At 32.9% G+C, this 107,921-nt stretch overlaps 9 protein-coding genes across 13 annotated transcripts; 2 read left to right on the top strand and 7 right to left on the bottom strand.

Moving 5' to 3' along the window:
* Positions 1-1,548: 1,548 nt before the first annotated feature.
* On the bottom strand, positions 1,549-5,729 carry LOC144562975 (uncharacterized). Its single transcript, XM_078312345.1, has 5 exons — positions 5,475-5,729; positions 3,260-5,190; positions 2,822-2,882; positions 2,346-2,569; positions 1,549-1,842 (listed from the first exon to the last, which is right to left on the bottom strand). The coding sequence occupies exons 2-5, from the start codon at positions 5,065-5,067 to the stop codon at positions 1,788-1,790; spliced, it is 2,148 nt and encodes a 715-aa protein (XP_078168471.1). The 5' UTR covers positions 5,068-5,190; positions 5,475-5,729; the 3' UTR covers positions 1,549-1,787.
* Positions 5,730-17,890: 12,161 nt separating this feature from the next.
* Positions 17,891-21,352, bottom strand: LOC144563522 (jasmonoyl--L-amino acid synthetase GH3.5-like). The gene is made up of 4 exons (XM_078313010.1): positions 20,706-21,352; positions 20,186-20,287; positions 19,108-19,925; positions 17,891-18,659 (listed from the first exon to the last, which is right to left on the bottom strand). Exons 1-4 carry the CDS (start codon positions 20,990-20,992, stop codon positions 18,100-18,102), a joined length of 1,767 nt encoding a protein of 588 aa, XP_078169136.1. The 5' UTR covers positions 20,993-21,352; the 3' UTR covers positions 17,891-18,099.
* A 23,703-nt stretch (positions 21,353-45,055) lies between these two features.
* Positions 45,056-51,535, top strand: LOC144563521 (mitochondrial adenine nucleotide transporter ADNT1-like). Of its 2 annotated transcripts, none has more exons than XM_078313006.1 (8): positions 45,056-45,508; positions 47,702-47,750; positions 48,067-48,230; positions 48,580-48,617; positions 48,856-48,968; positions 49,062-49,175; positions 49,657-50,001; positions 51,168-51,535. In XM_078313006.1, exons 1-8 carry the CDS (start codon positions 45,348-45,350, stop codon positions 51,249-51,251), a joined length of 1,068 nt encoding a protein of 355 aa, XP_078169132.1. In that variant the 5' UTR covers positions 45,056-45,347; the 3' UTR covers positions 51,252-51,535. The 2 variants fall into 2 exon arrangements, with proteins under 2 accessions (XP_078169132.1, XP_078169135.1); XM_078313009.1 differs by lacking the exon at positions 45,056-45,508 and adding an exon at positions 46,135-46,900.
* A 260-nt stretch (positions 51,536-51,795) lies between these two features.
* On the bottom strand, positions 51,796-55,351 carry LOC144563160 (light-sensor Protein kinase-like). The gene is made up of 4 exons (XM_078312569.1): positions 55,116-55,351; positions 54,017-54,670; positions 52,425-53,803; positions 51,796-52,130 (listed from the first exon to the last, which is right to left on the bottom strand). Exons 2-4 carry the CDS (start codon positions 54,502-54,504, stop codon positions 51,985-51,987), a joined length of 2,013 nt encoding a protein of 670 aa, XP_078168695.1. The 5' UTR covers positions 54,505-54,670; positions 55,116-55,351; the 3' UTR covers positions 51,796-51,984.
* Positions 55,352-58,479: 3,128 nt separating this feature from the next.
* Positions 58,480-59,865, bottom strand: LOC144563252 (ethylene-responsive transcription factor ERF070-like). The gene is made up of 2 exons (XM_078312694.1): positions 59,435-59,865; positions 58,480-59,167 (listed from the first exon to the last, which is right to left on the bottom strand). The coding sequence occupies exons 1-2, from the start codon at positions 59,641-59,643 to the stop codon at positions 58,690-58,692; spliced, it is 687 nt and encodes a 228-aa protein (XP_078168820.1). The 5' UTR covers positions 59,644-59,865; the 3' UTR covers positions 58,480-58,689.
* A 12,663-nt stretch (positions 59,866-72,528) lies between these two features.
* On the top strand, positions 72,529-74,523 carry LOC144563296 (uncharacterized). The gene is made up of 4 exons (XM_078312749.1): positions 72,529-72,804; positions 73,305-73,626; positions 73,947-74,005; positions 74,212-74,523. Exons 1-4 carry the CDS (start codon positions 72,540-72,542, stop codon positions 74,244-74,246), a joined length of 681 nt encoding a protein of 226 aa, XP_078168875.1. The 5' UTR covers positions 72,529-72,539; the 3' UTR covers positions 74,247-74,523.
* Positions 74,524-80,082: 5,559 nt separating this feature from the next.
* Positions 80,083-87,242, bottom strand: LOC144563034 (putative leucine-rich repeat receptor-like protein kinase At2g19210). Its single transcript, XM_078312403.1, has 16 exons — positions 87,167-87,242; positions 86,408-86,957; positions 85,573-86,063; positions 85,337-85,475; positions 84,995-85,066; positions 84,802-84,873; positions 84,631-84,711; positions 84,383-84,549; positions 84,252-84,280; positions 83,674-83,901; positions 83,190-83,334; positions 83,048-83,116; positions 82,725-82,917; positions 82,192-82,636; positions 81,670-81,748; positions 80,083-80,231 (listed from the first exon to the last, which is right to left on the bottom strand). The coding sequence occupies exons 1-16, from the start codon at positions 87,240-87,242 to the stop codon at positions 80,083-80,085; spliced, it is 2,985 nt and encodes a 994-aa protein (XP_078168529.1).
* A 4,789-nt stretch (positions 87,243-92,031) lies between these two features.
* LOC144563518 (putative leucine-rich repeat receptor-like protein kinase At2g19210) lies at positions 92,032-97,201 on the bottom strand. Of its 4 annotated transcripts, none has more exons than XM_078313001.1 (13): positions 97,036-97,201; positions 96,308-96,860; positions 95,553-96,031; positions 95,320-95,458; positions 95,130-95,201; positions 94,902-94,973; positions 94,723-94,803; positions 94,466-94,632; positions 93,796-94,046; positions 93,289-93,415; positions 93,125-93,193; positions 92,800-92,992; positions 92,032-92,705 (listed from the first exon to the last, which is right to left on the bottom strand). In XM_078313001.1, the coding sequence occupies exons 1-13, from the start codon at positions 97,133-97,135 to the stop codon at positions 92,219-92,221; spliced, it is 2,790 nt and encodes a 929-aa protein (XP_078169127.1). In that variant the 5' UTR covers positions 97,136-97,201; the 3' UTR covers positions 92,032-92,218. The 4 variants fall into 4 exon arrangements, with proteins under 4 accessions (XP_078169127.1, XP_078169129.1, XP_078169128.1 ...); XM_078313003.1 differs by having other exon boundaries at positions 93,796-94,040; XM_078313002.1 differs by having other exon boundaries at positions 96,308-96,857.
* Positions 97,202-100,939: 3,738 nt separating this feature from the next.
* On the bottom strand, positions 100,940-106,201 carry LOC144563520 (putative leucine-rich repeat receptor-like protein kinase At2g19210). The gene is made up of 13 exons (XM_078313005.1): positions 106,027-106,201; positions 105,249-105,795; positions 104,500-104,987; positions 104,276-104,414; positions 103,866-103,937; positions 103,685-103,756; positions 103,515-103,595; positions 103,269-103,438; positions 102,804-103,054; positions 102,381-102,507; positions 102,215-102,283; positions 101,574-101,766; positions 100,940-101,488 (listed from the first exon to the last, which is right to left on the bottom strand). Exons 1-13 carry the CDS (start codon positions 106,124-106,126, stop codon positions 100,981-100,983), a joined length of 2,817 nt encoding a protein of 938 aa, XP_078169131.1. The 5' UTR covers positions 106,127-106,201; the 3' UTR covers positions 100,940-100,980.
* Between the last annotated feature and the right edge of the window lie 1,720 nt (positions 106,202-107,921).

Genomic DNA, 107,921 nt, shown 5'->3' with positions numbered 1-107,921 from the left:
TCCGATTCATCCAAACATACTCAATTGTTATTCAGAACAGCGAGAATAACGCTGTTCCGCTATTCCTAGAAAAAGTCAGAATAGCAATTAGTGCTCTCTCAAATGTTCAATCCCTCCATTGCTATTCTAAATATTCAATTCAAACAACATTTTTGTTATTCCGAATAGCACCACATCAACACTATTCTCACACTTTTCCAAAAATCACTATTTTCATCTACTATTAGCTATTTTAGTTATTCCGGTTAATTTTTCATCAACATTATCGCACTGCTACCTCAGTTAATTTTTATTTAACTTTTTTTAGAAAAGTGAATTATCCCACCGATTTCTATAAGATAAATAATTACATTGTTTTAGAAGCTGGTACCAGTCTTCTGGTACCATATACATAGTCTTAGAAAGCCAACCACACTACCACCTCATAATTTGGTTCTTTTTTCACATAACCAGTTTTGGTTGTTAAATCTTTATCATCAACAAGTCATCTCAATCAAAATATCAATTGAAATGAAAATTAACTTGCTATTAATAAGTGATATCCATATGAAAATATTAATTAAATGACAAAAAAATAATTAGCTATTACTACCATCAACAACTGAAGCTTGGAAATTCATGTTTTGGTTAAATGTCCCAATCTCACACACTGGATCTTGATAAATGTGGATCATTAAATGGCTACAGAGCATAGATGCAGGAGATGTGTCCCCTACTCCAACTGTTGTGATTTCACAATTTATCAAACTTGTCTGTTAACTACAGTACATGCCAACCTACCCGTCAGTAATTCATGCCTTTATTGAATCAGTGTGCTATAACTTCAGTATCCCGATCCAAAATCAAAAGATTCTGAATAAATTATCAGAACCCAAAAAATAAGCAAAATCAGTAATATTATAAGACTATCTGCCCTTGCTCACCAGACAATGTGACAGACTGACAGTACACAGTACACAGGGATCCACAGTATTTATATAATAACAAAGTTTTTATTTTTATTGAACACTTGTGGTCAAAGTTTATAGCAGAGTCTAACCTATACAACAACAATAATCTAAGTAATCACAACTCCAAACTAAAAAGAACAAATAGTGAGTGTATTAATAGAGAGTACCATATTTTGGTGAGCTGCACCTGCCAGCCTGCAATTTGATCATTTGTAGCCCCACAAATAATAATAATTGTGCTAACAGCTACCTGTACTATTCTTCAAAGACAATTAGAATGAGAAAATATGTTATTTGTTTTTTTTCTTTTTTTTGACTGATCATTGTATGTTAATTATGAAATGGTTTGTTTTAAAAATCAAATTAACCAAAATATTCAAGCATTGTACCTTTTGTTCAAGCACACCAAAAGTTGAGTATCAATCAACCATAAACAAAATAATATTTAAGCCATCTTTCTGTTATTAACACTAAGACAACATTCAGATCGACATGAAGATAACAACATCTGTTGGAACTGCGGTTCAGTTATTTTATTTTATTTTATTTTTTTATTCTTCATGTACTGGTGCATTGCCAAATTTGTCATAGCAAAGAATTTCAAGAATAAAATTTCCACTTCTTTAATAGAGGGGCATTATATGTTTGGTTGCATCTTAGGAGCACTCTTTCACAACAGAGCAAAATTGCCAAACTATAAGAAAGAAAAAGGAAAAATTAAGACATTGTCTTCAGCTTTTTCAAGTTACACGCTTTGGGTCTTACAATTTGTCAACATTTTCCAGAAATACTACTCTCTGATAAAGAACACCATAGTAGGCACTGCACCGAAATCCGCTAATTCATATCTGGAGGAACAAGCATTCCAAATCCGCGTTTCAATACTTCAATCCTATATCAAAAGAAATTGCACAATGAATGCAGGAAAAAATCATGTTTAAAAAAAAATATAAAGACATTAATAAACTAAATCCCATTCTTTACTAAATGGGTATAAGGGTATACTAATACTGTGATAATGCATACCTCTACAAACTGGACTTTGACGGTCCTTACTTATTCCTTTTCACAGAACCCAAAACTAGAACCCCAGTTATACATTTGAAACCCAATTAATGACAAAATCAGACTAAATAGACAGATCCAACAGGTAGGGAATCTCAACCGTTCAAATTTTTTCCTGCGTGAATCTCAATGGAGTAAGTTTTTCAGGAATGAATCTCAACGAAGACCAACGGTTGGGATCGGAATAACAAGTTCCTGTTATTAGATTTATTTCCAACAGGTAGCGCACAGCACACTTGACAAGAACAGTACTTTATCCAGACTAGGTTGTTCTTCTTGGTGCTATTTGACCAACAACACTACATAGGAAACATTAGGAACAAAACTTACGTGGGAGCAAGCTTGCCGAGGTTACGGAGCTCCCGCCCAGTTCCCTCATCTACAACCTTTCCCGACATCTCTATCACGTAAGAACGACCAGAGACAGATGGAAGGCCTCTTCCCACAAGCACGTCCAGGTCTTTCTGGTGGAGTTCTCGGCCGTTTACCAACACACCGGTGGTCCCACCAGCGCAATTTTGCAGCATCGGGTAATTAAAATCCTTGATGAACGGCTGTGTCAAGATTCACAAAAAAATTTGTTATGTTGGAGATGCAAAAATCGTATTAGTAGCAGGTTGTGAACCTGAAAGATTGTTTCTCGTGGAGGGTGGTTAAAATTTAAGAATCAGACCGGTAACTGGTAATATGTTAATGTATACCTAAAAAAGTTCTTTCTAAAAAGGACAATTACTGGTATTGTTGGTATAGGAAATGACAAATAAAACTTAAGTGGTAGTCATAATAAATTACAAAAAGTGACTTACAGGGATGATGCCAAGGCATTGATGGCCCATGACGCCCCAAAATCCCGCACGGTGATCATACCTAATCAGAATAGTAATTTTATATTATAAACAACACGATAGCCACAATTATTTTTTTATTTTAAAAAAAAAGGCACAACTTTATGCATAAACCAACAAAACTCCAGAAATACCAGGTATAAAGCTAGAAAATGAGAGATACCTAACCCACCCTCATCACCCCTAAACATTATTTCCAAAAAAGAAAAAAACATAACTGCCCTCCATTGTTTCTCTGTAAAACAAGAAAATTAAATGATAATGAGGGAAAGGACTTGTACAGGTAATATTCCCCCACTGTTTGAGAAGAATAATTAAAATACTGTTCACATTACAGTGTTATAAATGATAATTTTCATGTCTCAATAGTAAAAGTAAAAGAATTAAAATCACACTTACCAGTAATCACCAGGATCTATCGGTCCCGCCTTCTTCTCAGCCCGCTTAACTGCTCGATCCGAAATAGGGCGGCCATTGACCCAAACCCTACATTTCGCTCTCTCAGCCGAACGGTTGAACAAACGTCTCTTAACTAACCCTCCAAAGAATGAATCTCCATTCTTGCCACTCAAACTTTGCTCTTCATCTAATCTCACATCGAAGGAGCCCCTACCAGATTCCCTAAAAGAACTTGAATTGATTGAATGTGAATTGACGGAGTCAACCTCAGATGTGACATCAGTATCTCCAACGGAGTTTTCCATTTCCTCCTTGTTTTCAGTATTTCCATTAGATGCCACTGTGTCTGCCGAGCTTTTCTCGACTTCCACTGGGGCATCTTCAATGGGCATCTCCATTTCTTCCATGTTTCCTATGCTTTCATTTAGAGATGTGTCAATCAAGTTATCCTCTCCATGTGCAGTCGACATCTCAAAATCATCCTTCACTTCAATCTCAACAGGTTCAGTGGACCTATCCATTTCAGCCTTCATCTCCAATTCTTCACTAACTGAAGTAACACCAAGATTTTCACCAGGAAGCGGTGCATCTGCCAACTGGTGAATCTCAACTGCCTTTTTAACATCTTCAATGCAACTCTCAGTTTCATTTTTTTCCAAGTCTTCAACCATGTTTCTCTCTCCAGCATCTTCTGATGTTTCATTTACTGAAACATCTCGAGCCTCATATGTACCAAATGAACCTTCTAGAATGTCTCTCCCATTCATATCTCTTTTGGGGGTCTCAGTATCGCTCGACCCGTAGGGATATTCTCTCTCCTCAAAGTCATGGCTTGTAGAGAGAGGCACTGGCTTGATGTCCTTAGAATAAACCATTTCCCGTGAAAATTTACTCGAGCTCCCATAATTCCAATTTTTAAAGGACCCAATCAAATGATTTTCACTAAAATTATGTTTTCCTTTTGGAAAGTTGAGACCAATTACCTCTGAGCAAGACCCACATCTATATTGCGGGCTTCTTTTGTTCCTATTGAAAGCAATTCCTGAGGGAAGTTGCAACAATGCAAAACATGCATCACAAATTGCAAAAGGAGATGCTCCATTCATAGGCAGATATGACCGTTTCGCTCTTCTCTTAAGGCTTTCCGCTCTAGAAGAATAGACAGGGGCATTTATTACTGATCTTTGGTCATAGTCTTGCAAACCCAACAATGATCTTTGGGCTGGAGCAAAATACGAATTATCCTCTAATCTATGGGGCGAATCACCATAATTACTACAACTAGCATTGTTCTCCCTCGACCTCATTGAATATTGCATGGACGGATCTCGAGGCACTCGAACCTTTCTATATTTCTCATTAAAAGACTGGGCTCTATTTTCCCCGTGCAAATAGTGCCGGTTCAGAGAATGCACGTGGTGAGGAGAGAAGTGGTTTCCCGGCGAGCGTGCTTCTGGGAAAGCACTTGCATGGTTTTGGTGGTGCCCAAACGACGAAGCGGAGAGAGTTCTTCTACTTACAGGTTGCAATGGCCTTTCTCTTGGCCTCTCAGAAATCTCGCATGAATGGCTGAGATGCTCTCTCAGTACATCCAGCTTTTGCAAGAGATCCTTTGGGTCTTGGTTTATAAGAAATAGGAGTTGGCTCATTAAATTTGGATCAAGGGGTGGTTTCTGTGAAAGATCTCTTCTCTCTTTCCTGTACTTGGAAGAGGAAGGAGGAAGGCCTCTGCTTGGCTCCATTTCTCTTAACCTTGGATCTCCATTGCCATACCTAGAAAAGAAAACTTTCTCTCTCCTCTCATCCATCAAATTTAAAACCACAAGGGATTTGTCTCTCTCTCTCTCTCTCTTGAATTCCACAAAATTCCAACTGCTTTAAATGACTCCTCTGGATTGTTTTATTCAACAAAGGCCGGGAAGTTTATTTGGCTGTTTTGCAGAAAAAAAAACATTTTCAGTAAAATTCATAAATAGGAGACTGAAGAACAATGAAGGGTTAGTAAGAGATCCTCCATTCAATTAGAAAATCACAAAATACTTTATATTTCAATTACCCACCAAACCCCAAAAGAAAACCACACTAGTACCTTAAACAATACACTAGAGAGAACGAACAGAGCGTAGATGACAACAATGTGTAACCCAAAGAAGAAAAAAAAATGCAACATTTGTAACAATAGAGAAATGAGGCGAATCTAGAGAGGAGAACACACCTAGAGCAACAGCATTGCGAGAATTGCAGAAGGATAGAATTACAGGGTCGATTTTAGGCCAGATACCTCAGTAGAAACTTCCGATTGTGTAGTTTAATTTGCTTGAGCTTCTGCCTTTTCTCCCATGGGAAAGCGTTTCGAGAAAGTAGGACTTGCTTTGAAAAAACAATGAATACTCCTCTGTAGAGAGAAAGAGAGAGAGAGAGGATTGCTGGACTATTTTGTTTGGTTTTGGATTGAAACTTTTAGAGAGAGATAGAGAGAAGAACTGTAGGAATGTACTAAAAGTTATGGGGTTTTTTGGTTTTCACACACAAAGAACTAAATTTCTCCAGTTTAATCAATTCAGGAAGTTCCGTTTTCATTCCTTTTTCGGAGCATATGATATAGTACTAAAGTAGTAATCTATGTTGAGAAAGGCGATGATGGGATTTTGTGTGATGAGATCTGAATATAGTTGTGGATTATATTTGTATAATTCACATTAAAATTTATACAGATCAGTGTTATAAAAAATGTATGTTTAGGTCGATTAATAGACTGATTAATCATTGGCGGTGACCAAATTGTTAAGGAATTTTTTGATTAACCGACCGGCTTTTTCTGATTATGACCGATTATTCTCGATTAATTGTTTGGCGGTATCATGTCCGTCCGACGAGTGCATACCGTTATTTACAACACTGATACAGACGGATTTAAAATTATAATATATTTATGTTTTATACTTTAAATTGTTTGTGTAAATTTTAATATGGAATGTACCGTTTTGATCATTTTTTAATTAAAGTTATGTTTAAAGTTTTTCGGACAATGATATAATCACAAAGGAAAATATCAAATGATTCAGTTTTGATAAACCTTAAAATATATTCACAGAGTAAAAATTATCTAAAATGTTTTACTAGTTCAAAATCAATTCAACTCAAAAACTGAAGTTAATGTCAATTGATTTCCTCACTTGAATGTTCCAAACAGAATATTATTTACCACGAAAACCTTCATTTCTCTAAATATAACAATTAAAAATTAAATAGAAATAATTGTATGCATATATTATGATTTCTCTCACGTAATTAAGTTTTTTAAAAAAAATGTGCCATTACAGAATACATTAATATTCAAAACATTATTCCATTATTTCAGATTAGGCCACATCGGCACATCGCTCTTAACAAAACTACGATTAAATATTCTTCAGTTCTTGTAAAATGGAGAGGATCCAGTATCACACAGTTCGAAACGCTGTATGAAGATCCTCTGTGGTCTGTAAACCTATTATCCTGTGTAACAAGTAAACAGGATGGGTTCAATGTCCCTTAACTTTCGATTCGTTACATTATTATAAGTTTTCTTTATATTACATGCAATCCATTTGCTAACATTGGGACCCCACAGTTTGAGATCGGTACGGTACTGGAACAAAAATTCGAAGTAAGATTCCAATAGCCAGCTATTAAGCCGTTCTTTTTTTTTTTCTTTTTACAAGACCGGTTTCTTCTTTTCTTCCTTTTATTTTTCCTTGGTACAGTTTAACAATGCAAATGGATACCAAATGATAAACTTTGGTATAGGATAATTTTAAGATACATATAATTTTTGCATTATATTGATTTGATATCTTAAAAAATATTATAATTTAATGTGAATGTATTTTCCATCATTTAGATATGACATTTATGTAATTTAAGTTAATTTAATATTTTAATAATTTATTCATAATAAAGCAAGTAAAATTTGGCCACTAAAAATAAAAAAATTGTTTAATGAAAGATTAAATGTCTTGCACACTGATTTAAATTTGAATTATACTTTTGTGAATACCAAATTAATGTCACTAAAATTAAACTTAAGCTGAAACCATTTATATGTGTGTGTGCTATGCTTGAACAGTGTTGTAAAAATTGTTTGTTTAGGCTGATTAATCGGTCAATTAGTCGTTGGTAGTGACCAAATTGTCAAAGAATTTCCCGACTAATCAGCCAATTTTTTTTATTATAATCAATTATTTTCAATTAATTACCTGTTCGTCAAACGAACCCATACCGTTATTTATTTTGAATTCCAGGAAAGCAATTTGAGTTATAACTATTTTATTCCTACAAGATGGTTAGAATTTTATTATATTTTAAAGAGGAAATTAAGCAAAGTCTCTGGACCTTTAAAAACAAAACGAAGAAAAGGTCGGCAAAATCTCTAATATTACTGGTCACAATGCCTGGTTTATATCCAAAGACCGAGTACTGAGACAGAAAATAAAGGAATAAGATTTTAAAAAAAAAAAAAAATTGATGGTTGTCGGCAAAGAATAAGATTTAAAATTAAAAATACCAATTCAAGATAGCAAGCCAATTTCCAACTGTACTTGACATAGACTGCCCAAAAAAATATTTTAAAGAAGTTTGGCGAAAAGACTTTTTCCTTTTTTAGAATTTTTCGACCTTTATTTTCGTTTTTTGTTGTTTTTCTTTCTTTCTTTTGTTTTTTTTTTCAATATGACACCCTTTTTATCCGTATTTATTCTTCTGTATTATCGTACTTTCGTTTTTGAAGTCATTCCCATCTGTAGTAGCACAATTAAGGACTCAAAATTATATGAAGAATTTGATTATATTGTAATAAGCAAAATAATTAAATAAAAGTTTGAAAAATATTATGTTTTATGATAATGCCAGTGCCATATAAAAATTAAATGATGAATATATATTGTATTTTCATATTATATAATGATAAAATATTTAGTCAATGAATTATACTATCTATAAATAACAACTGTTATCATCTCAGCTCTCAAGCATCAACTGGTTAGCAATTCCAACCGTTGAGGCATCTAAAAAGAAAATAACATTAGAATTTACATGGTCTTATTTTGAAAAGAAAAATTCAATAGGAAAATATATTGATGAGCTATTCACTAAATAGAATAATTTTAGGATAATAAAAAATACCAGTGTGGTATATATATCTCTCGTTCAGAATTATTTCTGATATGGAATAAAGAACATGCAAGAATGCAAATAGTTTTATTATACCGATTTATTTAATCACCACAATTAAATTAATCATATACAAATGTAATATCCGAAAATAGTGATTTTTTACCTATCTATAAAATAATAATAATAATAATATCTTAAAAGAAATTTGGTCTCCAATAAAATGTGCTTGGAGATCAAATTTTACATTTTTTGGAAATTTTTTACTATTTATTAAGATGGGTACAAAAACTAGTCAAATTCAGACCATTGAATTTTTTACCCATCTTAATAAATAGTAAAAAAATTCCAAAAAATGTAAAATTTGGTCTAGAAGCACATTTTATTGTGGAGATCACATCTAACGGTTTGGATCGACGATTAGACTTTTAAAATGTAGAAAATAGTTGTTGTAACTTGTTGTAACTCAAAAATTATTGTAACTTGATCCCTCCTCTATTAATAATTAAATATCATATAAGCAATTTGGACCGACTGTTTGAATTTTAAAAATAAATATAAATTTACAGACCGTACTTACATACACATTACAAAATATCGTAGCATCACTCTAAATCCATTCAATAAAAAATCAATTAACTTCCAAATTATATTAAATTTAGTACGCAATATATTTAAATTATAAAATATTTTCATAAATTTCAAACGCAATCTGTATAAATTATAAAATATTTATATAATTATATTTGTTTAACAACGATACAGATGGTTACAGATGTTCTGTGCCTGTATACATGTCGTCTTGTTGTGCATTCGTCACTGACAAAGACTCCCACAACAAATTGATAAATTATCAATGTATACCACAGTGACAAATAAATTATACAGAAATTTGTGATTCAGAAATGATTTGTAATTATCTAGATCAGAGATCTCAGTCTCACAAGGGAGTAAAAAAAATACCAAAAAAATAATTATGGTAAAAATTCAGAAAAAAAAATTCGTCAAATTAGCGAATAATTAGGTCAAAGTCCGGTCACCCGAATAATTCAGTGTTCGATTTGTCATCACCAAAGAAACAAATTATTCGTGAATTTTATGAATATGATGTGTACAAAGTACAAACAGATCTGACGACCCGCAACACATTAGATTGCGACCCACGAAAACATGGATATGTTTGTGCTGTGCTGAGCACATGGTGGCATATGGCCGCTTGCCAGCTTCCTCCTGCACTTCCCTTGCACATGGAGGTGCCTTCAATTTGCAAATGAACACCCATGTTAATCATTTTTTTTTTAATTTTAAACATTGGTTTCTAGAAATTGTGTCTTAAGTCGACGTCCTCTTCTTCTCTTATATTTTTAGAGAAAAAAAGTTGACATTCCAGTCCTCTAGTTATTTAAAATTTTATAAATATTTCTCTCGAGTACTAATTTCTGATTATCTAATTAAACTGCCTCAATGTTTGTTGAAGGGGTGCTCTGAGAATTTCCACAAGAACAGAAATAGTAAGAGAGATTATATTTGTTTTTTAGTTGAGAAAATGAGCCGCCAAATGAAACAGTCCGGTCATGTTTGAGTACAACTTGGAGAAGTATTGATCAAGGAACAACTGTCAGCCAGATTAACATAAATAATTAATCAGATTGGTGATGTTTGTTGAATTTCTCATTGAGAATTGATAGATTGCTTGTGTTCATTATTAAAAGTTTAAATAGTGTTTATTATGTCATAGTGAAATGGCTAAAAGAACAGTGCTATGTCCATATAGCACCATTATAGTGCACTATAGAGCCATAATTTTTATAGTCTGAAAACACTAGAACCTTGTTCATTACCGAAGCCAAAGGGAGTCCGAAGACTACCTTGAAATTACATAAAATTTAAACTTCACTTAAATATCATTACAAACTTTTTTTTTAAAATTTAAACTCCACTTCAATATCATGACAAAACTTAAGTGTGAATTCTAAATTTCTATATAAAATTTAATGTATTTTTCAGTGAATTGTGTATAAATTTTAATTTGTATGGAGTTCTCAATTATTGTATAAATTTAGTGCCTTAGTTGGATTACAATAAAAAAAAAAAGTCTAAAATATTTGCAATATGATAGATAGTTTAAATGTATTGACAATTTTACCGTGCCTAGTTTAACTGTATTTGAAATTTGTTTGGGTTGGAGCGGGTCAGAGGGTATTCCTGATTCCGAACTTAATTGACGAATTTATTTGAATAAGATTAATTAATATAAATGTAATTTGATAATTAAATTATTGAAAGGTTCATCAGACTAGTTCTCTAAGACTAACCAGTGATCTATTTATTTTAGGAGTGAGGCCGCATTATTATGCATAACGCATATCGCTCCGTACTATGAATTCATATTCTTTTTTTCAAATTTTCAAACAATCAATCTGAATCACTCAATATGATCTTCATATAAAATTGTCATCTTAACATGATCTCTAACAAAAAAAAAATGAATGACAAAATTTATATTATTTACAATTTTTTTATAATTTCTCTAGATAGATATAAAATTACTTGATTTAAACATTATGAACTATCTGAAAGTAATGAGTTTCAACCTATCTAAAAATTAGTAAACTACTCTAAAAGAATGTAAAATTTTGGTCTTCAAAAACATTTTTTAAAAAGATCATATTCAATATTTCAAATTAATTATTTGAACTTTAAAAATAAAAATAAAAATTTACAATACAAATCGACTCAACCGTTTAATATTCACAATAAATTTCTCAATTTACAACTTCTCACACAGAAATAATGTCTTCATTTAAATTATTTAAATTCTAATGGTTCAGACTTTAGATCACGCTAATTTATTTATTTTATTTTTTGCTTATTTTTAAGTCCATGTGCAATGAATTAAAGAATTTTATTAGGAAATCAGGTTGAGGCATGCCACTCATTACCAGCTTTTACTAGTGAGGTTCAAGACCCAAGAAATCAAAGCCTGTTCACTATATTCAAAAGGCGGAATCATACTGTTTTTTTGTAGGAACTTTTAAAATAAATGTTTGATTGGTTATAATTGGCTGAAACTTGAATATATATATTTGATTTGGGAACGACATTCTATGTTTCCTTACAAAAAGAAAAGAAAAAGGTATAGGAATTGAGATAGAGAACAAGATTTCGTATAAAAATATTAGAGTAAAATATTTACAGTGTTGTTTTAGCTTTATGTATTGCATCAGTTATATATATTTTTTCATTTTAATTTTATCATATGTATGTTGTATGAAATCAAAACTGCGTTGTCAATGTATTTATTCGAATATTAGACCAACTATACCTTTTTATTATTTATAGAAACTTCAAACATATTAAAGTTCTCGGTAGTTCTAATAAAATTTCTACCAAATCTTTGATGAAAATTCTGTTGTTCATTTTTTAAAAATATTTGTTATCGTATTTAAATCACCACATACCGAAATTTTATTTTTACCATTTTAAAAGAAAATCAAATTATTTCTTCCGAAAAATTCATTTTTTACCATGTTCGCAGTGTCAAACTGTAGACACCCAAAATCCTCTAACACGTTTATCATAGTCTCAAAAATCCTCTAACACGTGATCCCCCATTTCAAACCGAGGACATCTAAATTTGCTCTGTATTTTGAAAATTGGGACAGAGTAAAAATTGAATTTTCAAAAGAAAAACAAACTGCTTATTTAGTTTATTTTTTAAAGATGGTAAAAATAAAAAAGTTTCGGCACCACATACGACCCAATATTTAATTCCAGCTGGTTCTTATTTTATACTCGTAAAGGTATTCTCTCTTTCAATCAAAATTCTTTGTTTCGCTATTTCTGTTCTCAATGAAAGAACCACCAATGCTTTTATAAGATTATTTTTATAAGATAAGTTGGTGATTGTTAACTGACAAATTTTATTGAAAAATGAAAATAGAATTTTATATATGTAGTTTCACATTTAAGAAAATACTGTTATATCATTTATTAAAAATAATATTTTAATATCAAATCTTTTCTGGAATAAAAATCTAACCGTTGATTTAGTACTAATTAGCATGATACTTTTGTTCTTTGCAGAAATACGGATGCATTTGTTTTCAATCCGATTACAACCTGGCAGTGATTGTACCATTCCTCTTCTTCTATATAAACTAGTCAAGTGCCCGTGTGTTGCAACGGGGATTGAAATATTATTTTGTTCACTTTTTGTTCCATACTTTTCAGATATAAATTGGAAAATATGACATGTATGCCGGGCATCTTTAAAAAATTTCTTATTTCTGAGATATAAATAAAAAAAAATGATTCACATTGATCAGTAATTTGGTTCGTCTTATTCTTAAATTTTATAAGAAAAAATTCGCATGTGTCAGAATAAAACTTGAAAGCTAACAAGCATTTGTCATTTACCAAGAAAAATAATAAAAGAAAACCAGGGACTTGACAATTATATAATTAGAAAATAATAGAAAATAAACATGATGAAAAAAGAAATCAGACAAAAAAATGGAGGTGTTCAAATGGAGAAGATCAAATAGAAAAATGAACATGTGGGGAAGGAGGAATGAGAAAACGCGTGGAAAAATAAGAAAACGCGTGGAAAATAAAAAGAGAAAAGGAGATACAGTGATACAATTTATGTGTGTCATTATATGTAGCATGAATATAAATAACTAAATTTAGATCTCTACACGTTTGACAACATGAAACAGATGTATAAAATCAAACTATTTTAACTAAAGGCTGAGATTGAGATCTGTTTTGATGAATGACTGAGATTTATATAATGAACGGCTCAGATCTCCTCTTGACAGATAGAGGATTGGATCCCAAAAAAATATACGTGATATTTAGTAATCCTGATTATAAAGTTATAAACCCAACCTTGATTTTTGGTGCAGCACCGGTTTCATAATTTTTTTGTCTTTTTTTTCCCTTTTTGTTTAGTTGTCTGTTGCTGAATTGCAGAATTATATTAGGTGTCTGGTTAAATGACAATAAATTTGGATTCAGATCTGCTGGTCTTTTTGTTAATTTTCTTTTCTCACTGTTTTATCTAAGAGCAGCTGATTTTGGATCCAATAAATTGAGGCAGATTGGGATTTAGTGTTTTTTTTCTCAGTTACCAGTACTTGAATTGTCATGTATTAATGTAAATTGAGGACTAATATGGTAACATTTGGGAACCATTACAAATTGTTTATTCATATTTGCTGAGATTAACTTGTTAATGCTTAACTAAGCCATCTCATTAGATGATAGATCACAAAATTTTGACAGTTCTTTGGTCCTTTTAATTTTTTAGTTTCACACTTTGATAAAGAGGTTGTCGACCGAGTATAAGGAATCCAGATCTCCACATTTACCTCATCATTTTAGGTTAAAATCGAACCATCCGTTACGACATAAATTTAAAAACTGACAGCTGTTTATTAATCTACCTCGTGAATTTCGGTCAGGTCTGAATACTCAATTAAGACAATTTTTAGGATTCTGCTGTAATCCGAGATCAGTGAACAGTGACTCTGAAATCTCTGCAGTCTGAATTCAGCCGTTGAACTGTTTTGAGATACATGCATAGAAAAACCAGCTATTTTGAGATGTGTTCTTGAAAAAAATTCGACAGTTAAATTCAGAATTGTAGGACTTTCAGAATACTTTTCACTGGATTCTGAATTTAGTACCTAAAACCTAATTTGAATTTTCAGAGTAGAACAGTTGTCCTACACTGCTACACTTGGTCTACCCCTACATATAATTGCGTTGGAGTGAGTATAACTGTACAAGAAAATTGGATAAAATCGACCCGTGCCAAATTCCCATTAATGATTCTAAATTGAACCCTCTAAGTCATTACAACATAATATCATAAGAAATCAATATAGAAACATTGTATCATATTAATCAAAACGCAGTACGTAGGTAATAAGGTGGATGTGATATTAGCGCGTCTCCATTTAGCCCCAAAACAGTAAAGTGGATATACATAAATATATATAAATAGCAATACGAATAGTTCAATGAAAATCAAGCTATGGATGTCACGTTCTATGCATGTCCCAATTTATTTCTGTTTAGTATATTATAGCATGATACCTTCTGCACATGACAGAAAGTTTCATGAATAACAAAATTAGAATCCTACAAATTCAAATATTATTTAGACTGATAATTTTTGTGGCACTCAAAAAATAAATAAATTAAATAAATCATACAACAGATTGAAATTTTGTAGAAATAGAATGAATATTGGCAGTGCCAATGTCCAGTTTAAGATGGACACTGGCAGTGCCTATGTAAGCGATCGAACAGGTAAGTATCTTTGTTGTACCCTATCGCGTAGAAAAACTTTCAGCTGAATCAAAATTATTTTGGTGCCTATTTGAATTATAGAGGTTTGCTTTATGATTAGCGCTAGGTTAAAATGAATGATGCAGATCATTGTACACGTAAGGGTACAACATTGGATCTGATCTCACTAGTCACCATAGTGACAAATGAATAGTTCGGGTTCCTTCGGCAAGGTCAAAAATTTGTGATTCGAGTATAATTCGGAAATGATGCAGTACAATAAAAAGAAAAAACAAAAACCTACAAAAAACAAAAAAAAATCTCATTTTTCTCACGAATAATTCGTGACTCGCGTTTTATTCGTGAATAAAATATATTATGCATTTTTGTGCATTTTATTCGGAGTTCGGTTTGGAAATGTCAAAAAGAAAAGTTTAATACGCGAATTATTCGTGAATTAAACGCGTATATTGTCACTATCCTATTCACTACGGGGCTAGCCACAGAAGATCTTGACCCGTTACATATACGTCGCTACCAAGAAACAACCGTTACAATTCCAACACCAACACACCACCTCGCCTCTTTCCTCTCTCATCATAACATATATATGGTGAAAGACTGAGGCCTTTCAGCAAAAATCCATGCCAAATTTGATAGAAATTCAAGATAGCATTTACCAAGAAGAGCTGAGAGAAGGAGATAGAAAGAGGGATGTTGCAATTTGGGACTGTGGCAGTCCTCTGTATGACTCGTTTGAGCTGGCATCTCTCTCTCACATGCTTGAGAGACATCTAATGGCTCTGCCTTTCACCAAGGACCCACTTGAAAATTTTGAAAGAGCTGATGGGAATTCTGAGAGGATGAAGGTGCAGATTGCAAAAGTGGAAAGGAAAAGGGACAAGCTGAGGTTGTTGCGTTTGCGTGCTGTTTTTAACGCTCTAGCTTTTTGGAGAAGGATTTGTAAAGTGGGTGCTCTTTAGATTTTTTTTTTTAATATATATACTTCTTTTATTTTTATGTTGTAATGCGTGAGAGGTTTTCTCCTCTTTGTGTGCATGTTATTTTGGGGTCCTCTGTTATTTGTTTATTTAAAAAAAATTCATTGGGCACCTGGTAATCAACTTGTTTTATTTTTTTAGGTCAGGTAGATTTGTCGCAGCAATGATATAAAAATATTTCAGCTAACCTAATTTGAGAGAAAATAATAAGGCACCACTATCTTATTAGTATTAATCAATTCATTTTTGCTCTGTTGAAATACTAGTCATGCATGCAACATGAATACATGATGCGAGCCTAATCAGACTGTGTATAATAATATTGGGCCAAATTGGGCCTAATGATTTGGTTAGATTTAATGGATACTTTCAAAACTAGTTCTGACCCATTTTGATGTTATCAGTATAGGTTTGTTCTAGCTTGAGTATCAAATTTTTGTTGTGGCCTCTCCACAATTATACCATTTAGTGATTTAGATTCTGTTTTAATTATCATTATAATCTTCTCTCTTTAGCTCTCTACCTCTCTATTGGTTTTATTATGACTTTAAATGCAGAGAATAAGGTGAGTCATGATTATCACATACAATTTTAACATTTTCTCAAACTTCTATTTCACTATATAAAGTATTGTAAAGTAAAATTATATGCAATTTTTCCTTGGGGTGAACTTTCTGTAAGTTCTTTAATTATTTCCAAATTTAGTTAGTATTGTCAGCTTTTAGGTTCATGAGCATTGCTTTGCGCTTTAACTATCATTGTATTATGGTTGTTTATTTACCTCACTTGTATCTAACAGTCTCAACATTATGCTAAACAAAAGAACTTGCCTTTAGTCTAGTGGCAAAGACACAGTCTCTATATGAGAGGTCATGGGTTCGAAACCTAGATGGAGGAAATCATTTGTTGTATTACAAAGGTATTAAATAGTTGGGTGGCTTGACCTCCAACCTTTACTAAAAAAAAAACATTATGCTAAACAATATTTGCTTTTATGCAAAGTTTGAGTCCTTTCTGAATGCAATTCAATCCATGAAATAATAAAATTACATACATTTAGTCTTCTTTTAACTAATTAGTAATAACATTTTATTTTTATCTAATGTTTCATAACATGAGCGGTAAAAGTTTTCTATTCACATAATAAGATTATGTTACATTGTGGGATAACATTCGTGCCACCAACTTAAAAGAAATTCCTCACCTTTAACTGTTAATTCACTATAGTCACAATTGTAGAAATTGCACCTAAATTTGATTTTTGTTATGCTAATGAAAATTATTGGGGATTGTTAAGTCATCCTCTTCAACATGCTTTGTATAAGATACTTTTTAGCACCAAAATGGTGTTAACTACATCTACGTGTATAAAATTTTGGCCTCCTCCGTCCCATACTTCGAATCATGATCAGCACCAAACTTGATCCACATCCGACGACCTACAATGTTGACAGCATTTGGCTGAAATACTGTTAAAGGCACGGTAGCTGGACTCTAATTCATACGATAAAATATATAGGTGAGGAAACACTGGTTCTTTGCGGTTTTTATTCTTAGGATCATACTATCATAATCTATCCAGCTTGTTCAATTAAAATGTACAGGCTATAACACTGGTTCTTTGCGGTTTTTATTCTTAGGATCATACTATCATAATCTATCCAGCTTGTTCAATTAAAATGTACAGGCTATAACACTGGTTCTTTGCGGTTTTTATTCTTAGGATCATACTATCATAATCTATCCAGCTTGCTCAATTAAAATGTACAGGCTATATCGGCGCCATTGATGTCTTATAGAGAAGAATTTAGCCTAGAGCCCTAGACCATCCATGGAACTCAGATCCAAATCGTATGGTCCAAAATTACTGCTAACCCTGCTATTTGAAATGAGAAGAACAGCAAAAGTAATTGGTAAGCGTTGATTTCATACCTGATCCTTGCACTACTGCTTCCAACATTAATGAAGAATTTACAGTACACTTGCCATAAATAGTAATTACTGAAAAAACTACAATTCTAAATGCCACCCTCTAACCAAATCATTCTGATTTGCTGAAGCATTAACAGAGAAATTTGGAACATAATTTTGATTCACAAGTGTTCTTTCAAAAAAAAAAAAAAAATCAACATTGGTACAAGGGAGAGAAAGACGATTTTTTTGAATTTACATCATGCACTACAGCTCAATCAGCATAAATTATTAACATCAGAAGATGGTTACATCACAGGACAGCCAAGATTTAACAAGAGTACAAGACCACTACTAAGTTACCTGCAATTCAACCTGCATTGAAACCATTTACAACAACCTATGAACGGTACAAGCGACCAAACAAATGTCCATACTGAGATTAAATCAACACAGTTACAGCAGAAGTTATACAGATTAGCAGATACTCAAAAGGTTACCGTAAGCGGTACTATAGTAACTTCCAACCACATTGCGGTTCAGTATCTGCAGCACCTGATGATTGGAGGGGCCAACAAACCGAGGTGTCTTGAACTGGCTCACGGCAGCACCCAATCCTAGAAAATGATCCAGAATCTTGTGGAAGGTTCCTTTCCTCAGCACCCGTAACTCAAGTGGCCCAATGGCATTTGTTTTTCTGGAACCCACATAACCAGCATCTTTAAATGCCAGGTCAAGGCAATTTGCACAGTTATTCAATACCTCAGTACTAGTGTCAGAACTGAGTTCCCAGAAAATTACATAGTGGCCTGGGTCGGTTGACAGGTCAACAAGGCTGGTGAAATCAACAATCTCCAGCTTCTCCTCAGCAAGGAGCTTGGAGGCTTCTTCAACTGACACTTGGAGATCTTTTTCAGTATTTTTGTCGATGTTTATTGTCAGGAGGAGGCTTCGGCGACAGATGAATTTTAGCTTAGGTGTGGAGTTGTGGAACCCTGCTATTTGTACTACATCGCCTAATCTGTACCGGTATAGACCTGTAATTTAAAGTGAAAAAATTATTAATGGCTTGAAACTGAGGATTGCAATTTCAGAATCTTGATGATTGATATTGTACTGGCAATTATCAGCATAGCAGTAATTTGATATGGTAAAGTGCCCCTAATGGAAAAAAGAAGGCCTAAATTAACCATCAACCGTGCAGTAATTTGATATGGCTTCTCTTGGTTTTAGACAGTACTATAATTGATTTGGTACATTAGGCTTGGCAGAGTAAGAATTGTGATGACTTTATTAAAACCACATTGTGCAGTTAAGTTGGTGGGTATAATCCTTTATTGAGACTACAATTAGGCAGAAAGCTCAAAGAAGAGAATCTATTAAGTGAAGAACAAAAACAAAAGACAAAAAAAAAAGGACAGAGAAAGAACACAGAAATAACCAACAAAAAAAAAGGAAAATAAACAAGAATGAAAGAGAATTTACCGGCACCATTAGTTAGCACAGGCTCATATATCTTCCCAACCTCAACCTCAGTCAACCCAACCGGCTCAGACTCGATATAGTGCACTGCAGCACAGCTCTCCAATTCTTCCCCAATTGGCCTCTCCAGTGGTATAAACTCAAAGTATCCAATATTTGGCAAAACAGCAAAGGTTGCCTCTTCAGGTGGCACACTCGGGTCCACGTTTGCCCCGATCCAACCTTCTGATGCACCGTAATCGGCGCTCATCAATGGTAAGTGTCCTGCATAATGTCGCAACTTCTTCAAATATGGCTCCATCGACCCAGTCATGATTCCACTCACATACTTTGCATTTGGCCACAGCTGGGGTATGATCCCATACCAGTTGCTTGAACCAACACAAGTATTATAAATCCTATCAGCTAGCTCTGGGTTTGGGTAAAGTATTTTCGACACGGCCTGACGGATCGACGGATCAGTGATTCTCTCAGATAAAACTCCATCTCTGATATCTGCGTAGAGATCTTCCCAAATTTTCTCTAGCGTGCGGAAGGAGTGAACAATGCTGTGTGCAAAAGTGGAGAACACAAATTGAACCTCATCAGAGTAGATGAGGCCGCACAGGAGGTGGCAGTAGAGGGACTGGTGGAAATCAGAACCAAATATGACCGCATCGGGACTGCACGACTGTGCTTGAATATCTTTCATTGCTGACATGAAACGGCTGTTTCTGAAGAGATTTGTGGTGGCCGTTGTTGCGATTATGCCGCCTTTAGTAATTGTTTGCTTGCTGCCATAGAGGAATTGCAGGGCTTTGCCATTGCTGATTGGGTATTCCCTGAAAAAAAGAGAAATTTCAAAAACATATTAGCAAAACTATAATTACTATTTTTGTTGACTACTAGGCAAATCAATATGTTGTGATCTAGGCTATTTCAAATTATATTTTCATTCAAGTGATGTGGTAATTCCTAACATTTAAGTTCAGGTGGTAGGTAGTTAGTTTGACATCAAAATCAATGTTGCTATTAACAGGGTCTCTTGTGCTGTTGCTGATAAATCAATGGTACATTATTTTTCTGAAATTTGTAATATTACCTGCTCCTGAAAGCATAGGAAGTTCTGTATATCTGTATAGTCGAATCAAGAAGCTCGTCATTGAAAGGAATAAATTTAGGCTTCCCTTGAGTGGTACCAGAGCTGCAGCAACATAAATTTTAGTGCAAGTCAGAAAACATTTAGTGGGACGGTACAGTACGGGTACTAATTGCTCAGAGAAAATGTTTACCAGACTAGGCCAATCAATAATTACTCAGAAAGAACGCCATTTCAAGTACAGAAATAGTAATAATAAAGAATACTGCATGCAAAATTCATTTTAAATATAACCAATCAAAAAGCACAAAAAAAAGGGTAAACAAACTTAAAATTATTACTTTAAAAAGAGAGGAAAAAAAAATGAAATCTGAACCCAATTCTTTTTGCCCCTGCATATCCTATTACATGAAAAGGCACTAATACCTCAACACATTTTGATATAAAACTAAGTACCTCATAAATAGAGAAATGATTAGCAACAGCCACGCAATTCTCCTAAAAAATAAACACACACACACACCTGAGAGACAGTGAAGTGATGGGTTTGCCGGTGAGAATCGCCAAGCTGTCGCCAACACCATCGGCGATTCTCTGTATAAACGGCTCTACATCTTGGTGCGTGCACAGAGGCACACACTTCTTAAAACTCTCCTCATCAGTTCTCCCCTCCAATCCGAAATTCCTCAAGTACTCAGCATCTGCGTTTTCTTCTAGAACCTTCCTCAGAGTCTCTCTCTGAACTCTCCTGGGATCCCTAGTCATCTCTTCGAACTGTTCTATCACAGTTTCAATGCAAGAGACCGTCATCTTCTTCTCTCTTTGGTAATAAATTTGTGAATTAAAGGAGGTGGTAATTATAGATAGAGATAAGAGATTGTAGAGAACAGTCAGGAGAGTGACTGTGGCTGGTGCTTTATGTAGTGGCGAAAAGGTCTAGACTTTTAGAGAGGAGGAAGGAAGATTCTTACGACAAAGAGGGAAGGATCCGAAGAAGAGGAGAGAGAGGTTTTATAAATTTTATTCGGTAGTTTCCTGTTGAGGGGGTTTACTTCTTGTTTTTTCTTGCGCTGGTTTCTTTCTTACCACTCAAAATTATTTTTAACGGTAATTTGGCTTTTTTTAGAAAAAAAAAAAAGGGGTTTGGAACGACTTTTCTTTTGATAAATCACCAAACAAGTAAGATCGATAACGGACAATACCGACGTAACTGGATAACCATGAAAAGTTGTTTTAATGTTCTTATCATTTTCATGACTTGATAGAATTGATTTTTTTTTTCACATTGATATTTTTTTGAAAAGAAAAATGGGTCTTATCAAGGTGGGGTTTAGTTCTTTTTTTAAAGGTTAATAGTGTTTTCTGGACTCTCTGTTGGACACCAATTTTACTTTTAGAAATTAAATAATCAAATTATTGAAAGCAAGATGATTTTTTTTTTTAAATGAATGGAACCGAATCAATAATTCAGATTCATTTAGCATGGATCAGAGGGACCAAGTCTATGGTTGGATGATTGGATCCCACTTATTTCAAAATACTAATGTGACCACTGACCACACATTGTGAGAAATAAGTGGGATTAAATAATTAGTTCAGTTTTATTGATTTTTAACTCAACTGCAAATTAATTTATCCACTAAATTCATTCATTAGGTCATGCTATTTTTCAAATTTTCTATGAACAAAGCACATAACAACTTATTGAAAGCTATTGGGATCCTATCATTAATTCAGTCCCAATAAATATACAATGGTTCAGTTCCATATTTATGATCGAAAAAGAAAATATATCCCTTTGCCGCTAATTTTTTTTTTTAAAAGTTTCTAAAATTTAAAAATTGTTTGCTGGAGTGTGCGAGAGGTTCAGAGTATCTTGTGAGTGAATTCTCAAAAAAAAAAAAAAAAAAAAAAAAAAAAAGCATGCACGCTGCACGCATGGACTTTTACTGTAATGCTCTTTAATAATAATCACCAAGACAATTATCCGGTCTATTGTCATTTGTTTATTTTTATATTGAATTTGTTGTGCCGACAAAGTCAAATCACAAAACAAAAGAATTTTGATTTGTAGCATTTGTAGCATTTGCAATTAAATAAATACAAAAAGTAGCCTTCAGTTTTAAATATTTCGAAACTTAGCGGATATAAACGCAGACTAAGGTGACTGACACACAGACCTAATGTGTGTGCCACACTGATATTTTTTTCTTTTTTAATTTTTTTTAAAAAAATATTTACGTATTATTGTCGTTATAATTGAAAGCACCATTTTTTTTTAACTCCCTCGCCTTCATTTTTTTTTTTGAGAATTTGGTAGGGTCGCCTTCATTTGTTAATATGCAATTTCTTAGAATAATTTTTTTCTTAATAGATAATTTATGGAACTGAGGATAGTTTTAAGTGTGTTTAGCATAAAAAAGTTGTCAATAAATAGCAAAGCTGTGTGTGGAGTAGTACTTCTATTTAGATTGCCAAACAGAAAAATACCCCATATATTTAAAACAACTTAATTTACTTGTTTTTAAGAGTATCGAGAATTATCCGTGTTCTTATTTTTTCACTCTTGCTTCCTCATGGCATTTTAAAAAACAAAGTCAATCCTTTTGTCTTAGATTTGCTTAATTTATACATTTTGTACGTGTCATTAATCATATCATATTGAAACTACAATTAATTAGTGATTAGATACATCCGTGGGTCTTAGTTAATTTGTGAATTTGACCACAAATACAAAATTAATTTATTTGGTTTACATGTCAAATCAGGAATCATATGTATGTTTTGATAATCACATCTAACTTAATTAATCGAAGAATGCTCTCCATGCTCTCCATATAAAAGACTCAAAGCTTTAAAACAACTAGTTAATTTTGGTTGGATATTAAAAACATGAAATGTATATATGCACTTGGGGACATAACTATACATGCACACTGCAATTTTTTATTTTTATTTTTTTGTAGTGACTGTAAATGCCTACTAATAATACATGCAGTGCAGTATGCATACTGCAGAGTTTTTATAGTGCAAGAATTCATATCACCTAAGGTAACTCAATTTTTGAGTTTGAATCCGGGCCATTTAAATGCTTTGGGCATGAATATTAAAGGATCACGTGCATTTCAATTCATACTGGATTTGTTCAAATCCAAACTCAAAATTGGAGTTACCTCATACGATCCGGATTGCATAGTGTATAATAAAATCACAAGATTCAGTATTCAAATTTGATGTAGAACAAATAAGTACAAGGATATAAGAACTAATATTTGATCTAGTGGCAAAAATACTTGATTCTCTAAAAGGTTATGGGTTCGAAACTCATAAAGTGGGAAAATTCTCTGTAATACAAACAGAGGTTTGAAGAAAGCTGCTAAGCTAGACTCACTTTTCATTAAAAAAGAAAAAACAAGTACAAGGATATAATGTTTTCATTAAAAGTACATTCAGATTGAAAGTCATCATTAACAGTATATTCAATTAATATGTGTTTCTCTATGATGGGCCTCTTCATAAAAAGGGGAGGATACTTTTATATATTTTGTGAAATGCATGGTAGTGACAAAAAGGGAAGGATACTTGAACATGGTTATTTTGACTATATTAACAATATATATTTTTTAAATTATATAAATTGAAAATTAAACTTATAGTTATGTTATTGGACTTACGGATAGTCTAACAATTAATTTTCATATAATTTTAGTATTATTTGTTGATACATCAAGGATATTAATTTCGAATGGTGAAATTTCGAGTTATTTCATATACAATAAAACATACATAAGATCTCATCATTTTTGTATAGATTAATATCGAAATAATATATATCATGCGTATAATGTTGAATATCAAATTTATATGTTATTTTAAAAATTAAGAGTTTTGTTAAATTAAAAAATATATCAAATGGTTCTCTCCTTAATAAATATATATATATATATATATAAGACCAAAAACTTCTTCAAAGAAAAAAAAAATGAAATTTACAAATATGGATTAAGTTGTGAAATCACTAGGGGTGTCAATTACACCCTTTTATCAGTTTACCTGACCCGTATTGTATCCGAAAATATAAGTAAGGGTAAGATTTTTTTTTTTTATTAGCTTATGGGATATGGGTAAGAATAATTATTATTTTTCATTATCTTACCCGTTATCGTATAAGATAATTTTTAAAAATAAAATGATACATAGATATATATTTTGTATAAAGATGATACATGATACAATAAAATTTTGTATTTTATTACAGTTTCATAATACAAATTAGTTGTATTTAATATTTTATTTCTTTTTTTAGAAAATATTTTATTAAAAACACAAATCAAGATGTCAATAGTACCTTTTATTCATTTATCCGATTCGTATCGTATTAAAAAAAAACAGATAAGAGTAAATATTTTATTTCGTTATTATTACAGATACGGATATTTTCGCTTCCACTTGACACCCTGGAAATCACATCGCTATTTTAATATTTAGAAGACAATACAAGGAATATGCCCCCATGATACGCTACACAGCTACAAATATTAGGCCCCACCTAATAGTATTTCACACGTCACAATCAGATGCCAATTGTTGTTGTTGGAGCCACTAAATCATTGACATCGACTTGCTTTATTATCAGCACCACGATCAAAAGACAGGTCCAGTTGTGCATGAATTTCAACTCCTTGTGGGTCCCAAATTTCGGATTTATTGTCATTGTTTTTCTCCATTAATAAATTATGACCGAACAATTATACAGATTTGATTTGTTGCGGTACAGAAAATTTAATGAGAATTATTGACACGCTTCCTTCGTTGTTATTATCATGAGTAGAATTAGTGTTTTCTTAAGTTCACCGATTGAACTCAAAGTCTAAAACATGTTAAATTAGCTTTAAATGAAGAATTCGAGCTGTTAAAACCAGCATACCTTACGAGTGATGCATCTATATGTGAAAATTTTAAACATTCGAATTAATTTAGTACAAAGTCAAGCAGTCAAAAAACGTTCAAAAAATGAATGCATTAAATTTAATCTATTAACCTTCTAATTTTGACCGATTAACTTTATACTAAATTAATTCGAATGTTTAAAATTTTCACATGTAGACGCATTACTCATAAGGCAGGTGAGTTTCAACAATTCGGATTCGTCATTTGAATCCGATTCGACTGGTTTTAGACTTGAATTCACCAAAAAACTTGATGAACTTAAGAACACCCTAGTTCTACTCTGTTATCATAATTAGTATTGAATCGAACTGTTTCATAACGAATTTAAGTAAAGTGAATAATAATGTCAATAAAATGAATAGTAATGTTGTTAAGTTGAATAATAATTAATAAAGCATGTGCTTTCTTTGATTTAGTCGGAACTAGTTTAAAGCTCACTTCACTGTTCAATTTGTTAGTTTTTATATATTTTTTTTATTAATTTTATGATTGATTAAATTATATTCAATAATGACTATAAAATATAAAATAATAACACCATTTTGAATTCCTCACAAATGCCACTGAGACAAATGAATCTGATACTATACTTTATCTTTTTGAGAGATGTAGAAGAATTTTTTAGAACCATACCAAATCGCTACAACAGTTGAGTACTAAACTGATGGCTGAATTCACAACTTGGTTTTATAACAAAACCGAAATAGGTTGAGCGCAACATATAAACTAGGCTTCTTTTACCTTTTTCGTATTTTGTTTTTTTACATTTCCTTAATGTAAATAGTTTTTTTTCTTTTCTTTTCATTTCTACTTTTATTTTTAAAAAAAAACTTTGTAAAATTGACACCGTCAGTGTCCGATATATAAAATATGAAAGCTTGACTCCTACATTTTTCATAAAAAAAAAAAGCTGAGAATAATATTGTTTATAAGATAGCAACAAATATCAGTGTTCTAAATAGCACGCTATAGCGTTTTTGGACCCTAAACGCTACGCTACGGTATCACAATGCGCTATAGCGGTAATAGCGGTCCGCTCTACATTTTTCATAAAAAAAAAAGCTGAGAATAATATTGTTTATAAGATAGCAACAAATATCAGTGTTCTAAATAGCACGCTATAGCGTTTTTGGACCCTAAACGCTACGCTATGGTATCAAAATGCGCTATTTGAGCTACGGGCGCTATAGCGGTAATAGCGGTCCGCTATAGCGCATAGCGTGTAGCGCAAATAGCACGCGCTATGCAACATGAGCTGTTTTTTTTTTCTTTTTCTTTTCAATTTATATGGGTTTTAAATAAAGGCTCATATTGGATTTTAACCGTGATTTTTTTTTGCCATTGACGTACTAAGTTTTATAGTAAACTATTAATTATTAAATGAGAGATCCATCAAACGAAATCAAATAAGGAAGCTACAGCGCGCTATGCAATATGAGCTATTTTTTTTTTCAATTTATATGGGTTTTAAATAAAGGCTCAGATTGAATATATTAAGATATTTCTTGAAGTAACAAAATGATACTTACTATATGGTAGTTTGAATATTTTGAATAGATTAAGATAATTAATTATGCCATGATATCTAGGTTATTTTGAAATTTAAATAGAAAAAAGATAGATTATGTCATAATGCTGAATATATTTTGAATAGAAAAAGATCGATAGTTTATGATATTATTATTACTATGGATATTTTGAGTCACAATTTGGACTTTGTATTGGTTCAATATGAATATTATAATTTTTTAATCAATTTGATGTTATTTATTGTTATATGAGACTTAGATAATGTTGATATTTAGTACAAATATATGATATAATTTTTATAAAAATAAAAAAAATGCTATGTGGCATAGCTTTCTCTATAGCGACACTATTCACTATAGCTTTTTTTTTCGGCTTCCCGCTATGACGCGATAAACGCTATTTAGAATCTTAACAAATATAGATATGCATGTCAGATCTCTAACTCAATTTTTTCTAGAGCAAATAACATAGAGCAACCAAACGATGGATAAATTCGAGACGATTTTGTCCACAACAAAAGTTAGCATGCCTCAATTAAATAATTTTCCGTGTTTTTTTCTCATTTATGACAAGGAACCCAATGTCCATGATAATTAACGCTGTTTCGGTGCCAATAAAATTAACTCATTTTAAAAAAATAATAATAAATAATAAAACTATTTTATTAAATATTTTATAGTATGCTATATGCGTACACAAAACTTATATCATTTCAATTTTATTTCAATATACATCAAGAGCTAATAAAATCAACAAACCAAATTTTTGGTCTTTAAACTCTCTCTTGGTAACTATCGAAAAAATGTAAAAGTTTCATATTTTTTATATTGAAAAAAACAAAATAATTTAAAATATTTAATTATTTATTTTTGTTAATATAACAACAAATAAAAAATTGATCCGTTTATCACCAATAATTATTTAATTATTAGCATTGAATCCCATTCTCCATAACAAATGGCATTCATTCATGGAGCACCAAATCAGAATTTATTTTTATTTTTTTTAATTAAAAAAACTAATTATAGGAAAAGAGGTTGATTATTTTTTGATTCAGTACCTCTAAAGTGCATCAAAATTTTGATTAATGCAAGTATTGAATCAGAAGTACTTAATCTTTGATTCAGTACCTCTAAAGTGCATCAAAATTTTGATTAATGCAAGTATTGAATCAGAGATTCAATACCTCTAAGGTGCACCAAAACTTTGATTCAGTCAGGGGCAGAGTTAGACTTTCAAATTATGAGGATCAAACGTGAATGCGAGTCAATCATATAAAATTTTCTTGCTGCGAATAAGAGTCATTTTATACTAATCGTAATATTTAACTATAAATTATATAGAAAATAAGTTGTAAAAAAAAAAGAAAAAAAACGAAGATTAATTGACACTCATTCTTATACTATATAAAACATTGATTGAGAATGAAGGAATAAAAGAATTTCCGGAATATCAAATGTTAATTGAGAATGAAGAAACATAAGAATTGAATCCGCAATACCAAAAATTTATTAAGAATGAAGCAATAAAAGAATCTCTGAAATACCAAATGTTAATGAAAGGTGAAGAAACACAAGAATTGAGTATGTAATATCAAACATTGATCTCCTACATTGATTGAAGATCAAGGAACGCAAGAATTGAGTCCGAAATATCAAATATTGGTATTCCGAAAATTCTTTTATTTTTTTTATCATCAATCAATATTTGATCTTTCACTGCTTTTTACCTATTGGAGGGGCCAACAAACCGATTCACTGGTATACAACTGGTCTGTACTGTCTACCTTCACTTCTGGTCTCGATTCACTAGTTCTCTTTTCACACGAAAATAGATAAAAACATCCACCAAGATCCCAAAAAAGAGAGTGTACTGAAACTTTAAATCGGTACACCCTTTGTTCTATTTTTTTTTTTTTTTTTACAAATTGTATAATCTTGTATACAACGGGGTGAAAGAGGATATACAAACCAAAGTTCAATACATTCCCGGAGTACAACGAAATTTTAGAGCATCTACATCCCTAAAACTCAACAATGGCCTGTTCGGCATTCGGTAATCCCATGGGTTTTGGTTGGATTTTGGAATTTCTCCATTTATTTTCCCAACAGCCGTTCAGCAGGTCCAAAATTTCCCCTCAAACTTTCTACCGTTGTTCCCAATATGATTCTCCGCAGGTTAAAATCACAGGAAAGCCGTTCAGCAGGTCCAAAATTTTCCCTCAAACTTTCTACTGTTGTTCCCAATATGATTCTCCGCAGGTTAAAATCACGGAAAAACCGTTCAGCAGGTCCAAAATTTCCCCTCAAACTTTCTACCGTTGTTCCCAATATGATTCTCCGCATGTTAAAATCACAGAAAAAAAAAGTGAAGTCGGATTGAATTTTTTTTTCCCAATCATCTCTCTCTACTTTTTCATGCTGGGACCCACCATCTTTTTGCTTTTCTACCTCCCAACACCACGTGTCTCTCTTTTTCTCCTTCTCTTTCTATCAACCTTATCCAAGGAGCTCATGTATATATAAGGAAAGAGGAAGTTTTTTATTTTCTATAGTGGGACTAAGCTGCTCGGATCCGGTCCCTCTTTATTTTTATTTTGTAATTCATATTTTAAATATGTTTGTTTAATGTTTGTAAGTGTTTCTTTTTTCATAAATATTTTTAATTTGGGTTTGTTTATAAATATTTATTTTTTTGTAAATGTTTTTAATAGTTTATTTTTTTTAAATATTTTAAATATTTGTTTGTTTTCTAATTTTTGTGAATACATAATTTAAATGTTTGTTTTTCGTAAGTGTTTGTAAAAGTTTATTTTTTGTAAATATTTTTAATTACATATTTTAAATGTTTGTTTGCTTTTCAATTTTTGTAATTATATATTTTAAATGCTTGTTTGTTTGTTTATAAATGTTTATTTTTTGTAAATATTTTTAAATGTTTTTAATTGTTGTTTTCTTATTTTTTTAATTTATTTATAAATATTTTCTTATTTTATTTGTACCATTCTAGTAATATTTTTATTAGAAATGGTTCATTTTTTAATATTATTATTTAATCAATTTTATTTAATTTCATTAATATAATTTTAAAAAAAATTATGTTTACCATTGGTTCACATCAATACAAAACAGAACGCTATACTATTCAAAAACAATAATTAAATGAAAAATCATTTATAACTAAATTAAACTAAACCAATTAAATAAATATACATATTTTAAAATAAATAAAACTTTCCCACAATTAATCCCATGATACAAACGAACACTCATTTTCTCATATTCCCATAATTAATTCCGTGCATTCTGTACCCGTGGGTTCTCACTTTTCAAAAGTAAATTCCTATTCCCATTCCGTAATCCCGTGACATCCGAACACGCCCTAAGATTTCTAAATAACTATTAACTACTTTTTAAAAATTATGGTCTCTAAAGCTTCTAACTCTCACATCTCTGAAACTCATTTTAGAGTTTCTATTAAGTCACGTCAGCAACAAATTAAAAAGGAGAAACAATTTGAGCCAATCATTTGACCAACATAGAGTTTATAAACAGTTTCTTAATAAGAAACTTTTCTACATAGTTTCTAAATAAGAAACTCTCTCACATCCCTGAAACTGAATTAGAAACTGCCACGTCAGATTAGAAACTCTAATAGTTTCAGGAATGTAGATGCTCTTAGTTCGGTACTTACGATTTTTCTTTTTCTTTTTTTAATAATCAACCTTTTTTCAATTATTTTTAGTTAAGTTAGCTCGTTAAGTTTTCAAATTCAGACAATGCATCATCTCATCTCCTAACAAAAGGGATCCGAAACTCCTAAAGTAACCTAATTTTGAGTTTTAGATCGGGACCATCTTATTCGAATTCGTCGTTTGAATTTGCCTCGAAATTTGAATTTGTCGCTTTAATTGTGTACGCTCCACTTCGAAATAAATTGTCGTGGATTCAAATCAGACGGCTCCAATCTAAAATTCAAAAATGGAGTTGGTCACTGGATCTGAATTCCAAACAAAAGACGCGGATTCCACTAATTTTTCATGTGTTGGTGGGTCCCAGTAGTCAAGGTAGACAGTAGAGACCAGAAATACCCACCCCAGCTAAATAATTTCACATCTTTTTAGGGGCTTCAAAGTCAAAAGTGAGCACCTGACCGGGAGTGAGTGGTTGCTTGAGGAAATAGAAATGTTTCCAACCGCAAAATGCAACTACCAAGCTTTTAATTTTTTTTTTTTTAATATAATACAGATGGACATTCATAATTTCCTCACTGAAAATTGTTCTGACACTGAACTCCTAATAATAGTGATACCGTTGAGACATCCAAGTTCATGTTTTTGTCACATTCTATGTATATTTCTTGTAATTTCCTATTACAATAAGACATGAACAAAAATGGGTCCATGTCAGAATAGCCACGCTATTCAAAACAGCGTGTGATGGGATGTGTGCCAATAAAGTCCGAATAGGTCGGAATAGAAAAAATAACATGTATATATATTTTTTAAATCATGGAACAAATAACATAAAATTTACAATATACCCAATTTAACGGTGTTAAATTATATAAAAGTTGATACACAATCAATTTGTAAGAAAAACAAGAGGACTACAACTTTTTCTATTAGTGAAATTTGGATGGGAGGTCGTTGGTTCGAAATCCGAATGAGATGTCATTTATAGATAATTAAATAAAATTTGGTACACTAGATCTTCATCTTTCTTTCAAAAAAAGTATTACAAACCTAAACTTTAAAATTACGTATTTTCTCCTCTATTTAAAATTACGTAATTATCTTTCAAAACTTAAAAAACTCACAAATTTACCCATTTTATTGTCTTTTATATTAAAACTCATTTGATTTTCTTTAAAAAAGGAAGTGGAATCATCCACCGATTTTCATTAAAATGAAAAATCAAATATTGTTCACCGGCACCAACAGACTAGTACCAGGTACCAAAACAACAATCACCTACTAGCATTGAGAAATACAGCTAAAAACATCCAAAAACAAACAAAGTTGCAGTCACTATCAGAATCACCACTTGAAGTGTCATCACCACTACTTAAATTGATCCATGTTCCAAGCATAGAGGTTGAAGTCTGTGTAACCCCCATGGAAATGACCTGTGTAGATCCTATCAAGTCCTTCAAATCACAAAAAAATATTAGATTCAATTGAAAAGTAAGATCTATTTTTTTATTTTAAATAAAAAATCTAGCAATTTCTAAGAATTTTTTTACCTAAGAGTTGCACATCTTGCACTTGTCACCCTTTAAAAATAATTATATTTCTATCAAGTCATAAGTTCATAAAACTAAACCCCTAATAATTTCAACAATATTTGATTATTTTAATGGAATACAATAATCCATCTCCCACAGAGCGTCAATATTGTCATACTCAAAATAAAGATTGTTATACTGAGCAATCTAATTCTATCTTGCTTTAGCAAGATGACAATTCACAAATAAACACACCGAGTATCACATGTCCACCCCCTTTTACTCAATTTATCTTTAGTTAGTAGTCATTTTTGTCTAACTAACCATAAAAAAACTAAGGTATTCTAACTAACCATAAAAAAACTAAGGTATTTTAGCCATCCAAATACTATTATAGGTATTATCAGGAACTCCACCAAATTCTAAAAAAATTATAAAGGGAATTAACAGTGAAGTTGCCATGTGGAGTCCATCTCCATAATATTTGATCTACATTAAGACTTAACCTAACAGAAGCTAAGAGATTCTGAAATTTTTAAATATACCATATCCCCAAAAAAGATAAACCAAACCACAACGGTTTTTGAAAATTTCGAATTTTGACACGGCTGCATCGCCTAGATGTGGCCACTTTTATGCGGGCCGCATATAGGGGATGCAGCCCATTTTTTTTTGTCTCCTTCTTGTTTGGCAGTTCAATCTGAACGAAAAAAAAGGGTGGCCTCACCTTGGGGATGCGGCCGTATCAAAATTCAAAATTTTCAAAAACCGTGGTGGTTTGGTTTATCTTTTTTGGGGGTATGGTATATTTAAAAATTTAAGTAAGAGATTAACCTGGGACGTCCGTTGAAGCTTCAAAATCAATAACCACTGCAATAGAGCGTCACATATGATTGAATCAAGTAACTTTGATATTTATCTTATACTTGGATTAAGCCTCTAATTTTCTTTTCAAATTTGATTTAAGTTATAAATATTTAAATACAATATATATAAAATAATAAATAATAAAAATATAATAGACGCATCGTATCCTAGATTTTTAAAAATTGACGTATCGCCGTATTCGTATCGTATCCGATACGACACCCGTATCCGTATCCATGCAACATAGACTAAATTTCATTAACTTTTTATACGTATTATATGCATCATGGATTTGTGATGATTGTTAGCGTTATAAAGATAAATCATTATCATTTGTCATGTTGTCCCCCCCCCCCCCCTTTTTATAATATCAGAATAAAAATAAACAGAGTAAAGTACATGATTTTATTTTTTTTGAAATTATTTATTGAGCTTGACATTGAGGATTCCCCTTTCGGTTGGGATGCCAAAAAATCTTGCAAACAAATAAAGTGGCAAAAAAACAGTGTTTAGTAAAAAGGGTAGCATAAACAAATCCCATGAGGCTACCTAAATTTTGCTGGATATATACTTGGATCCACAGAGTGCATATCTGAATCATTCCTGTTTGAGGTAGTGGACCACAACCAAGCATCACAAAATAGAACAAACAAAAGCAGTTATCCTCTTTATTCTCCATTTCTGTGGAAATGGAGGAGTCCGCATCGGCTGCATTAACTCAAAAGAGCATCATTTGAGTTGATGCATCTCGGCCATCTGATTTTAATCGGAGTCAATCCGGTCACAGCCTATAATTCAGGATTCCTTTAATATTAGAGCAGATTTAATCAGCACAAATCTTAAAGTGAATCGGACTGTCTAGATGCACAAACTCAGAAGATTCCTTTTTGAGTTAATGCATAGGATACAAATTTCAAAATGGAGGGGGTGGTGTGCAATCTATGATCCTTGCAATTTATTTCATTTTTTTTTATGGTTGTCGGCAACAACAGATATATTGATAAAAAAAATTATTTACAAAAATTGTTCTACATTAATTACATTTCCCTCTCCTATACAATTTATTTCATTACTGATATTAAGTTATTATCAGGACATGAACTTCTAAGATAGTATGACAATATTTTTATTGCTTATTTATAATTTAAATTATAATTTGATTTTGTTGTTGCATGTAGTGTTATATTTTGTTTCATAAAATATTGTGTATAATTATGCACAAGTTACATTGTTATTGTATATTTATGCAAAGCTGTGTATTAACATCCATTTTATGGTCATGACTAGTTAAAATTTGGGTATTTTATTAAACATATGTATTATTCTAATGAAGCATGAGTTATGCTAATAATTAAGTCAGTGTTGATTGATGAATAATCAGAGGTGAATTTAAGCAGGAATGAGGTCTATTGACGTCAATTTTAATTTATGTATGATTTTTTTATATAATTAAGAATAAAATGTTATGGTATTGTAAAAATATTTTCATTCATCGTAGAAAAATTTTACATGATTAATTTTCAATGTGTGTTTAACTCTTGTAGTTTGAAAGTCCGACTCTGCTCTTATAATTAATATTTCAAATTATATAGTAATGTATATCTAGTAGTTGCCAACGTATTAAATTAACAAAATTAAATTGACACTTCGGTAGAATAAAATGGACTTGGGTATTTTACAGATAACTGTCAATTGACTATCTATAAGCGGTCATATTAACTGTATTTTATATTCCAACACTTCATCCACCTGAGCAATTTAAATAATATTTTGACTAATTTTAGTGGATGACACTTGGTGTTTTTTATTAGGTGTACCGTGTACTTTATACTGCATATGTCCACTATCATCCAATCCAATAGAGCAAGATAAAAGTGAATGGACTGGCGAATGGCGATATGAGCACTCATGAGACTTTTTATAGTTTTATTTTTTTAAATAAAGAAGAGATCAAACTCCTTATTTTAAAAATTTATATTGCCGACATTTTTATTTTTATCCATTTTTAATATATTTTATTAAAAATAATCAAGATTTTTAATTTTTTTCAAAAATACATTCCTGCGACTTGGGATTTAAACTTTTTTTTTTTGCCGCGACATAGAATTATGGCCAATTATGGCCCCAAGTTGCAAGAAATTTCTGCGACTTGGGATTTTTTTTTCCACTATAAAAATCCCATTGTACTATATCTCTTTGAGTTTTGAAAAAAAAAATTATTGTGTTAAGAACATATATTGAACAATCATATATACTTCTTGCGGTTTGGAATTTTTTTTTGGCACTATATTTCTTTGGATTTAAAAAAAAAATTATCGTGTAAAGAACATATATTGAACAATCATAGATAATTTTAATGATCTTTGAATAATAAATGAAACCGTAATCCATTAAAAAAATAAGCAAATGCACACAATAAATAGTAAATGCATTTTAAAATAATTATATGGGTAATTCTTGAATAATCTCTTAGACTTTTGAAAAAACTAATACCGGTCGTTGTATATACCGTTGATAGAAAACTTAAACTAAATTTTTGAGGCACTAAACGACGTTTTTTTGCAATTTTGATTCCTTCAGATTCCCCCAGGACAAAATTTGGATCCGTCTCGTCCCCCTTTTCGAATTGTGGTCATACGTGCAAATTCGACTTTCCTAGCCAGAGTTATGACTGTTTAAAGATTTAAAAAAAAAAATGCTTTCGTGCAAAAACACTAATAACGCACCGATGCTTTATGCCCGACTTAACGACGACAAAAGTGCGTATCGATGTTTCATTGCCAAAACATCGATGATGCACCCATGCTCTCTAAACGGCCATAGCTTTATTATTGCAAAAACACCGATAACGCACCGATGCTTTATGCCCGGCTTAACGATGGCAGAAGCGCATCCATGTTTCATTGCCAAAACATCGATGACGCATCCATGCTCTCTAAACGGTCATAACTTTATTATTGCCAAAACATCGATGACGTTAAAATATCGATAATGCACCCATACAGATTAGCCATAACCGGTATTAGTTTTTTTCAAAAGTCTAAAAGATTATTCAAGAATTACACATATAATTATTTTAAAATGCATTTACTATTTATTTCAAAATTCAAAGAGATATAGTGCAACGTGGTTTTTATAGTGCCAAAAAAAAAATCTCAAGTCTCGTTTCTTGCAACTTGGGACCTTAATTCCAAGTCGTCGCAAAAAAAAAAAAAATTTCAAGTCGCAGAAAAATCCCGACTTGAGTATTTTTAAATTTTTTTCAAAATCTTAATTATTTTTAATAAAATATATTAAAAAAGGGGTAAAAGTAAAAATGTCGGGAGATAGTGATCCACTCTGATTTTGAATATGCAACTTATCACACGGTGGATATTGATTTAATCACTATATTAAATGTACGCTTTTCATATTTAGTCGCACTTCAAAGTATTAATTTTATTCAATCATTTTAAATATATTTGACTCTTCTCTAAAATATATACGTTGGAAACTTCTAGATGGTCTCTTTTGGCCAAAAAGTAAAAGAAAAATAATTTATTTTTAGATCAAAAGAGACTATTTTTCAAAAATAATAAAGATAGTTCAAAAAATTCCAAAATTGTAAAAAATAGCATACATGTTTATTATGTAACAAATTTATTGAGCAACTAAGATCGACGTTTTAAACATGAAATTTTAAAATTTGACCCGTAAACAGTTCGACTGAAGTGCTTTCGGAAGCAATTTAGCTGAAAACTTGCTCTCTCTTTCTCTAGAAAAAAAAAATTGAATAATCTATTCTAATAAAAGTATATTAATTTAATTTATCTGTGTGGTCTAAAATAACTACTCAACATGTGAAATATCGGTTTTTGGTCTATAATGACAGAGGATAAGATCCTCCGTGTAAAAAGTTGTCTTGTTTAAAATCTGAATAAAGATTTTTTTTATGAAAATTAAATGAATATTAAAAAGCTAAATCATCATATTTCTATCTCAAAAAAAAAAAAAAACCCTCAACATGTCGGCAATTGTCCAGTGAGAGCTTTTTACTGGGCAGCAACTGGATTCCTCTTTTGACGTGTTATAGCTTTCAACGGAGAAAAAAGGCATGTAAAATGGACAAAAGATGCTAGGCTTTGTGTTATCTTTCTAGCAATTTATCTGGATCTAATTGTTCTGGCCTTTTTATATATATCTGATAGACTGATACTGATACCCTTGCATGAAAGAATTTTCTTTGTTCATTGTACCATTTGTTTTTGTTTTGATTATATAGTGGAAATAAAGGAAAAAAGAAAAAGCTTGCACGCGAGGTGGTGATTGAATTGTTTGTCGCTTTGGATTGAGACAGGGAGAATCATTCCATCATCCTATTTAGTTGTGTGCGCTAGCTTATGACTTCTATTTTTCTGAATTAGCTATAACAATTAGGCATTATAATAACAAACAATCTAAATCATCCGATTTAAATCACACAAATTTACGACACAAACAAGATCATGAGTACGATATTATCCAGAGGAAATAAATCATTTGTTGTAATAACAGAGATATGGAATTTGAACGCCTGACATTTATCTTTTCTTAAAAAAAAATCGCACAAATTTTAAATAATTGTTTTCATGACGTGCACTAGGAGTTATGCTAGAGAATAAAAAAGAGACCAATTTAATAAGTACTCAGATATGGATCCAAATTCACTTATTTTCTTTAGAGAAAAAAAAATACCTGTCTATTCTCAATTTCTTTATGTAAGAAGGTTTGTTTCTTTTGAAAAAAAATAAGCGGATTTGAATCCTCATATACTTACTTCAGCACATCAAAATCTAAATACTTAAATTTTTTTGAAGGGTACAGATAGGGACGGATTCAGAATTTTTGTCAGGCTTATAATATCGAATCGGGTTTAAATAGCTAATTGAGTTTAAACCCATTAACTAATTAGGTACTCGATAAAAAACAATGCTTTAACTTATACTTTATAATATTTTGACTTGTAATTTCTGATTCTCTAAACCTAAAATTCTAATTACCAATCGTAATTCAAGAAATTTATTTTAATTTTAATTCTAAATTTAACATGAATTACAAATTAAACATTCAAAGGAGAAAAACTATAATTTCAAAAGAGGACAAAGTCGATCGAAACATACTGATTTCCACTAAAACTCAAAATTCAGAGAGACCAGTTGCCCTCTTCCCCTCCCCCGGACCATGTGGGTCCGCCCCTGGGTATAGACCACCGCACAAAAAGTTGACATATTACCAGTGTTGGTAAAAACGTTCGTTTAAGCCGATTAATTGGCCGATTAGTCGTTGGTGGTGATCAAACCGTTATGGATTTTTTCAACTAATTGACCAATTATTTCCGATTATGACTGATTAATCGCTTGACGGTACCATATCTGTCCGACAACTGCATACCATTATTTACACATATTACATGAGCTAATCAACTGCACCGACGCCTAGGGTGTTTTTTTTCTAAAAAAAAATAAATCAACTACACTTGTGTGTATTTTAGGCTCTTAAGCCTATTAAAACGTCTCTTTTTCATTATGTTTGTTAGGCTCTTAAGCAGTTAAGCACTTAAAGCCTATTAAAATGTCCCTTTCATGAAAAGAGAGTCCACTATATCAGCAACCACCTCTGAGAAAAAAACAATAAATTCATCATTATGTTCATAAAAAAGGAAAAAAAAGCTCAATCACTAATAAGATTAAGGATGTTGATGGGGTAATGCCCAATAAAAGGAGGAGGATTTCATATTGTATACCCCTTCAAGCTGGACTTTTTCATGCTAAAAATCAAAAGTTTAAATAGCGTCTGTTGCGTCATAGCGGACTGACTAAAAAAGCAGCGCTATACTCAAATAGCAGTGCTATAGCGCAAAATAGCGCACTATAGCGCTGATAACACCATAGCTTTTATGGTCCGAAAACGCTATAGCGCGCTATTTAGAACCTTGCTAAAAATCATGATTCAGACAACAATGGTGACATTTTTCTTTTCAACTTATCTTACAACTCATTTAAATAACAATACAAGATTCATAAAACAATCAGAAAAATTATACATAAAATAGTAAAAACGGGTCAGATCACATGTCAATAATTTTTAACCTAGACCTGACCCGATCTGTGACGGTCAAGAATTATGAACATGGAGTAGATCAATTAATCGACCGATTAGTCATTGACGGTAATCAAACTGTTATGAATTTTTCTAATTAATCAGTTAATTATTTTTTATTATGAGCAATTATTTTCGATTAATCGCTTGACAACCACATACCGTTATTTACAACAGTGCTTATGAGTCAATTACATATCAGGTCGGATCGATACATACCGACCTATCATGTTGGATCAAGAATTGACATCTGCACTACGCAATAAATAGTGTTCTCTCTCAATGATGATTTGTTTAGCACAACGTTGTGGAATTGTGGTCCTTAATTGATAAATAATAATGGTAATAAAAGATGCATTTATAAACGTGGGTTTCAATAAAACTAAGATGCTTCATGTATTGAATAATTTATAAATCATAAAGATAATTAGGTAGTTTAATACTTATCATATTGCATTAACAATATTTTTATTCATTCTATTTTGCTTCTCTCTTTTGTTTTATTTTGATCTATTTGCCTCTCTCTTCTATTTAAGATTTAACAAAGCTCTAAGGTGATGAAAATATTTTATTTTTTCTATAAGAATTTCAGCGCAAATAACTGTGTTGTTTATTATTGTTACTATTTTTAATATTTTTAAAAATTATTCATTTGTGTGTAGAATTTAGCTTATATAATTTTTTTTTATAAAATATTTTTCATAGATAAATATTTCTCCGAGGGTGAAACCGACAATGCTTGGCGTTTTGTAGTTGCGAGTTTATAAAGACAAGTGTACAGCACCAATGGCAGAGTTCCCATACTGTCAACATTACCATTAATTTATGCGAGACATACAAAGAATGTAATCATGAATTTTTTTTTTTTTTTGATGTAGATGGTATCGAGGAACACGTGTTGTGGATGTACTGTTAGCTCTCTGTTACATAATACTCTTTTTTGTACAAGATTAAGTGGTAAAGCACCAAATAAGGAAAAAAAAATTCATAGAAATTAATGAAAAAGGTATTGAGAGAAATAGAAAGAGTGCGGTTGTTGTAATATTGATAGAAAGATCGGTACAGATTCTACCGATTTTAACAATCAAAACAGTTTAGATAGGTAGAAATTTCACCAGTCCTAACCTATTGTTTTTATTTCTCCATCTGTCTGCGGCAACATGAATTGATACATGCTTGTTTGACATAGAGTTTAGATAGATAATATTTCTAAATATCTAAATATTTGTTATATTAAAATATTAAAACATTTGTTACATTTGACATGGAGGTTAGGAACGGTGGAATTTTTATCTATCTAAACTATTTTAATTGTTAGAATCGATGAAATATGTACTGATTTTTCTATCAATATTGTAAATCATGTACTATTTTTGTTTCTCTCTCTACCTTTTCATTAATTTCTATGAAAAAAAATTCCCCAAAATAATTAAAAGATTCTACAAGCTCGAAAATTTAAGAAAATATAGCCTAAGGCTTGAGTCTCAAATAGATCATAATATTTTTATTTTAATTCGCCATTTAAAATTAATCGGACATTTTTTTTTATTAAGCTCACAAAACTGTTTAGTGAGATTAAGCTCATGAGTAAATTTAATGCATATCCTGTTAGATCATTTAAGACAAGTTACTTTATAATTTAGATAATGTCTCTCTCTAGATTTAATATAATATAAAATTTCTTAATATCTGCTTAACTAGACTAGCCTTTTCCAGATGTCAAATTCCCTGTACTTGCTACATTGGATATTATTCAGATTTCAGACCTTTCAATTCATGAACAATGAACATCCAAACTTTTGGGAGAAATTAATAAACACAGTCATGTACTTTTATAGAGCAAGCTGAGAAATTTATAAATTAGATAAAGTATTGATTTATGTAACAAAAGGGGTAATTGATGGATTCCTTCATTCATCCAATTCAGTTAAAACACTTTTAACCTGTTTTATTCATTAACTCTGCATCAAAATAAGAGCTCTGGGATAATATATTGCTTCCAATATTCACAGACGTAACTAAAAAATTTTAATTGAGAGATTGAAACATAAAATACATAACGTGCAGTAGGTAAAATTTAAACAAGTATTCATATCATAAAAGATGAATTCAAACCATTAGACTACATGCACACATTTAGCGTTTAAAAGGAAGGAAGTAATAATTATATAAAAACTTTGGAAATATAGAAATAAATTAAATTTCAATATATATATATGATTAAAAAATTTATAATTATGGAGTAGATACTTGCAAAAAGAAGATGAAGCAACAAAAAAAATCATAGAACGTTTTTTTTTTTTTTCAGAATTCTTGCTATTTTTTTTTTTTTTTGAGAAATCGTGACAGATGCTGTCAGATATCTTGCTAAATTATTCAAATACCATTTCAAAATTAGCATTGGGTTCAAGAATCAGTAAAGACTAAATATGATGTTCTTTGTGTAGTATGTTGTAGGTTCGAAATTCAGATAAAATTTTTTTTATAGATATTTGTAGATAGGAAATTTACCTTACATTTTTATTAAAAGAAATTAGATAGCTATGTACGATCTTTATTTTAAGGATCTGATATTTAGTAACTTAAATCTTTAGTCACAATCAGATATGTAGCGCTTACATATTGAAATTATTTATTAATTGTAGTTAATTAAATTAATGTGCTCGATCGCTGACTTGAATATATTTCCAGAAACCTGAATATAAATTAGACTCAACAGCATTATTTCCTGCTGTCTAGTTTTGAATTTGCATTCATTAAATTGACATCACCAGTACAATATGTATAAATAATTTGTAAATGTACACTGTTGTACTTGTCATGCCTAGGGGTGTTCATTGGGTCCGGTTTAGTCGGTTTTGAACCGAACTGAATTAGTTTGGACCAAACGGTTTGTTTTTTTTGGGTTTAATAGTTCGGTTTGCTTTTTAAAACTGAATTATAACTTTGATTCGGGTTGGTTTGAAAATTTTCAAAACTGAAATAACCGAACCGACCGAACTTTTATATATTATGGTTTTGGTCTGGTCTGCCTCGGTATATTTCTTAATACCCCTGATTATTTCTTAATCAATTGCTTTAAACAAAAAAAAAATATATTTCGGTTTGAACCGAACAAACCGAAATAAAACTTTGGTTTGGTCGGTTCAGTTGCAATACTAAATCGGTTCGGTTCTATTTTTGAAACCAAATTATAACTTTGATTTGCTTAGTTCGGTTCGGTTTCATACCTACTAATTTTGTTTTGAATGATTTCCCAAGTCTCTTTATATTCTTTTATCTGTTTTCGCTTTGAATACTGAATAATTACTAAAAATTCTTAGCTAAAATGAAGGATGCAAATTGAGAAAACTTTGGTTTTATGCGATGTAGTTAAAAAGTTTAATCGTAGTCACATGTTTCAAGTTAGTCACAAAAATGAACCACAAGTTTCCTACTTCCTAGCTAATTAAATAAACGAAATACATTTCGTAGGGCTATGTGTATCACAGTATCAGCACGTGGAAAATGTGAATTTTATATGTATTAATTGTGTCATGTGTGACATGACATGATCTCTATCAGTTTTATTTTATTCACTTCTGTCATAATTAGTTGATTTATTCACTTGCTATGGAGACTATTAGTGCACTGGAAACAGTTGAGCTACAGCAACCAAAACAAGAGAAAAAAATGAGGAGGAAGAAGAAAGAAAATTTTAAAAAATAAAGAAGAGAAAGGAAGCTTTTTAGCGATTACTATCTGCTGCATTACCTCAGATTTTGGATTATGAGATCTTTACTATTTAATTGTAATTCAAGCCAGTCTGATCCACACCTGTAGGGCATATTCGGCAGTATGAGGGGAAAGAGAATGGATACAGAATTTCAAAACTTTTGAAATGAAAATTACTGTTTACATGGGAAAAAAAAAATTCAGTTTGAGTGAATTTTTTTTTCCCACCCGAACAGTAATTACGTTGCTGCAGCCGAACATGCCCGTAATGTATGGGTCCTTTTAATATTTGTACCAATACAGATTGGACGGCTGGGATTCATTATGCACAAACTAAAAAAATTCGGAAGCCAAAATCTGAGGTAAAAACATTTTTTTTTTTTAATCATTTTTCTAGTAGACTAGTATCCAATATCATTCATATTCAAAATTCAACCCAAATACACCACAAATATCCCTAAATACATCTCAAAAGCATCCAAATAAATTGGTCAGATAAATATTAGTTGTATCGATGTATCCGCTGTGTGTAAATTTTGAAGTACACAACTTTTTTATACTACAAAAAAAGTATGATAATTTCTTTTCTTGTATTATCAGAAAGTAACAAGAACAAGGATGTGAATTCCTTTGCCTTTGCTCTTTTTTTTCCTAGGTAATGGAAATGAACCGGGGAAGAAATATCTCATTTTGCTATGCATATTTCTTCTAGATGGGCTTCTTTTCTCTGGAAAATGGGCCCCGAAAAATGGGCTTTCTAGAATGAAATGTGTATAGGTATTGGGCCTTCACAACTTGCACAAAATTTCAAAGTTAAAAAGTAGCATTGTCTGATAATTCTGAAGCCCATCAACACGTGACGATATATAATTGATACTAATTTAATCTTTAAACTATGCTTGCTAGGGTTTGGCACTTTCCATTGATGCAATATGGAGCCGTTTAATGAGAATTGAACGGCTGAGATTGGATCATGCCGCACCTCTCGAATGGAATTCCTTATTCTCTATACTTGTTTTACAGCACCAATCCAACTATTTTAATGATGAGACCTCCGATTTGTTAGATTCGATTCCTCTCCGTTTGTACACAAACCATCAGAGATCTTGCAGAAATAAGAGATGTTTTATTTTAAATTGAATAATTTTCAGATCAAATCAAATTAATATTAATAAAATCAGTCAATTTGGACATGTAAAGAACATACTTTCGATCATAATTAATCTGAATGAGCTGACTGAAATGTACAATTCAAATCTCATTGTAGAAGTTCAATAAGATTTATATTATTTTATTGCATTGAAACTGAATAAGAAAATGTAGATAAGAGGATCATAATATTTTGTTGAAACTAATATCAATATCTATTTTTTAAATTGCAATAAATATTAGCAAATAAAATACAACACCAAAGAGATTTTTTTTTTTTTTTTTGTAGATGATCTGTTTCAAATAATTTTTATAGATGATGGCATCATGAAGTAAGAAATTTCGTACATTCAATAAAAATATACCCACATATTGATGAAATAGTTAAAAAATTAAATAATTTTCAGCTATATAATTATATTGACAATAATTAATTATAGGTCAATAATTGAAAATATTTGACAATAATTAATAATTAGAAAGCACTTCAAATTCATCAATCTTATAAAATATAAATTAAACTTTCAAGTTAATATATGTCTTTTTTAAAATGCTGGATAGGCAAGTAAAATAGCCTACCGTAACCATCGCTGGACTGAAATTGCACGCAGATTGCATACAGTTAGGGCTGCAAACAAATTAAACCAAATCAAACTTACATTAGTTTGAATTTGAGTTTGCATAAAATTCGAATTGAACTGGTTTGATTTGTTTCAGAACGAACTTCAATCGAATAAGTTAATTACGAATTTTTTTTTTGAATCGAAGTTAATCGAATCATAAATTACGAGATTTTTTTGGCAACCCTATCGTCCTTAGTTATTTTAAAAAAAAAATTAAATAGCTTAAGCTAAGCATTACATTGGATCTTATCTGATCATACGGAGTACCTATTTGTGCCTATTTAAAATGAAATCTTGATTTTGTACTGAACCACTAGCGTTGCTCTAATTTGAATGATACATATTAATTTGAGATTCAAATCTAAATAGTTTGCGAACCAATTTCGAACAAACTATATCCAGTTTAAGTGTGAGTTTGAATAAGATTCGAACCGAACTGATTTGATTTGTTTTGAAATGAACTTCAATCGAAAGAATTAATTGCGATTTTTTTTTCGAATTGAAGTCAATCGAATCACGAACTACAATTTTTTTTTTTTGTTTTATAGCCCTACATACAGTGATGGCTTCTAAGTTGGAATGGTTCTTACGGGCAGTCGGGCACCATGTCACCGTCCGATCCGGTACGCGAAATAACTCTAGCCCTTCTTTGTATTAGACGAGATCACGAGACCATGTTGACCTACCCTTTTATCCCCAGATGGACAATAAGGATACCGTAGACCGGATCTACCTTCCAATCTAGTACTCCGGACGAACAGGTACCGTGCGATTACCTACCAGTGATAAGACACAAAAACCCTACGGTCAAAAGACGCGGTGCACGCATAAATAACAACACCTAAACATCCCTATTCCCAATAATACCCACGCAGCCTCTCCTCCTCATTCGCTCTTGCCTTCTCTAGTGTTCCCCGCAGCTCTCTCTCACTAACCTTTCCAGGGATCTCTCTCGTCTCGCTTCCTTGGTGTTGGTGTATTGGCCATCAATGGCATCGGAGGATGTGAAGAGCACTGGAGAAACAGCCGTGACGAGAATCGTTGGCTTTGCTGAGGAGGCGAAGCTTGCGCGGGAAGGCGTCAAGGGTCCGAGCTACGCTGTTCTCAGTATTTGCAAATCCCTCGTCGCTGGTGGGGTCGCTGGTGGAATGTAAGCGTCACTATCTCGATCTGATCCTGTTTATTATGCTTATTCATTTATTGGTTTGATCATTCAATCTGTTGTTGCGATCATTGATCAATCCTATTGGTTTTGTATTTTCTGGTAGTTTTGGGTTTGATCCCTTGCTGGATTATACATTTTGTTTTTCGTAGTATTAAATAGCCCTCCTTCTTAGTCTCTCGTAAACCCTAGCTCAGAGATAACTGTAAGGACTTGAATTTGTTATTTGGTACCTTTTGGACACGGATGGGGACTCTGAGCTATCTCCCTTTGATCAAAACATGAAATATAAAGGAAAAGAGTAATGTTCAATTTGATAGCTCTTATTATTGATGATCAATGAATCAAATGAATCTTTTCCTTTGTTGAGATTTATATGTACTTTAGTCTTTAGCCCAGAAGTTTTAGATAGTTAATAGGAAGCTTCTTGTATCTGCTGCATCTGTATTGTTAATACAGGCTGATTTCTTCTTGGATAGACCTTCCATCAATCCTGATTTATAGGAAAAGGAAACCTGAAATGAATTTTTTGTTGTTTGTTGGCTATTATTAGGTAGCAGTTTCTCTTCCATCTCTAATTGGTTGGCTGAAAATTTTGTATTGACAATTATCTCTGTCTGCAGTGCTTACCTTATTTTGCTATGTTGTTGACAACCGGTTTAGTTAAATGATGATAATAGGAGCAATGTTTACTTTTAATTTTAATTAATGAACTTGAATGTGTTATCGATTATGATTGAATAATATAAATAACAAAGTAGTTCTTTCAGTGGAAGATTAGTTCATATGTGGAGAATAAAGGATGCTTGTTTGTGGGGACTGTATAATGTGTTTCTAATTTAGCACACATTTTTATGTGCAACCAGTATTATATTGATACCACTTGAGCCCACACCACTAAAGTATTTCATGTTTGAAATCAATTTTGCTTTTGAGGCAACACTATTTTTTTATTGTGATAGAGGCCTTCTCTTTGGGCCTATTATTTGCAGTTTCAGTTTGACTTGATTTCTAAACGTTAAAACATCATCTCAGATGGCTGATTCAGCTTTCATTTGTCGTCCTCTTGTTAATTAATTAAAATTATGGTGAATTAAGCAATTTGGCTTTGAATTAGATTCTCCATTGAATTATTCGATTTTAGAAGTGGTAGTCAAAAGGGAAATACCATATTGCAACTTGAACTTTGGGAGGATGCTAATTGAAATTTGGATTAAGCTGGATATATTTTAAAAATACTGATATTATAAAGGCTTCATTCAGTTGAATAGTTGTATTACTGGTCACTCTGGGAATAAGGTCAGCTCTAATTTGAATTTGAATCCGGATCTATGAGAAGTTACAATGAATTGGTTGGAAGATTTTCCCAAGTCCTATTAGGTAGATTTCTATCCTTCAGAAAATAGTACCTTGATTACATGGCTTGAATCGGGAAAAAAAATTGACTGTGGGGGCGAAGCCTCATTAAGTCCCTCATGTCCTCACTGAGACTTGAAGCCCCTGACCTATTCAACTCATCCTAGTAGCTGACCTTTTGAGCTACTAGTTGGGTTACAGAAACAAGATTTTTAAACACTGTTTTATTTAGTTGACCAAATTTTAAGATAAGTTTCATCAAAAAGATTTAAACAAACCAAGTCAACAATGCATTCTTGGTTTTAAAAAGCTTCATGATGCATATGGGGGAATCGATGTGCTTGATTACAAGCTTCTAGTAATAGTATAGACAGTCCATTGCAAAAAGAAACACTACTTCTCCTTATTTTCAGACAGCATGTTTTTGAATTTGAAAGAGGCATCATTTTTAATTGGACTGCAAACATTTTTGTGACAATTTTAACCCTTTTACTTTACTTAAAATCCATTGTTTATTTCAATTGCTTCTCACTAAACAAATGATTAAGATTAGATTTGGAGAAGTTGAGATAAATAAGAGGGAAATAAGGAATCTTAGATGATGAGGACTTTGATTTAGGTTTATGCCTTTCAGTGACTCCATTAAAGGTCTAAAGTAGTAAAACCCAGTGGATTGTTGAGCTGAGAGCAAAATGATCATTTGTTCCATTTTTTCCTTTGAAAATGTGGTTCTTAGGCTGGGTACCACCTTTTGTTGAAATGCTTCCATAGTATGATACAAATTTATGTAGTACTGATTTTGTGACATGCAACTTCTTTGTGCAGTTCTCGTACTGCTGTTGCTCCACTTGAACGAATGAAAATCCTGTTGCAGGTTTGGAACTACTTATGTTTATATATCTTTGGTAAAGTAGCTGAGGTTTACTTCCTTTTATTTGCTTGATTTGTCTGTGCTAAATCAAATTGGGAATTAATTGAATCAGGGTCCTTTATGCAAAAATAGGGTGTAAGTTGGGTCTGTTGGTCTTAATTTGGCTTAGCTTGCAAACTGGGGCACTGATAGGTCCCTGTTATACTGTACCAGCGCACCAGATATAAGTGACAATTAAACCAATACCTCTATCAAGCAAACCAATTAATACCTGTTGGCTTTTCAATTGGTTGTGTAATTCTATTTTTTCTTTGTGAAGGTTCAAAACTCGCATAATATAAAATATAATGGCACAATCCAAGGGCTCAAGTATATCTGGAGAACTGAGGGAATTCGGGGCCTTTTCAAAGGCAATGGTACCAATTGTGCGAGAATCGTGCCCAATTCAGCAGTCAAGTTCTTTAGCTATGAACAAGCATCAAGGTAAAATTAATTGCCTCTATTGTTGTATATATTTATTTCTCTTGTATTCTGTAGGTTGGTTTAGCTGTTCCTATCCTAATTGAATGCATACTTTGCTTCTTGCAAAAATAGGATTAATCGTAGGTGGAAAAATAAATAAAACTTCAACTAAGCTCCAAACAAACAGAAATTAAGCACAATAAACAATGAAAAGCAGAAGATTTGGACCAGTAATGAGGAAGCTTTTCCAGTTACCAGTACCATCTTCCCTCTTAGCCAAATCGGTAATTTATTTAACCAGTTATTGAGAGATCAGTAGATATCTTGATACCATGTTATATGTGTTACTAATTAGCATTCATTGTAACAGTGGTATTTTGTGGCTATATCGGCAGCAGACTGGAAATGGTATGGGTTTCTCCTTTTCCACTTATGTTGCCTTGTTAATACATTCTTGTAAGGATTTGACTTAGCAAATATTGCAAATTTTTTGTTTCAATTCTGCTTTGTGATTTTAAATTGAAGTTGATTGAATTATTGTAAGGTTCTAACCATAAGCAGTGCATGTTGTATCATTTGAATTCTTTTTAAAAGCTTCAATGTTTGCAAGTAATAACCGCTTTTTTCCATTTTTGACCTTGCGTAGAGAATGCGGAGCTCACGCCACTATTGCGCCTCGGAGCTGGTGCATGTGCCGGGATAATCGCAATGTCGGCTACTTATCCAATGGACATGGTTCGTGGAAGGATCACTGTCCAGGTCTGTATAATTCTCTCATTATTTTATCCTTTTATTTTATTTTTTATTTTTTATATGTAGAGTATGCTTAACTCGGTTGACTTTGAAATACAGACGGAGAGATCTCCATACCAGTATAGAGGCATGTTTCATGCATTAGGAACAGTTTTTCGTGAGGAAGGCTTCAGAGCTCTCTATAAGGGCTGGCTTCCCTCTGTTATAGGAGTTGTAAGCCTCTCTCTTTTCCTCTCAGCAACAGTTTAATATCTTATGATTGGGAATGATCAAAATGACCTTGTCGTATGTGATACATACAGCTTTGACAGTTACAAATGCATTAATCTAAAAAATTATAAATCAGCTGTAGTGCAATTTTGAAGCATTCATTTTTCTAGAGAGAAAACACCCTGGCACCTTGTTTATCCAATACACCTTTAATCTAATTATAATGCTAGTTCTGATCCATGTCCTGCTATACCTTTGTTTGACCAGAATATTTCTTATCACTTGCTAGAGGTCTTCTCTATTGTGTACATTTGTAGTATCTAATTCTTCATATGCTCACTGATCAATTATGCAGGAGTAATTGGTGATGCACATTTAATTAGAACTTCTAACCAAGAACAAAAAAGAAAGAGAAGAAGAAACATATATTAGATACACTTTTAAAGCCTTTTTTTAATATTCTTAATATTTTCCATGGTCACAGATCCCATACGTGGGCCTAAACTTTGCGGTCTACGAGTCATTAAAAGACCACATATTGAAGGAAAATGTGTTTGGTCTGGCGAATGACTCAGAGCTGGGGGTGGTGACACGGTTGGGTTGCGGAGCGGCGGCAGGCACGATTGGGCAGACGGTGGCATACCCGCTCGACGTAATCCGACGGCGCATGCAGATGGTCGGCTGGAAGGATGCTGATGCCATCATCACTGCTGGTGGTCGCAACCGCCAGGCCTTCGAGTACAACGGAATGGTGGATGCATTCCGCAAGACTGTCAGGCACGAGGGCTTTGGTGCCCTCTACAAGGGACTCATCCCCAACTCAGTCAAGGTATGTATGGAAACAGGATTTGGCAGTTCATATATATAGAATAAGTTGCTCCCTCTTGTTACAGTTTAGTTATGAACTTTAGTTTGTTCACCACTAAACTTTCAGTTTTATCAAAGTATTGAGTCACATTTTCCATCCCAAATTGAACTAATAAGTTGTTGACATGAATGTCCACGTTAGTGATGAGGTGTGTCCACATCAGGAAATACCGAAATAGCACAACTGCATCCTCACTCTTATCATCATCATCATCATCATTATTGTTATTTTGGATGGAGTGACCTAATTAGAGTAACATGTGGTGGACATTAAATTCCAGTAAATGAGGGCGACAAATTAAATTTCAGTAACTTATGGTGGTGGACAAATTGAAGTTCAGTGACTGATTATTGCCACAAGGGGTCAAAGTTTAGTAACTTTTGAAGAAATTTATGCTGTATTACATAGGGTCAGGATTTATTGACAACCATTTTACTCGACAATCTTAAAATAATATAAAAAAGACTAAGTATAACAAATCCCACGTTGTAGCATGATACATATGGTTCATATATGACTCCTATGATGAGCTCTGATGCATTTTTCATCATTCATCAAATGATTGCAGTTCTTAAACAATCTGAGCTTTTTATAACCCTTGATGCATTCTTGCACTTCTTTATTTATTTATTTATTTTTTTTCCAATCTTTTTTGAATTGATTTCAAGTACATTATTAAGATTGTCAAACAATTTGTTTGTCAAGAAATCCCATCGCTGTTTTACATCGCATAAAAAGCCTTGGTTGGTTTTTGCCTTTGGAGGTTGTTGAATCTAAACTATAATCAGGTATGGTCCAGGATCCACTTTACACCCTGCAAGTTACTGGATCTTTTTTTCATACCCCATATGTGGATCTAGTAAGCAAAAGTGTATTTTGTAGTCCACTCATTGGTCCATTTATGGCGAATTGGATTCAGTGTGGGGTTCATTTGATTGGATATAATTGTTTTATTTGTTATGAGATATCTTGTCATGGTGGTTTCTGTTAAAAAGACTTTCAATCTTAATCTAATGGCACAAGGCACTTTCTGTTCCTCTTTTTTTCTAAGTTCTTTTTGTATGTTGATCTTATTAATAGAAATACACAAATCTCATCCTGAAATGATCAAATTTTGTTTGCTTCAGGTGGTGCCCTCAATTGCTATTGCTTTTGTAACATACGAGTATGTGAAGGATATTCTTGGAGTTGAGGTGCGAATTTCAGACTGATGAGCATATATAAGAGAGTGTTATTTTTTGGTAGGTTATTGAGTGGCTTCCTTTTTATTATTTAACTTTTAGGCTAGAGGCAGTAGAGGGGAAATTTAGGAAAACCTCATAAGGGCCTCTAGGCTCATTCTGTCTGTATCTTAGTAATTTCTACCAAATTTTTTGCTTTCCTTTTGTGCAAAAATAAGGTGGTGCCAGAGGGAGAGGGTTCTCTGCGGGATCCTTCTAAATTCTATCTGTTTATTTAATAGTTTCAGTACATTTCTTGCAGTAAACAAGAACTTTACCTTTGTATTTTTGTTTGCTCTGTTTGCCTTCTCTATTAAACTGTTGTTCCGATTTTTATGCTTTGCCCCGACACGGAAATTATTTATCAAACAAAATGGAAAATGTTACACTTGTTAGGCAACCATTTTCCTTTAGGCTTGATGTTCACGAGTTTACAATTTGCCAGTTTGTCTCCACATTGCAGTAATGGACAGTTCTTACTTAGCAAATGGACATGTATAGATACTATCTAATTAAATTAAGATAAAGATAAGCAATTTTAACATGCTATATAAAATACAGAACAACTAGAAATCATCAAAACACTGGCAACACACTGTTAAAAGACAAAGTACAGCATAATGGACTTTTGATTTTTTCTGTACAACAAAACAAAACAACTATATATCCGTGGTATATCCTAAAAGAAAAGAAGAAAGGAAAGCAACTGAATGGAATTAGGAATTTAGCGAACTTCAGAATCTGAGGCATGGCCTGATCGCCGCCTTCCACTTGGGCCAAGAACGGGTTGTAGCCTCATGTCTGACCTTGTCCGTAGGTTTCGTCGCGCTGTCTCTAGTTGAGGTGGCAATTTGCCCTTTTGTTTGTCACCTAGAAAAATAAAATTAAGCCGAGAAAACAAAATCAGCAAATTTGGTTTTCCACTTTTCCTGATGTAAAATAATGATGCTTAGCTCAGTTCTGTTTTAACATGTCTCATTTATTAGCTAATTAATTAGTTATTTACCAGCTTTTTTTTTTTTTTTTTTTGGGCTCTGGTATATTATTTCCGTAGATAAAAGTTGTTTCCACTACGTCTATTACTGTGTAACTAATTTCCTGTACCAGTTAGTACACATACCGGACCTGTGCAGAAAAAAAACGAGAGAGATATTTATACAATACCAATTTGTTTGATTTTCTTCCCATCCACCTTCTTCACAGTTCTCTTATTTTTCTCTGGAATAGTCGCCGGCACAGATCGCACTGAGAAATTTGCGATAGAGAACGTGTCATCATGCGACAGAGGCGGAGCAAACCCATTCTCATCTCCATAGAAAGAGGTGCCTTCACTCTCTGATTCAGTGCTCTTCTCCTTGTTACCGACATTCATTCTCTCTCTCTCTATGACTTTGTATATGTACATCTGGAAAGGCACTTCAGTTACTAGAGTGCGACCCTCTTTCCCTTGCAAAGTCAAGTTCCGCCTTAAAATGCTCGTCTCTATGTCGCAGTACTCGGTTGGTGGTACTGGTGAGTCAGGTTGGCCGTGGTCAGGGTTCAGCACCAAGAACCGTTTTATGTACCGGAGAATGCGACAAATGGAGGAGAAGGTTGGCCTATGTGCCGGATCATGTTGCCAACATTTCTTTGTTAACACAGTGAGGTATTTAGGTGATTGAAACGGAAATAGAGGTCTCTCAGTGGCCCGAATATTTTTGCTCATTTTATCCCCATGCAAATGGTTATCTTCAAACGGTACTTTACCAGTTAGTAATTCGAAACAAATCATGGAGAAGCTGTACACATCGGCCTTCTCGGTGCATCTAATGTCAGCACTAGCATTTTCCTGTGACAAAACCTCTGGAGCATACCAAATGCATGAGTTTGCATTTAGGGGATTTGCCGAACCTGATAACCCAAAACCCTTAACTTTCACGTGCAAGTACCCTTCTGGTGAAGCGCTTCTAGGCTTGACCAGTATGTTAGCAGGATTCAAGTCTCCATGATATATCTTCTTTGAGTGCAAATACTCCATCCCGCGTGCAATTTGGAGCATTATATCGACCGCCACTATGAGGGGAAAAGGTAGTCGCCTATTCGGGCTACATAGCTCCTTAATGTAACTCAACAAATCCTTCTTCATCAGCTCTGCTAAAATAAAGCACTCTTTCTTCTCCTCTTCATAAAAGGTATACATGTAGTGTAGCACATTTGGGTGGTTAATGGATGATAAAATGGAGATTTCTTGAATTAACGGGTCTAGCTCTCCGAACACATGCTTAACTGCGAAGTTTGCACCGTACCACTGGGCTTCTTTCATTTGGCTGTCGGTACCAAGCCGTCTCCTTACTTGGTACTCGTTTAGTAAAACTGTTGCTTGGTGGGTTTTTCCTTTCGGGCCAAGCAAGACATCGGCCAGACGAGCTTGTTGTTTTGTAATTGGTTTTGATTGGTTCTGTTTATTTTCTTCTATTACTTGAGAGAGGAGCCACATGTCCTCCTTCCATGCAGTCTCCATTCTCTTGCAGAGATCCTCTGTAGCCAAACAGAGCTTGCCAAATCTGCGGTTGGTAGGTGGAATGAAAGTTCAGCATAGATGATATTAATCATAAATCCACTAAAAAGTAAAATAATTCAACTACAATACAACAATTTGTAGGTACTTGTGAGATATTTTGAACCAAAATCCATTAACAGTATCATATACAAGAATTTTCTGAAATAAATATAGACAATTAACTAATAAATTGAATGTGAAAAGCATTTTATTGAACCTGTACTGAAAAAGTTTTTTATCCAGCAATTCTGTGTCGTATTTCTTCCTGAAAAGCACCTTTTTCAGAGTAATCTCCTTTCCGTCACACCCAGAGAACTCTCCTGCATATTCAATCGCCTCGAGTGCCACCGGCAAACACCACAGCAAATTATGCAGGTGCACTTCCACACAATCCATGTTACCGACAAGTGCAACTGCCTTGGCCCACCAGTCCCTGCCAGGCTCCAAGCATAATTTTATATATGCCTCAGCCTCTTTAAATATACGATTCAACTCCCTCAAGGGGTTTTCTAGGGTTTTCCACTTGGTATGTTTCTCTTCGAAGCGGAGGTGGGCCCGCATCTCAGTGGAGACCGAGTCAAATGCTAGGGATAGCATGTCAGCAAGGAGGCGACATTGACGGTTGTTGAATTGAATCTCATCTTGGAACAACATGAGGGTCTTGATACCTCCTAGGGTTTCACCGATATGACGAAGCTGTTCCATCCTCAAAATGTGTGAACTTTTGAGGATGGAGATTTGAATGGTTTCTCTTTTGGCGCTCCTTTGCTTTTCTCTGATATCAGGTCTAAATGATTTTGTTCTACTTGAACAACTTACAGTTCTGCTATGAAGAGAATAAACAAGGTTCCTTTATGATTGGTTCATGCGCCTGATGATAAATAAATAAGATTCAATTAGACACTACACTTTAAAAGTTTTCTTCAAGAAATAACAAAGTAACTTCAAGAAATTTACCTTGGCTGCATCAGTCAAGTTTTTCAAAAAAAAAAACTTCAAGAAATTTGACTTTCATTGATATAACAAAGCTGATGGAAGATAATAATTAAGTTTCATTAAAATTGATGAAATTTAATTTCATTGACTGAATATAACATGAATATCAATTATAAAACACGAACAACTTTGAAAATGATGGATAATATCTCATATCGATAGAATACAAAGAAGCAAACTTGCATTTCAATTGCTCAAAGGCACTCAGAAAAAAAAAAAATCATAGAGGAACTCTTTAAAATTGAACAAAAACCTTGTTGAGCCCTTCATCTAACTGCACTACAGTTGAAAATTATGCAAATTAAGATAATGTGTCATACCGTTCTAAATCTGATACGCTCCGATTGAACCTTGTCAGAGCCCAAAAAGCCAAATTGTTGAAGATAGGATTTTATTTGAACACACAAAAAAGATAGAAAAGGAAAATTCCAATGAATTGGTATTGGTATACTATGATACGAGAAACATGGAACTTCCAAGAGAAATTTGGTTGGAGGAAGGCCAGGATCTATATTTAGTCAAAAGAGAGGTTTATAGGAGAGATACAACTAATCTAAAAGAGGGTTTGATAGAGAGAGAACGCACCTGATTGCCTAATTGGTAACAACTCGTTTTCTCTCTTGCGTTTCCTTGTTGTGAAGTTTTTTACAAGCAAATAAATGTAACCCCCACGACTCGGTTCGGTTGCTATTGTGGCGGTTTTTGTATTTTAATTTACTCGAGGGTATTTTGGTCCAGTAGTTTTCTGAGATATCGACAGAATAGTTTGCCTTCATGCAGCGTAAATGTCATATTGACTATATTATAGATACGCTGTATGAAATTAAAACTGCACTGTCAATTCATTATCCTCTATTTGGCGTTGAAACTCGAAAGACTTGAAATTTGGAAATTAAGAACGCGTTCTGTTGCAGTTTCGCTCTTTGTTAAAATGACCGATGGTCTAGTTGAACCGGACAAACTGGGTCTGTATTTGAACCGGTAAAAATCAAAATAAACCGGCCGGTTTAACAAAACATGTTGAACCTATTTGTTTGGGAGTTAGAAGCCTTTTTCAATTTTTTTTTTCTTCAGTCACGTTTTCAAATTGATCATTGATGATGACTATCCAGTAATTTCAAGTATTGTTAACTTCAACAAAACTTAACTTTAAAATCTATCAGAATGATTTTAAATAATGAATTTAAACAATTGAAACTCATATACCTTACAAGTAATGCATCTAGCCATCTACATGTGAATAATTTAAATTTTCGAACTAATTTAGTATAAAGTCACATGGTCAAAATTATATAGTTTATAAATCAATTTTAATGCATTCAACGGTTTGAATTTGTATGTAGACACATCACTTGTAATGTAAATGAATTTCAATAGTTTGAATTTGTCACTTGAAATCAATCCGATAAATTTTAGAGTTAAGTTAAAAAAAAACTTGTAAACTTAAAAACACCTTAGTTGCACTGTATAAATTTAGTTGTGAGATTTTTACTTCATGATTAGTTGGCAGTTACCAACTAAATAAATTTATTAAAAAAATAGTGCTAAAACCTTAAAAATGAAAATGCTCTTATAAGTTTTTATTTATTTATTAAAGGACTGTACACTCCAATATATTTTAGATGTTATTTTTAAAAATTGAACTCGCTTTTTTTTTTTAAAAAAAAAGAGACAAAAATTCATGCCACTACATCAAATCTGCATTTCAAATGAAATACATCTATCTTTCCACAATATCCAACATTTGACGATCAAAATGCAATTTTATTATAATATCAGTATTCACAAAGTTTACATTTTATCACCAAACATCTTCATGGGGGCGGATCCATAGAGATTCAAAAATAGATAAGTATCTACTGTTGGATTTAAAATGTTTTTTTTTTGTTCAATACAATTTTACCCAATATACCTACCTCCAGCAGAATGTCTAATCCTGATTCAGGAAAAAACTAAAAACCAAGGCCCAGTAATCAGAGATATAATTAGAACTTCGGCCTAGTCTCTATTCGACAACATTAAATGGCTCAATTTCAGCGAAGGAAGGAAAAATGACTAGAGAAGTTAACTGCACGAAGTTTATTATTTCTGTGTGTTCATTTATAGATGCCGCATCTATACAAAATTGAATTCTTATTATTTTGCATGCATTTAGGGAAACTTAGAAGGCAATATTAAAGTTCAGACCACCTTTATTTGTTTTACTTTTTTATTTGAGTATTTAATTATCGGTTTTGCTTTTTATTTAGTATCTGATTAGTTAATGAGTTTGAATATAATTATGTTCTATTTTGATGGAAATTCAAAAATTAGCGAGAGGTTAATTCACTTTGAATCAGGATGCAATTGAAATCTAAAAAGCCTTGACAAATGTTTTAAAAATAAATGATGATGAGTTGCTTCAATGTGTCATTTTCCGTTGATAGTGTGGCTGTCGGACAGGCAATTCTGCGCTTGGGACAGAAAATTCGAGTTGTAGTGAAACACAAGCTTTAGAAATAAAACCAAATGTTGAGTCATTGGTAAAAAATCATCAGGTAATTTTAATATATAGGTATAATTACGCTTTACAATCAGGAGTGACCTATAATTAAGGAACATATAAAACTAACTAATTTGTATAACAGTAGTTAGTGTGAAAGGTATAAACACGGTCGGATCGCGGAAGTCGGTACCAAAGGATTCTACAAGGAAAAATGTAAATAATAACAAGAGGCACTTAGATTTCTAGTTTACGAGAACATAGTAGGTTTGATGGGCTTCAAAACTGTCTAATTTGTTTTAAAATTTATTCACACAATAGCGAGTGTGCACAAATAGTAAAGCAGAGAGTAAACCATTTTAGAAAGAGAGAAATGGATTGTATTTCATTAATTGTGTCCTTACAAGTATGTCTCTATCAGAGCGTAAAACATTTTAGAAAGAGAGTAAAACATTTTAGAATACAAATGCTAATTATTATTGCTAATCTAACAGTATCTGTTATAACAAACTATTAAGCCTAACTAATTAACAATCTCTTAAGACTAACTAACTAACAAACTCTCATTTAGTTTACAATTATAGCTCCAGTAGCTTGTAGACCGTATGTGTCCAGGTTGTTCCTATTGAGCGCCCGGATAATATGCGCGCTCAGAGTCCTTAGTCCTTACGAACATAATAAATCGAAATTTGATCATGACTGCAATTACCATCAGTGAAAAACATCTTTATATTGAATGGTTCAGTGCAGAGACAGAACCAGACTTTCGAATTATAAAGGTCAAACACACAATAAAGATTCATCATACAAAATTTTCCTATGAAGAATATTGACAATCAATTTTACATTATGATCACATTTTACTCTAAATTATATTAAAAATTATATATAAATATAAAAAAAATTAAAAAAAAATATGGAAGCAGCTAACAGTTCTCCAAAAATCCCCGGAGATTTTCAACTAATTCTGTAAACATCAATACTAAATCCTGTAAACATAAATACTAAATCCTGTAAACTAATTCAACAAATAATGTAAATATAAAAACGCGTGAAAGCTGTTAAAAACGCGTGACAGCTGTTGAAAATGCATGACAGCTGTTGGGGACCACCTTCTGTGAACATACACATAATATCCTGTAAACATATACATATTATCCTGTAAACATACACATATTATCCTGTAAACATACACATATTATTCTCCATTTCAAACACAAAGGAGAGGACCTAAAAAAAAACAATTTCCGTTACAAGATGAAGCGAACCGAATGAAACAGGGATTGCATCAAAAAAAAGGAGAAAAAAAAGGGAGAAGAAGAAGAAGCACCACAAAAAAAAAACTTGGTTATGGCTTCAGAATTTATGAATTTATTTACAAAACTAAAACATAACTAATGAAGTCTAGAACTTCATACTCCTGACTGTATAGCAGGTAATGGTTCAATCGGAAATAGCTCTCCGATCTCCCCGAAAAACCCGTCCCGGTGCCACCCGTCTCGACACCAATCCGATCCAAAGACCTCCTCATCCAGACCTTTAAAATCATCTGGTGAGAATTCAAACCGCACCGTCTCTTCAAATGTACCCGGATCCGTTAACCCGAATTCCATCAGACCATCCTGATAGAACTCAGATGGCAAGGGCTCATTCATCAATTCCTCCTTTCCTTCTTCCTGCGGTGACTGCACGGGCATGGTATTTGGAACGAGAGAGGCCGGGAAATTGGTGATTGCACCTGGACCACGGAGCCGGAGCGCAGCGGCATCGTAGACCAATGCAGCCTCCTCAGCAGTGTTGAAGGTCCCGAGCCATACGCGGACCCCACGTGTCGGGTCACGGATCTCTGCTGCATATTTACCCCATGGCCGTCGCCTTACACCTCGGTACCTATATAATTTTTTTTTTGAAGGTTGTCGACAATTTGTTGGCAATGAAATATATTTAAGATAGAATAAGATATAATTTAGTGGGTGATAAAAAATATTGTTCATTTTTTTCTCCTACTTTGGAATAAATCAATAAACTCTATCTTCATCTTTTGGCATTTTCTTTGAATTTATAAACTTTAATTCCTAATTAGTTGCTCTGGCGCCAGTACTTCAAATTACGGAAACTAAAACAAGTATGCATGCAATTCAATTCATTGGAACATACTTTGTTGAAGAGGGTGCCTTCTTTGTACCATTAGCGGTCTTCCTACTGTTACCGGGTTTCGGGGCTGAGCAGGATCCCGCTCCAGGTTCAACATCTCTAACAACCCGTGTAACCCTTCGGCCTGGTAACTGTTCAGCCGTTTCATCACCCGATGACTCAGTCGCATCAGGATCGTTCCAGTGAATTCGCAGAGTTCTCGATTTCGGCATGGTGATATATATAAATTAAGAGCAACAATAGTTTCTCTGTTTACTATATTATAGAAACTGTTGGAAGGGGTTAGAGACTAGAGAGAGAAAAGAGGAACCTAGAGAAGGGATAAAAGAGAAGATGAGGTTTTGTTCAGGGTTTAGGCTTGTGGAGGAAATGAGGATCTTTTGTGGGGTTTTGGATTTATATAGGGATTTAATCTCACACACCTACAGAGAAATTAATATTGCCATTTTATTGGGGCTCATAGGATCACACACAAGATGGTCTGATTGGGAGGTATGCTCAGTGAAATATTTTATATAAATTTTCTCTTTACTTTGTTGGATAGCTTTAATTAGTTTACCCTTTATCTGAGGTTGTTGTCTGGTTTAAGTTGATTGAGATTCTTGGAAGAAAAATATATATTTAACTTGTGTAGACTAACCATCCTTTTTTTTTTTTTGTGTTTCAAGATAGTTTACAGTAGAGCACTTGGCTATTTGTTTTTGGAGAAAATTTAATTTCAGAAAAATAATAAAACATTGTCATATAATCCATATTTTTTAGTTGAAAATGGTACTTGTCAGGGACTATATAATTGTCGGTTGCGGAACTTATCCAAAGCCCTTTGGATTATCTTCGTCCAAAGAAGTTGATATAGTAAAAAGTATTTTCATTTTTACATAATATTGTACACAAATAAGGAATTCAATCGCTCTTCTGAAATTTAAATCCAACATGTTGTTGTATATTTGATATCTCAATTTTTCGTACAAATGGAGGCATCCATTGTTCTTTTTTTGATATGCAGTATATAGCAATTTAATTTCGTTTTTAATAACTTTGTTGTATGATTATGAAGATTTCTTCTATTATAGATAAATTTAATTACTAATAATGTAATTATTAATTACAAAGATTAATTTATTTATAATAGAAAAAATTGTAATATCGTATAAAAAATCTATTAACTCATGAAACTAAAATGGTTATTTACCGATATTTTTATGAAGCAGCGTTATTACTTATATTAAACTATGTTATTTTCAATTTTATATTTTAAACAAACTAATTGATTCCATCTTGCTAGTATGAAATATAACATTTAAAATGATAATGGAGGCTTCTATTTTTAAGTAATGGAGAAAAACTTTACTGCTTCATTAAAGAGCAATTAATTTGCAGTATGAATCGATTAGCATCACACGGTGTTTATCACTCTTTGAACAAAGATGGTCCAAAGAACTTCGGACAAGTTCCGCACCCATAATTGTCATGTTGGTATATATTTTTCCAATAATGTCATGCAATTGTATATAGGAAGCTGATATGAGTACCCGCGCTATAGTATCCGTACAGTACCCGCATTTAAACTGTCATAACTGCTTGTGGGGACCAAACTGCCATAATTGCCCTTCAGATCTGTAACTTTTCTTTTAATATTAATAGTCAAATCTTGAAGTATGTAGTCCAAAGAACACAAGTATTTATATCTATATAGTAAACAATGTGAATGATAAATTAATTATTTTTAAATAATCGTACCCACACTTTTTTTTGAAATTTATGATGTCGTACTTGCATCTAAACTGCCATAATTACTTGTGGGGACCGCAACTGTTCCAGTTCTGTAACTTTATTTTAAAATATTAATAGTCAAATCTTGAAGTATATAGTTCAACAAACACAAGTATTTATATCTATATAGTAAACAATGTAAATGATAAATTAATTATTTTTAAATAATCGTACCCGCACCTTTTTTTGAAATTTCTGACGTCGTACCCGTACCTAAACTGTCATAATTGCTTGTGGGGACCGCAATCGTTTCAGATCTATAACTTTTTTTTAATATTAATAGTCAAATCTTGAAGTATATAGTTCAAAAAACACAAGTATTTATATTTATATAGTAAACAATGCTGTAATTTTTACATAACTACTTGTGGGGACCTAAACTGCCATAATGTTGTAATTGGATCCCTCCTCTTTTTACATATGACACTGAAAATATTAATATCTAAGTATTGAAAGTATTTATATTTATGCACTGAAGTATTAATTTTTATGAGGTCAACTATTTTTGTTAGAGAAATGTTGACGCTAAATTAGTGCCGAGGCTTTGAAAGGGTGCTGCTGGGATTTTAGAATAATAATTAGTTGAGACTATATAATATTTTTTTAGAATAATAATTAGTGGACACAATATAATTAGTGAGAACCATAATACATTATTCCTCTAAATGCAGTTACTGTAGCGCGGGTACTGTGCAGGTACTATAGCACGAGTACAGAAATGATTATTCTTGTATATATGGTAGGCTGAATCTTAATTTTTTTTTTTACTTATTAAACTCACGCACCTGGCTATGGATAAGCAATGTTATACTTGAAGCAGTTAACTTGCTTTATAGTTAAAGCAGTTAATTACCTTTTTTTTTTTTTTCAAGACTTATAGGTAGTATATATATAAAAAGTATGTTATTTAGGGTAGACAAAAATAACAATTTGGCTTGTGCAATTGTAGCTTAATATTTGTTTGAATAATTTGAGATTTACATATTGTAAGGAGTTCGACCGGTGTAATCAATATACATATTTCTAATGTAGCTTTTGATTTAGTGACAAATAGCAACACAAAGGTCATGAATTTAAAATTCGGATGAAAAGTTCTTTATGAACAATTAAACGGAAAATGATAAGCTTGACATCCATCTTTCTATGTTTTAAAAAAAAAAAAAAAAATCAGTGATCCAATCCAAAGTGGAATTTATGCTCAGTGTTGAGCATTTATGAACTTCCAAATTATTAACAGAGATTACAAGCAACACAAATAACTTCAAACTCTTATATTTAAATTTATTTGGACCATTAATTTTAGAAAATTTTAAGAGCCAATCTTTGATTTAATGACTAACGCAAATCATGTCGTGAATCCAAAATTCTACTAGAAAATTCTTTATAAATATAGAAAGTTAGAAAGTCTGACATTCATCTTTTTAGCTCAGAAAAAATTTAGAAGCATTTTTTTTTTCTTAGCCTTTTGAGCTTGCCTAAAGTACAATCTCAAATTTGAAGGGTTTTTTTTTTTCTTTTTCTGGCAGCTTTGGGAATTAAAAAAAAAGAAAAGAAAAGGTTTTAGGTTGTAACCATTAGCGCAGAAATTTCTAATCTAAAAGGCAGTAAAAATAGGTATTATTTCTGGGTTTTTCGAATAAACGGTGTATTTAATTTCAACTTCGTTCGTATTCTTCTCTTATTTTTTTATTTTTTTATTAAGGTTGGTCCAATTTTATTCAATGTCTAGGCTTTTAAAATTCATCCAATTTTATTCAATGTCTTTAAAATTCAATGTCTTTATCCAATTTTATTCAATTTTATTCAATGTCTAGGCTTTTAAAATTCATCCAATTTTTTATTAAGGTTGGTCCAATTTTATTCAATGTCTTTATCTGAATTTAAATATGCAACCTCACTTGTGAGAATTCAGTACAGTAATTCAATTAAGGTAGTTACTAGTGGTTGATTTATTAAATGAATCTAACAAGTCGTCAAGTGGACCTATTAAGAATAATCTATTCAAATAGTCGATATTTTACTAGCCATAATAGTAATTTCAATTTTCAGGTGGTTAATTTTTTATACTTCTACCAAGCTTTCAAAAAAAAAAAAAAACTATACTTGTTTCAAGTAGTGTTGTAAAAAACACCCGTTTAGGCCGATTAATCGATCGAATAGTCGTTGGCGGTAACCAAATTGTCATGATTTTTTTCAATTAATCGACTCATTATTCCCAATTAATTGTTTGACGGTACTCTGTCTGTCCGATGATCGCATACTGTTATTTACAACACTGGTTTCAAGTATTGTTAAAATTGTTTAACTTAAGACATAATTGTATCACATTCCTTATCCGCCCGATTAAGATCTACAAATCCACTTAAACATAAAATAAATATTTATTTAATTTTCAGAGAAACTCCGATTAGATCAAATCAGATTGGATTGTTGTCGTACCGAACCATGACGCAATAAATGTCATAAAAAATAATAACCCCTTCTGTAAAGACCAAAAGAATAAGGTAAATTTCACTCGAGGTCACCAAACTTTGTTATTTGTTTCGAATTGACCACTTAAGTTTGATTTGTTTCTTTTTAGTCACTCAATTTTGTTATTTGTTCTAATCAAGTCACTCTATACTTTTTAATCCAAAATCTTAACAGAATATTCTCATTTCGTCTAAAATATTAAGGGAATATACTGATTCCATTCAAAATATTAACATATAATGAGCATATTCCATTCAAACTAGTAACGGAATGAGCATATTCCGTTAGCATTTTGTATAAAAAAATATAGAGGAACTTGATTGGAACAAATAACAAAGTTGAGGAATTTGATTGTGACAAATTAAATTTGAGTGATCAATTCGTGACAAATAACAAAGTTTAGTGACCTATGACAAAATTTACCCAAAATAATATATCTGCAATGCTGCCACGTACTCCGATTAAAGAGGAGTTCACAAAGGAGAAAAAATAATTAAAGTATCTTTAGGGATGCTCAAAGCTCAAGCCTCACAGCCACATGTCAGAATTTTACACTTATAAAATTATTTTAAAGCAATATTGAATAATAGATGAATTGGCTTCAGATTTTGATTTCATAGAAAAAACTAAAATAATTTTTGTTCTTTAGAAATTTTAAAGGAACCGAAAATATTTTTCAATTCATTTAGCTTAGGAATCGAATTTTATGTGGCGTGAGGTGAGCGATACACTGAATCTTAAAGGAATCGTTTTATTTTTTTGGTTTCTCTAGGACTGCACAAAATGTTCGTGAATCGTGACTTGTGACTCGTTTGAGATCAGTTCGGATTCAACTCATCAACAACTTGAATTGAAACTGGCTCGAGTTAATTGACTCGGTTGACTCACGAGTTGAGCTCGGGTTGTCCCCAACTCGCTCATGATCAATTCAAGTTACCATATTTCAGGATTGTTTTGATAATTTGATAATTAATAAACTTAGTTTACGCACTAACAATACTTTTGTACTTCTAATTTTTTTTTTAAAATATTGGTACTCAATTTTAAAACATTGGTTATTGTCGAATAAAAATTCCTCAAACATGTCGTTTATGTTTGAAATAAAAAATAAATACATAACTACCTTATGATAAGAAACTTAAACTTAAATTTTGAGGCGCTAAATGACATATTTTTGCACTGGAACACGGACGTTTCAGGTTGAACAGACATATTGATTGTAGATATTTTTGCAAACTTTTCAAGAAGTTACGCACGCCTGTTTAAAGTTTTGAAAAAAATACATCGACATATCATTGAAAATAACATGAATGATGCACCGTTGTTTTATGTTCTGTTTAATCACGGATCTTGATAGGAGGAGCTAATATGCACAATATGTGGTGGGTGGGAATTGAACTCAAGTTATCCACAATCACAAAATAAGCTTTTATCACTATAATACAAGTAGATATGTGATGATTTATGAGGGTGATGGACTATATAAAATGTTCTATAAACATAAATTTCAATTAAATTTCAGTGTACACAACTAATTTTGAAATCATAAGAGTGAGAAAAGTTGTAGATTTGCCTGTATCATTGCAAAAACATCAATGATGCACTGATGTTTTATGGACTGTTTATTGTATTATTAATTTCTTTTACTAGTTAGTTCACGAGCTACGAGTTGACTGGAGTTATTCACGAGTTGATCTAGTTAATTTTTTAATTCGATTTTTAAATTGATAACTCGAGTTAGCTCATGAGTTCATGAGTTGAGTCCGAATTCCCCAGCTTGTTTGAACTCGATCAGTTGCAACCCTGTCTTTTAGATTTTTAGTAATTCCAAAAGAACTGATTTTTTTTGGTTCATTCTAAATTATTAAAATTTCGAGTAATGATTTCATCCCCCCATTCTAGTCCCCTAACAGTCCTCCTGGCCATTAACTACTTATGGTAACTATCTCCCCCATTCTAGTTAGTCTTTCTAATTGTTTTGACCCCTCTTTATAACAGTCCTCATGGCCATTAACTACTTATGGTAACTATCTCCCCCATTCTAGTTAGTCTTTCTAATTGTTTTGACCCCTCTTTCTCTACCGATAAAAAAAAAAAATTGCACTCTTCACGGTCTTCACAGCCTTCGCCTCTTCTCTTTCTCGACATGGTGCACCGTTGAGATCCGGTGAGGAGAGCATGGTGCACCGTCGAGATTTGGTGGGGAGAGCGTGGTGCACCATTGGAGGGGGTCCATGCTAGCCCAGCGAAGGTTGTCAGAGTGCAAGATATGAATACTTCATTAGTTAGATATGAATATTTCATTGGTTGGATATGCATACTTCATGTTGTTAGATATAAATACTTCATATCTACATTAATTAGTTATAAATACTTCATTATTTGTTAGATATGAATACTTTACACCTTCAATATGAGTAGTGTTAATGTCAGGTATGAATACTTACTATAAAAAAAGATTTTAAGTGAATTGAAGAGGTCTTGGAGATGTTCCAGAAGAGGTGTCTAATTTTAAATTGTATAAATTATTTCTTATATGTATGAATACTTCATTAATTAGATATGAATACTTTATGTTGTCAACATATGAGTACTTTATTTGTTAGATATAAATACTTCATTATTTAGATATGAATACTTCATTGTATAGATTCGCTGTAGTGGTCCCCAATCTTAGCAAATGTCGCTTTCAGACGGTTGCGGTCCCTAATCCAGGCTGTCAGACGTCGTCAGCGGCCCCCCTGGTCGTTATTGGTCTCCAAGATTAACGGTCACCTCCAGTTTGTGTTTACATATGACGAATATTATAGATAATAAGTATGAATACTATATATTTCGACGATGAATAAAATCGCGTTAATCTTGCTCAGTGGCAGTAGTTACCACGTGCACATTAGTTAGTGGTCCCCTGTTGTACTTTTATTTTGTCTTTTAGTGCGATGACAGATAGGGGGCTGAATGAGAATTACTGTTAATCGTTCCCTAAAATTTCATAGAATCTGTCCATTATTATATATTACTTTTATGTTAGTTCTATAAATAAAAATTCTGCTCAAAGGCTCAAAGCAGACTTTTTTTTTTATATTAAAATGAACTGAAAGAGGAAAAATACAAAAGAATGAATGGGATGCGACTAACCGACATGAGCACAGGCTCAACCACCGACGGCGGACCCGCAGTGAACCGATGCAGATGCGACGCGTGGGGGGAGACACGACGTGCACCGCATTGGATATTGTGTGGGAGGTGGTGCGTTGGCCGTGCCCTCTGCTGCCTTCTCACGTGATCTGATTCATGTCTCCTCCCTGTGATGTGATTTTCTGTGTCTGGTGGGGAGAAGCTATACGGTGTGGCATGTTATAATAATTAATAACCTGCCTTTTGAAGATGTCCAAATTATATTTGGAAAATGATTTATTTTGTTGTAGCTGTAAAATTATAATTATATTTCTTTTTAATTTTTTAAAAACAGATATAGATTATATATTAGTTGAATACATAGACAAATACATATCAAATCGGATATTTATTAAAATGATATTAAAATATTAAAATAAATACTGAAGTTCATACTATTTATCTAATTATAATGGTGAATAATAATATTGTACCATTATTTCATTTTATTTAATATAAAGAAGGTGATGGAAACGATATATATATATCTTTTTATAACTTTAGAAACTAAATTAATATATTTTTTTTTTCTATTTGCTATGAAAAGAACCTTTGCAGTTCCATTGGATGCTTTATGAATATTTACAATTTTTTGGGTGCTTTCGACACAAGGGACTATATTGTTCATATATTCATAAGAATTGAATGCTTTATATTAGGCCAGGTGGAGCAAGGAATAAAATCCTCTTTCAAGGGGCTTAAATGAAAATTTGGGTTCTGTTTGGGCCTGATTTGCTATGGGCCTCAAAATCTTCAGGGCCTGATTTGTAATATACACTCACTATACTCCAATTATACCAATGTTTTTTTTTTTTTTTGCCCCTGGGCAATTTTACCAATCTTACTCTTTAATTATGAATATATTGTTTCGCTGCTAAAATTTGAAACTCAATTTTTATGTCATGAAAAAAGATTAGATTTTTCTTATTTAGATTTTTATTTGACGGGAAGACTTCGAATATTTTTTTTTCTTAATATTATACAAACCTACACGATACAATAAATACTGATTTTCAATAAACAAAACCTAAATTAGGTAAATAAAGCTTCTCTTGCTATATATTTTTATCAACCAGTGCAATTCCATGTTAATGTGTTTTCGCATTTCTAAAGGTGGTTTTGTAGTTGTTATATTGCAGTAATTGTTTTTTGTTTTGTGTCTAAAGACAAATCACAATATTTTTCTTGGATATTGCACAAACTATGATATCCTTGACTGATTTCATACACCATCACACATGTTTTCTATATCACCACGGTGTAGTGGAGCAATTAACTAAATTTCTCTATTTTGTCGGATCAAGGTGTAAATTTCTCTTTAAAGTGGGTCGATTAAAATTATTTTATCATTATTTAAAATTCTTCAACTTACTATTAAATATTTAATAGAGTAGGGTTAAAATACACCATTGAATTAATGTACTCCAACTATATCTCACATCTCTATTTTTATTTTTAAAGTCCAATTAGTCGATTCGAACTGTTTAACATGATATCCATATTAAAATGTATTTAGAAACTAAAATTTTATATTTTTCAGAAATTTTTTACTATTTTTTTAGATAAATACAAAATCATTGTTTTTGAATGACACAGAAGCAGTAATTTTGTTGATCTCCATGCACATTTTAATAGAGAGATCATGTCAAATAATTCTAATCGAATGTTTAAACTGTTAGAGAAAAAAAAATAAAAGATGTGGGAATTGAAATATGATTGAGACACAAAACCAATAATGCATTTTAATCGACCATTTTTATTAATACCCCCTCAAAAAAAGGAAATTTAAAAATTGCCTCTGTGTTTTTTTTTTTTTTTTTTTTTCAAAACTGCCCCGACCGCTGGGCTCATGGGCGGCCCAAAATACCAAGCAGACCGCCCCCTACAGGGGCGAGCCACACCCCTACCAGACCGCCCCTGTAGGGGAGGGCCACACCTCTAGCAGACCGCCTGTGGTCCGGGTGGTCCTTTTTTTTTTTTTTTTTTTGAGAGAGATCTTAATATTTTGATTTAAATAATTTTATGAAGAAAAAATTTCCTTGTTTATAGTGTATGCCAAAAAATAAGACATTTGGTATATTTATGTAGTGATGTCCTAACTCTTTATAACTTTGATTTGGTTTGTCAGTTGGATATCATAAGTTTAAAGATAACACTAATTAAGGATTTGGCCTTGATTCAAAAATTTCTAAGCTCTGACAACTTGTTGATCTTTTTCTCTTTATTTCTGGTACTAAAACAGTAGTTTAGAGCTACTAAAATATGAACAAACCTCAAATTAGATCTCTGTCCATGCACAATGCACCCTAGACTGACATCTGGTATGATACCAAGTCCAAACTCAGCAGCCAATCACTAAACAAAGGCCACTGGTATAGTGCAATGCACTAAAAACATCAAATTTGATCTCTTTTGGTAAATCAGTAAGTCTGGACTGATACAGGAACCAAACTACAAAAGTGATTACACCAGCATGTAGAACATTCAAAAATACACAGAATTGATACAAATTTTAATTTATATGGATTTTTCGACAATTAGTTATGAATTTCCAAAGTTTGACTTTTGAAAAACTTTAAACAACCATAACTTTGGCTAGAAAGTCAGATTTGTGCGTATAAACACTTTTTGGAAATGAGGGGACGAGACGGATCCGAATATTGTCTGGGGGTTTCCCCCAAGCATCCGGAGCATCAGAATTTCAAACAAATTATCGTTTAGTGCCTCAAAAATTCAGTTTAAGTTTTCGTTCAACAGTAGACGTACAACGATCGGTATTTTGTTTAGTGAAAAGCCTAAGATTATTCAAGAATTATTCATATAATTATTTTAAAATGCATTTACTATTTATTGTGTTCGTTTGCCTATCTCCGAGCACATGGTATATGTTGACAATAATTAAATAATCCAATTATTCTCTAAAAAAGAAGAAGTTGACATCATTGAAGCAATTTAACTATATTTCCTTGTGTATATTTGAATAAAATAAATGATTAAGAATCAATATCAAGTCCTTAATTAATGTTATCTTTAGACTTGTGATATCCAACTGACAAATCAAATCAAAGTTATAAAGAGTTACGACATCACTGTATAAATATATCAAATGTCTTATTTTTTTAGCATACACTCTAAACAAGAAAATTTTTTCTTCATAAAATTATTTAAATCAAAATATTAAGATCTCTTGTTTGCTTACAAAAGTATGCTACAAAGTTTCAGGTACAGCTATCTGTACCAGTTTAAACCTTGAATCTACTCTCGTCTAAGATTGCAAGTGCACAATCCTATCCGTATAGTATAATAAGATATCGATCCTCAGGGATGGTATAATTCGACTCTAAATTCTTACTAATCTGAGTTAGGTACTAGAAGTGTGAAAAGTTGGGTTTGGTTTGTTTATATTTCCTAATTTCGAGTGACAATTCAATTAACAGTAAATGAAAGCAATTAAAGGTTTTGGTTTTGAACAATGATAAAAGGCGCTCCCAGGGTTTCAGGTTTCATCCCAAACTTTGCCCTCTCTGGACCTATCATCCGACTCGCATCATCTCTGATGCGACCCGTTTGATGCGACTCGCATCATTTCTGATGAGGGTCGCATGGTCCTCGAGCAGAGCTGACATGTGTTCGTATCTAAGTTGATTTCTTGTGCGAGGCTTCAACATGTAACTCTCACCTACTGGTATCTGACCTAAATTGATTGTCTGGTTTGCTAGAAGTATCCACAACCTTTCGATAATGGAAAGTTCACCTCTCGGCTACTATTGATCTTAGATCTACTTCAAATACTCAATCACAATTGCAAGAAACATCAAGGTCAAATTACTAGAAGAGATGCTATAGACATCTAACAGTAGACAATCAAGAATCAATCAAGCAGTCAAAATCAAACAATTAATGAATACTCAAACAAAGAATCACACAAGTTCAAACTTAGATCAAAACAACATGCAACTCAAAGACAAAGTTTAGAGACTACATCCTAACCCTAGGAACTAAAGATCTACTCAAACAGGATAAAAGAAAGCATAAAAGAGGGGAGAAGAGAAGAGATCATGATGAAGCTCGAAGATCCAAGGTGGATTGGAGAGGATCTTGCAATCTTCTCTTCTTCTCCAAGCGATCTCCAATCTCTCTCTTCTTTCTTGATCAACACTCCAATTCTTGAGGTTTTGAATCTTCAAATTCGGAACTCCCTCCCTGGTAGCAGGGGTGGTCTATTTATAGACATTTCAAAACGAGTGCTTCAATTCTGGGCCTTAATTGGGCCTTTGCTGTCTGCTCTGGAAGCTCGCGATGCGACCAGCGTCAGGTCTGATGCTACCCGCATCGACTCTGATGAGGGTCGCGTCAGATGTGATGAGGGTCGCGTGCAGAGTCTCAGAATTCAGTAACTTCCCTGATTTTGCCCGTTTTCTGCAAAATAAGAATGAAATCGCAGCAGTACCACATTCTATGGATATTCAATGTAAAATACGCGATTTGGTGGTTTAAAACGCAGATTTTGGTACAAGAATTGGTCGGAACAATAGATCAAATATGGAGATATCATCTCTCTAAAAAAAAAATGGACTGCTTGGACCACAGGCGGTCTGGTCCCTAGTGGACTGCCCCTGGCTCGGGCGGTCTGCTAGAGGTGTGGTCCGCCCCTGCAGGGGGCGGTCTAGTAGGGGTGTGGCCCACACCTGTAGGGGGCAGTTTGCTTGGTGTTTTGGGCCGCCCGTGGGCCCAGTGGTCGGGGTAATTTTGAAAAAAAACTAAACACGGGGCAATTTTAAAATTTCCTTTTTTTTGGGGTAAAATGGCCACATTTTAACCCTACTCTAATTAATTATTCAATAGGGGAAATTTCACGTATACCCCTGAAAAACTTCAATATTACGTATTTCCCCCTCTAAATTTTGAAATTACGTATATCCCCCTCTAAACTTCAAAAACTTACATATTTACCCATTCTATTGTCTTTTATATTAAAAGTAATTCTAAATTTATAAAATACCTATTTTACCCTTCATTAAAAGTATAAAACACCCCATCGAACTAAAATTTGAATCTGAAGGGTTCCTCTACTGTCCGATCAGCGTGCATCGCAATAAGATTATTGCGTGTTCGCTTCAAGATTCGTGCTAATCTCGCCCGCACGGATCTTAAAGCAATTTTGATCCATATGCATCGCATTAAAATCTGTGCACATTGCTTCAATATTCGTGTGCATTCGCTTCAAGATTTGTTCTGATCTAGCGTGCACGGATCTTAAAGCAATTTGGACGGTAGAGGTACCTTCAAATTCAAATTGGAGTCAGATTGGCGTTTTTGAAGTTTAGAATGTGTTTTAATATAAAAGACAATAAAATGGGTAAATATGTGAGTTTTTGAAGTTTTGAGGGGAAGTACGTAATATTGAAGTTTTTGAGGGGTATACATGAAATCCCCCCTATTCAATACGCTTTTCTTAGTTTAATATTTAGTTAATTTACTAGAACCCATAATCATGTACCCATAATCAAAATTGTTTACCCATTTCTTTACTTGATGAAAAATATTCAACATCTCCAACTGTAGTGTAGGCAACTATCTCAATAAAAAAATAATAACGGTAAAATACGAATAGCGTCAATAGACTATAAAAGGAAAGAATTAAACGACCATTCATCCCATTCTCATCGATCTCTGATCGGATACAATGGATCGATTCAGAACCCTCAAGCGAATTCAGGTCGAGCCAGACCAATTCTCCCAGGACAACGACGTGGCGGAGGAGACTCCGACGGCGGAGGTCAGACCCTACGCCGTCGGAGACGAGGAACAGAATGCGGTGGAGGATGAAGGAATGCGGTTCATGGGGATGAAGGTGGTGAGGAGGCGAGCGTTGACCGAGAAGGATTGCGGAGGCGATTACGTTGGTGTTGATTTTGACCAGTATCTCTCTAAGATATTATCTAAGCAAGGTTTGCATGTTGTTCGTTTTAGACTGAGCAAGAATTTCTAAATTGTCTATTTGTTACACATTTATATCCACAATTGTAGTTCTCTACCTGTTGGATCGCCAAATTTCAATGATATCCTTGTGGTCGAGAATATAGACTGTCAAAAAATTGCAATGCTTTGCAAATTTTCCCCTTTTTTATTTCATAATGCAATGCTCAATGTCAGGTGATAAGTGAATATGCCTTGGTGATAAGCGCTTAGTATGTATCTTTACCAGTATTTACCAGTGGTTGCAGTCTATGTTATTCAGTGATTATCTAAAAACAAGGATTATAGTAATGATAACAAAAATGAAATTCAAGGATTGACATATCACTACGGCACTACCTCCAGTTGATAGAGCTGATATAATACTGGTCAAATAATGGTATGCCCCAACATTTGGTGATTTTTTTTTTCCAGATTAATTTTGGTCCAAAGATGTTTATGAACATAATTTATAATTTCTCTATGTTTACAGGGGACAAAAATGTTCTCTTTGCTGATTACATCCTGAAACTAACCGGGTCTGGCAAGATGAAAAAACGGATCCTAATAATGACTGATTTTGCTATCTATCTAGTTGACCCGGATACAGATTCTCTGAAACGGCGAATTGCACTGGCAGCCGTAGACTGTGTTTACATGAGTAATCTTGATGATAACTTTTTGGCAATTATTGCACCGTCAGAGTATGACTGCCTCATGGCCACCTCTCGAAAGAAGGACATTGCTGATGCTCTTATCGAGGCAACCAAGGGAGCCTCAGCTGGGTATCAAATTGAAGTCATCATATCAAACCAGTAATAATTCTTCTTAGATTTTAGTACTGTACGTAGCCATATGTATTGGTACTGCCAAAGTGCCAATCAGTGTACCTAGCTACTTTGGTCATTCATTGAAGTAGAAATAAAAATAAGCTAAGGCTGGGTATTTGCTGGTATGGTAATGCTACCCCACCGCTTGCATAATTGACACAGTTTTGAAAATTATGGGGTTCAATCGTTGGTAGGACGTCCATAAAAGAAAAACTGCTGACTAGTTTAAGCACTGAATAAATTGCATTTTGTTGATTTGTTCAATTAATTTCACCACCTTCCTCCCTCTGTCTCTTTCTTACCAGATTTGAGTACCATGCGGCAGATGACTTGGTGAAAAAAATTGTATGCGAAGAAATAGATGGTACGTGACCCTTATTTATCCCGGCTACCTACTTATTGCATCAAATGAAGTAAAAGAAAGCAGGATCAATTAGTTTTGTCACAAATTAAACAGTAGCAGATTGTTCTATCCAATGACATATTTAAAAAAAAAAGTACTAAATCTGTAAGGTCCCATAAAGAAAACAAATGTGTTGCTTCATTCTAAACAATTGAATGCTTTTGCAGGTTTTGTTAAAACAAGGATTACAAAGAAAGAATGACAATAATTTGGAACACTCCATAGAAAGGAAGAGAATTTTTATAGATTGCATCAAATCATTTTGGATGGTAAGCAACATATTGAGTGTTCGTTTTTTTTTCCTTTTTCATCAGCAACTATCTAACCTTCTTCTATATAGTATACCAAAAGATATAGACCTCCAAACTGCTCAAGAGGCCAATTATTGCCTTTTTCAAAGTACTGTTCAATCCATTACGATTTTATGTACTCTTTTACTTCTTTTGAATTCGGCAAATGTAAATACATTGGTACTCCGATATCAATTTAATTTTTTTTTTCTTTTGTATTTGTTCTCAATTTCCTAATTTGTGGAAGGAAATTTTGTTATCTAATTTTGGCAATTTGAGAAAAATTATAGTGCTCCCAACTTTGCGTACATTTCTCCCAAAATATTTAGTGCAAATTTTGCATTGGCTGGGAATTTGCAAGTTCGTTCTTTCCAAATCCACTGCGGAAAAATCGGGTAAATTTGATCTCATTTATTTTGGTTGCAATTGTCTCATTGTTGCCAATATGATAGAGAGAATATTCACGAGGACATCTAATTAATCAGATACCAAACACGAGGACCCTTTCCCATACCCAATTGTTTTTAGTGCAATATGTTTAAGAGAAATCTAAGCAGTTATATTATGTTTTGATCTATTGAATTAGACTCTCCAAACTCACTATTTTGTGTTTAAAATGCCAATTGTAGAGAATTTTTTGTAAGCTTAATTGTTTAGTGGCTCAGACAATTAGTCTAGTTCTGTGACTTCTATCACTGCCTTAGTTTTGAGATCATCAGACAAACTATACAGTGAGAAATTTTAATTTCCTTTATATATATCTTGAATATGCAATGTGCAAGCCTTTAATATCTTAATTGGATGGAGGCTAAAAATAAATAAATGAATGTAAATTATTTAAATAATTCTTTTTTTTTTGAGTAAAAATAGGGACCTATGTCCTAGTTTGCTATATTCTTTAAGTCAGATCCAAAATATTTCAGGTTTCGAAACAAAGCCTGTTTACAAGTCATGAGAATAATTCCTCAAGCTCAATACATTTGAGCCGAATAAACAGTAAAAAAAAAAACAAAGAAAACAAAAGCGTACCAGCAAAATTCAATATATACCAGAAAAACCAGTAAAAAACCAGAAAAAAAAAATCTGCAAAAACCAGTAAAGAAAAAAAGCTGCAAAAAAACCAGTAAAAGCAGTAGTAAACCAGTAAAAAACAGTAATTATGATCCGACTTTTGAGGATTAAGCAGCGATCCGGAGCTTCAAATCAGTCCATTTTGCAGCATCATCCATTCCAACTTGACCTCTTCAACCATCTCAGCAGTTTTCTTTCTCCTGATCATTGAAGATGATAAAGTTAATAGAAGTTATTCTTTTAATCTCTTGAACTTTATACTTTGTTATTCACCAAGTAGAATGTAAATGAAGGAAGAGAGATCAATCATTTATGAACAAAATTATACTGACATTCCTTAATTTCTATTTTTTTCCCCATTCCCTCCTACTTTTCACCTCTCTTAGAATTAGAATGTAAATAAAGGAAGGGAGATCAATATTTATGAGAACGAAATATTATAATAACATTCTTTTTCATTTTTTTTTTCCTTCCCCTCACACTTTCCACCTCTCTTTTCCTTCTCTCTGTTGCGAACCAAACATGGAATAAGAGTACTTTCATCAAATCATCCATATGTATATATATTTAGTAGTTTAGTATCTCATTTTTTAGTTTGATATATTATATTGAAAACAAACTTAATTATTTAATAATATGACAACAAAACTAATATTATCAAAACTAATAAATTATATGGACATACATTTTCAATTTCTTGTATAGGTTGCAAATCAAGTTTTTGCAACCTTTTTTTTGAGAAACAAGTCTTTGCAACTTAAAAACTGATTTGTTATTTAATTAATGAAACATTATTTAAAAATTAACAGTTTAATTTTATCAACATTTGATGGATAGCCAAATAAATTTTTGAATACACAATTTGTCCATTTAATAATGTTGAAAAATGATATTTTTATTTTTATTTTTTTTAACTTCAACGGATTTCAATGTCACAATAATCCTCTTATTTAATTGGTTCATGGTAAGGGTATAATTTTTGGGCTGTACGACATTCGATGGTCGAAAACTGGGTTCCACATTATTTTTTAAAGTTAAATATTTCTAGATATTTTGAATTAATTCGCTTCCAATGAATTAATATTGTTATTCGAACAGCTGACATTACAATGCAGTGCAAGAAGTCCTTTTATATATTATACATCATATATCGTTGTTTTCTCCGATGAGATGGTTGAAAGTTGAGTTCAACATTTTTTTAAAGTTAAATATTTCTAGAAATTTTAAATTAATTCGCTTCTAATTAATTAATATTGTTATTTTAACATCTGACATTACGATGTAGTGTACTCGAGAAAGTCATTTTTATTATACAATATACAATATACACCATAGATCATTATTTTCTCCGAATAAAACCGGCCGGATAGATAATTGCTTTCTAAAATAGTAAAATAAATAAATCCTTCAATATCGATAAAGTCAAGTATGTTCATAAAGATATTATTTTAAAATGTAAAAAAAAAAAACGTTTGATTAAACCATACCCTGTTTAATTTAAATTGCAACAATAAAATAATCATATTTTGTAAAAGGCCATAAGACCAAAGTCATAAACAAATTATTGACAAATTTTGAATGATTTCAAACTTCTTTTTGCTACAAATTTTTGTCTGATCCTTAAAATTGCGGAATAAGTAAAATTTCAGCCCATTTGCCGGTTGCATTTATGACAAATATTTTTTCATAATATCTTAAATTGACTAGTAGCGTGTTGAAAAATATATCAAAAATTAAATATTTGAGAAATATTTTGATAACATAACAATAAAAACTATATTCTTGTTTGATAAAGATGGGGAGAAAAAGCTAAATAATATTAATTAGCATATTCGTCTCTAAATTCCTGCTCATGCAATGCCCATGAAATAAGATATTATAAATTGAGGAAGAGAGCAACGAAGAGAGCAATAAGATATTATAAGTTTTGAAATATATATATACATTTTTTTAGTTTTGCATCGGAGAGCATTCAGTATGCTTGTAGTTACGCTTATCAAGATGTTAGTCAGAATACAACATTGAGCGGTAAGATATTAATTTCTTAATATTAATAGAAGAAATTTTTTTTTTTTTTGAGTAAGAACAAGGTTTAGTTCCCTGTTTTCTATTAACCATAGTCGGTTACAAGGTTTGAGAACCCGTTGGGTTCTCTGTGTGATGAGACATCACATAAAAATTTATTAAAAGAAAGAAAAATGCAAGAAGTAAAAAAGAAAAAAAAAACAGAGAAAATAAAAGGAAGAAAAAGGTTTGAAGAATATACAATAATTTTTAATTATTATCTAAACTTCTCCCTGCTGTGTTGCCTCTATCTGGTTCCTGCTCCGTATGCTTTCCTCTCTGATCTGTGATACCAGCTCTTGTATTGTGCTCGTTTTTTCGTTGAAGATTCTATTGCAGCGCTCTCACTTTTTAAAGGATGACCGTCCGATGGGAACACTCCTGGGACCTTGGTGGATCTGAACCGCACGAGCCCGTTATCCTTTCACAAAAATTATTATATTTAAAATGTCTTGGGTCTCATTATAACTCTTCACATTGTTATAAACAATTTTTTTTTGTGTGCTATTGCAGATACTTATTTCTTATCTCGGAAACCGGTCGTAGAAACAAGAATTGCACAAGCTGGTATCAGACTTGCTTCTTTACTTAATCAAATATTTGGAGCCTAAGTCTTCATGAAGAGATCAAAATATGATTTGTCTGTTTGTGTGAATTCTGTATGTAACAGTTATATATACTTCCTGGTTTTATTTTCTTTTTTTAAGTTGGCATCCTTGTATGAATAAAAATAATGACCATCTATAAGTGGTTTACCGTGTACTTAATATTTATATATACAACGCTATATATTATTGTGACATCCAGCTTCAAATTCTTGGTGAAGTTGATATCCGCTTTGTAAACTTAATTGACAGTTTGAGATTTACCCTGCCCAGTGCCACTTGTTTACATTTACCAATTTCTTTTCCCTTCATGTAATTAGTAATTGTCATTTTATCTTCAATCTAAATCAAATTTAATTTCTTGGCGGATAGAAATTAAGCTGTTCTTTTGTATGTAACGACAAAACAACATGCATTGTGCATGTGAAATGAATAATTATCAATTTATTATTACCAGAACATTACTAGTTAATTAACATCAATCGTTGACATAATGAATTTTGAACAGACACAAACCGAAACAAACAAACAGGAATTAATCGGATTTAATTATTTGGTCAAACCCTTTAAAACGGAGGCGAGAGTCGTCTGAAGCAGGTCGGCCTATTTTTGAATCCTTGATGACTAGCGGTGCAAATTCGGTCCTGATTTTTTTTATTTTTTTATTTTAGTCACGTCTAATTTGTGAATTTTATGCCCAGATGCCTTTTTTTATTTTATTTTATTTATAGACTCGATAAGACTGCATCTACAGGTAAACTGCAGATGTGTAGTTTTTTTTTTTTTTTTGGAAGGGGGGGGGGGGGGGGGGGTTGCAATGCCAATGCAAGTTTAGTTTTATTAGGGGTGTAAACAGAGCGAATTTGAAGGTTAATGCTAATGTTAAATTTATATCCACGTTTCAATGAGCGGTTACAAATATGAATATGAATACGGATAGTAAATTAATGGATGTCAAAATGTAAAATCAAATCCATTTTAAACAGATATAGAGTGGATAATCCACGAATACGCATACAAAACGAATAATTATCAGATAATTGAGTCATATGATCAATAATTCAGTCAAATAATACACTTATATAATATAACACAAATATTATAATCAAAATATTTTTTTTTCAAGTAATGACCACAAAAGAAAAAAAAAATGTTGTCCGGTTTTATGTTTAGCCAATAGTGCCACATAGAATATATGGATGTTGTGAGACTATATACTAGAGAAAGACATGTTGGATTGCCCTTCCGAAAAAGCAAAAGCCATTATCTGAATCTGTATAAATTCAGATACAAAGCGGATTAAGTTTACAACTCCTGAGTTTTATGCATACAAATTATACACTTTTTTCTTATTTTGTCATAAAGTCAAACTAACTGTCAATATATATCTGGAATTTTATTCATGATAGAGCGAACGGCAATGAGTAGAAGAGGTATGGAAAATATCCATTGATGAGTTATCTGCGTGGCCCACTTAGGATGTCCCTCCGGGGGGGTTCAACGAGGTATGGAAAATATCCATTAATGAGTTATCTGCGTGGCAATGAGTGTGTGTGGGTGGTTCAACGAGGAATTCGTATGCATATTCTCTTTTGAGTTAATGAATCTTAACCATCTAATCTGTTTTAAGATTCGTATAAATTAGATCCGCATTAATATTAAAGGACCTCTATATCATATGCAGTGACCGGATTGACTCAATTTAAAATCAGTATGAATTGAGTTGAGACATTTTTACACTTATACCCACAATCTATATACTCTATTTCTGTGATGTTTTTTTTTTTTTTTTGATAAAAGGATTTTCGCCCGTTTCATTTCAGAAACTGAGGATTACAAAACATCACAGAAATAGAGCATATAGATTGTTCATCAGTATCTTATCATCTAACCTAGACAGCAAAGAAACAAAATGCAGCAAATATCCAAAACAAACATGTAGCATAAAAGATGTTTTCCATAAGAAAAGCAAAGAAGATAATATAAGATCTGTTGATCAGCTCTTCCTCTACACAGTAGAAGAAGAGGGATGGTCAGAAGGAGGTTCATAAAGCACCATCTGCAAGTCTGCCTCTCTCGGCTCCCAAGTTTGGAGGACATCTAGATCTTCTGGTAACCATAAAGCCAGCAGGTCATTCACTTGTCTCTTGACATTATCTGACCAATAAGTAATAAGAGAAATAATTAGCATGACAATGTTTTTGAATGTAAAAAAAAAACATTAATTGATACCCACATAAAAATGAGTTGTGATCCAGGGAAGTAACCCAACTTTTGGGTTTTGGATCCGGATCGTTCGATTCAAATCCGTGATAATCTATTCAAAGTGGAGGCACACATCTCAAGTAACGAATCCGAATACCGAAGTGATCTTGAGCGACGGATTCGAATCAGACGGTCCTGATCCAAAACCCAAAAGTTGGGTTACTTGAGGGGATCCGGACTCAATAAAAATAGCCTTACCCATTCTAATTTTTAAATTTTCTCTATCTTTATTTTGATTATAAAATTTATGAAATTTTTTCATTAAAATTGTTTAGAAATAAGAAATTAGTTGTAGAAAATCATCATAGACTGTTTAGGAAGGAAATTAGCTAGCATCAGAAATATGACCGTTATAACTTATTTTAGTACCGAGCATAGTCCTTGTAATTAGGAAAATTCAGCATTGATAATTTTAAGAAAATAGCCAACGGCTATAATAGAAGTAGCTATATAAGTAGCCATGTGCCGCTCATGTAAAGAGAAAAACAAATTAATAAGAGTCGTTTTTCATTTCTAAAACTCATTAAAGATGAAAGATGAAAGCAAAAAAAAAAAAAATCATCAAAGAAATAAAAGTAACTGTATCTATTGTTATAGGTAAATGCACATTTTTTTGAAGAATTTTCAGAATATTTAAATATTATCCAAATTTCCTCGACAATTTGTTTTCTTAAAAATAATTCACAGAAAGTTCTATACCGAAGATAATTTTAATTTTTAAATAATAAATATATACTACGAATTTTGCATTGTAAACAAATTTTGTCAAGGAAGAAAATAAAAAAAACAATAAAATGTATACGGATAATTTTTTTTCCTTAACACACTCTTGATATATTCGCAAAAAGGAACCTTTTATTGGACAACATGCTCATATATTCTTCAACTCTTTTAATTTTTTTATTTCTTTCATGAAAATTTTAATTTTTTTATTTTCCTTCAAAAATTTATAGTATTTGATATTCTTTATTGATTTATCTAAAATTTGTTAATTTCATGGATCAAGTGTAGCGAAGGGGTCCATTGACCCATTGAACCTATTCTTGAACAAGAGCCCCTTTGCACCGGCCTATAGATGTTGAGCCTTTCAAAATTCACAAAAGCATAGCATGTTTTTGCAACGCGTACACAGAGAAAATAACAGCCTCTCTATAATCACTGCATTCTTCTAACATTAATCCAACATGCTGGAACATCTATATATATCCTAGCATCCTGTTGACCTCTTTGCTAACAATACTTCCTCATAGCGAGCTTCTTCCAGAATTCTGTTTGCCTTTTTTGTCATTCCCCTTTGCCCAAGAACCCATGCCCATGAATCACACCATACCCGTTGCACCGAATCTGCTGGTACGACTAGCTGACATCCAAAGGCCCTTGATATTTTCCTCCAAACAGACAAACAGTAACTGCATATGGGCAGCGTTGATTGGGCAGTCAGCAACAGAATATTTATGGTAACATTTGGTATGGAGTAAGCCACAAAAAAATTCTGAAATTTACCAGTCTCCCCAATTAATTTATTGTCCCTTGCAAGATGCAATCAAATTGATAAGATGACTATATTATCTTTAATTCTGTATGGCCAATATCATCTTTCATAGAGCCAACACATAAGTAATACATAAATTTATAAATTTATTCTATCATTCCGAAAACACTCAAGCATGAATTCACAAAAAAAGTATATTACTCCTTAATACTTGCCCAAAAACACTCAACCACACTCAAGCATCAAGGAGCATGCACGTAGCTTACACACTTTGAAATAAACATTTATAGATAAAAATCAAACTGGAAATATGAGAAATTATCTTGCTATCGGGCCGCTACCCATTGGAACCCTGTTGACCTTCTGTTCCATTTCTTGCGTGCTGTTTAGGCTAACATTCTCATTGGTATAACCATTGTTACTATTCCCGGAATAGAAGTTCGAATTGCAATTTCCCCCAGTTGCAGCTTCCAGCTCAATGCATTCCTTTAGCTGTAGTACAACCTCAGTCATGGTCGGCCTTTGGGCTGCACTCTGTGCAGTGCACTTGAGTGCCATGTCAGCAGCTTTCCATACAGAGTTGATGTCATATTTTCCTTGCATGCTTGCATCCACCACGCTCTCTATGTTACCCCTCGCAAGCTTCTGCCACACCCATTGAATTATGTTAATGCTCATGTTCCCGCTACCGTTGTCGGGTTCAGATCCTTGTATAATTGCTGGTTCACCCGTTACTATCTGTAGTAGGACTACCCCAAAGCTATACACATCGCTTTTTTCAGTTAGATGCATTGTCATGTGGTACCTGTACATTGAAAAATATCCGTAAATTACTATGAGTACATTATTTGTTGTCTTTTTTTCTCTTATACGACACATGACAAGTGACTTACTCAGGATCAACATATCCAGGTGTACCAACTACCCGATTCGTCGATATATGTGTGTTGTTGCTATTGCTGAATGCTTTTGACATGCCAAAATCAGCTATTTTGGCCTCTAATTTCGAATTTAGGAGAATGTTATTAGGCTTCACATCCCTGTGAATTAGTGGTGGATTACAACCCTTGTGTAGGTACTCTAACCCTGCACATCATTATTCAATTTAGTGAGAAATCACAATGCCAATAAAATTAATTCTACCCATGCGTGTGTTTGATTATAATCTGAACCGTTCAAGTCCTAATTAAGCATTATAATCTATTTATCTTCGCACCTTGTGCAGACTCAAGTGCGATTCTGATCCTATCTTTCCATGTCAAAGGCGAGGTACCTTCAGCTTTACCTGTTAAAAAGAAAAATATCCTCGTCACCAAAATTATTTGCCAAGAATGAAATTGAAAATGACAACAATGAACTGAATAAAGATTTTAGACCTCTTAAGTGATCATGTAAACTTCCTTCGGACATGTATTCGAGGACAAGAGCCAAACTGTTTTCATCCTTGCAATAGCCAATAAGTGATACCAGATTCTTATGATGAATCCTTGTCAAATGTTGTTCCTGCAAAAATCATTAATTAATTATCCTAAGATATCGAATTGATATATAAAATTTAACAAAAAATCGATGCAAAAATCATATTAGCATTTTCCTATATATATATATATATATATCAAATCAGGGCAACTTTGAAATTATTTATGATGTACTAGAATCTAAGACTAGTTTTAACATTCCTTTTCTATGCTTCCAGTCCTGAGGTTTTCCCAAACATATTATCTCTATTATTATACCAGAAGTTATTTATGCATAATACATGGGTATTATTGTAAAGTTTTACTCAATGTTAAAAGAAACTATAATTTGGTTACAAAACAGTAGTATCAGAAATTTCCCTACCTCCACCAAGAATTCGTTTACCCCTTGTGTTGGTGTCTGGGGCCGCAGTTTTACTGCAACTTGAGTTCCATCAGCCAAGAACCCACTATACACTATCCCAAATCCACCTCTGCCGATCTCTTGATGGAATTTATTTGTTATCAGCTCTAGTTCCTTATATGTGAATTGGCGGTTCTCTAACTTTAGAGAAGTATCCATGATACTGTCTCCAGCTGAGTAATTGGGTTTGTAATTGGATTAGTAAATGAAAACCTTTTCAAAAAATTAAATGACGTAAGTAACTGGTTTCATCATTGGCGATTAAGTATAACAAAAGCTTTAATTGGCTAACAAGTGATACTAAATGTTATTACTGAAACATTAGGGGAGCAAACAACACTGGTTTGGATTATTGTTCTGTTATATAGTTTCAATGAAGTAATTAAACAACACTGTCAAAAATATCAATTATATATCTGTTGAAAACAGTATTTTAGTTTGATAAATGGCGCTGGAGGAAACAGAGTTGATTGAGCAAGGAGTTTTTCTTATTATTGGCTCATAACTTTACATGAAGGTCAAAGCTTATATAATGTTACACAGGCTTTAGAGCCGTGGCCAAGACTACCTAGAAAGAGAAACAAACTCAATGGTATTACAGCTATAATTAGAAACAGAGAACAAACGGTAAGAAGAAAAGAATAAGGATGAGATTATGTTTTTGTTGTACCTGACCGTCTTTTAAGTCTGTAAATGATAAAAATGCCTACAGCTGCTAAGATCACCACCACAACAATTGGAATGATAATAGCAATGGCTAATTTAGAACTGTTGCTCCCCTTTTTCGACAGATTACATGAGGTCCCATCAGAACAAAGTTTTGCATTATCTCCAACTCTATTGATTAATGAAAATATTTAAAAAAAAAAAAGAAGTATAATAGAAGTTGGTTATTGAGATTAAAAGTTCTAAACAAACCTCAAGGTAAGGGAACCTTCTTGTGACTTTTTGAGGAGACCAGATGGAATTGACCCATTCAGTTGGTTGCCAGTTAAATCTCTAATTAATGAAAGCATTTTGGATTATGTCATCAAATTTCAAGAAAATAAGAAAACAAAATGATGGCTATAGTTTCCAAGAAAAACTTACAACAGAGTAAGTGATGGTAATTGAGACAGAACATTAGGAATTGACCCGGTCAAATTGTTATGAGATAAGTCCCTGAATAAGGAAATCAAAGAACATTTTTTACCAGAATATTATATATAAACTTGTTATACCCGTAAGAAATATCTAATACAATTGCTATCAGATTAGGTAAAATTAATAATAAACTTATTACAACGTCTGGAGCTCCTTTAGGTTGGCAAAGGCATCTGTTATTTCACCGGTCAATCCATTTGATGCCAGGTTCCTGTAAATAAAGTTAAATAATTATGAGAAATCAACATTGCCACCAAATAATATTATTTTAAACTGATAAATTATTTGATGCCAGGTTCTTGTAAATAAAGTTAAATAATTATAAGAAACCAACATTGCCACCAAACTTCTTGTTTTTGTTAATTGCAAACTTGGATGTACTGTGTATTTCATGTCATTGTTAAAATCTTTGGGACTTACAAGCAAGATAATAACTTTTATTGTATTAGAAGATCTATTGAAAAGAAGAAAAGGAACTCACAGAATTATGATCCTTGGGGAGCCAGAGACAACATAACTACAATTCAAACCATCCCATGCATAGGTCTTGGGAGCACATGGATCACCATTCCAATTTCTTTTTATCCGATAATATGACTTAATTGCATTTATTGAACTTACTGGAGTTCATAGGAATAAAGCAAAGCACAGGAATTATTCAATAGTTTTGTCTGTAAAAATTGGAAGTCAAATTGTGAAAGAAAGTAAGAACCTTACCATCCACACTATCAGTTGAAACATCGGAAACTGGCAGCACAATAAACAACTCGAGTGCATTGAGAATCGGCGGAAGAGTAGAGTTCTCAGTTTTTGTGAGCGAGGCATTATACCGCTGGGACCCACGGATTGGCTTGGAACCATAAATTGCATTCGAGTATAGATAGTCTGGAGAGAACGATGCAGTGTACCACATGGCATTGTTCAGTGTGAGATTAAACTCACGTTTTTCACTTTTGGTGAGGTTTATGAGCTCGGAGAAGTGGAGATTGACCAAGTAGCTGGGGTCTTTGTCAAGGGGGTCGACTTCCCAGAAAAACTGGAGGTCTGCTGAGGAGTTGACAGGTGTCACAGCCGTCTGCAGGACAGCAGAAGGTACATCAAAGATGTCGTTATCTAAGTTTTCGATATGGGAGGTAGTGGTGATCTCTGTCCAATATGGTACGTTGCTCCACGGCTTCCACATCCGGTCATGCGGATCGTCTGGGTACCTTTTTTTTTTTTTTTTTTTTTAAAGAGAATTAGACATGTTTTCTTTTGTAATTTTTATTTGGATATTATTAGAAGTACTATAATTTGGGGCTTGCTTAATTAATGATATTGAAGAATAAATATCTTTGAAGAATAATACAGTACTTTCATTATTCTCATCTTTACTCTAAAATTCCACAACTGACATTCTTACGATTGCTCTATATATTCTTCTTTTGTCTTTTTTTTTTAATTTTCCATTATTGTATTCTTTTTTGTGTTTTCAATTTATTGTTGCTCTATTCTTCTTTTATATAAATTAAAATAATCTGCATTGACTGTTGTGAGAGCTTTTTCTCCATACCTTATGATTGTTGTATCAGTCGGCCCTGCATTTTGCCGGCTTATGAGGGACAGAGACTGATTTGAATTTGCTGAAGGGTATAAACTGCTCTTCATCGGCCTTAAATCCAATGAAGAAATGAATGGCGTTCCACGGCTGGTATTCACTAAACAAACTTGGATATAATCAACAGGAGTAACAAACATTACTTCGGCGATAACTAATTTTTCAGGATCAGAGGTGTTAACAGTTCTCCAAAAGTTGACCCCGATGTGAAGGTCGAATATGGGACCCTTGTTAAGCCCATCATAGTTTCCATACATGAATGTCGCTCTCACCAAGTACTTAACCCTCGCCACCAAGGATTTTATGGTATAGCAATTTCGAATCCCGGTATCAAAGCTTCTGATGTTCAAATAATGTGGCGAGAGTTTCGGCGTTATGTACTCCACGGATATGTTATGGTTAGTTCCAGTATCGATGTATTGGGCATCAGAGCTGTAGGTGAGCGTGCTGCTAAAATCTTTGTAAGTATAGTTTCCCGGTAATCCACAGTCAATGCTCACAAATCCTACAAAAAGTAAAAGAAAAGAGAAATTTCAATTATGTGCTGAGATATATATTTGTTGTAATGAATCAGCTTGAGGAAACGCTGAATTACTTAAATTAATTTCATGACAGCATAACAATCCGTCAGATTGAAAGAAAAAAGAAGTCAGAGAGTGAAGAAGCCATTGAAGAGGGTGAAAATGAAGCAATTATAGTTTTCAAAATGCTTACCGGTATTATCAGCCTGGCCGCTCACTAAGGCATTAATCAGGAAAAAGGAAGCAAGAAATACAATCCGAAGCGCCATTTCTGTCATGTTGTAATTCTTCATTGTCACAGTTATCCAACTGTCTTCAGACTCTTTTTTGAAAAAAAAAAAATTCTTAATCATGTATATGTACTAAATTATTACATAGATAGCTCTTGCCCATGGTTTTTCTGAGATAGAAGCTCCTGCCCATGGTTGAAACTTGATACCAATAGAATGGCTTCTAACATATATATAATAGTATATGATATCACAAACGTTGAAGTTTCATCATTCATGCATCTTAGGTGCCACGTGAGCAATGAACATTTCCCCCCTCAGAAAAAAGTAGAACTGTACAAGGAAGAGACTTCAAAACCAGATAATCGTGCTAGCCGATTTTTGTGGCAGCGAATAATAATATTTTTTTTGCCTACAATATTAGCTCAAATGGTTGAATTCTATTAAATTACTGTCTGGAAGTTCCTCCAAATTCCAATCTCATTGCTACTTTGCCAGCTATAGTACAGCTAGTTTCAGGAGAAATAGTGGATGTTGTCTTGTCTCCAGTAAAAAGAAAGCGGAGATCTCCATTTTTCTCACCTTTTCAAGTATTCTCCTCGAAAGCCTATATCTGAATGTGAATAATTTTCTTTGCCAAATGCAAACAAGTATAGGTAGGTAGGAATGGGTATGTATTTGTGGTTTGATGTATATTTGCACAAGTACTTATTTTTTTTCAAAAATATGTGCGCGCATGCGTGTGTATTATAGAAATTTTCGCTATAATAACTTGTTTTAGGGGTGCAAACAGATCGGATATTATCTAGAAGCCGAAAGAAGACTTTGAGTTAGAATAATAATAATAATAATAATAATAATAATAATAATAATAATAATAATAATAATAATAATAATAATAATAATAATAATAATAATAATAATAATAATAATAATAATAATAATAATAATAATAATAATAATAATAATAATAATAATAATAATAATAATAATAATAATAATAAATTAATAATATAATTAAAGCATTATCTTCTGCCGAACTTCACAAACAATTTGTTCACAAAAACTCTATCTTATTGCCACATGTATATATTAACCAATTTATTTTCCCTTCATTTGAGTGGATTGTTAGTTTATCATAAAATTAAACCAATTTTAATTTCTTGGCGGAGTAGAAAACTGTTCTTTTAATTTGTTTGTCACGACCAAACGACGTGCATTATTCATGTAAATGAACAATTATCAATTTATCATTCCCAAAACAATACTAATTAACATAGCTAACTGTCACATAGGATACAAGAATCTACCCCGTATATTTATTAAGAAATACATGTTGACAATAGATTTTTCTTATATGCATTATCAATACTACACTATTATATTTCTGTCACATTGTAAAATATTTACAAAACTTATCTAACAGAACATGGCAATTAATTTTGAAGAAATGTTCTTCGCTCTCTCCCCGTAGTTACAATATTTCAAAATTTAAACTTTTATGTGGACATATTGTTAAATATATCATAAAATTGTTTCTCTGTAATATATTAACGAACTTGAAAACTCATAAGAAAAAATGGGTGAGAAATAATAAAATTATTTTTTTAATGCAAAATTCATTTTGAGGAAAGTTCATATCCAAAATTAAATATTAAATTTGAGAGAAATCTATATCCATAATTAAATACACATAATCTAATTTAACGGTTCAATTCATATACTAATGAATTCAGATTACAATTAGATTAACACAATAGTTAATTATCCAAACTCTCTATTAAAGTTGGTCACCCCTAACTGATGTGTGACCATAAATTCCCTCGCCCAACTGGTATAGGAAAACCTTGAGGGAACGTGGGCATGCATTACCTCCCCCATTCCAACTGGTACTGAAAAACATTGGGGGCCATTCACCGGATGGGCCAATATCGGATTTTGGTCTATTAGGCCGAATATTCGTATTCGGTTGGAATATGAATAGAAAATTAGTATTCGGTCCAATATACGGTTTTGAATATTCGGCCACATATTCGAATATTCGGTCGCATATTATGCTGAATTGAGATCAATATATAAATATTTAAGTATTTCATTTAGTATGAGATGAGGATCGATATTTTAACATTTCATCACCAATTTAACATGTACAGTCAATCATAAATACTTTCTTTGTATACAAATTATTATGAATTTTCATTTTAAAATCCGCATATATAAATTCAAATAAAAATCCGTATATGCGGCCGCATACCGTATATGTGGTATGCGGTGGCTTTCTGAATACCGCATAAGAACCAATTTTTAAAACACTGGCTCCTATACTTTATAAAGTTTTCTTCTCCTAAATTTATTGGTAATTTTCAATTCATAGTTCGGAACATGAGAACAAACAAAACAGTAAACCATACAAAATGACAAGTCATCTAAATCGCAAATCTAGTTGCACTAATTTTATTGTGTTTTATGCATATGATGTCACATATCAAATAATGCAACAATCAATCATTGAACATGTAAAATGAATAATAATTTAATTCTCAAAAATGAAGTTTCAAATAAATCCAATAACTCCACACTTGATAACATAGACAAATATAGCGATCCACATTGTCTATGGCTACAACAAAATAACACTTATTATTTATAAAATTATTATTACAAAACAATTTACGTGTTAAGTAATTAATTCATGTTTTGTTATTCATTGTTAATTAATGACATCATGTACTAATTATTTCTTTATTCCTTAATCCTTAAATCAACCCATTTAATAAATTTTGATTAAATTTTTTTATTTTCGGTGTCGTTCAAATTGTTAAGATTCCAGTCCAATCAAAGCTCAAAGTTACAGAACTTTTTAAGTTCTCAGTCCAGATACCAGAGCTCTTTTTCTTTTTTTCCTTTTCAATTTCGTAACTAGGCCTATATGATCAGACTCAAGTCTCTTCAAATAGTTTATCTCCTTCCGAACTCGAAGCCCAGCCCAACTTAAATTCAAATGTCCTTTCTCAAATTCTTACAGCCGCCTACAAATTATACCTTCAGTATGATTCTTTGTTTACAAATAAGCCTCTGAAAAATCAAGAAAGCATAACAGTACGCAATAGAGCATGGGTACAGACTGCTGGTACTAGAGCTCAGACCACTCAACATCAACCAATTAGCGGATATCAATTATCAAACCACCAAGAAAAAGGGTTACAATACACTGGTACAGTCTGGTTTTAGCTCACTATCGACAGGTACAGTTTACAAGTTAAGCTCTACGTCAAGAATCAAGAATTCAACCAATTAAACAACCTTACTATGGTCTAATGTTCTCTATCCAAGCAAAAGATGGATGTACCACAATCAAATAAGCATTATCTGGTTCAAAATTGATTAAAGGAAAAGTACAACGAGCTTAGGTCTCAGACACTACGAATTGGAATCAGGACAAATATGGAATGGTTAGAGGTAAATTTTAGTATAATTTCGATAATGGTGGAGCAGTAACGTAAGAAGAATACAGAGAAAATTATCTCAAATTATTGATTTTCATTCATAATCTGTTCCATAGTTACATTGGCTTTGTATAGGCGATTACAATCCAAAAAGAAGCCACTAAAATAACCAACTGATTACTTCTAAATTATAATTAACCATAGCACAACATGTAAGCACTGATGCTGAGGTGTCCCAACTAACGCCTAACTGTCTGAACGATCAGTGTTCTTCTTAGTTCTGAGTATGAGGGTCCCTTTGTCGGCCATGGATCCATTTAATGTCTTGGGGCCCATGTGCAGTCTGTGTCTTTCAATTCTAACAGCCCAGATTCTCTGATCGTATTGCCCTTCATCCCTTTCTCTTTCTCTTCTAATCGCAGCTACTGTTCCAACATCATCCCCAAATTCAGTTGTGCTCATTGCAAAAGAGGGAAAAAAGTGATATCAAGTAAATCCACCATTTTTAAATATTAAACAAGTTTTCTTTCCCTTAATTTCAATCACCACAGAAATTATAACTGCTCCCTTGAGTTGTGTAACAAGTTCCAAACTTTGAATCGGATTAAAGAGAAACAAGACAGAGAGAGATGGGGTACCCGAACAGCAGTATTATATGCACTAAAAGTGAGAGCACTCGTGCTATATTTGCAAAGAGGAACGTTTATGGACATATTCATATATTCTTCAACACTAGTACAATTTTCTATTTTTTCATGAAATTTTCAGTTATTTATTTATTTATTTTTGTAGTTTTCCGTCAATGCTTCATACTTTTATTTTCCTTTTTGATTTATCTAAATTCTTTTAATTTCACCAATGACAAAGATCTAATTCGAATCCAATCCATTTAATTATCAACTGTAGCAAAGGGGGTCCATTGACCCATTTGACCAATTATGGATCTACCAAGTACAAGATCCCCTTGCTCCGGCCTATAGATCAATGCTTAAGCCCGAAATGAAATAACTAAAGAGAGAAGAAAGAGAATAAATAAATAGATAAATTCCCCTATCTAATTAAGGTCAAGGATTTAAACCTTGTAATTATCATACGCTCCCTGTACCGAATGTAAAACCCGAGATAAATGGGAAGTTTAATAAATTAATTTTAATGCATTTATTTTTTGAATTTTTTTTTTACCACTTGACTTTATGTAAAATTAATTTCAAAATTAAATTTTTTTACATGTAGACGCATCATTTGTAAGGTAGGCGAGTTTCAATGGTTCAGATTCATTGTGTGAGACCAATTCGATGGGTTTTAAACTTGAGCTCGCCAAGAAGCTTGATGAACTTAAGAACACCCTAGTTCTACTCAATTATATTATCTTTTTGTAGCCAACACACTTAAGTAATACATAAATCTATAACTTCATCCTATCATTAACATTTGCATTTATATTTCGATATGCCGACTCAAGTGCAATTAACGTCAAGCATGAATTCACAAAAAAAAGAAGGTGAACAATTACACACATCGAATTAATTGACACTAATTACAGACGAGTCAAACTGAAAATATGAGAATTTATCTCGCTACGGGGCTGCTACCCATTGAAACCCTCCCAACGCGCTGTTCCATCTCTCGTGTACTGTTTAGACTAACATTCTCATTTGTATATCCATTGCTACTATTCCCGGAATTAAAGTTGGCATTATAATTTCTCCCTATTGCTGCCTCCAGCTCCATGCATTCCTTGAGCTGTATTACAACCTCAGTCATTGTCGGCCTTTGAGCCGCACTTTGTGCAGTACACTTGAGTGCCACATCAGCAGCTTTCCATACAGAGTTGATGTCATATTCACCTTGCATTCTCGCATCCACAACGCTCTCTATGTTACCCCTTGCAAGCCTCTGCCGCACCCATTGAATTATGTTGATGTTCATGCTCCCGCTTTCATTCTCGGACCGGGATCCTTGTATAATTGCTGGTTGACCCGTTACTATCTGTAGTAGGACGACCCCAAAGCTATATACATCACTTTTTTCGGTCAGCTGATATGTCATGTTGTACCTGTACATTGAAAGATAATCACATATTACTTATAGGTACATTTTTTGTTGTCTCCTTTTTTTTTTTCATATGCGAGGTATGACGTGTGACTTACTCGGGGTCGATATATCCATATGTACCAACCAAATTATTCGTCGATACATGTGTGTTGTTGGTATCGCTGAATGCTTTTGACATGCCAAAATCAGCTATTTTGGCCTCTAATTTGGCATTTAGGAGAATGTTGTTTGGCTTCACATCCCTGTGAATTAGCGGTGGATTACAACCCTTGTGTAGGTACTCTAACCCTGCACATCATCGTTCAATTTAGTGAGAAATTACAATGCATTTAAAATAAATTCCATTCACGCATGTGCGTTTGACTATATTCTGAACCGTTCAAGTCCTAATTTAAGTTTCTACTCTATTTATATTAGCACCTTGTGCAGACTCAAGTGCAATTCTGATCCTATCTCTCCATGTCAAAGGCCAAGTACCTCCAGCTCTACCTGTTAAATAGAAAATTAATTATCCTTATCTCCTATTATTTGCATAGAAATTTTTTTTGAAAATGACAACATAATTAGATAATCAACTGGAAGACCTCTTAAGTGATCATCTAAACTTCCTTCGGACATGTATTCGAGGACAAGAGCCAAATTGTTTTCATCTTTGCAATAGCCAATAAGTGACACCAGGTTTTTATGATGAATCCTTGTCAAATGATATGCCTAGAAAAAAATCATTAATTAATTATCATAAGGTCTCGAATCCAGATCTATAATATAGCGGAAAAAAGAGTATATTTCGAATCAGGGCAACTTTGAAATTATTTATGTTGTACTAGAATATAAGACTATTTCTTACATCCCTTTTCTATGCCTACATGTCTGATTGTTTCCCGAACATCTAATCTCTATTATTATAACGGAACTTATTTATGCATAATAGTTCTGTGTTTTTATTTTTATTTTTAAAAGTGGAAATAAATCCAAGCGATTATAGTACACATGAAAGTATACATCACAAGAGACCTTACCAAGCCACAGGTACCAGTCTCTAAATAAAGTACTATAATTTGCCTATTAAACAGTGTCAGAAAATTCCATACCTCCACCATGAATTCCTTGACTCCGTGTGTTGATGCCTGGGGCCGCAATTTAACCGCAACTTGAGTTCCATCGATCATGAACCCACTATACACTACTCCAAATCCACCTCTGCCGATCTCTCGTTGGAAATTATTTGTGATCTCCTCTAACTCCTTATATGTGAATTGGCGGTTCTCTAAATGTATAGAAGTATCCACGGTACTGGTTCCATCTGTATTTTGCGGATTTATGGTAGTATTCATGGCTGAACCTTTTAAAAAATTATATGTTGTTAGCAATTGGATTTCATCGTTGGTGATTAAGTAAAGCAAATGCTTTTGATGGGCTAACATGCATGCGCTAGTAAATGTTCAGGTTATTGTTCGGTATGAACTATTTACTGTTTTATTATGGTTGTTGTATGAACTATTTGCTGTTTTTGTGGCTTGATATTATCTACTCTCAGTTGAGGTGTTCCCTGTTTGGAGGGCACACTAAAACTAATTTTGTAATTATCCAATTTCAGTAATATGAAATGGGCTTCTGCCTTTTAAAAAAAAAAAAAATATTGTTCGGTCAGATGGCTTCAATGAACCAATTAAACAAAACGGTAAAAAAGAAAAAGAAAAATCAATTATATCTATAACCACATTTATATAGTAAGGATGAGAATGATTATTTTTTCGGTACCTGGCCGTCTTTTAAATTTGTAAATGATGAAAGTGGCTATTGCCGCTAAGATCGCCACTACAACAATTGGAACTATAATTGCAATGGCTAGTTTAGAACTGTTGCTCTTCTTTTCGGACAGATTGCATGAGGTCCCGTCAGAACAAAGTTTTGCATTATCTCCAGCTCTATTGAAGAATTAATGAAATATATATTTCAAACAAAATATGTGGAATAAAATTAAGTTGGTTATTGAATTTAAAAAATTTGAAACGAACCGTAAGGTGAGTGAACCATCTTGTGACTTCTTTAGGAGACTAGATGGAATTGAACCACCGAGTTGGTTGCCCGTTAAATCTCTAATTAAAAAAAAAAGCAACTTGGATTATGTCATGAAATTTCAAGTAAAATAAAAATGGTGGATTAAGTTTCCCAAAGAAAAAAAAATAAAACTTACAACAGAGTAAGTGATGACAGTTGAGACAGAACATCAGGAATTGACCCGGTCAAATTATTATGAGACAAGTCCCTGAAAAGATGTTACCAGAATTTATATATAATTAAACTTGTTATAACTTGTAAGATACTTATCTAATAGAACTCCGATCAGAGAAGGTAGTAAAATAATAAATAAGTAAATAAATAAAAAGGACACAAGCAATGTACAGATATGATTTGTACGTACAAGGTCTGGAGGTCCTTTAGGTTGGCAAATTCATTTGTAATTTCACCAGTCAATCCACTTGATGCAAGATTCCTGTAAATGTAGTAAAAGAAAAAGAAAAAATAAAAAACCAACAATACCACCAAATTATGTTGATTCCTAGACCCACATATTTTCTCTCTTAAAAAAAATAAAAATAAAAGAAACTTACAGAATTGTGATTTTTGGAGAGGCAGAGACAACATAACTACAATTCAACCCATCCCATGCATAGGTCTTGGGAGCACATGGATCACCATTCCAATTTCTCTTTATCCGATAATTTGATTTAATTGCATTTATTGCACTTACTGATGTTCATAGGAAAAAAAACACATGTATTATTCAATACTTTCTTTCAGAAAAAATGGAAATGGAATTGGTTAAGAAAGTAAGAACCCTTACCATCCACACTACCAGTTGGAGCATCAGAAATTGGCAGCACAATAAACAATTCGACCGCATTGAGGATCGGCGGCAAAGTAGAGTTCTTAGTGGCTGTGAGCGTTAAATTATACCGCCGGAACCCACGGATTGGAATGTCCATATAAACTGCATTTGCGTGTCCATAGTCTGGAAAGAACGTTAACCACTTGACATCGTTCACTGTAATGTTAAACTCTCGTTTTGCATTTGTGATATTCATGAGCTCAGAGAAGTGGAGATTGACCAAGTAGCCAGGGTTATCATCAAGTGGGTCGACTTCCCAGAAAAGTTCGAGCTTTGAGGAGTTGACGGGTGTCACAGCTGTCTGCAAAACAGCAGAAGGTACCTCAAAGAAGTCATTATCTACGTTTTGGATGTGTGAGGTAGTGGTGAGCTCTGTCCAAAATGGGACGTTGCTCCATGGCTTCCACATCCGGTCATGCGGATCGTCTGGGTACCTGTTTTCTTCAACAGAGAATTAGACATAATTTCTTTTGTAATTTTTGTTTGGATATTATTCAAAGTACATCTTGAGGCATACTGAATTACTGATATCCTAACCTTTTTCGTTTTGTAATTTTCCATTTTTCTTATTTATTTTGTCTTTTCAGTTTATGATTGCTCTTTTGATCTTTCAGATGGAATCACATGCAATTGCTAGAGTAACATAAGAAATTAAAATAATCTACATCTAACGTTGACTGTTATGACAGCTTTGTCTACAATCTACATACCTTATGAACTTTGTATCTGTCGGCCCTGCGTTTAGCCGGCTATAGAGTGACAGAGCCTGACTTGAATTCGCAGAAGGGTATAGACTGCTCTTCATCGGCCTTAAATCCAATGAAGAAATGAATGGCGTTCCAAAGCCGGTGTTCACCAAACAAACTTGGATATAATCAACAGGAGTAACAAACATTACTTCGGCAATTATTAATTTTTCAGGATCAGAGGTGTTAACAGTTTTCCAATAGTTGACCCCAATGTGAAGGTCGAATATGGGACCCTTGTTAAGTCCGTCATAGTTTCCGTACATGAATGTCGCTCTCACCAAGTACTTTAGCTTCGCCACCAAGGATTTTATGGTATAGCAATTTCGAATCCCGGTATTGAAGCTTCTGACATTCAAATAATGTGGCGAGAGTGTTGGCGTTATGTACTCCACGGATATGTTATAGTTAGTTCCAGTATCGATGTATTGCACATCGGAGCTGTAGGTGAGGGTGCTACTAACATCTTTGTAAGTTGAGTTTCCTGGTAATCCGCAGTCGATGCTCACAAATCCTACTAAAAAAAAAGAGCAAATTAAAATTATTAGCTGACTTGTTTGCGGTAATGAACCATCATAAATTAAGGTCATGAACAGTGTATCGGGAAGGTTGAATGAAAAAAAGAAGTCGAAGAATGAAGAAGCCATGGAAGAGGATGAAAAGGAAGCAAATATAATTCTCATAATGCTTACCAGTATTATCCGCCTGGCCGCTCACTCTGGCATTATTCAGGAAAAAGGAAGCAAGAAATACAAACCAAAGCGCCATTTCTGTCACATTGTAATTCTTCATTGTCACAATTAGCTAACTGTCTTTCGACTCAAAAGCTCTTGCCCATGGTTGAAACTTGAAACCAAGACAATGGATCATAATATATAGTAATATATCACTAATTATCTTCATGTATCATGCGTCTCAACTCTTTTAAGTGCTGCGTCAGCAATGCACATGTGGCCTCTCAGAAGAAAAGGGTGTGTTCTATTTTGTAATGTATCATGACTAATTAAAGCGTGTTCAGTATAATTATTAATATATGGTCCAGTAGCGCACGACTCGCTATACTAATTAATGGAGCAATTCTAGCTAGTTAGTACAACGTACAATCAAAAGATTATAAAATTAAACCAGAGAGTCGTACTCGCCAATTTATGTGGCAGCGAATAATAATATTTTTTTTTCCCAAATGTTAGGTTTCTTAGCCGAAGCGGTTGAATTCTACTACTGCCTGGAAGTTTTCATCTCATTGCCAGCTAGTTTCAGTAAATTTAGTGGCTGTCTTGTATCCAGTACTCAATAAACGGAGATCTCCATTTTCAATTTCTTTTGCCAAATTCAAATAATTTGGGAGGGGAAAAGGGTATGCTCTTTTTCATATATATGGTTACATCTTATTCGAATATTTTTTGTTTCACTGGTATGTTTCTGTGTGCGCGCGTGTATTTTTTTTTTTTTTTTTTGCTATTAATAACTTAATTGATTTCTTTTTTTTTGAAGGTAACTATTAAATTAATTATGTCACACATAAAGCATTCATCAAATAATTAGAGGCTAATTTAATTTTACGCCCAATTTTTCAAGATGTATATATAATTGGCAGGTAATGTCTTTTTTTGAAAATCTTCGCAGAAATTGCGAAGTCGTGAAGGGGAATCGAACTCTCGACCTTTGAGTACAACAACTCTAGGACTTTTTTTTAGCCAATTGTGTTACCCCCTTTCTCTAATTGGCAGGTAATGTTGTTGGAGAAAATTTAGAAATAGAAATGATATATCAAATAGTTTGTGTCAAATCAAATGTGAATCGTTCATTTTAAATTGAACGATAAAAAAGTTAATTAACTTAATGGTATATGGTATAACTACCGCTATCTTATTACCATATTGCGTGGGCCCCTCGGCCCCACATATGGGGAATTAATTGACTGAAAAAATAAAAGTCAATACAAAGATTTTAAATTATTTTTTGTTTTCTATTTGTCCAACAAATATTTTTTATTATCGGGAAATACGCATACAGGCGGAACACGAGAGATCGAAGACTTTTGACTTGGTATAATAATATACTGAGCTTATCTTCGGCCGTACTTGATCACGAACAATTTGTTCGCTAGCTGTGCATATATTATATCTTATTGCCCACTTGTTTATATATATTAACCATTTTATTTTCCCAGCATATAATTAAGTTGGTTGTTTGTCAAAAACTAAACCAAAATTTAATTTCTTGGCGGAGTAGAAAACTGTTCTTTAATTTGTATGTCCCAACCAAACAACGGGCATTGAGCATCTGAAATTAATAATTATCAATCCATCATTACCAAAACATTACTAGCTAGCTAGTAATGTTAACATTGCTAACAATCATCAAATTGAGCACAGATCATGCATATAAAAATTATAAATAAGTAATATTAATATATACATGGAGTGGCTTGATAATGATTGGCTCGTTAATTGATAATGAATTTCAAACAAACTCGAATCGAAACAAACAGATTTACGTGTTTTATAAAGAAGAATAAAGCATTAATTCAAAGTAAGTTAAATAATAATTCAACTAAAAAGGACGAAATCGACTCTAATATATATGACTTCCAAATCCAGTGGTTGATAATTAATTGGATTATTGGAGAACCTGAAGCCATTCTTTGCACTAGTTCTGACTTCTTTCCAGCTTACAAATTAAAAAGAAAAAAGAAACAGTTCCGGAGACCTGCATTAATTGAATTTCACCAGTTGGTTTTACTTTTAAAAATCGCAAAAAGTATTAAAATAATGAACAGTATTATAATATATATATAAAACTTTAGTATCATATAGAGCGAAGTACATTATTTTTTTGAGATTTTTCAAAATATATTTTCTAATATTATAATTTTCTATTGTTATTTTTTATTAAACTATAAAATTGTATTAAAATTAATGCAAAATTTTCATTAAGATATAAAAAATAACGGTATTTGTTATTCCCGTTTATTTTAAGATTTCTCATAATATATTTAATATTATCCTAATTTCGTCTACAATTTGTTTTCTTTAAAAAAAATCAAAGAAAATACTATCCGAAGAGAAATTGAAATTTTGCTCAATAAACGATAATAATTTGCATGATAAAGAAGAATATATATAAACAATAAGAGTAGAACTAGGGTGTTTTTAAGTTCACCAAGCCAAGTCTAAAACCCGTCAAATCGACTTCAAATGACGAATCTAAACCGTTAAAATCTACCTACCTTACAAGTTACGAGTGATACGTCTACATGTAAAAAAATTTAATGTTGAAATTAATTTTGCATAAAGTCAAAAGGTCAGAAAACGTTCAAAAAATGAATGCATTAAAATTAATTTACTAATCTTCTAATTTTGACAACTTGACTTTGTGCTAAATTAATTCGAATGTTTAAAATTTTCACATGGAGACACATCACTTGTAAGGTAAGCGGGTTTTAACGGTTCGGATTCGTAATTTGAAGTCGATTTGATGGGTTTTTATTAGACATAGTTGTTAGGATAGCTTAGAAAGTTTAACGGGTCTGTTATTGAGTAATTGAATCCGATATTGTAAAGTTAGTTACAGGAGCTCTTTTATAATGCTCTCTGTATATATATAGGCTAAGGATTGTAAGAGACAAGGTTAATGAAAATTAAGAAATTCAATACTCTACTCTCTCTGTTATATTCATTTTCTTATATGGTATCAGACGGTTCTATCCTCTCTTTTTCTTCTCTAGTCTCTTGATTTCTTGAATTTACCATGGCTGATCTCACCTCTAAGTCTACTTCCACTGATCCTCCCTTTTTTCTTTCTTCTCTTCCGACTGCTTCCATTGTGCAGATCACAATTCCAGTTTCTATTTGTGAGCACATCACACCCTAGTTTTGCTCTCTCTCTCTCTCTCTCTCTCTCTCTATATATATATATATATATATATAGTTGGGTTACGGTGCTTTGCGAAGTAAAACAAGTGTTTTACTTCACACTCGTATTTTGTGATTTTAAAGTTCAAAATATTGATCCAAACCGTTTAAGTTGATCTCCATATTAAATTGTATTTGGAGACCAAATTTTACATTTTTTGAAATTTTTTTACTATTTCTTTAGAATTTTTTAAAATCACTATTTTTGATGGTCCATAATTTTCTGAAAAACAGCGATTTTCAAAAATTCTAAAGAAATAAAAATTTTCAAAAAAATGTAAAATTTTGTCTCCAAGCACAATTTAATATGGAGATGAACTAAAATGGTTCGAATCTACATTTTGAACTTTGAAGTTGAAGATATAAATGTGAAATAAAACACTCATTTTATTTCGCGAAGTACCGTAGCGCAACACAATATTTAAACATCAAATTTGAAATATGCAACCAAATTGATCCGGATGACTACATTATTATTTTGTATAGACCCATAACAGATCTCTTTCATATAGACCCAACACAATATATCAATTAAGTGATACATCAATCTACAACTTTTATTTAATTTGTCATTAACATTTTCATTTTCATTTCGGTAAATATGTAGAGATACAATACATCTCCAAAAGAACTCAAGCATGAATTCACAAAAGTAAAGGTGAACAATTAACGTCTGCTTACACACTTTAAAATACACATTTATGGAGGAAATATGACAAATTATCTCGCTACCGGGCCACTAGCCGTTGGAACTCGCCCAACTATCTGTTCTATCTCTTGTGTGCTGTTCTGGCTAACATCACTTTGCTCCATGTAATAATTCTCTTTGGTGTAACCATTGCTATTAGTCACAGAATAGAAGTTTGGATTATAATTTCTACCTGTTGCCGCCTCTAGCTCAATGCATTCCTTGAGCTGCAGTACAACCTCAGTCATGGTCGGCCTTTGAGCCGCGCTCTGTGCTGTGCACTTGAGCGCGACATCAGCAGCTTTCCATATAGAGTTGATGTCATATTCTCCTTGCATTCTTGCATCCACCACGCTCTCTATATTTCCCTTCACGAGCCTCTGCCGCACCCATTGAATTATGTTCATGTTCATGCTCCCACTCCCGTTCTCATGTCCGGATCCTTGTATAATTGCTGGTTGACCAGTTACTATTTGTAGTAGGACTACCCCAAAGCTAAACACATCACTTTTTTCTGTTAGCTGCATTGTCATGTTGTATCTGTACATTGAAAGATATTTATCATTACCTTGAGTACATTTTTTGTTGTTTTTTTTCTTTATGCGAGACATGACATGTAACTTACTCAGGGTCGACATATCCAAGTGTACCGACCACATGATTCGTCGATACATGTGTGTTGTTGGTACTGCTGAATGCTCTCGACATGCCAAAATCAGCTATTTTGGCCTCTAATTTCACATTTAGGAGAATGTTGTGTGGCTTCACATCCCTGTGAATCAGCGGTGGGTTACATCCCTTGTGTAGGTACTCTAACCCTGAACATCATTATTCAATTCAGTGACAAATGAGATGCATTTAAAATTAGAGTAGGTTAAAATTCACCATTGGTTTGTACTCCAGTACCACCAGATGTTTATCCCTATTCTTAAAATTCAAACAGTCGATCCAAACTGCTCAACAAGATCACCATATTAAAATGTGCTTAGAGACCAATTTTTTTTTTTGAATTTGTTTACTATATTTTTAAATTGGTACAAAATCACTACTTCTGGATTCTCCAAAATAATGATTTTGTACTTATCTAAAAAAATAGTAAATTTTTTTTAAAAAAAAATATGGATTTTGGTCTATAGGAACATTTTAACATGGATATCATGTTGAGTGGTTCAGATTGACTGCTTGAATTTTAAAAATGAAGATAAAGATGTGAGGTATGTTCAGGTCCTTATATAGGTGTTCTATTCTATTTAATAATCTCTTCACCTTGTGCAGACTCAAGTGCGATTCTGATCCTATCTCTCCAAGTCAAAGGCCAGGTACCTCCAGCTCTACCTGTTAAATAGAAAATTACATATCCTTCTCCTAAATTATTTTATAAGAAGGATATTGAAAATGACAACATAAGATGAACTGAATAAACTTGAGAGACCTCTTAAGTGATCATGTAAACTTCCTTCAGACATGTATTCGAGGACAAAAGCCAAACTGTTTTCATCCTTGCAATAGCCAATAAGTGATACTAGGTTTTTATGATGAATCCTTGTCAAATGTTGTGCCTGAAAAAATCATTAATTAATCATCCTCACATATCACATCGAGATCTAAAATGTAACAGAAGAAAAAAAAAAATATATTGAATCAGGACAACTTTTAAATTATTTATGATATAAATCTCAGACTAGTTCTTGCATCCCTTTTCTATGCTTCCAGGACAGAGGTCTTCCTAAGCATCTAATCTCTATTATTATATAATAACTTATTTATGCATAATACGCGTGTATTATAAAGTTCTATATAATGTTAAAAGAAACTATAATTTGGTTACAAACAGTAACATCAGAAAATTCCATACCTCCACCATAAATTCCTTAACCCCTTGTGTTGATGTCTGGGGTCTCAGTTTGACCGCAACTTGTGTTCCATCGATGAACCCACTATACACTATTCCAAATCCTCCTCTGCCAATCTCTCGTTGGAAATTATTTGTTATCATCTTTAATTCCTCATATGTAAACTGGCGGTTCTCTAACTGTATAGCAGTATCCACAGTACTGGTTCCAGTTGAGTATTCTGTATTTTGCGGGTTTATCGTAGTATTCGAACCTTTGGAAAAAATTAAATAGGGTTAATATTATATTGAATTTTATCATTGGTGATTAAATCAAACAAAAGTTGTAATCACGTAACAGGTGCTAGTAAATGTTGTCACTGAAACATTAGGGCTGCAAACAACACTGATTTGGATTATTGTTCTGCCAAATATCTATAACCACATTTATATTGTAAGGATCAGAATGATTAATTCTTTCTTTTGTACCTGGTGGTCTTTTAAGTCGGTAAATGATGAAAGTGCATACTGCTACTAAGATTGCCACAACAACAATTGGAACTATAATAGCAATGGCTATTTTAGAACTGTTGCTCTTCTTTTTGGACTGAATATTGCATGAGGTTCCATCAGAACAGAGTTTTGCATTATCTCCAACCCTATTGAAGAATGAAATTATTTTAAACTAAGGATGTAGATAAAAGTTAGTTAATGTTTAAAAAGTTTGAAACATACCTCAAGGTAAGTGACCCATCTTGTGATTTTTTTAGGAGACCAGACGGAATTGACCCATTGAGTTGGTTGCCCGTTAAATCTCTAATTGAAGAAAAAATTATGTCATGAAATTCTAAGAGAAAAAAAAAACATGGTGACTTGAATTTCCCAAAAGAAAAAGAAAAACTTACAGCAGAGTAAGTGATGGTAATTGAGATAGACCATCAGGAATTTGCCCAGTCAAATTATTATTAGATAAGTCCCTTAAAAAGGAGATAAAAAAAAGTTGTTACCAACCTGTAATAATTATCCAAATAACTCCTATCAAGAAAGGTAAAAAATAAATAAGTTAATAAATTATTAAAAACATACAAGGTCTGGAGCTCCTTCAGGTTGGCAAAGGCATTTGTTATTTCACCGGTCAATCCACTTGATGCTAGGCTCCTGTAAAAGTAAAAAGAATTATAAAATATCAACAATTCCACCAAATCATATTGATTCCTAGACTCACATTTGTTTTATTAAACTGAGAAATTATTTGTAATTAAAGTAAGGATCAATTTAGCTACTAATTGTGCGAGCTTTGCTTAAATGATTGACATAGGGTAAGGGAAATTTGCCGACAGTATAGATTTAATTGCAAAACTTGGTGTCTTTTCTTTATTCCAAAATTTCATGTACTGTGTATTTCATGCCACTGTTCAAATCTTTGGTGAGTATAAACTAGATTAAAACATTTATTGTATTAGAAGACCGATTGTAAAAGAAGAAAAGGAACTCACAGAATTGTGATCCTTGGAGAGCCAGAGACAACATAACTACAATTCAAACCATCCCATGCATAGGTCTTGGGAGCACATGGATCACCATTCCAATTTCTCTTTATTCGATAATTTGACTTAATTGCATTTATTGCATTTACTGTCAACAAAAAGGCACGTGAATTATTCAATAGTTCTGTCAACAAAAATGAAAATCCAATTGTGCAAGAAATAAAGAACTTTACCATCCACACTATCAGTTGGAACGTCAGATACTGGTTGCGCAATAAACACCTCAACTGCATTGAGGATCGGTGGCAGAGTGGAGTTCTCAGTGGCTGTGAGCGTGACATTATACCGCTGATACCCACTGAATGGCCTCGACCCGTAAATTGCATCGGTGGATAGATACGATGGAGAGTACGATTCATTGTACCACTGGAAATTGTTCCAAGAAATGTTAAACTCACGTTTTGCATTTTTGGGGAGGTTCGTGAGCTCAGAAAAGTGAAGATTGACCAAGTAGCCAGGGTCTTTTTCAAACGGGTCAACATCCCAGAAAAACACCAGCTCTGAGGAGTTAACAGGTGTTACGGCCGTCTGCATGACAGCAGAAGGTGCCTCAAAGATATCATTTACTATGTTTTGGACGTGTGAGGTAGTGGTGATCTCTGTCCAATAAGGGACATTGCTCCATGGCTCCCACATCCGGTCATGTGGATCATCTGGGTACCTGTTTTTTTATTTTTTGGGACAGAGAATTAGACATCCGGTCATCCGGACATTGTTGTTTTGGATGCTACTAGAACTCAAAGTACATTTTGAGGCATACTAAATTTCCTTTTTTTTAATTATTGTTTTTTTGTCTTTTCAATTTATGACTGATTTTTTCTTCTTGCAGATATATAGAATCATATACAATTGCAATATTAACATATGAACTTTAAATAATCTGCCTATAATGTTGACTTTTATGAGAGATTTGTCTACATACCTTATGATTTTTGTATCTGTCGGCCCTGCATTTAGCCGCCGTACGAGCGACAAAGCCCGACTTGAATTCGCAGAAGGGTATAGACTGCTCTTCATCGGCCTTAAATCCAATGAAGAAATGAAAGGCGTTCCAAAGCCAGTGTTCACCAAACAAACTTGGATATAATCAACAGTAGTAACAAATATTACTTCTGCGATAATTAATTTTTCTGGATTAGAGGTGTTAACAGTTTTCCAATAGTTGACCCCAATATGAAGGTCGAATATGGGACCCTTGTTAAGCCCGTCATAGTTTCCGTACATGAATGTTGCTCTAACCAAGTACTTCACTGCTGCCTCCAAAGATTTTATGGTATAGCAATTTCGAATCCCAGTATCAAAGCTTCTGACGTTCAAACAATGTGGTGAGATTGTTGGCGTAATGTACACCACGGATATGTTATGATTAGTTCCAGTATCTATGTATTGTGCATCGGAGCTGTAGGTGAGCGTGCTAACATCTTTGTAAGTTGAGTTTCCTGGTAATCCGCAGTCAATGCTCACAAATCCTACCAAAAATAGAAAGAAAAGGAGAAATTTAGAATTACTTGCTGAGATATTTATGAACCAGCTTAATGAATCTCATGAATACTTGAATAGCATATCCGACAGATTGAAAGATAAAACAAAAACCTTGCCAGCTAACCTTAAAAAAAAATAGAGAAAGCAAACCAGAGAATGAAGAAGCCATGAAATTAAGTGGATGAAGATGAAACAATTAGAACTTTCAAAATGCTTACCGGTATTGTCGGCCTGGCTGCTCACTCCGGCATTATTCAGTAAAAAGGAAGCAAGAAATGCAAACCAAAGCGCCATTTCTGTCACATTGTAATTCTCCATTGCCACAGTTAGCCAACTGTTTTGAAACTCAAAAGCCCTTAGACATGAGTATCTACTAAAGTATCATATCTATAGATAGCTCTTGCCCAAGCATGGTTGAAATTTGAAGCCAATAGAATGGTTTCTAATATATAGTAGGGGGGATTTCATGTATCCCCCTCAAAATCTCTAATATTACGTATTTCTCCCTCAAAATTTTGTAATATCATATTTACCCTTCAAAATATTAAAAACTCACATATTTACCCAGAAATAATTAAATAATAAAATTTAATACTTAAAATATAATAAGCAATATTTATTAATCAAACATGACTATTATACTCCTTTCTTCTTTCTCCACCTTTTTGTGCCTCCCTATGCCCTCTCCAATTCTCCGCTGTGCCTCCTGCCTCCATGTGTCCTCTTCAATTCTCCGCTATCAGCAGAGAGAATGGGCATCTTCAAGGGGCATCTCTATTTCTTCCATGTTTCCTATGCTTTCATTTAGAGATGTATAAATCAAGTTCTCCTCTTCATGTGCAGTCGACATCTCAAAATCACCCTTCACTTCAATCTCAATAGGTTCAATGGACCTATCCATTTCAGCCTTCATCTCAATTTCTTCATTAACTAAAGTAACATCAAAATTTTCACGTGGTGCATCCACCAACTGGTAAATCTCAACTGTCTTTTTGACATCTTCAATGCAACTCTCAGTTTCATTTTTTTCAAGTCTTCAACCATGTTTTTCTCTCCAGCATCTTCCATGTTTCATTTACTGACCCGTAGCGATATTCTCTCTCCTCAAAAGTCATGGCTTGTAGAGAGAGAAACTGGATTGACGTCCTTAGAATAGACCATTTCCCGTGAAAATTTATTCCAGCTTCCATAATTTCAACTTTTAGAGAACCCAATCAAATGATTTTCATTAAAATTATGTTTTCCTTTTGGTAAATTGAGACCAATTACCTCTAAGCAAGACCCAATCTAAATTGCGGGCTTCTTTTGTGCTTATTGAAAACAATTCTCTCCAAACACGACTACTGGATATGATTTGATGGATTTTAATCCTCACATGGCACAGGGAGGCACAGAGAGAATGGGGAGAAAGAAGAGAGGGTATAATAGTCACGTTTGATTAATAAATATTATTTATTAAATTTTAAGTGATAAATTTTATTATTTAATTGTTTTTGGATAAATATGTGAGTTTCTAATATTTTGAAGGGTAAATATGATATTACAAAATTTTGATAGGGAATACGTAATATTGAAGTTTTTGAGGGGCATATATGAAATTCCCAATATATAATACCACAAACCTTCAAGGTTCATGCCTCTTAGTTCTTACATGACATGTCAGTAGTGTACATTGTCCTGTGTAGACTTGTAAGCACAGTGACAAGATATCCGAATTACATCTGAATAATTCATTTTGGGGTGATGCTGAATTGAACGCCGAATTATTCGGTTGACCGAATTAAATCCGAATAATTTGCGAATTTTACAAACTTTTCCCGAATTTTACGAATTATTCACGAATTTTTTCCAAAATCTCTTCCTTGCAGGACTAAGATTTCTAATCCAAATAATTCCGAATCATTCCCGAATTATATCCAAATTATTCTCGAATCACGAATTTTTGATTTCGTCGAACCGAACCCGAATAATTCATTTGTCACTATGCCTGTGAGATATTATTGTCCAGTAGCTCATGACTCGCTATACAAATTATTGGAGATGTTTTATAGTTAGTACAACTGTACAAGGAAGAGATTTTATGAAACCAGAGAACGTGCTCGCCGATTTTTCT

Source organism: Carex rostrata, chromosome 12 (genome assembly GCF_964058835.1).
Source record: "Carex rostrata chromosome 12, lpCarRost1.2, whole genome shotgun sequence".
Lineage (NCBI taxonomy): Eukaryota > Viridiplantae > Streptophyta > Magnoliopsida > Poales > Cyperaceae > Carex > Carex rostrata.
Note: the sequence above shows the minus strand (reverse complement) of the source record. Positions and strands in the feature narration are given on the sequence as shown.

Bases quoted from the DNA above. Each gene is read 5' to 3' on its own strand.
- LOC144562975 (XM_078312345.1), bottom strand. From the start codon at position 5,067: ATGGATGAGAGGAGAGAGAAAGTTTTCTTTTCTAGGTATGGCAATGGA. The intron at 2,570-2,821 runs GTAAGTCACTTT...ATCTTGACACAG, and splicing joins AATGCCTTGGCATCATCCCT to CCGTTCATCAAGGATTTTAA. The intron at 1,843-2,345 runs GTAAGTTTTGTT...CTTTTGATATAG, and splicing joins CTCGGCAAGCTTGCTCCCAC to GATTGAAGTATTGAAACGCG.
- LOC144563521 (XM_078313006.1), top strand. From the start codon at position 45,348: ATGGCATCGGAGGATGTGAAGAGCACTGGAGAAACAGCCGTGACGAGA. The intron at 48,231-48,579 runs GTAAAATTAATT...TCATTGTAACAG, and splicing joins AGCTATGAACAAGCATCAAG to TGGTATTTTGTGGCTATATC. The intron at 49,176-49,656 runs GTAAGCCTCTCT...CCATGGTCACAG, and splicing joins TTCCCTCTGTTATAGGAGTT to ATCCCATACGTGGGCCTAAA.
- LOC144563160 (XM_078312569.1), bottom strand. From the start codon at position 54,504: ATGGAACAGCTTCGTCATATCGGTGAAACCCTAGGAGGTATCAAGACC. The intron at 53,804-54,016 runs GTTCAATAAAAT...TACCAACCGCAG, and splicing joins AAAAAACTTTTTCAGTACAG to ATTTGGCAAGCTCTGTTTGG. The intron at 52,131-52,424 runs GTATTGTATAAA...TTATTTTTCTAG, and splicing joins GAAGAAAATCAAACAAATTG to GTGACAAACAAAAGGGCAAA.
- LOC144563520 (XM_078313005.1), bottom strand. From the start codon at position 106,126: ATGGAGAATTACAATGTGACAGAAATGGCGCTTTGGTTTGCATTTCTT. The intron at 105,796-106,026 runs GTAAGCATTTTG...TATTTTTGGTAG, and splicing joins CAGCCAGGCCGACAATACCG to GATTTGTGAGCATTGACTGC. The intron at 104,988-105,248 runs GTATGTAGACAA...ATAAAAAAACAG, and splicing joins ACAGATACAAAAATCATAAG to GTACCCAGATGATCCACATG.
- LOC144563034 (XM_078312403.1), bottom strand. From the start codon at position 87,242: ATGGCGCTTCGGATTGTATTTCTTGCTTCCTTTTTCCTGATTAATGCC. The intron at 84,712-84,801 runs GTAAGTTTTTCT...TTCATTAATTAG, and splicing joins TTACCATCACTTACTCTGTT to AGATTTAACTGGCAACCAAC. The intron at 83,902-84,251 runs GTAACATTATAT...TAATCCAATTAC, and splicing joins GCCACGGCTCTAAAGCCTGT to AAACCCAATTACTCAGCTGG.
- LOC144563522 (XM_078313010.1), bottom strand. From the start codon at position 20,992: ATGACGGTCTCTTGCATTGAAACTGTGATAGAACAGTTCGAAGAGATG. The intron at 19,926-20,185 runs GTAATATTACAA...TCTTTTTTTCAG, and splicing joins TCCTATGCTTTCAGGAGCAG to GGAATACCCAATCAGCAATG. The intron at 18,660-19,107 runs GTAAATTCTCTT...TTTAAATTACAG, and splicing joins TGTGCTAACTAATGGTGCCG to GTCTATACCGGTACAGATTA.
- LOC144563518 (XM_078313001.1), bottom strand. From the start codon at position 97,135: ATGAAGAATTACAATGTGACAGAAATGGCGCTTTGGTTTGTATTTCTT. The intron at 95,202-95,319 runs GTAAGTTTCTTT...CTACATTTACAG, and splicing joins TCTCCAAAAATCACAATTCT to GAATCTTGCATCAAGTGGAT. The intron at 94,633-94,722 runs GTTCGTTTCAAA...ATTCTTCAATAG, and splicing joins GATGGTTCACTCACCTTACG to AGCTGGAGATAATGCAAAAC.
- LOC144563296 (XM_078312749.1), top strand. From the start codon at position 72,540: ATGGATCGATTCAGAACCCTCAAGCGAATTCAGGTCGAGCCAGACCAA. The intron at 72,805-73,304 runs GTTTGCATGTTG...CTATGTTTACAG, and splicing joins TAAGATATTATCTAAGCAAG to GGGACAAAAATGTTCTCTTT. The intron at 74,006-74,211 runs GTACGTGACCCT...ATGCTTTTGCAG, and splicing joins TGTATGCGAAGAAATAGATG to GTTTTGTTAAAACAAGGATT.
- LOC144563252 (XM_078312694.1), bottom strand. From the start codon at position 59,643: ATGCCGAAATCGAGAACTCTGCGAATTCACTGGAACGATCCTGATGCG. The intron at 59,168-59,434 runs GTATGTTCCAAT...AAAATTATATAG, and splicing joins AAGGCACCCTCTTCAACAAA to GTACCGAGGTGTAAGGCGAC.